This window comes from Nelumbo lutea, chromosome 5 (assembly GCF_056320005.1).
Source record: "Nelumbo lutea isolate HS-2025 chromosome 5, American lotus-T2T, whole genome shotgun sequence".
In the NCBI taxonomy this organism is placed as follows: domain Eukaryota; kingdom Viridiplantae; phylum Streptophyta; class Magnoliopsida; order Proteales; family Nelumbonaceae; genus Nelumbo; species Nelumbo lutea.
In genome coordinates, this window is record NC_142688.1 from 12,785,362 (window position 1) to 12,897,962 (window position 112,601).

General features: G+C 37.2%; 4 protein-coding genes and 1 pseudogene across 13 annotated transcripts; all 5 read left to right on the forward strand.

Annotated features, from left to right (window-relative positions):
• The first annotated feature begins 26,481 nt into the window (after nt 1–26,481).
• On the forward strand, nt 26,482–35,500 carry LOC148850415 (polyadenylate-binding protein RBP47-like). 2 transcript variants are annotated; one of them, XM_088943879.1, is made up of 6 exons: nt 26,482–26,945; nt 29,264–29,744; nt 34,328–34,410; nt 34,488–34,618; nt 34,700–34,793; nt 35,066–35,500. In XM_088943879.1, exons 1-6 carry the CDS (start codon nt 26,649–26,651, stop codon nt 35,231–35,233), a joined length of 1,254 nt encoding a protein of 417 aa, XP_088800005.1. In that variant the 5' UTR covers nt 26,482–26,648; the 3' UTR covers nt 35,234–35,500. The 2 variants fall into 2 exon arrangements, with proteins under 2 accessions (XP_088800005.1, XP_088800006.1); XM_088943880.1 differs by having other exon boundaries at nt 34,343–34,410.
• LOC148850416 (presenilin-like protein At1g08700 pseudogene) lies at nt 35,450–37,678 on the forward strand (annotated as a pseudogene).
• Nucleotides 37,679–39,869: 2,191 nt separating this feature from the next.
• HEMD (uroporphyrinogen-III synthase family protein) lies at nt 39,870–60,838 on the forward strand. Of its 8 annotated transcripts, none has more exons than XR_016099064.1 (11): nt 39,890–40,216; nt 41,062–41,149; nt 41,575–41,641; nt 44,591–44,709; nt 46,643–46,738; nt 52,987–53,042; nt 54,797–54,882; nt 55,192–55,326; nt 59,636–59,763; nt 59,897–60,046; nt 60,485–60,838. XR_016099064.1 is itself a non-coding variant. In XM_088943882.1 (10 exons), the coding sequence occupies exons 1-10, from the start codon at nt 40,046–40,048 to the stop codon at nt 59,803–59,805; spliced, it is 885 nt and encodes a 294-aa protein (XP_088800008.1). In that variant the 5' UTR covers nt 39,890–40,045; the 3' UTR covers nt 59,806–60,265. The 8 variants fall into 8 exon arrangements, 2 of the variants coding, with proteins under 2 accessions (XP_088800009.1, XP_088800008.1); XR_016099065.1 differs by having other exon boundaries at nt 60,533–60,838; XR_016099062.1 differs by having other exon boundaries at nt 59,636–59,687; nt 59,791–60,046.
• A 13,238-nt stretch (nt 60,839–74,076) lies between these two features.
• On the forward strand, nt 74,077–77,976 carry LOC148850418 (wax ester synthase/diacylglycerol acyltransferase 4-like). The gene is made up of 4 exons (XM_088943677.1): nt 74,077–75,126; nt 75,379–75,723; nt 75,851–75,988; nt 77,572–77,976. The coding sequence occupies exons 1-4, from the start codon at nt 74,338–74,340 to the stop codon at nt 77,749–77,751; spliced, it is 1,452 nt and encodes a 483-aa protein (XP_088799803.1). The 5' UTR covers nt 74,077–74,337; the 3' UTR covers nt 77,752–77,976.
• A 15,795-nt stretch (nt 77,977–93,771) lies between these two features.
• On the forward strand, nt 93,772–105,774 carry LOC148850419 (uncharacterized). Of its 2 annotated transcripts, none has more exons than XM_088947598.1 (4): nt 93,772–94,011; nt 95,070–96,909; nt 103,031–105,151; nt 105,518–105,774. In XM_088947598.1, exons 1-4 carry the CDS (start codon nt 93,947–93,949, stop codon nt 105,566–105,568), a joined length of 4,077 nt encoding a protein of 1,358 aa, XP_088803724.1. In that variant the 5' UTR covers nt 93,772–93,946; the 3' UTR covers nt 105,569–105,774. The 2 variants fall into 2 exon arrangements, with proteins under 2 accessions (XP_088803724.1, XP_088803725.1); XM_088947599.1 differs by having other exon boundaries at nt 93,773–94,011; nt 94,869–96,909; nt 105,518–105,772.
• Nucleotides 105,775–112,601: the final 6,827 nt, after the last annotated feature.

The window sequence follows — 112,601 nt, forward strand, 5'->3', positions numbered from 1 at the left end:
AGGCTCCATTTGGCTGTTTGTGAGGGGCGCAAATACAAATATGTTCAATGTTTATACACGTAGGCTCCATTTGTATTTGCAGTGAGTATATTTATACTTACACTCTTCCCAAATGGGGTCTAAATTAAAGATGATGGCATTTGTCAATACACTCACAAAAAACCATTTTTCATAGTTGAAGCTTGCATTAGCTTGAACTATTATAATTTAATCAATTTAGAAAAAAATAGGGTGCATATAGCCTTTCAATATTTGTGTTAGGATTTCTTGTCTTATATTTATTTTGTAAATTTATGCTAGGACTTTACAGGATTACAGAGTTATAAATCCACTTGGATATTCAGTTACATATAAATGAAACAAATTAAATTCAAATATATGTTTCACATATTCATTGGGCATATTATATATATTGAAGGCAAATTAATTTAGATATACCGGATTGTTATTGGATTAAGGGCTTCACATATATACCCTCTTCAAATTCGAACAGGTTTGTTTGCAATCTTAAATGAAGAGACAACAAATTAATTAGGTACTGATGATGTCAATACATCCACGTTTTGGAAATGGAATTAAGGAAATTATTAACTTTTAAGTTTCCTCTATATCTAATAGAAATTTGGTGTAATACATAATATAATTTGTCAATATATGGAATTATAAGAAACAAACAGCATGTAGAAGATATGCGATTAATAATCTAAAAAATAATAATCAATAGCAAGGTTTTTAAAATTGACTCAGAGAATGAAACCAGTCAGGGGTCTGGTTTTTGGGTCGAATGGTTCGAACGATTAATTGCCTGGGTCAGTGGTTTATTGATCAAAATCAACAGTTTTTAATAAAAATTCGATTTTAGGGAAAAACAAAACCGATTACTTAATTGATTCCCAGTTTTTCTGGTCCAACCGTCCAATCCGATTTTGAAAACCATGATTAATAGGGATTGTTTTTCGATAATACTTTAGGAGACTGCTTTCTTTAACACTATCCAACACCTTTTGAGTTTTGACAAACATGCGCTTAATCAAGTAAAAGTTTCACGCGTTAAAATGCATAATCGGGCAAAAGTATAGGGAAGGTACTTAACTCAGCTTTGTCCCGGTACCTGATTCTATTCACCAATCACCATGCATTCTAGATTTTTAGTATAGACAATAAAAAATGAAAAAAAAAAAAAAAAAAAAAAAAACTGATACAAGATGTCAGATTTGTAAAACAAAAATAATTCGTTCATTTAATATTGATTAATTAAAACAATATTGCTTGACAAAAATAAATAAATAAATGAATGTCTACGTCCAGACTGAGATAAATACGAGCCCTGCTCAGCTATCAACTTAAAAAACAACCCGGAATTGGAATCGTCTCAGCCACCAGTTTCTGGGTAGAGGGTCCAACTGTTTGGTTTAAATCTATGATTCATTTGAAAAATAAAAAATAATAATAATAATTGAAATAAAAAATGACTAAAACCGTTAAACAAACTAAGTGAATCAACTGTTTGACTGTTTGGACCAAGGGGTCATTGATCAATCCAATGATTTTTGACTAAAGACCAGGTTTAAGGTAAAACATAACTAATTGCCTGAATGATTTTCGGATCAAAGGGTCCTAACCCCACATCTGAAGCACGATTGCCGTGCACCTCACCAATATATTAGGAAGCATGTCTGAGGTGTGCAGCTATAGATCATGTTAGTAGCAGATCCGTGCTCAATAAATGATATTCACCAAAAGCAGAATTAAAAGAAGTGTTTTTCTATAAAATCCACCAAATGCCCTATTGGAAAATATGTGTTTAATAAAAGAAGTGTTTTTCTATAAAATCCCTAAAATTAAAACATTCGGTTAGGATTTTTGTCACCATCCCTTTATTGTCATCTTTTCTCGGAAGAATTATGCTTTTTCTCAATCTAATCTGCACGTCACCCTTTAACGATTGGAATTATTCTTCCGTTACTTATCCATTTAGTAGAACCATCCCCATCTAATGGTCAAAATTGAACAGAATAAATTCAAAGGTGTTATTCTCCATATCACTTGCTCACAAGAACTTTATTCACACCTACTCATAAAACACCTTAATGTTTATTGGAAACATCTCCTCATGCATAATAATATGTAAGAAGATGAGATTTTTTCTATGTATGACTGCTGATGAATCAAATTTTGGTGATGTATCAATTTTTTGTGTTAAGTACTTCGTCATTTGGTCTGCTTCCAAGTGGTCGATGATTTAGAGGCCGAAATGAACTTTTGTTGGATGAGGACCTGGATGCTGAGTTGGGGGCAGATTATGTGCCAAGTTAACTGGGTCGAGCTGGACTGGTTAGGTGCTGAACTGACTGGGCTGGTTAGGTGACGAGCTGACTAGAGTGCTGAGTTGCCTATTAGGTGTCGAACTGCCTATTAGTTGCCAAGCTTATTAGAGTGTCGAGTTGCATATTAGTTGCCGAGCTGACCAGAGGGCCTAATTGCCTATTAGGTGTCGAGCTGCCTATTAGTTGCCGAGCTTACTAGAGTGTTGAGCTACCTATAAGTTGCCGAGCTGACCAGAGGGCCTACCTGCCTATTAGGTGCCGAACTGACCAGAGGGCCAAGCTGTTTGGTGGCGACCTGGATTGATTGTTGAGCTTCGTAGTTCTTTAGAGACCTGTAAGGAATCAATGTCAGAGGACCTAGGGTGGCTAACCCGGCGAGGTCACTCCGATGCTTAAGTCAGTACTCTCATAGTAGACTACGAGCTAAAAATCACAAAGTATGAGAGCTAGAATATGCTTACTTGCCCCCTTATGCCATTGGGGTTGGTGCCTTTATATAGGCATTGTTTGGTGTGGGCTTCACGCACCGCATCCGAGATTTCCGAGAAGTCGTCTAAGTGGTCCAAGATTCCCTGAGGCAACTGCCATGCACGTTGACCACTCTTTGAATCGTTCGGCATGTGGGCCAATTTCCAAGGATCACGGGAGTGTTAGGATATGCATGTTGAATTTTTCGGTAAGCACGTCTCGCAGGTCGTCAGGTCGGCGCCTGTGCTAGGCCGCCAGGTGGGACACCATCAACTTGGCAAAGGCAAGTTGTTGCCTAAGTGGTTTCGGGTGTCACCTAGTTGTTCCGAGGTGCCATGTGTCACAATATCATTAGAGGGCCAAATCCGCCCTCATCAACTGCGATATTATGTGGGTAGGAAATTCGGACTCGTTCTAACGTCCTACATTGCAAGATCTCACATAACTTAAATTACTATGATTTTTAAAAGGTTGTTATCCAATGTTGGTTTCAGTTATCTGTGGTTTTAGGAGGGGTGAACGGGATGTAATCCTAACCTATGGTGTTGTTTTTTAGGCATAAAGTGGCTACTCTTAGACAATGAGAACCTGCATTTTTATGCTTGACTTGACGTAGCTTGAGATTTTACAATCACAATAAGTAACGGCAATTAATGTTATAGTTCTACTTTTCAAATGTAGAATTGGATTGCAATTCAAGAATTGGTTGTAGAATCTGATGCTGCTCGATCCTAGGTAGTGCAAGAACCGAGGTCATAGATAATCTTTGTTAACTGGGCGGAGCCGAGGTGGAAGGATGAAGCTGCGCAATGTGATCTGAAACCAAAAAAAGGTCAGAGGCCCGAGGAGTTATCCCTGGGTAGGTAATCTGACACTCAAGTCAGTAGAAAGTAGTGGCGGTTGGGCTGAGCAGTTAGAGAACGGGGTTGGTTCGAGTAGAGTAACAGTATGGGAGTCAAAAGTTTGATCATTTACCTTGAACAGGATATACCTTGTTTTAGCCGATAATTCGTGTCCTAATCGGATGAGGCTTCTAGGGTTGTTTGGATGAGGTTACCCGCCGAAGCCTTCGGGATAAGACTTAATTCCCCAACAGAGTTGTCCCCATCCATGTGATGATCTCTTGTCTTGGTTGCGCTTATCCACATGACATGATGCCAACGTTGCTGAAAAGATTAAGTAGGACTACGGAGGTAACGCGGTACTGATGTAGCCGAAGAAATAAGGCAGCCACATAAGCAATACATGGCGTTAGAAGGCAAGTCAGCCATAACCCAAATAGAATCTTTAGAAGGATCCATGGGTTCTCATTTCAAATCTAATATTTTAGGACAATACCTCTATTCCCTATATAGAGTCATCAAACAACCCCTAAAAGAATATATAGCCTTCCTAATTTATGGAATATGAAAAAAAAAATCAGGAAAAATTAGTTAATCAAGTTGCTCTTAGCAAAAGCTTTGAAAAAATTGTCTTAAAAATCTATACCATGGAGCACATTGGAAGCTCCAAACTAATCTATCTTGTGAGTTGTGACTTTCCGCCTTTCTCTCTCTCTCTCTCGTCGAAAAGACATGGACACTGATTTCTCTAGTAAGAATGGATCACATTATGGGCTTAAGAGTTGGGACTGCGCATAGGGTGCACGTGAGGTCCACTAACCTTACCATCGAGAGCCCACGACTAAGTAGTTTTGATCTGAAACCTCCAGGGACCAAGTGACCATATCCGCATCTCAGCTACTACTTCATCAGCTACAAAGTAAATATGTTTTATGTATAGATTTGAATAGAAAGTAGGAAAAGTCTATGCTAAGCATAATATCGGAAGAGAAAAGACTTCCCGCAACCCTAAGTCGATTATTACTCTATCGCTAGTTCTAGACCTATATGAACCCCAGCCTCTTATTGTTTGCTTGGCAAGACATTAGACATATACTCTGTTAAGGCAGGATATACTCAGCTCAAAAGTCGGAACAGAAGTACAGAACATTACAAGTTACAGGAAAAAACAATGTAGGGATCTCTAAACGTGATAGACCCATCATATATCTAGCTCTTGAGTATACCCAACAAAATATAAATAATGTAGGGTGATTTAGCCCGACCTCGTAGTACGGGAACACGTATATATGATTTGGCATAAGTGACAATTTACCGCGACAGTCTGGTCACAACTCGGCATGGCGAGCTCACCGAGGCCCGACCAAACGACTCGGCGGGTGTGACAGCTCGCCGAGAAGCAAGGCTCAGCTCGCCCTGAACCTAAGGGTGGAGCACCCCGAGCTCCCCCGTGCAAAGGGACCCAAGCTCCTCCTAAGGGACTTCAAGCTCTCCCTTCCTAAGAAGGGAGCACCCCAGCTTTTGGCTAAGTGTCCCGAGGGAGAAACACCTCGGGACAGCACCGTCGAGACTCCTGTTCGTACTTGCTTAAGGCTCGCCTCTAGTGCGGGCACCTCGACGTACTTCGGCACCTCGGTGCAAGGCAAACCTGCCCCAGGTGGTTTGGTGTACATTAGCTCGGCAGACTATAGGGAGATCTGCTTGACATTCGTACCTGCTGGATCCGGTGGCAGTGCTCGCATCCCTTGCCAAGCGGCATTCTGCCTGACGTCTCTAAAAAGCATAGCATGCCTGACAAGTCCGTACCCAGCAATGTAGCCTGTAGCAGCAGCCTGCACCTGCCACCCCAGCCCTAGCAGTAACGGCTAGGGCAGTGGCGATTACGCCTGATGTGATCGAGCTCCAGAGTAAAAGGACCCTGACCCTCACAAAGCAAAGGTATTGAATCTAGCACTTTCATCACTCTTAACTCTCTGTGTCTTCTTTGAGTTCCCTTAGAGTTCTAACTTAGCTGTCAGAGTGTTCCCGCTGGGAGAGCTCCCCGGGAACCCTTCACCTTTCTCTTTCTCTCAGGTGTCGCCCGTCACAGCTATGAGCCAACTCTCAGCCAGTTAGGAGTGCCCAGATTGTGTTGCATCATTATCCTGAGCCGAGGTACCCACCTCGGGCACCTTGGGCTCATCTAATTGGCTATCAAAGGAAGACATAATGAAACTGAAGAAGAGCTAGAGTGACTCACCAAAGAGAGATGGACCAGACTTGGAAGAGCTGACCCGAGCTGGAGGCTTTGGACGCGAGCTCAAGACTACAGTTGAGGAATTGTGGCGAAGGAAAATGGCCAGGACCCTCACTATTTATAGCCACTATATGCGGGCATGAACTGTTGAGATCGAAACGATATGACGGTCCTCATGAAAACCAGTTGCACGACCTCTGAGGCAAAATCGGTTTAACGCATTTTTTGACGTCTGCGGAGTCCATAAGTCGCGTGATGTCTGCGCGTAGACCGTACGCGACCAGAGTTGTGCCTGGTAGAACCGAGCAGAGAACCGGTCCAACCAATGAGTTGGCAGGTACGAAGGCCCAGCACCCGAGCCAAATCCACCTGACAAACTGCGGACTCCCCGCGTTGGGTCAGAACCCCTAGCATGGGGAGTGGGGGGCAATTGATGTAGGGTGATTTGGCCTGACCTCGTAGTACGGAAACATGTGTATATGACTTGGCATAAGTGACAACTCAGTGCGACAACCTGGCCACAACTCGGCGTGGCAAGCTCGCCGAGGCCCGGCCAAACGACTCGGCGGGTGTGATAGCTTGCCGAGAAGCAAGGCCCAACTCGCCCCAAACCTGAGGGTGGAGCATCCTGTGCTCCCCCGTGAAAAGGGACCCGAGCTCCTCCTAAGGGACTCCGAGCTCTCCTTTCTTAAGAAGGGAGCACCCCAGCTTTTGGCTAAGTGTCCTGAGGGAGAAACACCTCGGGATAGCACCGTCGAGACTCCTGTTCGTACTTGCTTAAGGCTTGCCTCCAGTGGGGGCACCTCGGCGTACTTCGGCACCTCGGTGCAAGGCAAACCTGCCCCAGGTGGTTTGGTATACAGTATCTTGGCAGAATGCAGGGAGATATGCCTGACATCCGTACATGCCGGATCCGGTGGCAGTGCTTGCATCCCTTGCCAAGCGGCGTTCTGCCTACCGTCTCTGAAAAGAATGGCACGCCTGATGAGTCCATAGCTTGCAGTGGCAGCCTGTAACAACAGCCTGTGCCTACCACCCCAACCCTGGCAGTAATGGCTAGGGTAGTGGCGGTTACGCCTGATGTGACCGATCTCCGGTATAAAAGGACCCCGACCCTCACGAAGCAAAGGTATTGAAGCTAGCACTTTTAGCACTCTTAACTCTGTGTCTTCTTTGAGTTCCCTCAGAGTTCTAACTTAGCCATCGGAGTGTTCCCGCCGGGAAAGCTCCCCAGGAACCCTTCACCTTCCTCTTCCTCTCAGGTGTCGTCCATCACAGCTAGGAGCCAACCCTCAGCCAGTTAGGAGTGCCCAGATTGTACTGCATCAATAACATTTTTTTTCTGTTTTCTTTTTTTTTTATTACTCACTGTATTTAATTTATCAAAAAAAAGAAGAAATAAGACAAGAAAAATGAGCTTTCACTGCAGAATCGTGAAAAAATATTCAGAATTGTAATGAAGAGACTTTAATAAAACGATTAAAAAGCGATGGACGATATTATTCAACTAATTAAGGTGGAACGTCTTTTCTGATCAAAACAAAGGAAAAGGTTAAAGCTTGTTCCAGTACTCTTTGGCCTGTGAAAACATATAATAAAAATTAACTTCCTAAGATGACCATTGAATAATGTATTGGCTTGGTGGGAAGGAAATTAAAAAGGAACAACTCTACCTTTCGGAACATGATAGAGCGAGTCTATAAGGACCAACTTGGTTTTCTAAACTCATTTGTTTCAGTTTCCAAATGAAATTAAGAGAATAAAAAAAGATGACAGACAGTTCACTGGCTTTGTAATTATGAAAAAGTAAAGAAATGAAGATGATCACAGAGTGCTCTATGGTATGTCGGTTATTGAATTCGAGTGGTCATGGAGAGGAGTTGCATTTAACAATTTAATTAATATGGGTATCATATGCATGCAGGATTCTTTTCTGTAGTACGAGTTAAATAAGAAATAACTAAGAGTAGATGCATGGAATAGGCAGAATGTAGACAACTACCAGTGCTCCTGCAAGCAAAACTCTGCTAAGCATTCACTTTTGTTTTTAGGAAAAATTGACCGTGGACTAGCTAGGTCCGAGTGTGGTTGATATTTTTTCTGTCCAAACTGATCGAACTTGTCCTTTTTTTAATGCATTCTAGTCTCACTTATGGAATCTTCCTGCTGGTTAGGACTTGGATGCTTCACTTTTAACAGCTTAAATACTGGAGGAGAAGAGGGGCTTGACTATCCAAGTATCTACTTCTCTCTCTCTCTCTCTCTCTCTCTCTCTCTCTCTAGGTTGTTCAAGTAGTGTAAGCTCTTTTTTTTGCATCGATCATCCCCTTGTAATGGCCAATGTTAAGTTCATTTTAACTTGTTTGTTTCTCTTTGTATTGCTTTTCTCTCATAAGACTGTATGTGTTGAGGGAAGGCGTCTGAGGAAAATGAAACTGACGAAACGTAGTGGTGGAATTGCTAAAGAAAACCAACATGTAAGAGTAATGATGAGACAGAGCGATCCACACAGTAGCAGTTATTTGCACCATGGCATTACAACCATGGATGGGTTCGTAGATGCTTTTCGACCTACAGATCCGGGTCATAGCCCCGGTATCGGTCACTCCCTCCGAAACTAAACATCTGTATCTATGTATTTTCATCCTCGTAGCTAGCTATCTTTAATCCAAGCATCCTGTATCTTCTCTTCTGTACTTGAAAACTTGTTCACTGTATTTCAGTATGTAATCTTAATTGTTAGTTTGTTACTGCGAGCTCCATCTTCTGCTTATTCGGTTATTCAAACGAATCATATTGTTGCACCATCATCTCCCGAGCACCGCCCAATTAATGATTTTTTCATGCATGCATCTCTCTCTCTCTCTCTCTCTCTCTCCCTCCAGTCTTCATCATCTGTTATGGAATTAGTAACAACTGCATGTTTTTGTGTTTTTGTTTACCAGGCGTGTGGTGGGCATACGTATCTCTCCCTAGCTTTTCTTTTAAATATTAGAACTGATCAACTGAGTTGCATGCTTGCTAATAAACTAGCTGCTCAAGTTCAGCTCTCTTTTTTTTTTCGAAATAAGGGTGTGTTTGGTAGCTAAGTTTATAGTTTTGCGGCTAAATATTTGGTTTAATTCTTGAATTATTTGGCATCTAATAGCAGAGTTTGACCCAATCAGTTTCCGGTGGATGGGAAGATGGTTCAGTCCACACTGATGACGCCATCATCCTGACGTTATCGATGATTTGGTTTTTGTCCGGTTCGGTACTATGACTGAACCAATGAGCCAGTCTGGTAATGATTTGGCCAAACCATATTGGGGGGCCTCTGTCCTGGTCAGTCTGTCTGTCGAACCAGTAGGTTTGGGTCTTGTTTCAGAACTCAGAAGAGAGATTCTAATAGAACTAGAAAAAACAAAATAGGAACTCATGTGCATGAGTGAATTATCAAAGGTGTGGGTTAAGGAATAACTAATTAATGCCCCAATAGCTTGGGATTTAGACGGTCAACAAGATTCTTTATTTATGTGCACCCTCAAAAAGTTTATATTGTTTAAATCAAGAAAGAAGAACTTTACTTGAATCAATGATAAGTATAAAAGTGGCCTTCACTCTCTATTTTTACATAAAGTATGATAAAATTAAGGGCTTTAGTACATGAGGGGCCGGGCACCATATTGTAACCACGAAACAGGAATCCATTTAACAACCAGCATTAATTTATACCATAATTAAATAATTAATTTAACAACCATACCAAAATTAATTAATGAATAAAATCGAACGCCCCCCCTATTTGCTCAAAAGAGAAAACCTTTCAAAATTGAGAGAGGATGCAGAGAATCCAAAGAGTAAATTAAAGGACTTTCTCCGGATTGTTTATTTGTTCATTCTTGAATCAAAAGAAAAGAAATGCCCGTAAAAGAGTTTTGGAGCAGAAATTTTTTTTTGCAACCCAAGGAAAAGCAAAAGAAAAAAAAAAATCTATCCTTTACTTTAAAAATGAGAGAATGCTCTTTTCACAGTGGATCATGAAGCCACGTCACACGTTTTTTCACAAAATCTTGAAACTTTTCTTAACAACATGGTCAACATGGTTTTGATATACAGGGCCTATTCGGTTTTTTCCTTTTTCTTTTGGAATTTGAGCGACGGGAAAATTGGTCAATGGGATTTTAGTTATCATTGACCAAGTTACTCATGTTCTTTTTACTTATGGGGATCCATGAAAAACTTATTTTCGCTAGGTAAGTGATACCCATATCCCAAGTGGATAAGTAATTTTTCCAGAAGGAAAGTTGCCACACTTAGATGGGACAAAATTGTTCCTTTTAATAATGACTTTGTATGGCTAAAATGGTCATTATCTTATTTATCTAGGAAATAAAAGAACATGGATCAAATATACTTAATCACATAAATAACTTTCCAAGAAGAGAAGGGGACCCTAATCCCTGGTTTAAAAAAGAGTACTAGTATTCCTTCCTTTCAACCATCTTACCACAAGTAAGATTTATTTGGTTGGTTATACTCCTTCCTTGTATGACCGAAACTGCTTCTATATGTATGTATATAAACATGTACAAAAGGTCAAAATGTCCAAAGAATATAATCTTGCATGTAGAAAGGCAGGAAGCAAATTCAGTGCCAAATTAAAAAAAAAAAAAGAAAAATAAAAACTTCCATGTAACCCTCTCTTCATCCTTTTGTTGAGGGAGTAAGTTCCACTTCCAACCTAAAATACCACTGCTGCTTGACCAATTTACTGTCTTATTTATTTTTCCTGCAAGGCTGCAATATTAAATGAGATGGTATCAATCTTAAGTAGTTTAAATCTGCAAATTCTTTTAAATGCAGCATACACATATTATATCCAGATTAGTATATACTACATTTAATGGTGAATATAGATATGTCAATTGGACCGGATTTGGTGCAATCCGATCAAGTCCAGTGTGAGTCCATTATAAATGGATCAGGTCCAATCCAATCTAATGAATTTTTTGGACCGTTCAATCTGTTCAAATTCATTTTGATTTTGATTGGTTTCAACCCATACCCGGTACATTGACACGCATATTCTTATCTTATATCAATGGACTAGATATTGGCTTAATCCAACCTAGTCCTTATTACGGAAGGACCAGGTCCAATCCAATCTAATAAACATTTTTGGACCGAATTGGTCCAATCCAATATATCTTGTTGGTCCATTCAATCCATCCAAATTGATTTTGGACTGGATGGGGTCCAATCCAAAACCGGTCCATTGACAACTTTACATGCATGTGCTATGCACATGTAAAAGATATAAGCATCAACCTCATAATAAAAAAAAATACATGATATGATATCTTGATTTACTTTTTATAACATGCATCGAAACCAAAGCAAATATTCACATTTATATAGTATAAATATAGACTATGGATATATTTAAGGGAGAATGACGGTTCAACCCAGGGTCAGAATTTATGGGCCCAAAGTACTGTTGGGGTAGATGTCAGCTCGGAATTGATGCCAATTTACGGGCGGGCATTGGTGCATAGTGTGTGGGTTGTGGACATTTTAAATGGTTATAGCTCTGCAGTGGAAATCAGAAATCTGCATTGGGCTTGTTCTTACTTTTCTATATATTTAATGACATGCAAGCTTCCTCACAAGACATGGTATGTGTTTGTTTTGAAAGAAAAAAGGTAGGGAAAGCTAAGGAAACCCATGCAAAATTTGTGCAGGTTTCCCAACCTTTTTCTTTAATTCAAACCAAACACACCATTACTTATTTAGAGCACCGGGTTTGGCTTTATTAACGGGGGGCCAGGCTGCTCACCTGAGAGACAACTTTAATTCGTATTGTCAAGTTGGAATTGATGTAACTCCCACATATAGTATATTAGCAAGAATGTTTGCCACATGATTTGATACCAATCTATCCCCTCGCATGTGGAGAAAGAGACTGCTTATAAATGTTATATCTAATGCTTCAGTAACGGGGTACACTGCATGTGCTCTTTTACCCAACTAGTAGATATATACATCCATTCATCAACAGCTGAATGATGTATGTGACCAGCAGTTCATGCTTGATTTCGAATGGTCTCTCTCTCTCTATAGATTTCTCTCTGCATTCAAAAAAAAATCAAAACGAAAAGTAAGAATGAAAATCCCAGTTGGCTCCATGAGTTGGGGAGCTTGCTTTCTTTGCCTCAAAACCCAAAAGAACAAAGGCAAACGAAAAAAAAGCAATTAATACTGAAGATTGTTTTCTAGGTTGTACAGCATGAGCAGGCCTGAATAAGTGAATATACTAAAAATGTGTTTGGGGAGGTAATGGGAACTCATCACAGTCACAAAGGATCTTCCCAGGGGAGATTCCATTGCATTGCCTTACAGTTGGTTCTGACAGTACTAACGATTTTAGTTCCTCATAGCTTTCCTAATTCCTACCCAAAAAAAAAAATTCTAGCTAGGGCTCACTCACCTTCTTATTTTACTATTCCTATTAATTACAAATACTAGTAGAAGTAGCACTAGTCATGTTGCTACTTGCTATACTAGTGGTAATAACTAATAAGATTGATACATGTTGCACATGGGATGCATATATATACCCATTAACTACTATTTGTGTCTTAACCTAATGGGCCTATGCCTAGCTAGCTACTAGATCAAGCCCCAAGCTGGAGCTCTGCTGCTCAGTCAAAGCAGCCGGTTAACATATACTTAACAAAACCTGGCACTGATTAAAAGGTCGCTGTCAAAGTTAGTAATAAATATTCTTTGCATCTCTGAGAACAATTAAGCCTACAACAGGTCCAGGCCCCAGTTCATATAAAACAAATTATTAAATAGCTATGAGTTTCTAAATATGATCACTTTGAACAATACAGCTTTTGTTGGGGGACCATGAACTTCTGTTGTGTGTGGGTTAAATTATATAACAGAAATACAAAAATACAGAGCAGCCTCTTCCCTAACATATGGAAAATGATTTGCTGATTTTCTCCTCTGATCGTATCTTTGTCCATTATTAACTACAAGGAATCTCATGCCTTGGCGGCTAATCACAGGGACCATCAAAATTAAAGGAATTGAACTGACACTACTGGCTTACTACTGCAGGTTAGTGGGAAGGTACATGGGAATAGTGTGAAGCCCATCTATCACAACTGGCTCTTCTTCCCTCCGGGACCGGCCCACTTGCCTTGGAAAAAGCAAATTAAAGAAAAAAAACTATATTTTAAGATTGTACATTTGTGGTTTGTACTATCTCTACTTTATTTGTGTATGTAGTCCTGACTGACTCCTGAATTAGTGAAGGAAAAGTTGCATGGGGCATGCAGAATGTTCAATAAGCATATAGACAGATCGATCTAGCTCTAGCTAAGTAAATTATTCTCTCACTAATGCTGAACATGCATTCGCATGTGATATGAAGAAGAACAACAACAACAATTGAGAGTGTGAGTGTATAAATATATCTCCCTTCCTCAATTTGATCTGCAGCAGCTCCTAGCTAGATTGGTTACTTCCCTCAATATATATCCTTCTCGTAATGGCCCACAGCAAGGTTATTTTGACTTGTGTTGTTCTGATTGTGTCGATTATCTCCCATGAAGTTGTTTCTGTTGAGGGAAGGCATTCGAAAACTGGGAAGAGAAAGGAATGTAAGAAATGGTCGAGCCATGATAAGAGAGTAGGAATAAGGAGGGGTGATCAGCACCCTGCAGACTTGCACGATGAGATCTAGTACAAGTAAGGCGGAATATATTGATGATTTTCGGCCAACAGAACCTGGTCATAGTTCGGGTATTGGTCATTCCATTCAGAATTGAGCCTTCTCTTTGTCGTTGAATTTGCTGCACTCATCTAACAAGTCATTCCCTATCGCATCTCAACTTTCTTAATTCAATGTACATAAACTTATAAACTCTTATTTTGTTCTTTAAAGCTAGCCTATTCTCTCTCTCTCTCTCTCTCTCTCTCTCTCTCTCTCTCTCTCAATTAATATGAAAAATGTCTCACTGTGCATATGGACCTATTTTGTTTGCAAAGCAAGTATAGAAATTACAAATGAGTTGAATATAAGTTAATGAAGTTATATCTTATATTGTTTTGCTTGTTTATCTTAAGACTATGTTTGGTTTAAAGGAAAAGGTATGGAAAGGAAGGGAAAGATATCAAAACCTATACAAGGTTTGTAAAGGTTTTTTTGCCTTTTTCTTTTCTTTTCCTTCTTTTTTCTTCAAACCAAACATATATAACCTAAGTGAACTTAAGGCAGAGTAAAGGCCAAAGCAAAACTGAACCAAAATTTATATTTTCATGCATGCTCGTACAAATGAAATTGCATTACAAACAAATGTAACCTATGGTACATCTTAGGGAACCATTCAACCCAAGAGCTTAAGCTATTAGGTGAGGTCCACAAATAAGTTTTATTCTCTAACATGCCCTTCACATGAAAGTTAGGATTAAAATGAAGCAAAGGCCCACTAATACCTTGTCCTGAAATTTAATTAATAATAATGAAACAGGGACCGAACATTAGACCACTTGGTCAAACAGGCTTACAGTACAGAATCAAGGTTTTAGCCACAACTAAATAGGATAGAATGCATGGACAATTACATAAAATGTAGGAAACTCTGAATAAACCCTAAGCTCTCTGTGGTAAGGTCAGTGCACCTTGCTCTGTCCCAATACTTTACTTCATGGATGTTTACAAGACCCCAAAATATATCATTTTTATATAAAAATAAATTTACAAAAACTCAAGTATATGGTTCAATTTGCTTAGGGTCCATTGGCCCGGTGTTCGCCCTGGGCTGGATCTATACACTATGCTAAGCCTAACCTAGCCCATAATCATCCTTAAACTCAACTGAGGGCTGCAAATGGATTGGGTTCAAATTTGAGACATCTAGATATTTAGTTGATCCATTAATGTTCAGTTTCTAGTGAAATCAGGCCATGTTTGGTTCCCAGGAATAGGGGTCTGGAATTCAAATAGGAATAGGCTATTCTGATTCCAACTATTTGGTTGGGCAGAATCAGAATCCCATTCACATTCTTGCTGGAATGGCATTCCTCCATTTGAGGGAATGGTCATTCCCTGTCCCTCCCTTGGGAATGAAATCTCATTCCTGCTGATTCCAATTCCCATTCTCATTCCTGTTTGAACCAAACAGACTATGGGAATAGGCCATTCCGATTCCAATTGCGATTGTGAACCGAACGAACCCTCAGTTTTGAACATTATATGCATTAATAAATTAAACTAATATATTGTATTAATATTAACAAAAATGAATCAGAAATAACTTTGATATTATATGTAAAAGAACCATTCAACCTAAAAGCTTAAGGCTTAAGTTGTTAGATGAGATCCCCAAATAGGTTTTTATTCTGCAACATTATATGTTACGAATAAACTAACTTAAAAATAACTAATATGAAAGTTGAATTTTTTTCAATAATTATTATTAAATTTGTGCCTGTTTATTCATTAATTATCAGATTCGGCTGAATCTATATTTTATCCAATTGCATTCAAATTCGAATTCAAATTTAAACTAAGGATTCCATTTGCAGCCCTAATTCAACCTTTGGAGCTTGGGTTTCACACTAGTCATATTTTTATGCCTTCTGTGTCTATGGATCCAGGTTAGACTCTAATATCCCTGATATATCAAAAATCAAAATTAAAGTTCTAAATCAAACTTCATATACAGCTAGCGTTAGACCTTATCTTTGTAATAATAAATTAAAATTCAATTTTAATCTATTGTTTAGATTTTCTAAATGAAGACAATGAGAAGAAAGATCAAGTGAGAACCCGTATTAATTCCTACAATCTTTATTTTCATGCTAATTTATCCTATTTTTTCTCCTGTGAGAACTTGCAAGACTTAATGGAGGGGACTGTTAGTTTTATTTGGCCAGTTTCGAGCAAGAGTCAAACACAAGCACATAAGACATACACACAATAGAGAGGAAGAATTAATATTGAATTATATATTGATATTTTGCAAATGAGCAGATACACCTTCGTCAGTGATCAGTCCACCACTATTATATTGGTGAACCTTTTTGAAGGCGTTAGACCCCATGAACCACTTAATTGCATCATCAAAAGCTGTAATAGACACAGAGCTACAGATCTAGTACAGAATTAAGAATGCAATTAGAACGCACTATTGCCTTCTGGACCCACTTGCAGGAGATAATGGTCGTTGAATTGGGTTAAACTAAAGACACCAGGTTGAGCAAAAATTCAACCCCACTTAGACTCTTCATGTATTTTAATTAAAAGAATAGCCACTATATATGTCAATGATCAGAATCTGTTGGGAGGTTTTCAGGCTTCTAAAAGAAAAGTTCATTCTTCTGTTGATAGTTCAATGAGTTCAGGGACAATAGCTTGTGGGCTCTATTAAAAGAATTGCGAGTTGAATCATGCGTCAATGTAGTTTGTGGTTCACTGAGCGCTGAAATCTTATTTTAATATTAATCAACAATAATGGAGCTTTTGAACCAAATTAGAGCCGCTGAAGTTGGTCGTTCATACATGCATGAGCACTATATATATACTGGACATCTGAACCAAGTTAATTAAGTTTCATAGTTTTTGCAAACATGACAATGAAGGTGCTAATGGTTCTGGTCATATTTTCCTCTGTTATCATGTTTCCAGCTGCAATTGTCTCAGGGAAATATCACAAGACAAATGGAAGACCTTCAGACAAATGGTTGGTTGGGGTAGAAGGGTTTCCATCTCTAGCTGAGAAAGTAGAGCCAATGCAGATTACTGTCCACAGTTCTAGAGATGTTCGGCCACATAGAAAGGTTAGCAGAGATTCATCAAGGAAATATAACTACAATCATGATATGGAGATAGGAACACTTGATATAAGACCTACAGCCCCGGGTCACAGCCCAGGTGTAGGACATTCTGGAGTTCATGACTAAAGAGTAGTTACTAGTTAGTATGCATCTGCTTCTGGTGTGAGTGTTTGTTTCTAGTTGTATTCCTTGTTTTTGGTTTTATATGCTTCAGTCTTTCAATTGCTTGTGATCATGATAAGGCATCATCTATTTGGATTAATGTGATTTCTCTGAACCTGAAGCTTTTTTATCCAGCTGGCAAACTGTTCTAATTATTTTCATAGTCCATAAATTGATAGATTGTCAAAATTAAGAGGCAGAATATCCAAAGGAAGATCACCCATCCCTGCCTTACAGTGGGCCGATTAGCCTGCTCTGCCCAGCCCATACGTACCCATAAACAAATAGACGTGGAAATGTGAAAAATGATTCTATTACCCCAAAAAAGGGCTCCAAAAGTATTGTGCACAGTCGATGGTAGAAAATTATCCATTCACCTAGGAAATTTATTAAATGGGGATCTCCATCATCTTAGGCCCCGTTTGCTTTGTCATAATATCGGAGTCATTATCTGTTGAAATCAGAATCGGAATGGTGTATTCTCCTAATTTGTTTGATTCAAACATGAATCGAAATGAAAATTAAAATCAAATGGAATGGGATTTCATTCTCTAAAGAGGGAAAGAAATGATGATTCCCTCAAATGGGAGAATATCAATGAAAATGAAATTTTGATTCCACTCAGTCAAACAGTTAGAATTGAAATGCCATTCCTCGATTTCAGACCCCTATTCCTACAAATCAAACGGGCCCTTAATTATATACTTCAACAATAATGATGGTTCATTATAATGGGCTAAATAGATTATTGATTCCCCAGTGATTTATTTCAAATAATAATAATAATGACAATAATAATAATAAATTAATAATTAGAAAATGGAGACAGGCCTATTGGGCATGACAAAGATCAAAAGATAAAAAAAGCAGGAATCTTTTTTTTCCAGATGGCATCTTATGTGGTGGTCTGATAGGCTCCACGTGCTCCCTATTTTATCTGATTATAAATTTATAACGAGGCAAACTTCGGCCAAAGGGAAGTTGTCGGTGGTAAAATAAATCCTTTTTTTTAACTTAAAAATACTTGGAATTTAGCTATACGATATAGGGTAGTATAGCTATATGGCTATACTGGCCAAAGAAGTGACTATATGGCTAATATAGAGATCCCCTCCGCTTTCTTTTGGACCATTTGAACTGGCCAGCAAAGAGAGATAGATCAATCCACAAATTGCACTTATGGGAATTAATGGTGGACTCAAAATGATCAAGTTTGCTTTGGTGTTAGGCATTTATAAATTCATTCAATTGGCATAGGCTGTAATTTTGTAGGGTTGCCCTTAGTAGGCCCAAGTTTTGTTGGACAAAGCCCAACCCAAATTTAAGCCAAATTGTTTGCGGAGTAACCCAGGTCATTTGGATCGACTCCAGGATCTGATACTTGGAACGCTACCCACAAGAAGTTGCAGTCATGCTGTGAATCGATAACATATCTCCCCGACAACATACAACTTTGGAATATGTTTTCGATGTGAGGTGTGGTTGTTATGTCATGTGAGTAGGTGTAGGTAGTGATGGTGCGTGATTTGGTATTTTTTGTTAGCAACAGTCAAATTGAGTAGGTTGCTTGGTTGAGCTGCAAAAAAGTGATAATCAGAGTGTTTGGATTGTTTTATCTAGGGTGGGTATTCAATTGTATAAGTCAATGAAGAGCTTTGAGAGAGCTAAAAGCGAGAGAACAAAAAATCTATTGAACTGTGAGAGCTAAATCGCATGTACCCTTCTTAGAAAATGGGGGCGCCTTTATATAAGCGTTGGTTGGCATGAGGTTCATGCACCACAATCCGAGATCCCCGGAAAGATGTGACTTGCCACTCCGAAGTCTTCAAAGGTAGTTTCGCACGCGAACTAGGCTTCCGTGCCTTATCCGGTTGCCTTCAGAACAATAAGTGTGGGAGCTGACTTCCGAAGGACCCAAGAGTGACTAGACGCCCACAAAAAAGGTCGGCGACCACCTAGACCTCAATTAGGCCAATAAATCCTTCGGGAGAGATCACTCCTCAAGCTAAGATCCCTTGGATTGGTACTAACGAGGTACCAAATGTTGCTCCTGAACGAGATGCTGCTAGCCACTCTCCTGAGGTACACAAGCTGCATAGGAGGTGCTCGAACTGATTCCGGGGTGCACCTCCTTGACTTAGTGAAATCTACAACTGTTCATGTAGCACTGAGATGTCATGTGGCAGTCCTGTCGTATCATGTGTCAGGGTCAAATCACCCTTCATCATTTAATTTTATTGTGGATAAAAGATTTAAGAGCATTTGTATCCATGATTTAGTTAAGAGCGTAGCATGCTTCTCTCAATTCATCAAGGGGCATTTAAAAAAAAAACTTGCAAAGATAAAGACGGTTTACATGAAGTGTTGAACATGTGACATTTGGAACCCAGGAGTAGGGTTGTAACTTAGGAAGATCCAGGGCTGAGCCCAACGGTCCAAAACCACCTCAACTGGGCTGGGGTTTGCACGTTGGTTTGAGCTATCTATGGGCCTACGCCTGGACAGAACCCAGAACAGCTTAGCTTAGTGTTTACACACACTACCACCAACTCCTGCCCAACAATGTTTAGTTCGAAATTAGAAATTAGAACTCTCCTACCCTACTATTCCCCCATTACATTAATATTTTTTTGGACGGAAAGAATCTGAGTAGGTGGGCACTGGGCTGTTTCCATGACCACGATTATTGGCCTGTTGGGCTTGGAGATTGGAGTTTTGACCTCAGATGGGAACACATCAGGTCCAAGAATAATGCAAAGTTAATATTAAATTTTTTTCTTTTGGGCATTTACCCCCTCCCCCATGTTTTAGTGATTTTACTATTAATCCCATGTTTTATAAATTGATTGCATTCATGCGCTTACCCTCAAAAGCAAATTCGTAAATGCAGTCACTCGGTCAAACTATACTACAGACTAGAGAGTGGGTCAACGAACAACCGAAAAAAAACGTGGGTAAATGTACAATTAGTCAGCAACTCAACATATATATATATATATATATATATATATATATATATATATATATATATATATAATGCCTTCCGTAGTTTATTGATTACTTTTTTTATGCCACTTTATAGGACTTTCTAAAGGTGAGAGGTCAGACCCCAATATGGCCAGTGAGTCGACCCACCATGTATTGGTCAACAACTCAACATCCCTCATCACATCATATATATATATATATATATATATATACTAGTGGTGATCCGTTCGTTGTACAGGAAATTTGAAAGATTGAATAATTTTATTTGTTATTAATTAATTGATAAATTAATAGTTAAATTTTGTTATTAATTAATTAAAAGTATTTAAAGTTATTATTAATATTTAAAATTTTAATAGCTGTATTTTTATTTAACGGTAATTTATAGCAAATGACTATTGTTTATTTAATATATATACTAGTGGTGATCCGTTCGTTGTACAGGAAATTTGAAAGATTGAATAATTTTATTTGTTATTAATTAATTGATAAATTAATAGTTAAATTTTGTTATTAATTAATTAAAAGTATTTAAAGTTATTATTAATATTTAAAATTTTAATAGCTGTATTTTTATTTAACGGTAATTTATAGCAAATGACTATTGTTTATTTAATATGAACAAATATTTTTTTAATAAATTTAATTTATTAATCATTTATAATAATTTTAATATCTGTTATTATTTTTAAATAAAATTTTGATTGAATTAAATAAATAAAATTTTGAAAAACGGTCAAAGTCGTTCAAACGGTTAACCGGCCAATTCAGCGGTTTGTTGACCAAAATCAATAATTTTGGGGAAAATGGAACTGGTCAAGTGACTGGTTCTCGGTTTTTCCGGTTCAGTTTTGAAAAACCATGATCAAAAGGATATGTTGAATATCAACCGCATGGTAAATTTTAAAAGTACACTAAATTGTATTTAATTTTCAAAAATAGAATTTATGAAAAATTATTCAAATTTATTTTTACATTGTTATTAAATAATTTATTTTCTTTTTAAATCATTTACTTATAGAATTATACTAATTTACCTCATATTTTTTACTATAAACCAATCAATAATTTCATTTTTCCAATATCATAATAATTTGTAATTATTGGTTTAAATTATGGATTTCCCTTTCCCATACTCATTTATCTTTAATAATTTGCAATGAAAGTTACATAATTTTTCAATAATTTTCCAAAACCTAACAAATGTAATAAAATTTCCTAAATTTTCCAAAATATCTCAGTAATTTTTTCATAATTATTTATTACATTTTAAATGAACTTTCATAATTTTATATCTTTTAATTTCCAAAATGTTATTTTACGAAAATATAGTTTTATGACAAATTTTGAAAATTTTATTACATTTGTTTAATCATGGAGATTTATTGAAAAAATATTTTAATTTTTTACTAAATATTTATTTTTATTAAGTAGTTTACTAATAAAATTATACTAATTTGTCTTTTATTTTCCAATATAAATTAATTAATAATTTTATTTTCCAACATTATAATATTTTATTCCCCCATCTACATCCGGTTATTAACTATAATAATAGAAATAACTAAACTTTTATATTTTTAATATTAATAAATATATTTCTTGATTTTATAGAAATTGGTTAAAGAGTTTTCGATTTCTATAAAATGTTGTTAATTAACATGAATATAACAGTATTTACCCAAAATACTTAAAAAAAATCATGATGAATTAATTAATAACAATATTTATTAATTTTTGGTAATTTACTAAATGTATTTATTAACTTTTGGTAATAATACTATTTAATATTCATTGAATATGGGTTGGATTAAATATTAACCATATTTAACTATTTATTAATTAATATGAATATTTTAAATGAGAGAGAGTGGATATAGACTAGCAAAGAGATTTAGGAATTGAATGGAGAGAGGGGTAACATGATACGGTATTAATGGCTTAGAGAAGATACCTAATGAGAGAGATTGTAAGAATATTTTTAGGTAATTGGGTTGGTAATGGTGACATAACTTAATGAGAGTGGTGGGAATGAGAGAGAGAGAGAGAGAGAGAAAGAGAGAGAGAGAGAGTCAAGGAGAATGCAGGATGAGGGTAATGGAGCAAGGAGAAGCATGTTGACGTGGATCGTCTTGCTATATATATATATATATAGATAGATAGATAGATGATAAAATCATGGTAATATCAATACAAGGTGGTATGACGGTAGGGCGTATTAGTACTGTTTTTTTCATTTTTTTTTGTTCGAATCTAGTTCAGAGGAACCGGTTTAAGGCCAGTCTACCCCCTGAACCACCCGCTGACCCGAAACACCCCCTGTAGGGGCATATCGAGAAGGCCCCAATACGATATATTCAAACCCCCTTGGGTAAAATCATGAGATAATATATTCAAACCCCCTTCAAAAAAACCGATAAATTAAAAACTTAAGACACCATTTTTTTATTATTTATTTACCCGGTTACCCCTTTGAAAATTAGTCGCTGACGTTGCTGGTACTGGGAATTGCCGAATTGGGATTTATAAATTGGATTTGGATTTAGATTTTGGTCAGCAATTTTGGAGCTCGTGTGTTGGGCTGGACCTAGAACATGTAGGCCCATCCCTAGCAAAAGTGGCATTATATATTTTGTATTCGCGTCAAGGCCACTTGGAAAGGTGCACGGTTCCATTTTGAAATAATTAAATAGGTTTGGACCGGGCTGTGGTCGAAGACCCCGTTCTGAGTCCAATATGAATGTGACCGGCGACCGGCAAGGAAGAAATGAAGAATCCACTCAGCAGGCAAAGTTCCATGCATGGCACATTCACATGTTCAAAGGAGAGTTTTGGGTAAAATGTGGTGGTTTTGGTGACCTACTTGGCCCATGCCCTTTGGATCGGTCTAGGAGTCAATGGCTCAACACATGCCCGACTTTGTGTTTTGTGTGGACCACGTCCAATTTCTAACCTTAATTCAGGTTAAAATCTATGCTGCCGAAGAAAATACATGATAACGGAAAAAATGAAATGCCACATGTTGCGCGTGTGAAAGGAATGAATCGGGACCACCTGTCAATAAAATACATTCCAACACCCTCCCAATTTCATCCGGCACCACACAACTCATTCACGAGGGTTCCCACTTTTATGACGGGGATTTATGTCTCAAGGTGAAATGAGTGGAGCCATATTAGGAGATCTCAACTCGAAAGGACAGAACAGTCGATTTGACCATATTTGGGCCAAAATGATCAGACAGATTGAACAATGAAATTCGTCCAAACGGCACAATTCATATAGAGATTGAAAAAAAACCATTTGGACGAATTGGATGGATCAATAAGACATTGAATTTGAATGGATTGGACAGACCAATATGATATATTAGATTGGACTTGATCCATCTATAATGAATTTATATTGGATTGAGCCAATATCTGGTCCATAATAGATAAGAACATAGATGTCAATGGACCAAATTTGAATAAAACCAAATCTAAATTAACAGGAATTTTAATAGATTGAACGGTCTCTAAACCAGTCTAAAATGGTCCAAAATACCCATTGGACTGGATTGGACCAGGTACATTTGTAATGGACTCTAAGTGGAATGCTGATATCAAATATGAAATACCCATACACACATCTACCCTCGCAGCCACGAGAGAGCGAGCGAACAATTTTCAAAACTGGCAAGCAGCAAGAGGGGATTCCAGAGCAAAGATTTTTTTGATCGAACCTGATTGGAATGTGCTGGCTGGTTTGATTTTGACAAACAAGTTTATACTTTACATGGATGTAAGCACATGAACGTCCCGATTCAACATAAAGTTAGCACTCAGAATCATCCTGCAGTTGGAACATTCCCTCCTTTTTCCTCTCCCGCCTTCTTTTCTACCCTTACCTTTCTTTCCCCGTTCAGTCAGTCTACCGTAGATATCATGGTATAAAAAATAAATAAATAAATAAAAGTTATGGGAGCATATCTACATATCTGAGGTCCGCCTATAACTTAAACTTCTCGTGTCCATAAGAAATCGAAAAATTGAAAATTTGATCTAAACCGAAGAAATCAATCCAAAAGTTTTGGTTAACCGAATCGATCGGTTATAATTTTTAAAAAAGCCAAAAGATCAGTTCGATTTTCGGTTAATTTATCAAAAAATTGGCAATTAACCAAATCAACCAAGTTTTATATATTATATATTTTTATTTTATTTTAATATGTTTCCCCACTCCAGCGGCCCGGCCCAGCCCACTCCCCAGTGCCCTTTTACCCTCTCTCTCAGCCCAAGCCCAAAAAAAAATGAATGTTTTTCCTTCATGCGAACCCCAAAACAAAACCTATCTTATTCTTTCTTCTTGTTTGAACAACAAAAGGCTAGAAAACACTCGCCAGAAACCCTAGCAAGTAAGCCGCCACTACTCAATTTTAGCAAATGCAAAACGGTTTACATAACGTGCAGATTCAGTCATCACAAAATTGTGTTCGCGTCATTTTTATAGTTTTTTTAACTGTGTATTGAGAATATTTTTATACTTGTATGTTTATACTCGTGCGAGGATGTTCCTTAATGCACGGCTGAAAAAAGACTATTAAATGATACAAACACAATTTTGTAAGCCCTAAATCCGATTTATGGAAATGTCCATTTGTATTTTTAAATTACTTGAATCTCATTCTCCAAACACTATAAAATTAGATTGATACATTATTTGTAAGCCCTTAATCTCATTCGCTTAAGTGATGCATATGTATTTAATTACGATTCACGACACTCCAAAATTAGATTGATACATTATTTAGGGCCCTTTTTTTGGATTTTTAGAGGGAAATGGATTTTGATTATGGAAAATTTTTTGATTTTGGGCCTAGTGCCACTTTGCTCCCCAAGTTTTAAAATACGATAATTTGATATCCGAATTTTCGTAATGTGACAATCTAGTACCTATTGTTAATTAACTAACTGTTAAGCAGTCGTTAAGTGGCATTTGAAAAAGACACAAATACTTTTTGAATGTCATCTAATTTTCTCTATCAACCATCCAAACATTGATAAAAAATTAATAATCCCAAATCCTTGCCTCTTCCATTCAAAAAAGTTGGGCCTGCATTATGGTCAACTCAACTTTCTTGAATAGAATATGCAAGGATTTAGGACAATCAAAGGACATTTGTGTCTTTTTTAAATGCTACTTAATGGCTGGTTAACTGCAAGTTAACAACAAGTATTGGATTGTCATGCTTGAAAGTTTAGGTACTGAATTGTCGCATTTTAAGGTTTTTGTACCAAAGTGGCGCTAGACCCAAAGTACATGGTACTAATCAGGAAATTTCCCTTTTGATTACAATTGATCAATAAACTCTTTTTTGTTTTTTCCAGATTTATGTGGGGAATATGGAAAGTTTATTTATTTGGGTATCACTTACCGGGGACCATCCATATATTATTTTCCTTGAAAATTTTGTTTGCATTAATTGAATGGTTATGATCAATTGAAATGCTGGTATGTATTTATTAGGACACCATTTTAATATAGAAGGCTTGTATCAATTAGAATAAGGTACACTATAAGATATGACTTTGATAGATGAAAACTTTAGGTTTGTTTTGATACATTAATTACATGACCCCGGAATTGGTATAATAGAATATTCAACATGGTTTTAAAAAATGACCTAGAAATGAAATTGTTTTGACCACCGGTTTCTAGGTGGACGGTTTGATCATCCGAATTGAATGGACAGCTTGTTCTAACAAAAAAGTTAACAAAATAAAAAATAACAAAAATATCGTTGAATAGATCAACAAGTTGATGGTTCGATCCCCCAGGTCAATGGGTCATTAACTAATTCAATGGTTTTTGACAAAAGATCATATTTGGGATAAAATATGACCCAAGGATTGGTACAATAGAATACTCAACATGGTTTTAAAAAATGACCTAGAAATGAAATCGTTTTGACCACCGGTTTCTAGGTAAATGGTTCGATCATCCGAATTGAATGAACGGCTTGTTCTGACAAAAAAATTAACAAAATAAAAAAAATAATAAAAAATCATTGAACGGATCGACAAATTGATGGTTCTACCCCCAAATCAATAGGTCATTAACTAATTCAATGGTTTTTGAGAAAATATCAAATTTGAGATAAAACATAATTGATTCCTTATATGGTTCCCATGCTGTTCAACCAGACTGCCCGGGTCAATGGCAATTTGAAAACCATGATGTTCAATGTCACTAATCACTAATGTTTGGATACTATATTGATATAACATCACGATGCTTCATTTTTATGACTAAGGAAGGGCAATAATGTCATACAAATTAAGAAGAAACATTATAAAGTTGTATATATATTTCCCCTATTTCTTTGAATATTGGAGAAAATTTTGAGAGAGAGTCTGAAAAAAAAAAAGGGATCTAGGGACGCCGGGGCAAAGGGTAGATTTAGCTGGCGCCCGATCCTTGAGAGATATTCCGAAACTGCAGCGGTGGATCTACAGTCACTTTAATCAACGGCGAGAGCCAAAGTCATTTGATAGATCCAACGACTCGAGATGAATCTCTCGTAGGTCGAGGGAGGCACAAGCGTCCATATTCTCCTATTAATCCTCTCGTGAATAATTTCCTCGGCTCTCTCTCTCCAATCCTGGTTCTGCTCCCCCAGACCAGGCCCTCTCTCTCTCTATCTCGCCCTAATTTTTCGATCAAACACTACTTTCTCTGTTGAAGAAAACTGCGAAACTAAAACTTGAAGGACAAGAGAGAGGGAGGGGGAAGCCTTGAAGAAAAGAAACGATGCAATCAACGAACGGTGCTGATCCGCAGCCGCATCAGCAGCAGCCACAACCGCAGCACCAGCACCACCCGCAACAGTGGATGGCGATGCAGTACCCGGCGGCGACACTCGTTATGCAGCATCAGATGATGCCTCAGCACTACCCTCAACACTACATGCCTTACCATCATCACCAACAGCAGCCGCAGTCACAACAGCAGGGATCCAGCGACGAGAATAAGACGATTTGGGTTGGTGACCTTCATTATTGGATGGACGAGAGTTACCTTCATAACTGCTTCGCTCACACCGGCGAGGTTAGTTCTTCATTCTTTTCCTTTTTTTTTTTTTCCTTATAGTTTGCGAGAAGGAAAAAAAACTGTTCTTTTTTTTTTTTCCTTTACTGCTTAGCTGACCTTATCTTGTTTCAATTATATGAAAAAGATGTGACGTGTGTATACGTAGAGCCCTTTAAAGGGTTTTCCCCACTAATTTGCTTGGGATATAAATGTGATAGTAGCTAGAGACGTTATTTTTTATGGAGTTTGACAAGTCCATTACAATGAAAGGGTCTTCCTTTATTTGCATATGGCATTTTCTCTGAGATCTGCTCGTTCTTGTTGTTGGTGAGATCTGCTCGTTTTTGATCAAATCATATTAATGTCACATTTGGAATACAATTGGATTACAAGTTGAATGATATAGAGTTTTCTTAATGCAATGGAGCATTGTTTGGAAGGGAATCTCCTTTTCTTTTGTATCTTGGGAAGCTTGGAGACAGTGAGTGATGGGGTACTTTTGAAAAGAATTAAGTTGTGGTGGGAATAGAAATCCTGACTTTCTGAGTACTACTTAAGGAAAATACAATTGTTCTACTGTTGCTAGGATGTGGAAGTGGAACCAATTCTTTGAACTCTTTTATGTCCAATACTCCTGCGCTCCTTGCATTGGCTGAGGTTGTCTAAGAGTGGATTCTTCTTCTTCGTAGTGGGATCACCGTCAGACTGGTTTTCATGGGTGTCCGTTGGGCGACACTAGTCCTATAACCTATACTGATTGGTAGTGGGTATTTGCCACATGTCATTGGGCTTAAGGAGACTCGGGGAAGAGTTTTTATCTTCTTTGGGGGCTAAACTTATCTGTTTATACTTTATATGGACTATGAGAGCCTCATCGTTCAGGACACTCATAGCTAGTAATTGTTTGTGAGAAAAATTCATGGAACTTTTGAGGTTCAATGAGATTAGACAGTTGTGGTCTTCTTTTAGTATTTGTTTAGATACATTCCAAGATCTCATGAAATTGAATGAAAGGGAGCTGCTTTTCTAGAATAATCTATTATAATTAACTGATCCTTGGCATAAGCACAAGTAAGTTAACCAAATATTGTCTAACTAGTCCACTAGAATCTGCAAACCAAGATCAAGCTTTTAGAATGTCTTTTACTAAGTGATTTATGGAGGACTTTATGATTGAATCTAACAAAGGGATGAACATGGAAAACATTTCTAAGCTGTTTAAAACTCAATTAGACTATATTTGGTTTGATAGAAAATAAAGAAGAAATAGAAATTCGAGGGGGAGGTTCTTAGAACTTTCACCAAATTCCTTAAGAACTTTCCCTCAACTTTATGTTTCTCTCTTATTTTCTATTAAACCATATAGCTTTAGGTTAAAAATTAAAAACAGATCTGTGGCCTTGACAGTTAATGAAGCCTAAATAAGACAGTGAGCTTTTTTAATAAGCTCAATTGGGAACCAATCAAGCTGCTGAAATCAAATTTGAATCATGGATGGCTGAGACTCAAAATCCTGATTGTGAGTTGATTGAGCCAGCCAGGGTTAATGTGCTTGCAAGTTGTTTGGGCCAAATTTCCATCATTTCAATTAATAAATTTTCATATTACCATTCTGAAAAAAGATGAAGTAAAATTTTTTCTGGGGCATTTGCATTTCACTCTTAAACATATTGAATCTATCTGTGATAAGGGCTTTTATACATAGGAAACTTGATTTGTCTTTGATTTTGCACAAATGGTCATTACCTTGTTGGAATAAATAAATAATATGGTATTTCGCACAAAATTTTCAAAGATTATAGTGGTTACTTTGCAGAATTTGTCATTGGGGCAGCTAGGCAATGGTCTAACTAAAACCAACTAACCAAGTGAATGCCATTCTTCACAGTGCTTGGGCAACCTGCTCTGAGGTCCAAACATGCTTGGATTTGCAATGTCAGTCATGTTTTGCTCCTCAGGAAGGAGTACAAACACAAATATGTAGAGTGCAAAACCTTGTATTATGTATTATTTTGTTTCTATTTGTACTGCACATATTTTTATTTATACTCTTTCCAAACTAAGCCTTAAGAATTAATTGAGAAAGTTCAGAACAAATCACAGATAACCATGTGTTCATTTTTATGCATGCCCATTTATGGGCATCTATTCTTTTATTTCTTTCCATTTTATGTTTTTTTTTGGCTTTGTAAGTGAACAAGAAATGGCTGCTCAATTTTAAATGCTTTATTTGTATGTTGTCCTTTTTCATCCTTTTATTAGGCATTTCTAGCTATTATGTCCTCATATTGTATTGCCTTGGATGTTCATCTTCGCACCTCCTTTGATATACACAGGTTGTCTCTATAAAGGTTATTCGCAATAAGCAGACTGGCCAGTCTGAGGGTTATGGATTTGTTGAATTCTTTTCACATGTCGCAGCCGAAAAAGTTCTCCATAACTACAATGGCACTGCAATGCCTAACACAGAACATCCGTTTCGCCTGAATTGGGCATCGTTTAGCATGGGTGAGAGGCGCTCGGATGCTGGGTCTGATCATTCTATATTTGTAGGAGATTTGGCTGCAGATGTTACTGATACTTTACTGCATGAAACATTTGCCAGTAGATATCCATCTGTAAAAGGTGCAAAAGTTGTCATTGATGCAAATACTGGGCGCTCAAAAGGCTATGGTTTTGTTAGGTTTGGTGATGAGAATGAGAAATCACGGGCCATGACAGAAATGAATGGTGTTTATTGTTCTAGTAGGCCTATGCGTATAGGTGTTGCAACCCCCAGGAAGTCATCTGCATATCAACAACAGTATTCCTCTCAAGGTATGGAATAATAATTATCCTATCTCTTCAAAACATCTAGAACTTTGCTGACATTGTTTTGCCAGTTAATTCTTCTATAAGTTGGTGGTGGCATCAGGATTATTTTGTTCCTTTCATCAACACATCTTTGATTGACTGGTGAGAGGCTTTTCACACTATTCTGGCTAAAAGATTAAAATAAAGATGTAAAATTAAATGGCTTTCAGAAAACTTGCCTGCACATATTGTCGGATGGGGATACCAGAATAAAACACCTTATTGTGCTGGTATCTGAAAAAGTCTTTATTGAGGATAGCGTGTTTTTTCTTTTCTATATTGTTTGCAAGCCAATGGTTGTTTAGCATTAAACATATATCAATCTATTGAGCATGGGTTGATGCTTAAACCAAGAAGCCTCCTCGATGTCTGTAAAAGCACTTTAAAGGCCGAACAAAGGTAGACTTGTTGGTTAATGAGATTTTTCTGTGGTTACATCATTATCATCAACTGTGTTCAATTGCTTTGCTCCATTTAGTCATTGTCTTGATAATGCTTGATATGGAGCATCAAATGTGGTTTTGTTTATGAGGTCATCATTTGATTATTGGCAGAGAGTGTGTTTTATTCACACAAACTCAATTGTAGGAGCCCCTTGCATTATATTTTTTTCTCCATTCTGTTACTAAAACCATGACTAGGTCTAATCCAAAACCTGATTGGGTAATTTGTTTTTGTCATCACCTGAATTATGAATCCCTAATTACGCCTCCAATTCCTAAGGGACCTGCATTGCCCACACTACTACCATTAAAATTCAGTTTCATCCAGCCACCAAATGGGGGTGACTAATCCACACTGAATTGTTGTCTTCTAGAGGATGAACCAGCTATTGCTCCCCAAGATCTGATGAATTTTTCCACCTTAAAGTCTGAGAAGAGTTTCAAGGTCTTAACCCAACATACCAATTTTATGGTGATGATCTTTTTCAAAGTCTCCTTACCCATTTCCTTGCCCCAAAAAATTCTTGAGTTTTTTTTTTTCCTTCCCATACTGTCCAAACTACCGCTGCCCTAGTACATTTCCATAAGATCCTGCCCCTTCTTTTAGTGCGACTAAAAATAGAAGGGCAAACCAACATTTCGAAGCTGGCAGGATCACAGGAGGGTTCCATCTGCAACCAAAAAGTGAAAGAAACCATTCTCAAATAAAGCCAACAAAGAGTCAGAAGATTAAGAGATGAAAAGCAGTCTCACTATTCAACTTACATAAGAAGCACCAGTTGGGGGACAAGTGCCCCTTTGGTCTTTTCCTTAGAAGCAAATTACAAGTATTAATGCAACCATGAAACACTTTCAAACAATGTTATATGGTGCATGTGAATATCCTGCCCCACACTTAAGGTATTCTACAAAAGCAGCACTTGGTGATTAGTGCGTCCACTTTGCTCATCCAAGTCAATATTATTATTATTTTTTGATAGATAAGTCAATATTAATAATTAATGATTGGTTTTCTTGATAAATGTATCGTACAAATTTGTCTTAAAAGTAAATGGTACATAAGTGTAATTTATACAACATTCTCTAATCTTTTGTCTTTGGATATCTTGAAATTCTGCCAATGTTCAGTACATACATAAATGAGACAAAATGCACCTGCATACAGTAAAAGTATGGGAGTTGTTCAGTATAAACATATAAAACACAGATAATCTGTATTTTAAAAATATTATATATAAGAGATGAGTATATCTTAAAAATTCAAGAAATATGTACAAAAATGTATTATACATATATTTACATATAAAATATTCTATAATTTTGTTCTTGATATCAAATTGTACAGAAATATATTCTACACTGTATTTATAAATTTATGCATTATATATATTTACTAATTATGGTTCAATAATTTGCTTCACCTTTTATATTATAATTTTTGTATTAATTTTCAAAAAGTCACAGAGAAAATTACTTGGGACTGCTTCATTTGGAAGTCTCTTCCTACTCATTGTTCCAATGTTGGAAATGCAAAACAACTGCCATGTTTTTTATTTCTCAATTTCAATTCTAAGATAGTTTATTTTGTGTGGACAATAATATCAATATTAATATTCTTTTCTCTTTTAATTTCTGAACAAGAATTGTAGGTTGTTTCTTTAATGTTAAAACTGCCCTTCATTAAATCAGTATAAATCTGACAGTCGGTGTCAGCCTTCTGTGCATCTGACTACCAAGAATGGTAGTTTTTCCAAGCTAGGTGGCTGCAAAAAAGATGGTAGTTTGTACAACAGAAGATTGTGAAGTTACAAGGCCTCCATTAAAATTTATCGACTTCTACCATTTTGGAACACTGAACTAGCAATGCTGGTGCTGGTATTTTTGTCTTTTTGTCATTGAGGTTGTTCTGTGCCATTTTGAAATGTTATGCAGTGAATAGGAACAAACTTCCGAATAAGTCATCTGACAGTAATTTTCCCAAATTAAGGGAAAAAAAGGCTTTACAATGGCCTTCGCACATGGGGCACACAGAGGGCTTAAGGCTTATCTAGTTAATAAAGAGAGACTTTAAGATGATATTGATTCTTTTCAACATTTCTTCTTCATACCCAGTCTCTAACCTTGTAAGGTATTTTCCAGGGGCCTTGGAACATTCCTCATCCACCTTGTAACTAATTGTGGGTCTCCCTCCATAGACATCCTATCATGGCCCTTGGATGCCGATAACTCGTTCTTGTGTGCCAAGGTAATAATTTGCCTTACCAATAAAAAGGGGTAACAATTGACTTGTGCAGAATCAATTGTATTGGCAGGTCATGAATATGCTATATTATTACCCTTTCTAAAAGCTCCTCCAGTGTTACATGGGGAACATCCATCAGAGTTTAGCTCAGTAGAGTTCACTCTAACTGGTTTAGTATCGCTTATGTCTTTATTTTGTGAGAAGACCTGACCATTATACCCATTTTGTATTAATCAAATCAATTGTGATCATTCTGGAAATCTGCAACGTAAAAGAGGATTTGGAAACATGTTCTTAGAGGGAAAGGACTTGGGCTTCTAAAAAAAGAACTTTACAAAGAAGGTTCATCTGCAAGCTGGACATGGAAAAGGAACAAGGTAGAGATAAAGATATTGGGGCTTTCTGAACTTTAGATGTGAAAAATTGGTTTTGAGGATTGTCAACCAAGTAATGCATCTGTAACTAAATTATTCATTTTCACTACTTTGTCCATAGCTCATCTTTTTGGGATTTGTTGTTTTTATTGTATCTTGAATCCTGATAACTTTAAAGTTCTTGTACTGGTATTCTCCACGCTTCAAATATCCATAAACCTTAAATCTTGAATAGGACAATAAGATGAAAATATTTATTAAAAAACTATAAGATGAAAGTGCAGAACATATCTTCAATACTTGCATTACTTGTATCATCATCATCTAAGCCTTGTCCTAACTATATGGGTTGGCTAAATGAATTCTGTTCTGCCATTTCATTATGTTCTTTGACATATAGATTGTTAATTTATGTTCCATTAAATCATTCTCAATACTTCAACCCATATCGGTTTCGATTTTGGTCTGCCTCTACCTCTTTTAGCCCCTTCAACTTGTAACAGATCACTTCTTACCAGTGCTTGTGCATTAATTGTAATGTAATGCGTGTTATATATTTATTGGAAAAGGACAGGTGTGGCTTTAGGGTGTTTTTTATTTTTGTCTTTTTCATTGGTATGTGTCTTAAGTTTTAAAGAATGATATAAATGGAAGGTGATGGTTCCAGCCAGCTTAATTGAAGTTCTGGGATCAAGTCCTGCTTTTATCAATCCTGATTGCTGACCACTGACCATTGAGCTTATACATCTGAAGAAACAAAAAGCAATGGAAGGTCTTGTTCCATATTATCTAATGGAGAATGTATCAAGTTTAGAATCTCTTGGGGCTGGCCCTGGTTGAGGTATTCAACTCAACTCAAAGAAGCATTGCCCCAACTATATGGGTTCAGCTAGTCAAATCTGGTTTTTACCATTCCACCCCTATATATTAAATTGAGTTTTTAATCATTTCTCACTATGATAATGATAGAAAAATATACCTCACTAGCTTATGTTCTTTTTGGTCTGCCCTAGCTTTTCTGAGAAGTAAGTTCTTTGGCTGTAGTTGTTATAGATTGAACATGTTTCCTCAAACTTGTGTACATTGGGGAAGTACAAGGAGAGATAATAGACAATGTTGAACAATGCTATTACAGTTTTCTCTTGCTACAGAACCTTGCCTCTCAAGATCAAAATATCCACACTGTTCAAACTAATGGAAGCATTGTCATGAAATGAAATTGTTTTCATATCCTCTTCAGTCTTTTTGTTTGGTAGGTTTCAATCTTGTTCTGTTTCTCTATGCTTGGTTGTGTGGTTTAGGTTCATGTTATGAAGTATTATGTACTTGATATAAAATCAGAACCATTTTGTGTTATAGTTATTCGTCCTTTGTTCTTGCTGATTGAAGCCTTAATTATGAGGTAGAAAGCTATGACATTCTCTCTCAAAACCACTGCTTCTAATCCATATTCATATACAGAAATCTTATCCCATTTTCTTTAATTAGCTTTGGTGTTGGTAGGTGGATATGCATCAAATGGAGCTTCTGCTCTGGGTGGACAGTCTGATGGTGATTCAACTAACACAACAGTAAGTGCAACTCTCTCATCTTGTTACCAAAAAGGCTGTTCTCCCCTTTTACCTCATTAACCCAAGTTACTTTGCAGATATTTGTTGGAGGCCTTGACCCCAGTGTCACTGATGAAGACCTCAGACAACCTTTTTCTCAGTATGGCGAGATTGTCTCAGTAAAAATTCCAGTCGGTAAAGGGTGTGGTTTTGTGCAGTTTGCTAACAGGTACACCTAGCAGTGATCCTGATTTTCACATGCAGTGAGATATCAAAGTCAATTAGCTGAATGATCAACACCTATTGGCAGGACTAATGCTGAGGAGGCATTGCAGAAGTTGAATGGGACTGTAATTGGAAAGCAGACAGTTCGTCTTTCTTGGGGTCGCAATCCAGCGAACAAGGTAAACTGGGTTGTTAACAATTCAAATTCTGAAGATCCATAAAGTCTCACTCTCTCTCTCTCTCTCTCGCACACACACACACACAGGCACGCACCTACGCCAAAGGGTAAGGCAATAAAGATGATAAGGGAATGCTACTTATTTCTCAGTTCAATGTTACCCACTCATGCTATTTGGAGAACTTATTGAATCTAGAGTTGTCATTTTCATTCAATTCAGATGGGAACTTTTATTCTGACAAAGATGTTTGTAATATATGTTGTGTTTGACAGTTGAGAGCCGATCCTGTTAACCAATGGAATGGAGCATACTATGGGGGGCAAGTATACGATGGATATGGATATGCTGTGCCACCACCTCAGGACCCAAGCATGTATGCAGCAGCAACCGCATATGGAGCTTATCCCATATATGGAAACCACCAACAGCAAGTTAGCTGAATTGCATCATCACTTTTAGCTGTAGCCATCAGAACACTATTGCTCTATTAGTCTATTTACTGTAGGATGTAGCTGCTCCAGTAGCTATGTAGTTTGCAGGATTTTTAATCAATCATCATGAAGCTTTCATGGTGGACAGAAGTTGAATTTTGACTACCCCGATTTGTTTTCTGGGATTCTATTGAACTTGTCTTGGAAATTTTTGAGATTTTCTGTATGAGCTCTGTTGACCATGGTAGGGAGCTGAAGTTGGTGGATGCCATCAAATTCTCTTGTTGCATCTTATTCCTACGGTCCCTGTTACTGGAGTCTGGAAATGCCTGCAACTGCAGGAAGTCGTGGTGGCGATATGATATTTCGTTTTGGGCTTCAGGCGAACTGCAATCTTCTTCTATCATAACAGAGAATTGCAATCTGTATCTAAAATCAAATCTTCCTCTTCTCGGAGAGGCGATTGTGCCTGGAGCTCGCGTCAGCTGTGATACCTTTTTGGGTTTAGGGTTTTGTATAAAAAATAATATATTAATTTGCGTAAATAAATAGGTGATCGGTACGAACTAAAAATCTCCCTTCACAGTATGCAGTATGGTTCTGAGTTTTTTTAATAGGATGTATCGGTATTTAAGAATTTCAGCTTAATTTTTACGCATACAACCTCTCGCCTCTCGCATTGTCGAAGACTCCACGTTTCCAACCCACAAGCCACAACCTCATTCAAATTCAGTACACAGTCCAACTTTTATGAGCCAAATCTACTTACTGATTTAGGTCTAGCGTGAGCCAAGACCTTGGGTTCAGTTCAGTTGTGTGCTGTTATGTTTCAACTGGTGGTTCTAATTTCGTAAGAATGATAGGACAATTGGATTTGTAAGAGCAAACACTGGTTTAGTTTTCACACACATTTTACTCGGTTTTGCTTGTTTGTGGTGCAAAGCCAAGCCTGCAAGGCTGTAACAAAGTAAGGTAAAACCTATGGCTTAGTTTGGAAGGAGTATAAATGCAAATACATAGAGTGCAAAATTTTATATGTATTTATACTGCACATATTTGCATCTGTATTCTTTTCAAACCAAACCTAAAGCAAAATGAATTTGTATGGAGCTTACGTGTCTTGGGTCCTGTTTGAGAATATGCATGTAAAATGAATTTGCATGGGATCACACATTAAGTGGTTTTTAAGTAATTATGGGTGTTTGGAAAAAAAATGAAGAACAAATACTCTTTTTTTAGAGAAATATTTCTTTGAAAATGTGATTTTAAATTGACTTTTTTTAAGTCTTCAAGGCGAATTAATCCCTGATAAATTTTTATAATGCCTAAAATACCTCCATGCCCAAAAAGCACTATTTATCATCTTCTTCCCTAACATCAACACAGTTTACTTTCATTCTTTTTCTCTCATTCTCTCTAACCCATCGTAATCATTCCCCTCCATTCCCTAACGATATAAAAGGAGATTCGATAATCTTTCGAGTTCCCTGTCTCCAAGACTCCGTGCAGAAATCCTCAATTCTATAGCCAATCCACAAATTGTTGACGAAATTCTCTAACCATAGAATCTAGCATTCTTGAATCGATTGGCGTCGAAATTATCGGCGTAATGACCCCAGTTTCGATCTGCATGCTCCTCGTTCTCTTGGTATACGCCCTGACTCCTTCCTCCCCCGACCCAACGCCATTCGCGCTGCTGCAACGCTGGTCTACCTCGAAAACCCCTCTGACTCGACTACCCAAAAACTAGAAGGTGCATTACTCAACGCTGCAGTGTTCGTCATACTCATCGCTGCGGTTACCTTTCTCCTTGTGGTTCTGTATTATTATAATTTCAGCAATTTCTTGAAGAACTACATGCGATTCTCGGCATTGTTTGTACTGGGTTCTATGGGTGAATCAATCCTTCTGCCGATAATTCAGCATTTCTCCACACCTATTGATTTGATAACCTGTTCTGTTCTGCTTTTCAATTTTACTATTGTTGGTGTTCTGTCAATTTTTTCTCGTGGATTTCCAATAGTCTTGGGGCAAGGGTATATGGTTTCTTTTGGGAATCATTGTTGCCGCATGGTTCATTAAGTTACCAGAATGGATGATGTGGGTGTTGCTTGCGGCATTGGCATGTATGACTTAGTTGCTATTTTGGCTCTTGGTGGACCACTGAAGCTGTTGGTTGAGTTGGCCTTGAGCCGAGATGAGTCATCTAAACAATACAGCCAACAAAACCACCCTTCACTCTACTCCCCCTCTTATATCTCCACTTCAACTAGTATCAACGGATTGCTTTTTCCAGTGACAAACCTGGAGAACCTTCGCGGGAAATCTATGAGGATGTACTGTTCAACTAAATGCGCAAGAAAATTGTTGTTGTAGAGATAAACAATGGCGAAGAAGAAGGGAGAGAGGAAAGGGAGAAAGCTTTTTGTTTCCTTTTAATTATTATTATTATTAAATAGATCCACATGGCAACCCACGTGGACTTTCAATTGAAATGTATGTTATAACATGTGAAAAGTATAGTATATACGTATGAGTGAAGTGAGAGTTAAATTTGTCATTTGTATAAATATAAGCATTTATGGAGAAAGTAGCTTATCGAACATTTCCATCCTAATAAGTACTTAAAAACATGATAAGTGATTTGAAAAAATAGGTTACCAAACAGCTTAAAGGGTTGTTAAAATAAATACTTCTAAGAATTACTTGTTTTAACAAGTACTTAATCATCAAACAAGGTCTTGGTCTTGGAAAGTTGATCCTAGTTCATCTCTCATTTTTCAAACTCAAGTAATCTATGCACTAGATAATACACTAGGGATAATTTACATTGCACGGGGCTCTTGATTATGGGCTGGGCCCATTCAAAGTTTAATAAATTCCAAATCCAAGGTAGTCAGGTTGATTGCCCCATCATGCCCATAAATTTGCTGATGTAGCAGTTGTTTTAGTTTTGAAAAACAAAACCAATCGTGTTGCCAAATGCCTCCTTAACCTAACTTGAAATATGGTGTATGAATTTCATTTTTTCTAAATATTTATAAATTGTTTTGTTTGTAAAAGAATATATATTGAATGGCAATAATAGTGAGGGCGTAGCCCTCTCCCCCAACCTTATGCTCTGCTTGGTTTGAAGGAAAAAGTAGAGAAAGGAAGGGAAAGATACAAAAAATATTTTACAAACCTTTTATAGGTTTCTCTACCTTTCCCCACCATTTCCTTCAAACCAAACATAACCTTAGAGTTAGAGGGGTGAAGGCAGTACAGCCATGAGCCCAAGGTTCAAAATATTGATATGTCTGATACATCGGTAGAGGTACATCAGTAGTTTTTTGAGTTTTTTTATTTCAAATCTGGTTCAGAGGGGTTGGTTTAAGGTCCATCCACCCCTTGAACCAGTCAAAACCCCAATATACCCTATATAGGGGCATATTGGGAAGCTCCCAATACAATGCATATTGGTTGATATGGGTCGACACGTATCAAGACTTTGAACCTTGCATGAGCCAGCACTCAATCCCATGTCTAGTAGCTAAAGGATTTACTAGCAATAGAATAGTAGAATGACAATGATAATATGATATTGATATAGGTAACATTGTACCGGAAGTTGGAATTGTTGTGCAAAATCTGGATGTCGAACCTACTAAACCCAATGTTGTACAAGGACAAAGGGTTGGATATGGGTAAGCATATGGAAAAATGGATATGGATGCAAATGAATCGGATCTTATTTGAATAAGGTATATTCAAATACGATATGACACTAATCATTTTTTATTCAATTAGATCCGATCAGATCTAATAGGAATCAATTTGAATTTAAATCCTATAAGTAAGTCGGATCTTCATATCTGTCCAATCCAAATTGTTTTCTTTAAAAATTAATACATTATTAAAAGAAAACTAAAATATATTAGTTTAAATAAAGTAAAAACAAAAAATATAAGTATTTTTAATTATTTCCATCATATATATACATATATATGTATTATATATTTGTTTATATTTATAAGTATATAATGTATATCGGAATATCCGATAGGATCTTCTCGAATCAGATAAAGGGTAATCCAAATCTGATTTGATATCTGATCAAATCCTATTATCCGATCCTAAGGTCCAAACAGGGGTGATCTGAATTAGACCAAATAGGATCAGATATTGGATCAAATCCAATCATGATCCGATCCATTTGCACCCCTACAAATGGATTTGACTCAACCACCCAACCAAATTAGGCTAGAGCAAGCCCAAGCCTGGTTCTCTTTATGGTGTACCATGTATGGTTGAGCGGAGCCCATACTCGGGTGGGACATTGGGACTCTGAAAATGTATTGATGTTGTTTAAAATTAAAATAAGGTTATTTATTAAAATTTTGTTCTACCGTTTCATTTCATGGATTTATTAAACTCTACATTATAGTTTATATTTTATTGAAAAACCCTTATAGTTTGAATATAAGGAATGTTTTAATAAAATTTAAATTATAGAATAAGTTTAACTAAATATATAAAATTATAAGGAGTATTCTAATAAATGATATTAAAAATTAAAACAACAACTTTATTATCGTGATTCGTGATCATCACTATTTCTGGTAACTGATGTTATGCATAATGGACGGTTCTCATTAGCAGTGTTAAGACTGTCGACTCACAACCATACCAAGACGAGAGAGAGAGAGAGTAAAATAATGACAAGGAAGAGAAAGAAATGTGGTGGAACGCGGCGACGGACAAACAGGTAGCCGTGAGGTTAAAGAAAAAGGAAAACAGGGAATCTCTCTCTCTCTCTCTCTCTCTCTCCAACACGTTTCAATGGCGGGATACTCTATTCTCTCTCTGTCTCGTCCTCCTCCATCTCTGCTGCTTCACAGGAGATTTCTCGTTCCCTCTTTCAGAGTCTGTGCTTCTTCCTCTTTTTCTCAGAAGCCGAAGGTCGTCGTTACAAGAGAACGAGGCAAGAATGGGAAGCTCATTGACGCTCTGGTAATCTCTCCTTTTTTCTTTTCCGTGTCTATTTATGTCATCACCTCTGTGTCTGTTCTATTGTTAGGCTGAGTAGTTGTTTTGATTTTTGAAGCTCTAATTCTTAAAATTGGGAAATGCTGCTACTGCTAAGTTATTATTTTTCAATTATTTCGGTTCAATTGTCAAAATTTAAGTTTAGAAGAAGAAATTAGCACTTGGTAAGATACTCTTGAGTGGATATTTATAAAAAAAAGATACTCTTCAGTGGATCGTCTTTATATTAGTGTCAAGGGAGAGATTTAAGACACTCAATTCATTTGGTCGCACTTTCACGGTATTTGTAACTTCGCGTCAAACCCAAGGAATTAATGCCATTTCATGATTGCAACTACAACTAAATGTTATATAGTTTTATATTTTTCTCCCTTAAGCCTTAACTTTTGATTCGGAATCCAAAATCTTAGTACAAACAAGTGGCACTTGTTTGCATTTCCTGTTTTCCTAACGGTTCTAAATTCTAATTTCATATTGTCAGGGTCTCCAATTTGTCGTTTTTAATCTCAACAAGCATTTCCTCTTTTCTTACGTTTTTGTCTCTATGACAACATGTCTTTAGAGTAACGCCCTCCCTTCTGTAGTGTAATGCATCTATTTAGTACACCAACTCTTACTACTAAGTCGTCTAGTTTATGATAGAAATTACCTTGGTTGCAGATTAAAGCACTTGGATTCATGGTTTCATGGTCATATTCATACAATGCCAGATAATTACTTTAATGATAAAGAAATAGTTTAGGTAGCCTAAATTAGTTAACAGTTGGATGCCATCTGCTGATTTTTGTTTTTCTCGTTCTCACTTACAGACCAAACATGGAATTAATTGCTTGGAGCTTCCTCTCATACAGCATACAGAAGGGCCTGATTTTGACAGACTTGCAACTGTATTAAGTGGTAATTTCTAATACCTTGTTTTTATTTGATTTTGCATTTATATATGACAACTCTTCAGGTGTACCTTGATATTTATTTCAGAATCAGAAGCTTCATATATGTATCTTTTCTTAAAAAAAAAACATGTTTCTTTGTGTCTTCAATAATCTTGATTGATCGATAAAAAAAAAAATCTTGATTGTATAGAATTTTGTTACTTATTCTTTTGTGTGCACTAAGTAATGTATATGTGATTGTTGGGCATACTTAATTATGCATAATGTTACTAAATCAGGATTTATTTATTTTTAGTATTTTGGTGGCTCATTTGCCTTATTTTAGTTGTTGAGATATGATGATTTTTCATCCCAGATTATGTCTTAAGGACATGCATAAACGAGATATGTAATTGATTTCTATGTTTTTCTATTTCTTCTTTCCAACAGCGACTGAATTTGACTGGATTGTTATAACTTCTCCTGAGGCAGGGTCAGTGTTTCTTGAAGCTTGGAAGTAAGCACTACAACTTATTTGAAAAAAAAAAACACTGCAATAGCAATATTGAAGTTATAGTTTCTTCTTAATAATTGATAGAATGGGAAAGATTGGGTAGAAAATATAAAACTCCAAATTATATTGCTGCTGATCTAGGAGCAACTCAATCCTGGGGGCATTAGGCTAGGGGTGATCATTTTCAGCCCGGCCTGGTCTGCAGACTCTGCACACACATGTATATATTATTTATAATATGTATATATGTTATTTTGTGTTATATTTTATATTTTTTTGTATAAATATTATAATATGACACATATAATACATATTATATATTCAAAATGAATTTTATACATACGTTTTATGACATATAATATAAAACGTTATATATTTTAATATTTTATAAATAAGTTATAGGCCTGAAACCTGGCCCGGCCCATGATCACTCCTACACTAGGCTATCCACCACTAGTTTTTTTTGAGCCCACTTAGAAGGTGAATACAGCTGTAAGCGGAACTGAAGCCCTATGTACCTACCCTTGGTTTCACCAATTTTCTCTTTGGGCTTTCTATTGGAAGTTATCCTCTACAGAATGATCCAATTCTTTGGTTTGGTTTGTCTTTGAACCGGTGAAGACATCTTTGTCTATTATTTGTTCAGCACCACTTGAATTTTCTTATGATTCTTTCACAAAGTATCATGATTATCCATTCAATATATTGTTGCAACAATGTTACACTGCTTTATACCACAAAGGGATTTAAGGATTTTTTTTTTTCTTTTTGGATAGGAAACGGTAACTTTCATTAGAGAATTGAAAAGATTACAGACTTACCACCCACAAAATGGATGAAAAAAAAAACTTACAAACAAGCCCAAAACAAAGCCTCCCTAGTAGCTCCTTGCTTAGCTAAAGTGTCAAGCATTCCATTTGTTGACCTTCTTACCCATTTAAAATGCACCCCAATCTCTTTTGCTAAGCTAATAATCTCTCTTAGAGGCTGTCTAAGAGACCAAACTCCCAAGCTTCCAGATTGCATCCACCCTATTGCCAGCTTAGAGTCTCTTTCCACTTCTAATTGCCATATACCCATTGTTTCACCAGTCTCAAACCTTAAAGTAAGGCCACTACTTCTTCCCTTAATGAATCTCCCACCCCAATTGGGCCCGAGTAAAGGGCCAAGACTTTTCCTTCCTCATTTCTGAATACACCCCCGACTCCCAACTGACCTGGATTACTCAATGAGCTTCCATCAAAGTTTAGCTTCACCCTGAACTGAGGCGGTGGTACCCAACTTTCTTGTACCATGGGGGAGGAAGGAGAGGATACAGCTATAGCACTCCAATTTCTAATTAAGTTAGCTGAGGAGAAGTCCTTGAAGAGATGATGTACTTTCAGCCATGCATAACCTTGATGGTGACAACTTCAACAAGTGCTTCCTTGGATTTTTCTTGCCCTAGGAAGATCCTATTGTTTCTCTCTCCCCAAATTGACCATAGGATGGCTGCTCTTGTTATTCTCCACATTACCCTGCCTCTTTTCCTTAGTTGTTGGAAGAAGCTAGAGTCAAAAAAAGGTTCAGCACACCCGAGGGGGGATTCCATCTGCAACCAAACAAAGAAGAGAACCAATCCCACAAATAAGAAGCAAAATGACTAGAAATCAAAAGATAAGTCGCCGTCTCACCATTTCTTAAGAAAAGGTAACAGGCATGTGGGGAAAGGCATCAATCTAGCCTTTTTCTTTGAAGAAGATCCATAGTATTGATCTTTTGAAGAGCCACTTCCCAGCAAAAAGCCCTAACCCTTGGTGGCACAGGAAATGCCAAACTTCTTTAGCAAGAAAGGAGACGGACACAATAGAAGATTGGGCTAAGGCATTGAAAAAAGATGAACAAGAGAAAGTCCTTGAAAAAGACTATTTCCAAATTCTATTGTCTGGGCATGAAAGATCTAGGAAAACTGAACTCAACACAATGAACAACTCATCTGTAGAAGCCAATTCTGAATCCCTCAACCATATTCTCAAACCCAAATCCCAAGTCCCCTCAGACACACAAAGTGAGGAGATGGTTTTGAGTTTATTTAGGGAAAGAGAATACATTACCGGGAATCTATCCTTAAGGGGGGTGTTCCCAAGCCAAAGGTCCTCTCAAAACAAAATTTTATTACCTGAGCACACATCAAATCTGATGAAAGGCTGAAAGGAAGGCATGACTCCAGCAATTGCTTTCCAAGGGGAGAAATGAGAAGCCCTAGGGTCGATGCCAACATCCCATCCATTAACTGCCATCCTGTGAATACTTTCCACCACCAAGTGCCACAAACTGTCTTGCTCCAAAGGAAATCTCCACAACCACTTTCCTAACAAAGCTACATTTCTTAATCTGATATTGCCAATGCCTAGACACCCCCTTCCTTTTTCCTAGAAACTACTTCCCACTTCACTAAATGGTCCTGTTTTGAGTCACCCGGTTCCCACAGAAAGTCTCTCATGAGCTTTTCTAACTTGTTGGCAACCTTGGCAAGAAGCTTAAGGGTAGACAGAAAATACACCGGAAGGTTGGCCAGAGTGGACTTGATTAAAGTGATTCTAGCCCCTAGTGAGATAATTTCTCTTCCACCCTGCTAGCTTCTTAGTGAATCTTTCCAAAACTAGGTACCAAAAGCTTTTTGTTTTAGGATTTCCCCCCAGGGGCAGACCTAAATATACTAGAAGCCAACCACTTACTTCACAACCTAAAGCCCTAGCCACCAAATGCACCTCATCTTCCCGTAAATTCACCCCTGCTACACAACTCTTGTTCCAATTGACTTTCAGATTGGAGACTCTCAAAATGCATCACCACGAATCTCAAATTATCCATCTCCTCAATTTCTCCTTCACAAAAGAGAATGATGTCATCCACCAATTGGTATTATGTTCATTTAAAATTGACTTGGTTGGAATAAATTTTGGTTTCTAGGGCTGCTGGAACCCCAAAAGTTCAAGTGGGTGTGGTTGGAGCTGGTACAGCAAGCATCTTCAAGGAAGTAATGCAGTCACGTGATCAACCTCTCACTGTTGCCTTCTCACCATCAAAAGGTATGCCCTTCTCCTCCTGTTCCCACAAAAAAAAAAAGGAAGAAAAAAAATGCATGAGAGGAAAATTACATGACACTATCTTTAGCAGCTTGCTGGTTATGAAGTTTTTTCATTTTAGCATCTTTTCACTCCTCCAAAGAGTCATAGTTTTGTATTGTGTGCGCTTAATGTTACTTGACTTTGTTTGACACAGAACATCCCATTTCTAGAAGAACCATAACTTCTGTGTTTTATCCATTTAGTCTTGTTGTACATAGTTACAAACACATTTTTGTTCATGTTCCTATAATTTTATGTAGATTTACTTATATATATACATATATATTTATAAAGGTGTACTATATTTAAATATTTTTATATATGTATGTAGTAATAGAGATAGGTTGTAGGACAAGTTGTTTAGAGAGGGGAACTTGTGCCAACATAATGAGGGAGGGTCCTGAAATTTCCTTCTTTGTTTGTTTATTCATGGTGCAAGTTTCATTCAATTGCCAAAACTGCCTTTATAGTCATTCTAAGCCCTTCTTTTTTGCATTTTGATGCGTTTAGATTACACTAGCAAGTGCACTAGCCGATCAAGTAATATACTGATGAGTAGAGTATCGTTCCCACGAGCTATCCTAGGTATTCTCGGATTAGACCACCTTAAGGAATTAGAGAAAGTGTTTCATGAAAATGCTAGCAGAACCGATTCAACAATTATATCATTAAGCTATCCAATCGAAGTTGATTTCAGCTATGGGTTGGCTATTTCCTAATTGCATGAGCAGCCTCTTTTGAGCACATACCCATCTATTTATGAGCAACAACTCTTATATTTCTATCAAGAATTTAATTGCTATAGATGCGTTAAAGACAAGGAAATCGAAGGAAGTCAATTCTTGATGAATGAATGCCAAACGAATCATGCAAATTATCTCTAAAATACATTCAATCCGTCTTCTTGATCAGTTGATCTGATTTCCTAAATCCTTTTTCAAGCAATTTAAGTAATCCAAGAAACAAGAGCAGTTCGGCCAAAATTACTCTTATTGTCGAAACCCTAATCAAGAAATCCCAAGACTGAATCACCAACAATTGGATTAGCTTAAAAGATTAATTACAATCTGAATTAACATCAATCATGGTTCGCATAGTAGAAAGAAAGAAAGATTCAAACAAAGAAAAACCCTAGTTGAACCTAGGTTACCGAAATCGCTGAATTAAAGAAGAAGCAAACTCAGAAGTTCTGCATCAATCTTCGATCTCCTTCCAATTCTCCTTTGGCAGCCTTGTGATCCTTCTTCTAGCACTTCTCTCTTTTTTTTTCGTTCTTGTGTCAAGGGGTCGAACCCTAATTTCTTCTTTTCCTTTTTCTTTTATATTATTCCTTGCAGCTTTTGGTTGAGAGTCCTACTCCCTTTCGAACTCTGCTAAAGCCAGCCGCCTCTTGGAGCCTCCCATAAGGCTGCGGTTGGGCCTCTCTTCTTGATGGGCCGAAGTGCTCCCCTTGCCGCTATATCAACATGCCTTTATGCTCTCTTAACCCTAAACTGTCCCAAATTCCTAGTTTCCTGAAGTTCTGCTCAATTAGGGTAAAAACCATTAAGAATCATCATCAAAACCATGTATAAAGCAATAAAAACAATGTGTAGCATGCACACACATCACGTTTAATAATTAAAAACTGAAGCTTTCAACAGACAATATCACATGGGAACGTTCTCTTGAAGTGGATAACATAGGGTCGGTTATTTATAGAAGAATCCTAAATTATCTGTTCAGATAACTAATTTCCTATGTGGGTATGCACATAAAACAACTAAGATATGACTTCTCTGAAACTTGATCCCATGATTTTGGTATTCTACTGCAATGATGAGTCATCTGTTTTCTGTCACATATTCCAAAAAATTAAAAGTAAATTCTAAGACTGGACTACTATATTTTTCAGCCACAGGCAAGGTTTTGGCTTCAGAACTTCCCAAGTATGGGAGCAGAACGTGCACTGTCTTGTATCCTGCTTCTGCAAAGGCTGGCAGTGAGATTGGTAGGTGTACCATTTCAGTTCATTTTAATTTACCCACAAATGTTATCTCATGTATGGTTGCACATTCATTGGACAGATCATTATTTCTTGGATCTGCATATTTTTGGTATTCAAAAACTGATTTTTGATTGAAAGAGGTTCATTCAAGTATCCTTAAATTATTGTTATATTCTTCTATGAGCTATTATGGGTATCAAAGTTGAAGCATAAAATTAAGGAAAAAAAACAGCAGATCTGTCATCTATGTTTTTACATAGAAGCTAGACCACTTGTAACTGAGATAAATTGAAGGCAAGCTCATAGCACTAAACTGCACTTCTTAAGTGATTTGAGTTTCCAAGTGCACAAGGTGCTACATTATGAATGACTAGATAACTAAGCTGAAGGACCTGTTTTCAGCAAGAAGAAGAAGAAGAAGAAGAAGAAGGAGAAGAGGAAGAATGACGTGAGAGCCAAAAAATCTTAATGCTGGCGGCACCCAGCAATGTTATTTAAATGTTAGGGCGAACAAGACAAAAATAAAAAAGAAAAAGACCAAAATGCCCTTCTGCGGCATATATTACATATTTCATCACTCAAGTTGGGGCGTAGATGTCAATCATCCCCAACTTGTCACAAAGATCGTAATGCCGTAGTGAGCATAATCCTTTAGTAAGAACATTTGCAAGTTGTTCATTGGACCTAATTTAGGGAGTGCACACTTGCCCCTTCTCAATTTTCTCTCTGATGAAATGTTTGTCCACTTCAATATGCTTGGTTCTATCATGGAGAACTGGGTTGGCTGCGATGTTGATGGCAGCTTTGTTATCACAATAGAGTGACATAGGATCATTAAAGGGAAATCCTAACTCACTCAATAGGTTCTTGATCCTCAGTAACTTTGCAACTCCATGTGACATAGCCCTGTATTCCGCCTCTGCACTTGACCTGGCTACCACACTTTGTTTTTTGCTTCTCCAAGTCACAAGGTTTACACCAACAAAGGTACAATATCCACTGGTGGATTTTCTGCCATCCATTGAGTCGGCCCAATTTGCGTTAGCATACACCTCTACTCTCATGTGCCCATGTTTCTTAAAGAGTAATCCTGCCCCTAGAAATTTCTTCAGGTACCTAAGAACTTTGTATGCTGCCTCTAGGTGTGCCTCATTGGGTGCATGCATGAACTGATTGAAGGCACCCACAACATATGCTATGTCAGGCCTGGTCATGGATAGGTAGAGAAGCTTGCCTTCAAGTCTTTGTTACTGCCTTGGATCTTTCAAGAATTCACCATTGCAATCCCCGAGCTTGTGATTAACATCTATAGGTGTGTCAGCTGGTTTAACTCCTAGCTTCCCTGTATCCTTTAGGAGATCCAGGGTTTACTTCATTTGGGAAATGAAGATGCCTTGCTGAGAGCGAGCAACTTCAATACCAAGGAAGTAATGCAAGTGCCATAGGTCCTTTACTCCAAATTGTGTAGCGAGGAATTTTTTTAACCTATGAATCTCTGAGACCCAGTCTCCAGTGATGACAATATCATCTACATAGACAATCAAGGCTGCTGTTTTTCCTTGTTCCCTCTTTACAAAAAGTGTGTGATCAGATTGGCATTGCTTAAAACCCATCTGTTGACTTGCTTGATGAAACCTACTAAACCAATCTCTCGGAGATTGCTTTAGATCATACAAAGATTTCTTCAATTTGCAGACTTTCTATTCACTTCCCTTAGTACAGAAACCAGGGGATTGAGTCATATACACTTCCTCTTCCAAATCACCATTCAGGAAGGCATTCTTTATGTCAAGTTGGTGAAGCTCCCATTCAAGATTTGCAGATAAAGACAAGAGAACCCGGATAGAGTTCATTTTTGCAACCGGAGCAAAAGTCTCAGCATAATCAACTCTATGCACTTGTGTGAAACCTTTCACAACTAGCTGAGCCTTGTACCTTTCCACAGATCCATCTGCCTTATGTTTTTTGAGAAGACTCATTTGCACCCTACAGGTTCCTTTCCCTTAGGAAGATCTACCTGTTCCCACGTGCCATTCTTGCGGAGAGCATTGATCTCTTCTTTCATTGCATCTCTCTACTCAGGAATAAGTAAGGCCTCCACAACACTCTTGGGAAGGGGAATACTGTCAATGGAGGATAGAAAAACATGAAAGGAAGATGAGACATTCTCATAAGATAAAAAATGAGATATAGGGTGGTGTGTGGTGCATGATCTGACACCCTTCTTTTTTGCAACAAGGAGGTTTAGATCACAACTTGAAGTGTCAATATCAATAGGTTCAGGAACATCAATTGGAACAATAGTACCTGGGTGGGGTGAAGGATCCAACCCCTGAGATTCTGATGGCATTGGTGGCATGGTTTCCGGTGGCTCTGTGGCTATTGAACTCTGCTGGCCTTGATTTTTGTAGCTCAATCTCCGAAAGACACGAAATGGGGGAGGCTCAGGAATGAGGGCAACAAAATTTAAGTCTGACTCTGTTTCTCCTCAACTCTACTTTGGGAACATCTTCAAAGAAAGAGACATCCATAGAGACAATATTTTCTTGGCATAGGTTTCAAACAATGATAGGCTTTCTGAGCAAGGGGATAACCAAGAAAAATACACACAATAGATTTGGGATAGGAAACAAAGGAGCTTTAGGGAAAAAGGAGCTGATGAGGAGGCCTATATTCCAATACCCTAGATGGTGTTCTATTGATGACATAGGCAGTAGTTAGAACAACATCCACCCAAAATCTTTTAGGAACATTCATCTGTAACATTAATCCTCGAGCAACTTCAAGGAGATGTTGATTTTTCCTTTCTACAACCCCATTTTGTTGTGGGGTTTTGGCACAAGAGCTCCTGTGTTGAGAGCCACAAGAGGCAAAGAAATCTGTGAGGTCTCCATGGAAATATTCCTTGGCATTATCCGATTGAAAAATTCAAATCTCGGATTGAAATTGGGTGTAAACCATACGCTGAAAGTCTTTCACAATTTTAGGAGCTTCCTCCCGTGAATGCATAGGGTAAATCCAAGTGTAGCGAGAGAAGTCATCAATAAAAGAAATAAAATACTTGTAACCATTCTCAGTTGGAATATTAACAGGTCTCCACACATCTGAATACACAATTTGAAAAAAAAATTCCGATCTTCTATTACGTAAAGGGAAAGAGGTTCTACAATGTTTACTCAGTTGGCACACTTGACACTGAAAGCCACTAACAGACAAAGACTTAAACAACTCTGGAAACAAAAACTTCAAAGACTCAAAAGAAACATGGCGCAAACGATGGTGCCACAAAATAATCTAACTCTTATTCGACAGACTCAAAGACTTTGAAACTGTAAGACCAACTTTGTTCTCCAGCATGTAGAAACCATTCACCATGTTCCCTCTAGCAATCATCCTCCCGCTATCCAAATCCTGAAAAACACAAGAATGTGGAAGAAAGATCACTAAGCAATTCAAAGCATGAGTAATACTACTAATGGATAACAAATTAATAGGTAATTTTGGAACATGTAGGACATTAGATAAGGAGAGGCCAAGGGGCAAAGATATAGATCCTTGACCAGCAATGGAAGAGAAGGATCAATCTGCTAGCTTTACTTTATCTTTGCCAGAGAGAAGAGCATATGTTTGAAACAAGGTTGACTTACTAGTCATGTGGTTGGATGCACTGGAATCAATGATCCATGGGGATTCCGAGTTATCAGTAGACACATGGAAAGCTGAGGCAGAATTACCTGAGGAGGAGGCAAAAGAAGTAGAAGGTGTGGGTCCAGAATCAGCATTGCGGAGAGCCCTACTATATTGCTCTAGGTGGTCACGAAAGGAATTGATAATATCTTCCTTTGGGTCAGAACAAGGGGGGCAGCCCTGAGAAGTACTCTAATGTTCATGAGATGCTAAGTGAGTCGAAGTACACTTCTTCTGGTATGGCTTCTTGCTTGTCTCTTGTGCTGACTTCTTACCCAATTCCTGTGCCCATTTCGGTTTCCCATTCAATTCCCAACAGGTTTCACGGGTGTGCCTAGGTTTTTGACAATGAGTACACCACATTTTGTCTTTATCATCTGTCTTTTTCTGATTTTCCCCTTTTCTCGGTGCCCCGTTGTTACCCCTTACAGCAAGGGCAATGGTCTCCCCCTCAGGAGGATTCATGGCAAACTTCCTACTCTCTTTAGAATGAACAAGTGCATAAACCTCTTGGACAGACGGAAGATCCTTGCCGCCCAGAATCTGAACATGAATAGGACTAGGTTCATATACGGGATTCAAACCTAGAAGGAAAGCGAACACCCTTTGTTGTGAAAGTAACTTTTTATATGCTTTAACATCCTTTTTTTGCTTTTCCACTCAATGTTCTGATAATAGTCAAGTTCTTTCCAAACTGAAGTGAGGGCATAATAATATGTTGATAGGTTCCTTCCCTGCTTACATGTCGAAGATTCCGCTTGTAGCTGGTAAATTCTAGCATAATGTCTCTGCTCTGAGTAAGTTGCTTGTGCTTGGTCCCATATTTCTTTTGCAGTCTTGGCCCACATAAAATTCTGTTTGACAGATGGTAGCATGGATGTCAAAAGCCAGGACATAATCATGCAATTTTCTTGGTCCCACTTATTGTATTCTGCAGTACCAGCCCTAAGTTCCTTTATTTTCCCATTAATTTATCCTGCCTTACCCCTGGCTGTGATATACAGCCGCATCTCCTTAGACCAGGCCAGGTAATTCCTACCATCCAACGGGGTGATAGTCATTGGGAAATTCATGAAGTCATGACCACTACTCATTCCACTGTGATTCATGGTGGTTCCTGAAGTTGCAGACTCTTCAGTGTTCATGTTTTCAGTCTATACACACCGCAAGAGAAGACATAGCCCTCGCTCTGATTAAATAACAATCAAAGAACCAACTTCTGCTGCGATACTGGTCACCTGAACACTCTCACAGGTGTAATAGGTCCTCCAAGGCTAATATTAGCCACAAACATCAGTAGTCAGCTGCTGTACCAGTCAGCCGAACCAGGTCACTCATGACCTACAGATTTCTTCACAAAGAAAAAAGGTTTTCTGGATCATCCGACCCACAAAGGGATTAAACCCACTTATATCATTCGGTCAAGGCAAAAGAACCTTAACCTGTTCTTGGTATCAGCACCAAGAACCAAAAAAAAAATTCAATGTGTCCCTGATCAGTCCGAGAGAATTCTGGGTTTTCCAGTAACACAGTAGGGAACAACAGAGAAAGAAAGAACAGCCAACCTTTTAGGAAGATTCAGCCAATCATCAACGACTCCTGGAATTGCTTCAGTCGAGTTTAATCCCAGAACAGACGAAGGAGATGCAGTCGAACAGTTCTCAGGTCCAGAGCATCAGTGTGCTTCCTTTGTTCTCAGTCCAGAAGTCACAGAACACTCAGCCGATGCAGTTGAGGAGATTTTACAGAGCACTGACCTGCTCTGGTACCTTGTTTTCAGCAAGAGGAAGAAGATGAAGAGGAGAAGAGGAAGAAGAAGAAGAAGGAGAAGAGGAAGAATGATGTGAGAGCCAAAAAATCTTAATGCTTGCGGTACCCAGCAATGTTATTTAAATGTTAGGGCGAACAATACAAAAATAAAAAAGAAAAAGACCAAAATACCCTTCTGTGGCATATATTATATATTTCATCAGGACCCATCTGCTTAAACCCAACAACCAACCAATTCAGTAGGCAAAATATGAAAAAAATCTTGAGTTTAGTATGCTAAAAAAGTCTTTCAGGATAGGGGAACCCAATAACTAATAAAAAAGGATAGAGGAACTTGATATGCAGTTGAACCAGGTCAAGAAGTTCAAGATTGAACTTGACCACCATCTTAGAAGAACTTCTCTTTGATGGTAGCAAGAAAAAAAAGGGGGGCTGATTCAGACCTGGGTGTGTGTGAAAAACAACAAATCTCCATTCAACAAAAGGATCTAGACTAGGATAATTAAAGAATCAACAATTGCACAAGATTTGCACTTGACCATGCTTGCATACATATCTACATGCATAACTCCATTTCTTTTCTTATCCTTTTATAGTGCAAAATTATAGCTTAAAATGTCTTGACATTTGTACTCTCCTGGACCAATGGTTGCAAAGTTTTTTTTTTTTGGCTGGTGGATGCATTCATGAGTTAGTAGGGATTGTCTGTGTTTTGACATGTTATATATATATATATATATATATATATATATATATATATATATATATATATATATATGTATGTATAATTGCAGAGGAAGGACTGTCAGGTCGCGGATTTAAGGTGACAAGGCTAAATACATACTCCACGGTAAAAGAATCTCTCTCTCTCTCTCTCTCTTGTGCAATATGTCTGTTACCCCAAATCTTTTGTGCAGATATACTGAACTTATTTTAATGAAAATGTGCTTTCTCCTCTTTTTTTTCCTAATCAGCATATGCTTTCTCCTTGGTATCACGAAAGGATAAGTGCAGTTTTCTTTATCCCTTGTTTTTGCTGGAAAGTGCTCAATCTTATTAATCTGTTCCTGCTGAAAACATGGACAGTTAGGTTGGTATACCTGGATCCTTCACTTCTACCCCTAAGTACCCATGTCAAATCATGATTCTGGCGTGGGTACAGGTAGGGGAGATCTGTTGGACCTCACTTTTTTTTTATGGTTAATCCTGAGTTTTGGTAAATTCTGCACTCACTCACAGAATTTGGATCCACACCTGGCATGAATTATCACCTCATATTGTTATGAAGTGAAATTAGAAACTGAAACTCGAATACTCACATTTCACAATGTCCTACATGGCTATGCCCATGAACCCCATGAACTATAAATATAAGTATGTGACAAAGTTTATTGTCATCTTACTGATTGCAAGTTCATTATTGCACCCTTTTTCTAGTCATGATGTTCTTGTTCTTTTCTATTCTTAATGAGATGGAAGTATGCATGAATATCAACTGTAACCCTTGGAACCAGGGTATCGGCATATACAGTAATCTGGTATGTTTACCTTCCCCTCCCCCTCCCCCAATTGAAAAAAAAAATGACGCATATAAATAGGTTTCCTGCTTTGTGCTTTGGAATTGGCCTTTTTTACATTGAATTCCAATATTGGAATATATCTTTTTTACACTTTCCAACTTTGCTCCCATTTTGAATGCAAAAATGTTAGAATTAGAAAAGACAAACTTTCATTTTCAGTACAAAAAATGTATTTTTACCAAATTCCTGCAAAATTAAACCGGAGTGCAAATCTTACCAGATGCAGTCCTAGGCACATATGCATACCTGACACATGCACACCTATATAACAGAGATGATAGGCATTGGTCATGGTTTAATTGGATTGACTTGTCCCAGTTTAATCAGAAGCACCACAATCATTGTACAGTTATTTGTATGATAACTTTCGAGAGATCTTGGTTTACACGTAAATTTGGAGGGGATGCCTTTTCTCTTTTAACTGGAGAAGGATGCATGTGGCGTATGTGAATGAAATAACTCTTTGTATAATGCCAAAGTTATCCCTGTATTTTCAGTCCACCCTTCCCAAGGCCCTGGAGAACTGGGGCCAACATTTGGTAATGGATTTTATAGTGAGTAAATACATACTGATAGTTTCTCTTCACAACATGTTGTCCATAGTGATTAAATACGTCACCACCTCGAATTTCTATTTCCATTTCTCCATACTCAAAGAATGCTTCATCATCATCATTATCCATGCCTTATCCCAACTATATGCGGTCTGCTACATGAATCCTGTTTTGCCAATCCATTCTATGCACATGACCATACTCAAGGAATACTTGAAGGCTTAAATCAGTCTGTCTAAGAAGGTTGCAGTCTTCTAACTATACTTTGAACATTTAATGGTTGCAGTTTGTGAGAATTGTCTACTTTCTGAAAGGATGACTTTATATGCCGAGTTTGATTACTGCTACCGTTACTTGTGAGAACTTGTTTGTTTGCTCTACATGTGAAGACTTGTTGGACTGGTTGGCTGCTCTGTAAGATATGAGTGATTTTTCTTAGTTTATCCTTACAATTCTTTCCATCTGTGCAGGTACCTGTTCATGAAGTAGACCAAATGGTTTTAGTACAAGCACTTTCTGCTCCAGTTGTTGCAGTAGCTTCCCCCTCGGCAATTCGGTAAGCGATTGCTTACATGCTCATTATTCTCTGCTTCTTCCAAGAGACTATTGTGATGATCTTTGAGTATGTGATATTGTTCTGATAATTAATGAACCATTGTTACAATTCAGTTTCCTCTTCCTTCTTTGCTCATCATTTTAAATCATCTAGATTTGCATGGTGTTGGACTCATTAATGCATACGCTATTCAAACTGAAGGTGTTCTTTAATGTCTCACAGTAAAGAAAATTCTTTCTGTTTTCCTATTTTTAACTGGTATGGTATCTCCTATTTCATTCATCGAACCACATTCTTCTATTGCTACAGGGCTTGGGTTAATCTAATTTCAGGATCAGGGCAGTGGAACAATTCTGTTGCCTGCATTGGTGAGACAACTGCTTTGGCTGCAAAAAAATTAGGCTTGAAGAATGTGTACCATCCTACAAATCCTGGTCTTGAAGGGTATTCCTCATTCCTTATGCTGGTGGTCCTCTGAAATGTGCAGTAGCAGTTAACTACATTCAAATTTCATGTTGGAGCAACATGCTGGCTTGCATTTAATCATACACTTATACAAGCATATGCAGTCCACATTTTCTTATGTCTTGGCTGGTAGGGGTTAAATAAGACTGAAATGCCTCTTTTCATGGGCATTCATTTGCTAGACAATTATGCACGGTAGATTGGCAGTGGAGGGTGGTTCACAGAATGACATAGGGTGGCTAGTAATGGATCCTTGCAGATTTTGCCATGTCATTAGAGAAATTAAGTCTTTGCCTCGTGCTGATCTGATAACCTTCTATAGACTGCCTAGGTGGCGAGATATATCATTCTTTCTTGCTAGATGGATAGCCTAGAGCAAAAAAAAAAAAAAAAACAATGATGAGGAGGAAAAAAATTGCAAACCTCCCATTCATTAGTTTATAATAGAGTGACATTTCATCCATTTAGTCTTTCAACAGGTTTCATCTCCAAGGTTTTATTTTCCCCCCCATACATTGATGGGCTTTTCCTGAATTTCCAACTGACAGTGACGTGTTTTCCATTTTGCTTTTTGAAATTATCTAGGAAACAAAAATTCAACATCCAAAATTTTGGTCCATGTGAACCTGTTCTGACATCCTTCCCCCTGCCTCCACACTGCCACACGTACATACACTGACACACACACACATGAAAAAGAAAAAGAAAAGAAAAGAAAAACTTCATTCAGCTACACCCATATATCCATTCTGTAGATAACTCGTATGGCAAGGCAAGTTACTGAAAAACCTACCTTACTGTAAAAATTTCACTGAATAAATGACCAAAAGGAGCAGGGTGGGCTCCTAAATGAGAACAAAAGAAGGAGAAGATTTGAGCTAAGAAAGAATGGGAACAGGTAGTAAGAAGAGAAGAAGTTTACTGGAGACAGCGATCTAGGGTCAGATGGTTAAAGGAGGGGGACAATAACTCCAGGTTCTTCCACATATATGCATCTGGGAGGCGGAAAAGAAATCTTATGACAAAATTAAAAATCGGGCAACAAGAAGTGGACGACCCTAAGGAAATTTCTGAAGCTTTCTTATACTTCTTTAAAGATCTTTACTCAAAGGAAGAAAACAGAAAACTCTCCATAAGCTTTTTGGAAGGGTTTAAACTGTCGGAGGAGAATAGTCTGTGGTTAGAAAGAGAGTTTCAAGATCAAGAAGTGAAGGATGCTGTCTTTAGCATGGATGGAGACAGAGCCCTGGGCCCTGATGGTTTCCCAATTCTATTTTATCAGATTTGTTGGAGCATAATTAGTTCAGATTTGATGCAGGTGTTTAATGATTTCTATCATTCAGCCATTGTCAACAAAGGAAACAATTCTAATTTCATATGCTTGATTCCCAAGAGAAAGGGTACTCTAGAAGCAAAAGATTTCAGACCTATCAGCTTGACTGGGAGTGTATACAAACTTTTAGCAAAGGTTCTAGCCGAAAGACTAAAAAAAGTCCTAGGGGAAATCATTTCCCCAAATCAGTTTGCATTTGTCAAAGGGCGACAAATCATTGACAGCATCCTAATAGCAAACGAATGTGTTGAAGAGAGGAAGATGAATGGAAAACCAGGGGTGATTGTGAAACTCGATTTGGAAAAAGCATACGACAAAGTAGATTGGGAGTGTCTCACAGAAATAGTGAGATTAATGGGATTTGGAAACAAGTGGATTCAGTGGGTTGAGGGATGTATAAGTTCCACCTGGTTCTCAGTTCTAATAAACGGGCAACCTAAAGGATATTTTAATGCTAGCAGAGGATTAAGACAAGGCTGCCCCCTCTCCCCATTGCTCTTTACTCTAGTCACAAAAATCTTTAGCCAACTGGTGAACAAGGCTCTCTCTCTTGGTCTTTTGAGAGGTTTTGAAGTCGGACGGGAAGCCACCCAGATATCTCATCTCCAGTTTGCCAACGATACCATCCTTTTCCTAGAGGCTGATGAAGAATTTGTATCAAATTTGAAATGGGTCATCACCTGTTTTGAATGGATTTCTGGACTGCAAGTAAACTTTGCAAAGAGCAGTATTGCTGGCCTAAATCTAGCTGGTACTCACTCCTTGGACACTTTCACAGAGATCTTGGGATGTAAGGCAGAACACCTCCCCTTCTTCTATCTGGGGATGCCCCTTGGAGGAAACCTGAGAAATCAAAACTTTTGGGAACCAATTCTAGAAAAATGTGAGAAGAAGTTAGTCACATGGAAAAGGAACTACTTGTCAAAAGGGGGGGCGGCTCACTCTAGTTAGAGCAACATTGGCAAATCTTCCCACCTACTACCTCTCTATCTTCCGCATGCCCAACAAGATAGCAGTTCAGGTAGAAAAACTTCAGAGAAACTTCATTTGGGAAGGAGGTGGGGAAAGGGGCTCTCACCTTGTGAAGTGGTCTCAGGTTAGCAAACCAAAGGAGGGAAGTCGATTGGGAGTAGGCCTCTTGAAAGAAAGAAACTCAGCTCTTCTCAGTAAATGGTTGTGGCGATTCCCTCTTGAACCAAATGCGCTTTGGACTGCTGTAATTACTAGCAAATACGGAAAGCACGCCAACGGTTGGGATAGCAAGCTCCACTTGAATCGGGTCAAAGACACCCACCCTTGGAAAGGTATAATCTCAAACCACACTTTTTTCATCTCCTTTATCAGATATAAGGTGGGAAAGGGCGATAGAATTAAGTTTTGGACTGATCTATGGTGGGGTAATTCTACCTTAGCCAACTCCTTCCCTCGCCTATTCAGCCTTGCCATAAACCAAGAAGCTTCCATATCCCAGGTTTTACCCCCCTCCCCCCTTTACTTCAACTGGAATCTAAATTCCAGGAGACCTTTAAGGGACCTGGAACTTAGTGAAATCACTAGCTTCTTGCATACCCTGAGAGAGGTATGCCTCTCCCAAATTTCCCCAGATCTCCGTGTTTGGACCCTTCACCCATCAGGTAAGTTTTCAACCAAGTCTTGCTTCAAGGCTTTAGTTAGGGAAGATCAAGCTACTGATCAGTACCCCTACAAGAGAATTTGGTGTGCTCATATCCCTTCCAGGGTATGCTTTTTTGTGTGGGAAGCCAGCTTAAAGAAAATCAATACTTATGACCACATGTGTGCTGTTTCTGCCTTAAAGCTGGGGAATCTACCAACCACATTCTGATTCACTGTGAGGAAACTAGAAAATGTTGGAATTTCTTTCTATCACTCTTTGAATACAGCTGGGTATTCCCAGAAAATGTGGTTGATTGCTTAGGGCAATGGTCCGGAAGAGGTTTAAGCAAAAGAGGAAAAACTTTATGGCTGTCTGCTGCTCATGCTATCTTCTGGAGCATTTGGGAAGAGAGAAACAACTGGGTGTTTACCAACAGAACAAAAAATTTTGAGGAGCTGATTTCTATAATCTGTTATAGATGTTTCTTGTGGACCTCCAACTCAATTTACTTCAGAGGAGTTACTTTTGATGACCTTCAAAGAAACACCATAAATTTTCTTCACTCTAATCATAAACAGCTCATCACTTCCCGCAGTTTCAGATCTGAAGTGGAAGGGGAGACGATCTTGTACTTGGACGGGAGTGCTTTTGGAAACCCAGGTGCTGCAGGTATTGGAGGGGTAATTCAAAACAGAAATGGCAATATCAGATGGGCTTTTAGTGGGCCGATTGGGATAGCCTTTTCAACAAAGGCCGAAGTCATGGCAGCTCTAACCGGCATCAGGATTGCAAGACATGGGCTTACTAAACCTTACCATTAAAGGAGATTCAGCCAACACCATTAACTGGCTTTCTAACCCTGACAGTGGGCCTTGGGCTTTAGCCCACTACCTGGCTGAAGCGAGAGACATCCTCTCTTTTCTAAATGCTCATGTAGTCTGGATTCCGAGGGAGCTAAATTCTAAAGCCGGCAGTCTAGCTAAATCTGGCGCTCACAGGGATTCCCTTTTTAGTGATAGTTTTTTGCCTATGTAACTTTCTGAGTGCTTAATTGCTGTGTACATCTCCTCACATACCTTTCTTTTCTTCGAATAAAGTTAACTTTTTCTTCAAAAAAAAAAAAGACTATTTCTACTCAATGGGATTATGAATGATGACAGTTCTTGCTGAAAGCCTGAAACAATGGATATCATTGTGGGATTGAGAATGTAACAATTGTTAGCCATCTTTCTTTCCTATAAATCATCACTTTCAATCACTTGAACACTGTTGCACTGTTTGTAGCCTGGCTTGTGTGCTTAACAGACGCCCTTTCCTTGTTGCTTGGTCTGTCATGGCAGGTGGGTTGACAGTATTCTTGAAGCCTTGAGAGTCCATGATCAAATCCGGAAAGTTTGACTTTTCCCCTTGCTACAGCATTCCTTTTTTAGTGCCTTCTTGGTGTTGGTTTTCTTCAACATAAACTGAGGTATTCTTTTTCCCTTTCTCTTCCTAGGCATTGATTTCTTGATGAGGGACAAACAGGTGCAGAACTAAATTACTCGCCTTCCCAAGGCTTGTGTCTGTTTATATTCCTGGTGACAAGCAACGGAACTTTGCAGGAGTTGCAGAACTATAACGTCAATTTGTCTGCTGTTGCTGAACAATTTAATCCGTCTCATTATTGGTACAAAACAAGAAGTGCATTTTTTTGTAGACGATGTGGTCGGTAAGGCAATCTAGGGCAAAAGGATGACTAGCCAGATGACCTGGTAATCTTCTACACTGTAAATACGCCATTCCAGTCTTTTGCTTATTACCGAAGGCATTATAGTTTATAGTTCCCTAATTGGTTGACTGGTGGATCATGTTTCCTAATATCTCAAGTTCAGTTACGAGTGTCCAATTCATTTTGTTTACAAGTCAGATAATGTAAAAAGAACGTGAAAATCCTCCCGCATGTAATATCTGATAAGATTTCATTTGCACAATTCTGCGCATGGATGCCATGGAGAAAGAAGCTCTAGTGGGCAATCTGGGTAAAATTGATTTTTTCTGCATGAATTTCGCACGGTTTCTACTTTTTGAAACAAAACAAAGCATCTTTAACAGAGAAGATAGGTCATGTACAATGAGTAGCATTCATACTTCACATTTCACAATGCTATGGGTGGGCCACCCGATTAAAATTCTTGCTTGTATGACACAAGGTACTACACATAGCAAAGAAGGAACTAATTTCCGCAATTCTCAATTAGTTGGGCGATGCTCCAACTTCCACATGGTTTCTGCGGCCCCAGCAGTAATGAACTTCATATCCAGTCGGTGGTTGAACTAGAAGTTTGTTGCCGATTAAGGGAGTAGATTTTGTTTTTGTTTTCTCAAGTGTATATAATATATACCACATCAGCAGAAAACAAAATATATCCTTTGTACATATGTTTTTCTCAAAACTAAGAAGGAAGGGGAAAGGGGATTACTTGAATATATAAATACTTGAATACACTCTGCGGTTTCTATCAATATTTAAATATATGTTGTTGGGTGATTCCACTTACACAAAATTACTTAAATATGACCTCCGTTAGTGAAACGTTTTGGGATGTCTGAAAGTGATATCTTGTGACAATTAAGTCCTTTTAGGATCTTAAATCTACCCTTTGATGGACTCCTTGACTTAAATTTTCAAAACATGCCTTGATAATAATGGGAAAACTTTTTTTTAGCTCATTTCGAAGGCGGGAGATCTATCGATTACCATGCTGTGGAGATCGGCTTTAGTGCTCATAAAACCATGCCCACAGCCAAGGTTTTAATTATGGATACAGGCAGATAAGCCGGTAGAGCGTATTGGCCTGTATTGATGCTTTGTTTTTTATGTTTTATTTATTTATTTTTTTCAAAACAGGTTTAGAGGGGTTGGTTTAAGTCCCGATTACCCTCTGAACCATGGCCTGACCTGATACACCCTACTGTAGAGGTATATTGGGAAGGCCTTGATACGATACATATTGACCGATACTGGCCGATATATAATGATATTTTGAACCTTGTTCACAGTCTTACACCATTTGTACAGTACCTTGCAGCTTTGCATTGGGAATATTTCCGTACTTGGATATTTTTTTTTCTTGGTGATATTATATATTAACTGCAAGGGACTGCGAACGGTGTGAGTAGAGTCTTGTCCGATTTCCATACTGTATATAACAGTATGTAACCAATCACAAGTGAGTACGCCAATGTTCACACATCCATGATTGGTTGTGCAGTTTGTTCTGTACTGGCGAACAGCATATCCCAATTGCTTATTTCTGTCATAGGATGGATTCTGTTTTATAAATCCTATGTTTTTGGTCAAAAGCCATTGATTTGGTTAACGAACTGTTGACCCAGGCGGTCGGACCATCGAACTGTAGGCCTAGACAACAGTTTGGCCGTTTTTTGCTTTTTTTATTTTTTTTTGTTAGAGTGGGCTATCCATTTGGACCGAATGGTAGGACTGTCTGACCCAGGAACCAGGCCCCAAAATAGTTTCCTGTCCGGTCCGGTTTTAAAAACCTTGGTCTCTCCACATAGCGCATCCCGTATGTGTCCACAGCCCATCCCTCCCTATGCATTGGGAACATCTGCAAGGTTTTAGAAACTGATTCATAAATGGAATTGCTTTGGCTACTGATTTTTGGGTCATTGTTCAATCATCAAGGTCGAACAGTTTGAACTGTTGAATTAAAATATACAATGTATTATATCTCAGTCCTTACATTAGAATATTAAGGCAAGAAGATCATTAATATATATGTGCTATTAGAGATTAAGAGAGGAGAGAGTGAGACAGCAGTGTTTGCTGAGAAGAAGAAAAAAGAAAAAGAAAGAAGAGAGGAGTATGCAGCAGCAATGGTGATGGAGAAAGCAGCAGTGACTCTGTTGACCATCGCCAACGTTGAGAGATACGATCTCTCTCTTTCTCTCTCTCTCTCTCTTAGGGTTGAACGGTTCAGTAGTTGGACCATTAGGTCAGCTGATCAATTCAACGTATTTTTACAAAAGAATTGAGCTCTCTAAATAACCCATAATGTTGATGACTTGAGATTTCCATAAACCCTTCCAAACGGGCACATATTCCCATGGCCAATTAGGTGGGATGTTTTTGCGTTCCAAATTGTCATGCTTTTTTCAGCTACTTTTTGATCTTAATACATTATGTGTCCTATTTATACTCCGTATCATCCACACACACACATATATATATATATATATATATATATATATATAGTGTAGGTCGGGGCGGGGCTCAGTGGTGCATGAACTGAGGAGAGCAACTAAACAGTTTCTTGCTGGTAGGGCGGGGCCGAGTTACAAGGACAAGGCCGCGCTTCAAGACCTGTGATCAAGGAATGAGTAGTTAGAGGCTCGAGGAGTTATCCCCGGGTAAATACTCCGATGCTCAAGTCAATAGGAGGTGGTAGGTGGTCGGGATCTGGTTTGAGCTAAATAATAGTGTAGGTCTCAGAAGTTGGGGGTCCCTTACCTTGAGCATGGTGTACATTTTTATAGTCGAAGATTTGTGTCCTGGTCGAATCGGGCTTTCGGGGTTGTCGGGATGAGGTTAGCCATCGAGGTATTCGGGATATAGTCCCATCCCCTAGTGGAGTTGTCTTTCTTGTTCCTCTTTATCCATAGTTGTGCTTGTGTAATTGACGTGGCTGAAAGATGGGGAACCACAATAATAATGTAACTCGACCGAGCTATATTGATGTGGCCAAGCTAGACTGATGTGGCCGAACTATGTTGACGTGGCTGGATAATAATTGAGCGGCCACATGTCTCACAGAGCCAAATCAGCCATGACCCGAACAATAAAAAGAAAAAAAAAATCTAGAGATTGCTACATACATATTACACTCCCACTTGTCAGCTGCACTAATCCATACGAAAATAATGGTATAGAATTCATTGACTCCACTCTCCATAATCCACATTTGTTGGGCCTACGGTCGACATACACGACATCCTTGCACAACTCCAAATGAGACATGAATATTCGGATACCTCAGAAGACGAAAAAGCGTATTTCATCCCATTGGGTAGACTGCTTTTTTTCGATAAAGAGTTGCAATGATCATGCCAAGGTTTTCTTGAAAACGAGAGGCGATCTTTAATAAATCATGAAAAATGACATTCTGTGAATTACCGGTATCCGGTGACAATGCCAGACCGTAAAAACTGTTTGAACAGGCGTTGCATTGACCAAAGCCGATTTCCTCCAAACATTAATAAGGCATATGATAAAATAAAATCCATTGTTTATCACAAATCACAATATATATTGCTGGTCACATTCATTCAGAGGCACATGTATGTTCTCAATGTGCCGCTGGGTATTATAATCAGCATATATATATATAACTGGTAGCTGTCGGTTCTCCAACAAAAAAACTTAATTTTAAAGATAAAAGCTATTATATTCCCCCTCAAAATTGATGTGGTTGTTTGTAAATGCGGTACCGAGTTTCTTTCAATTCAACCACTAGCCACTAGGTGATGGATGGTGACGCAGCATTGAAAATACGATGGGATCAAATCCCCATGCAAACTAATTATTAAATAATAGAAAATTTTAACATCCAAATCTAAAATAATCTAAGCTAATTATTGCGTCAATCCAGTGATTCATTAAACCCAATAATCTGATTGAATGTGGGATCAGATTTTTAGAGCCCATTGGCAGCTCTACCGGCTGCAAGCACCGACTACAGGGCAGAAGGGCCCTTTGTTATGCTGATTGACCGGAAAGTGGAAACAAGTTATGTTGAATTTGGGTGGGGGTGGTACTACCAATTCACCCAGTTTGATAAATTTAATTGACTTCATATTTTTTAAAAGATTTCCCCCACTTAAACCTTCTTATTAAAACAAATCTTGATTTATCTTGCATGTTCAATGGTTCATCTAATTTTAACATCATTTTCCCTTTCCCTTTCCCTATCTCTCTTTATCTCTCTATTTCTATCACTATCTTCGCCTGTACTACATTTTTTCATCAATGTATTAAAATATTAATGTTTAGGTTAAAACTTAAGTATTGAAATAATATGAATAAAAATGTCTAAAACAAGAAAAAAATAAGTAATATAATTAGATAAATAATAAAAGTAAAATAACAAAGTTTAATAATTCATTAAAAATTTAATTACAATTATAAATAATATTTTAATATTTTAGTTATAAAAGTTATCTCTCTCCATGGGATATTTTGGGGCCCAAACATCACTATTTGTATTGATGTTGAAGTGCTGCTATCTTTGCCAAACAAACACTATAACAAGATAAGGCTGCAAGTTGGGTTGGCCCGAGTTAGCAGTTTACACTGTTTTGGATTGGGTCCATTGAAATTTTAACAAAATCTCAACCCTAACCTGCAAAAGTTGCACCTTATAACAAGATGTGTCAAGAAGATGATTCTAATAGATTGAATCATTGCATAACTCAAAAATTGGTTGCCCCAATATATTTGGTTATTAGTCCAAATAAATATTGATTGATCCAATTTGATCTGCTAAATCTGTTATATAAATTTTTAGAAAATATATCTTAAATTGGACTTGATACCACTTGCCCCAATTGATATTGTTATAGGGCTCTTGCCACTATTACAACTGTGCATCATAGCCCAGCTAATATAGATATATAGATAGATATGGATATGGACCCACTGCCTGATCAAGTCCAGTTTTTAAAAAATTAACCCACCTAGTGAATGGGCACCACTTATCAAAAGAAAATAATTTTTTCATGAATCCTATATAAATCTGAAAAAAGAACTTGAGTATCTTGGTCAATGGTACTAAAATCCCATTGACCAACTTTTCCCCTTTCAAAATCCAAAAAAGAACAGGCCCAAAATATAGGAAGAACTGTGACCAATCAACCTCTAAGTGAAGGAGGTTCAGGTTCGAAGTATCGATGCCCTTATATAGAACAATCGTTTTATCTACTTATCTAGAGTTTTTAACAATATATATTCTGTTCTTTTTTTTTTTTCTTTTTTTTCAGTTTGATAAATTCGTAAATACACATATTAGGATAAAAGGTTTTGATTATGATACATGAAAATATTATAACCAATCAAACGATCGATGTCATGAAAGTGATAATCAATCAGGTTCAATTTAGCAAAATTCACCAAAGATTTTGATTGGTCAAAACTGATATTTCATGGGTCGTGAAAATCGTTGTTTTTCATAATACAAGTGAGAAATCTCAGCCACTAGTTTTGTGGGACCTGATGGGATTTTAGGTCATAAGAAAATCCATACCGAGTACAAGGGTTGTGTGTGCGATTTCCAACAAGCCACCTTTATATGGGGAACATCTCCCCTGTCATTCATGATGCATGGCTGTAATGGTCGGTTGCGACATTGTTGACACCATTGTCAATGGTAACTGATCCAAACTCCAATATCATTTCCACTGCTGTGGAATTTGGATTTATTCCTTATCAGCACACTTCACACCAACCTCACAAAACTTTAAGGTGTGTGTTGAAAGAGTAGGGATCACATACATGCCAATAAAATACGTTGGAACACTCTTTAAACATGATCTGACACCGCACATGAGACTGGAACCCACCGTGATGATTGGGAGAGTGATTGAAACGTATATTGTTGGCAGGTTACGACGACTTGCATTGTTGTTATTCATGGGAAGAAAATCGGATTGGGATGTGTGTGATGTAGTATAAAGGTGCTTTATATAAGGAGAAAATCGGGTTTGGTCACTTTTAACATCAATGGGACTCAGAGGGGTCGTATTAAACCAACCGGGGGACTCAATCTCCCCTTACCTTTTTCTGGCTGCTCAATTTTTTCAAACTAAAAATTTAAAGAGAGAATACAAATAGATACTTTGATCAAAGAAAACCGTTCGGGCCTAGCCCTTTCATGGGGCGGATGCCATTAAAGCTGAGTTTAGATGGAGTGCAAATGCAAATATGTAGAGTGCAAAATCTTACATTTTGTATGTATTTACACTATACATATTTACATTTATACTCTTTTCAAACTGAGACTAATGAATAATTGCAGGGGAAAAAAATTCTGGTATTGAATTGTTTATACTGAAGTGTTAGCATAGCTCCTCATAGTAAACTTGCTTTCTCTAAGTCAAGGTTCAGTGCTTCTTATTCTGCAAATGATAATTGAAGCAACAAATCGGAAAATCTTGTTGTTTTGATGACTTTATGTTGATTAAATCAAATGGGGGTCTGACTAATCAATTACATGAAAAACACACTTACACACATGTTTTGAAAAATAGTTTTTTCTCGTACTAAAATCAGTTTTTAACCTGTCCTATATTGAAAAATTATAAAACTTGTTTTGAGTATTTAAATAGTAGCCCATTTACATTCCTTAGAAATAAAGACGAGAACTATGGAGGCTTGATATTGTGCAACGCGCGTGTGTGTGCATCGCGAAGGGCAACTTTGACTTTTAGTACGAGGTTGACCGTTGATGTTTTCAATGGCCACGATTCGATCAGGTGTGATCAAGAGACACAATTCAAAGTTAACAGTCATTAACTGGTCGTTCAATGAGCATTTTTTTTCTCTATTCCATACCTCTTCAGAAGTGATTTAAGGAGCGTGAATAAAACATTTACACACACAAGTTTTCAAAATCACTCCTGTCTCTCTCATTCCAATTTGCTACTGTCTCACATGTAGAAGGTTTATTCAGAGACTCTTCAACTTTGCTAGTTGCAAATTCTCGCCCAAGGCTATATTGCATTCTAAGAACAGATTTGTCTGTAATCCAACAACAAACTCAATGGAACTGAGTGGGGGCAAATAACATTATAAAGATAGTGTCTTCAAATGCTCCTCAGAGCTTCTCTTCTAAGTTTCAATGACCCCATTTTCTAATACTTTATAGTGTATGATATGTCCAATTGATTGAGGTGAAGATTCAGAAGTCTTGAAGTTGAGATAAGTTCAAGAGCAAAGTTAATAAACATTAATTACTCTGTAACATGCTTCCTAATTTGTGCAGTCTCCATTGTCTTTCTGTTCATGATTTTTTTTTCTCAATAACATCATTATAAAATGAAGTTTCCATTTTATAAAATTGACTTTAAAAGGGAGTATCAAGTGAAGAAGAAACAATTTCTTACAAATCATTTACTAATTTACAGGTTAGAGCTTGTTTGGTTTTCAACAATTTTCTTTGTTTTCGTTTTTCGATGTTCATCAGTCAAGATTATGCTTCAGCAATGTCTTCGTTTGTGGAGATCGGCATTTATGGAGTGATAGATATGTCCCAATTGACAATAAACTTTTCTAATTTCTTCATCCCATGTTTCATGAGATATGTGAAGTATAGTGTATGGCTCTCTATTTGGAGTTCTGATTTCTCCTTCCTTTATTCTTTGCGAAATGAAGAAAAAGGGATTAAGGTTTTATAGACAATATTAAATTTTGTCATGGAATAGTCTTGTGGTTTTAAGTATTAACGTTTAAGTAGGTGTTTGGCATTAGTGTTGGGAACACCGCACCATTAAAAAAAGGGTTTCTATCATATAAGGGCAACTTTTGTGGTTTAATATGAATAAAAGTAATATAATGAAAAAAAAATAAAAAATAGGTTAACTTTTTAAAACTAATATCAATAAAGGGCAAAAATACTGTTCATCATCTTCTTCTTGCCCTTTGTTCATCAGAGCTGTCACCTGTCGCCGCTGTCCACCCACCTCTACCTTCGGCAACATTGTCGGAGGTGGTTGGAGGCAGAGGTGGCGGCGACGATGGTAATGGCGCTGGTGGTTTCTTTGTCCAGTGCCGCCGCCGCCACCTCTACCTCCAGCAATGTTGCTAGAGGTGGAGGTGACGACGTTGGATGGAGAAATGGCAAGAAGAAGAAGATGAGGCGGGCAGTACGGACAATGATGGTGGGCAACGGCTCTGGTGAACAAATGGCAAGAAGAAGAAGATGAACATTGTTTCTGCCCTTTATTGATATTATTTTTAAAAAATTAACATATTTTTGAATTTTTTTTTAAATATATTACTTTTATTGATATTAAACCCCAAAAGTTACCCTTATATGCTATTACCCCTTAAAAAACAATGATTATTTTTTGTCTCTGCCACGTAGGCTGTTTTCTAAGAAGACAATATTGGTTTCATTTGGTACTAGTGTTGAAACATTGAATATAAAATTGCTCCCAACAACAATCTTCTGATTTCCAAGATATGGTTTAGAGCAATGTTTTTTTTTTTTTCCTGAAAAAATGATGCCAAATAAAAAGAGATTTGAAGCACTGTTTTCTCTAATGTGGCACCGTTTTCTAAAAAAAACGGCATCAATGCCAAACAACACCGCTAAATAGCTCGCGTATTTGAGTTGGAGAGCGATGCAAATTGGAAGGCGTCCCAATTTGATAGGGAATTTGGGAGCACCCCTGTACAGACAAAGCCGGGTGCAGTAAATCCAAACTCGATTCGTTTAACCTTTCCCTCGTCTGCACCATGTGTGAACGCGTTGCCTACTCGTCGGCCTCAAAAAAAATAGTCACTTGAAAAATGTGTGAGGAGTCATCGTGGTCCTTTTTTGTTATCATTCTCTCAATTATTCTCTCTCATGTTACAACTTTAACAGCCCGCCATGTGAAACCCCAATTTTGTGGGGGCTACACTCGCATTCGCAATATAAGTCGCAACCCAACAGACATACTGCCTTTTCTTTTCTTAATTTTTAACACAATATATATAATAATAAAAAAACTGTTCCCTATTATTGGTTTTGGCATCGTCAATCACTCAATCCTTCTTTTAATTGTGAAACACAAAAAAATTGAGTTACTTGAAAAATGTAAAATTGTGATCTTTTATTATCATTCTCTCAATAATGGTTTCACTCTCACTTCCACTTTTTCACTGTGGATCACAAGGTCACGTTGATTCAAGTGTCTTCACATTCAACATGAAATATTAATATTAGAAGCATATGTACTTCTAAGATGCATTCAAATAGAAATCTCTCTCTCTCTCTATAGGAATCTGTATGAATGTCCCACAACCCATTTCAACGGTGTATTAGAAATATCTCTACATGACAAGTATGAAAATGTACACTGGAATTTGCATGTGGAATGCAAATTCGAACTCCTTGAAATACATACAGATGTATATAATCAGAATTCAGTTCGGAGTTCAAATCAGCCCCCCACAAAATTGTCCTCCACAACGTCCTACAGCACATCCCCACTGTATATTAAGAACATCTCCCGATGATGACATTCCTATCATGTATCTGAAATTATCATCGGGAAATATTTTCAATACACAACAGAGATGTGTTGTGGGACGTTATGGGGGGCAATCTTGTGGGAGGCTGATTTGGTCTTTGACATGAATAACTGCAGTGATAAGGTCAGTGGGCTTTGTGCAGTCTACAACCCTGCTTTACTTACTCCCTACCCTTAAGGCCTTAATCCCCCATGTATAATATGTGATGAAAAAAATAAAATTCTCTCTATTATTCTCTCGTTACCACCCACTGCTCACTGGACACTATAGCTAGACACTGACTTTGCTAACTTATTTTTTTTTTAAATAAAAATAATTATTCCTAATTCGTCATCGCTCATCAATATTCCTCCCTCTCTTTCTCCCTTCACCTTTTTTTAACCTTTCTCCCTGGTGACAGTAAATTGGAGTGACACATGAAAGAGACGAGACCTAAGATGCGATGATCAAGTAAAGTAAACCCATATTCAATGAATGGTCCTTCATTTTTTGAAACCGAATGGCCCTTCATTTTTTTCATAATATTTTGAACCAAAACTGAATTGATTCCATTTTTCAGTTTCGGTTTTTACATTTATAATATATATTATTTAATATATCATAAATATTAATATTATTTTATAAATAGATTATCGTGAATATATAATTATATATATAATCTGGGCAATTTTTCGGTTTTTGATGAATGTGCAAACAATGTAGTTAGATGCAGCCTATAACAACCTTCTAACCCAAGCCCAATTACCTACATAGAAAATAGTTTTGAGAAAGTGGGTGTCTTATATAATGTGCGATTCAATAATTCTCTATAAGAGAGACCAGCGGTTAAAAGATTTTTCCAACTAAGTAAAACAAAAAAAATAAAGGGTAAAATACAAAAACTAACCTTATCTGAAGTTTTTGACAATTATAAAACCTCTCCTGTAGTTTTAGTTTGATAAAAATCTCCTTTGAATTTTTAAGAATTCCACAAAATCCTCCCTTCCATTACTAATCCAAACGGAAAACCGTTAAAATTATGAAGGTGCATGCCCCTAATTAATTGTCAAATGTCATTAAAATATTTCAAAATACTGAATTATAAAATTTGCAAAATATTGGTTCCTAATTTAGCTTTAAAGAAGCTTATTCAGCAATTCGTTCTGTCCCGACAACCAAATACCAGTGGCTGCCATGACATTACAAGAATGATTTTTGTCAGCAGTCTGGCAGCTGCAGAAGCCATGAAAATGCTTGCCAAGTTTTTAGCTGATGGCTTGCAAAAGGAACGGGTGAAGAGAGGAATGTCGCCTATGAGATCCGGTTACGGAAGGGAAAGCATAAAGAAGAAGAAGAAGAAATAGAAGATGGGGAAGAAGAGAAAGAGAGGGAGAGAGAAAAAAAAATGAAGAAAATAGGAGAGGGAAGAGAAGAGCGGAGAGAAAGAGAGAAAATAAGGGAATGAGAGAACTTTGAGGTGGTTGCAGTTGCTAGTTGCTGAAACTCTATTCGCTGCCATTGTAAAGAAGATGATCAGTGCCTTTCAGTTACACCGACTTGATGGAAGAGGGGGGGCGGACAAAGGGGACGGAGAAGAGAGATGGAGAAAGAAGAAATCAAGGACAAAAAGTAGTGAGGGGAAATTGGGGGAAGGATTTCATGTCGTTCCCTTGTTTTCCGTCAAGAGGAAGGGTAAGCAAGGACAATTCCGGTATTTTGAAATATTTTAATGACAATCTAACGATTAATCACGGGCACTTTCATAATTTTAATGGTTTTCCATTTGGGTCAGTGATGAAAGGGAAGTTTTTATTAAAATAAAGTTATAGGAGAGATTTTTATGATTCTCAGAAACTTTAGGAGAGATTTTTGTATTTTATCCAAAAATAAATAGAATATTCCTCTATAATTTAAATAAGATAGACCATCGGTTAGAACTTAGAAGACTTTTCAAACTAAACAAAACAGAACACAAATAGAATCTTCTTTGTATGGGAAGATCTCTTTGAAAAAGCATCCAAAGGGGAAATGGATATGAACTCTATTAAATATTTCAATTTCAAAATTCATGTATTAAAAGTTAAATTAACAATCTTATTTCAAACTGGTCACCGATAGTGCAGGTACTCTCACGTGTGATAATCATGGATCAACGATTTCTGGGTCAACGGTTTAACTGTTTAGTTCGAACGGATGGCCCGTCTTAACAATAAAAATTAAAAAAATAATTAAAAATAAAAATGACCAAAAACTGTTGAATGAGCCAATTGATCAACGGTTTGATCGCCTGAGTCAATGTATCATTAACCGATTCAATGATTTTTGGCCAAAGACCAGATTTAGAATAAAACAAAACCGATTGCCTGATCCAGGAAAAGCTCTAAGTATCTGGGTCAAAATTACATGAATCCTATTCTGTCATTCTATTCTATTTAATACTATATCCATTATCGAATTATTAAGTTTTAAACCATTTCTTACTTTTTAGAGTTATATCCTTTTTTCTTCCTCAAGCAGAGGGGCAGGTCGGCCATTCAAATTTCAATATAGTATAATTTTTTTTAAAAGGTAACCAACCAATCAACTGGTAGCCAGCATCTAATTGCTACTAGATAAACTGGTATTCATTTAAATTCGTCCTATCTTCTGATGGGTTAAAGTTTTCAGGCACAATATAAATTTCCAAAAAATGATATTCTTTGCACATTTGGGAAAGCAGATCTTATTAGATGTTCCAACCAACTTGCTGTGATTAATCATTAAAAATAAAAAAGAAAAAAGAAAAAAAAAGTGTTTTACTATGGTATCATCATCTAAGTCATGTTTCACTCTTATGTTCTATTTAATGTCATATCCATTATTAAATCATGGGTTCGATTATGATATGCAGGGTGTAAATCAGGTTTGCCCTGCCTACCAGAGGGCAGTCAAACAAGGCACCTAAAAAGATCATAATAACCATTCAACCAGTATCATCTAATTGCTAATTAATCAAGTGGTATTCATTTAAATATTTGTAGGTACGTTTCTGATTAACTAAAGTGTTTAATGTACAATAGAAAATGCCCAAAAAACGGTATTTTCTTGCAATTTTTAGAAAGTAGATATTGTTGAGGTTCCAAATAACTTGTTGTGATTAGGATGGAAATTTCTACCTAACCCGGTGGGTACCTGACCCCATGTTTTTTTTTTTTTTTTTGCTCGAATGATGGATTTTGGGGCATTGACAGGTTTTGAGATTCTATAACCCATATGGGTATAGGTAGGGTATAGTATTTGGCCAAACCTTATCCTTCCCTAGCCACATATTGTTGGAAAGCATATGAACTTTATGTATTAGATGTTAGATTTAATAATATTTTAAATTTTATGCGAAGAATAATTGATAAATTAATATATTTTTTATGTGCCTTAATTAAATAATTAAAAACTTTGATATTTATTCATGTTGTTTTACTTATTTATTGTTTATATATAAAAAGAAATAATAGGATTTATATTTTCACATGTAGGGAGGGTTTTCATTTTCATGTGCCGAAAGGATTTGGATTCTCAAATTATAGAATTTACAAAACCCATGCCATCCCTAGCTGTGATTGCTCAAAAAAAAAAAAAAAAAAAAACACATTTGGAACTGCCCATGATACATTTGGCTTTCTTGTTTCCCCGTGATAGCAAGGAATAAGACGTCTCAATTATTGTAGTCTGGCGGGTTCCTTGCATCCGTGTTGAAGTAACATCCTGTTATTCAGGAACTTAGGATCTGGATGCAATGCATCAAAGGATTAAAAAAACAGAAAATTCACAAGATAAAAAGACAAATCTGTTTATTGTCAAAGAGCCAGATATTCAATATTTCATTAAGTCATCAATAGTTTTTTTCTTACAAATCAAATATCTTTGGTCATAATCCAATAAATGTACGTAGCTATCGAAAATTTGATCTTGTTGCTGTTTTCTAGCTATCATGCATTTTCATGAATGATACCTCTGTTTTCTACTCATATATATCACTCCATCGTGGAAGTTAATTACTTGATCAACTAAGTACTCTACCAAATTAAATGACAAAGCTACGCCTAAAACAAAGAAATTAACCATGAGCAACTCTGAAATTTGCATCTGTAAATATAAATACTTGGCAGAGCTAATTAAATAAAGACTGATGGAATTTACTGAGTAAATTAACCCAGTAACGTGGCTGAGTCCGATTTCATTTTTTCCAAACTAGGCGGCTTGCCACAAAGACAACGACAAATGAAACAGGAAAGAAAGTAAAGGCCAGCTAAAAAAGATAGAAAGAGACATCATGGAACAGTGCGATAGGCCCTCGCCATACTGCGGTTAGAGTTTTATCTTTTCAGTCCTCATGGAGACGGTTGCTTCATTTAGATTTTACCCAAAAAAAAAGAAAAAAAAAAAAAAAAAGATAAGCGATCTAGTACACTCCGTCAAGACAATAATAGCCGTTGGATTTGAATATAATCTTTTGTACATAACGCAAAAAAACATAAGCGATCTAGTACTCCGTCAACACCACTAGATATCTGATCTAGTGGTTGTTGAATCAATCCATTATTAATGCATTTGGCAGTCCCCACAGAAGAAAATACTAAGCAACCAGACAAAAAAAAGTTCATCAATAATCATCGTCACGTTGGTGCTTGGTGGTCTGTTTACTTCTCCTATAAGAAGGCTGAGAGAGAACTCAGAATTGCAACAAGCAGCAAAAAGAAGATAATTAATCGTCATTGATTTAGCTAGCTAGCTAGTATGGCTTCTTTCAAGGAAAAACAAGCTCTTCTACTTGAAGAAGTCCATACACTACCCCCTCTGAGCCCACTGTCTCAGTGCATTAACAGTTCTAGCCTCTCAATTCCCATAATCGGGGTGTACGAGCTGGGTGCCCCGCTCAACAGATCCCAAACTGCTACGTTTCTCCAAGATATCTTCATACCCATCAATGATCGCTTCTCTTCTGTCATCATCACCGACAAGAAGGGAATGCAGAGATGGAAGAAGGTGGAGGTTGATATCGACGAACACATTCTCATCCCCACCTTCCCTTCTGGTTTATCCAGAGAAGACTACGACGACTACACCAACGAGTACTTGTCCAAGATTACAATGGACCCTCTCCCAGAAAACCGGCCTCTGTGGAACGTCCATGTCATCCCTTATCCGTCCACCAACGCCGAGGCCACTCTGGTGTTTAAGATCAACCATGCAATTGGGGATGGCTACTCACTCATCGGTGCACTGTTTTCCTGCCTGAAAAGGGCGGATGATCCTTCGCTTCCGCTTACTTTCCCTTCCATGTCCTCCAGAATGATGCAAGGTACAGGAGGGTTAAGTAAGTGGTCTAGATTGTGTAGCTTTCTAACTGTATGCGTCAACACTCTTACCGACTCTGCTCGGAGTGTGTTGTTTGGTACGTTTCTGGAAGATGATAAGACCGCAATCCGTTCTGGGTTGCCCGGAGTCGAGTACGAACCGATTTCCATCTCATCCATTACATTTTCCCTCGACGACTTAGGCCGAATCCAGTCCAAGTTTGGCGGGGTAATCAAACTTTCTTAAAAATTAATTAATCATGAGCTTAATTCGATCTTCAGTTCTAATTTTAACACATGCACAGTTCTCTCTCTCTCTCTCTATCTATCTATCTATCTATCTATCTATCTATCTATATATATGTGTTTCTAATTAATCAACACAATTGCAAACTCGACCAACCCCAGTCGATCGAGTTCCAGGAAAACTGGAAATCAACTAATTAATTAACAAGTTTGTTGTTGATTGAACTTAGAGCAGACTGTGAACGAAGCGGTGACCGGAATCATATCATACGCGATCCAACTGTACATGAAACGAGTAGGGAAGGTATCAAAGAAGGCGAGGATAACATCTTTGGTGGTGTTGAACGCAAGGATGTTGAAAGGGTTTAAGACAGTAGGCGACATGCTCAAGGCTAACATATGGGGAAACCGATTTAGCTTGTTGCACGTTTCGGTTCCATCCAACGTGGACGTGAACAAAGTGGATCCCATGGATTTCGTAGTCCAAGCAAAGAAAGAGATGAGGAGGAGGAGAAACTCCATGGCTCTCTTCTTCAACAATAGATTGCTTCACGTCTTGAGGAGCATCAGAGGCCCAGAGGTTAGTTGCTTAATTGATTATTTGATTTAACAACAACAACTCATCATCTTCTCCTTCTTGTTAATTAATTATCACTAACTGATAATTATATGAATTAATTAATTGGTATGTTGTGGTCATCTACTAGGCTGCATCTCGATATATATACTCAACATGGAAGAACGCCAGCATCACAATGACTAGCTTGGTTGGTCCTACGCAGAAAATGGTGATAGCAGACCTTCCCATTAACAGCTTCTACTTCACCTTGGCCGGTGTTCCTCAGGTGAGCTCTCAAATTAAGAACCATTCAACCTAGCTAAAAGCTTATATATAATTAAGCCCCATAAAGGTGAGGTCCTGAATAGGTTTTTCTTCTCTAACAGATGGTGTTCTACCGCGTGATCAATTGTTTTTCTTGATATCGGCGATTTCTAAAAATGAAGCAAAACCATTTCGTTTAAAAACTTATTCTTGGTTTTATGTGTTTTTTGTACTCAAAACCGAAACAAAAAATAAATATATTTTTTAATTATTTGTTTAAAAATTGAGCATGCTTTTTCTGATTATATTTAATAGCATGCTCTATAAATCATACAATTTTTACACTACAAATAAAAAATTGTTTTTTATTTTAAAAGCCATTATTATTTTGTTGGTTCTATAAATATGTATTGTTCTTTGAAATAAAACTGGCCAGTGTTTTTTCCTTTTAAAATAAAAACTAAGGAGGCGTTCTATAACATGAATATTAAGCTAACACATGTTTTTGAAACCATCAAAATAATGATTCATAAAATAAAAACAAATTTTTAAAAGAAGAAATCCAAGGATGCTTTTTTGTTTCAGTTTTAGAAAAACATACACAATCATTTTTGTGTCTTTCGGATGATTTTAATTTGTTTGTTTTTTCCCTACTTTTTCCTTCAAACCAAACATAACCTTATGGAACCGACAACAATTCACGTTGGTATGGAAACCAAAAAAAGTCATGCCATAAAACACCGCCTTAGTTTGCTATTTACCCATGGATTCTATTATTGCAGATGTATACAAAACATAGTTCTTGCCAGGAGAAAGAACTAAACCTCCCTGAACCTCAAGCCATACAATAACTAACGCATGGCAACATAAGAGTAATACTTTGTCGTCTCGTTCGTCACTAGCATTGCGTACAAGCTTGGGTTTTAGTGTTTGTTAGAAGCAATAATTTTCATATACCAATACCCACATTGTTTTGTTGGGTCAAGAAACTGGCCACGTCATAGAGTTTTGGTCTTTTGGACTTTGGACCGGACAGCACTGGATTGATGGCTTGATGCATACCACTGGGTCCAGTTTATGGGCCCAACCCATTGACAGACATCCATAAACAAGAGTGTAGAAAGGCTGACAAAAAATATTAATAAATAAAGAAAAAACAAAAATGCAACAAAAGTCCTCTGGTCCTTATCAACTTTATACATTCTAACTTATCCATAGTTTTTTTTTTTTTTTTTAAGCTTAACATATCAATACTTTAGTGAAGAAAGAACAAATGATGCCTGAACCAACTTTAGAAGTAAATAGACCTTAGTTTTTTTTTTTATTTCATATAGTTATTGGATTAGATCAAAATCAAATAGAAGATAAGTGATTATTCCTTGCTTAAATCTAATTTCTGAAATCCTTACCAAGCTTTTCATTGGATTTGGCATTGCAAACCAAATTCATGAATGTTGGTATCAAGCCTCAAGCATGCTAGTTTAATTATATTAGAGCTTTCCTAAACAGAATAACACAATAAGCCATTTCTTTAATTTTGTTCTGGGTGAGCTGCAAAAATGGAACACTTAGCCTTAATTTTGGCTTCACGTTGTTGGATTACAGAGCCTTGTATTTACCATAGTGAGTTACATGGGAAAGCTGAGGGTGGCCGTGAGAACAGAAAAGGATTTCATCGATTCTCAGCTGTTCGTTTCATGCATGAATGAAGCCTATGAAAAGATTTCTGAAGCGGCTGAAGCGATTCGAACGGCTCCTGGGAAGAATTCCAAGAAATCTGATTGAAAAACCTGTTCAAGTTACAAAGAGCAAACCACATGGGCCATGGAAATACCAATAAAATATATGATTTACTAAGGATAAATATTCTGATCTAGTCTATGGCTTATATTTGCCAGATTGTAGCTTTATACTATTGCACTTTATCAACAATAAATTATATAACTCCAACCCTGCATTCCTTCCTCTACTTCTTGTATCAATTAATAGAAGATCCCGATTGTTGCAAAACTCTGCTGATCATGTGCAATAATCCCTCAACATCTATCGATTTTCCATCTACCCCATTTTTTCCTGCACTCCTGTAATCCTTTCTCTCAGTTTATATAGCTTTGAGAATAGAAGATTATCGATTGCAGATTCAATCAGCATTTTGTCAAGAAAACGAATTCGATGGCCACAGCAAAATTATTGCATCAGAAAAAAGAATATAGAAACAGAAGGAAAAAAGAAAACCAAAATAATCCGAAATAACTATTGATTTCTCTTTTTAAAAGCTTAACAAATCGAAGTTTGAAAAGACGCTCGGTTATAGTGCAGGTGATCGAAACACAATTAACAGAAAACACCACTGGAGCTCTTACCCTCTACAATAAGATTTGATGTGCATGGGATTTATTGTTTAAACAGATGATGAGATGGAACAGATTTTCAAGCAAGTGTCTGCAATAAAAAGTAGGACATTTAAGTATCACTACAAGAAAAATTCTTGATTTATAAAAGAATTTACAAAATAATTTCAATTACAAATAATGACACCTGATCAGACTTGAAATGATTTCATAGATTGGCAAGGTAATTGATAAATTCTTATGAAGGACAACTTGGCCAAGGATCAAATTTCTGTAGCTTTACAAGGTGAAACTCGGAACCTGATCACTAGCAACACCAGAATGGCAAGTTTGCAAAGCAATGAACTTATTATCCACAATCATGTTGTTCGAAACTTCAGCATCAGAGTGAAGATTGGTTGTGCAGTCCGCCAGCATAGCTGGTTTTGGAAACCCTGTCTGACACTCAAATCAACTTGCTGCTGCACCCGAGCATGACTTGATGATTGGAACCACTCTTTTCCAGATTCTAAGTCTGATTGGAACCCGATCATGCCTTCCAAAACGTTAAATAACATTTTTATCAACTGACCCAAATAAACAAACATTAGTGATAATGCTCTAGGTATTATATTTTAACTGGGCAGAAATTGGAATGACTGGTGCACCATCAGCAACAGTTTTCTGAAAAAGAAAAGTCGTAAAATATTTTAGTTCAACTTCAACAAAATGGTGAAGGCAAATCAACAAGATAACTTAGTCCTCCTTTAAGATGAAGGATAATTCAAACCTGTAAGTCATGCTACCACCAAATGGTTATTTATCTAAAACTAACGAATTATATATATATATATATATATATATATATATATATATATATATATTTTTTTTTTTTTTTTTTTTTTTTTGAGCAGGGTAGATGTGAGGCCCACTGGCCATACTAGTGAGATCCTGTAGATCCACAGGTTTGAATAATTAGAAAATAATTTTATTTATAACTTGCTTCAGCTAAACCTTAGGAGTAAGAAGCTTTTAATATTCGGACATGTAAACAACCCCATGGTTTCCATGTTTTGCCCTTTTTGACTGGAATATCTTCAGCGCGCACATGCTCATTATTCATTAGAAGAGAACTCCACGAACTTTTTTATAAGATCACCAAACTGCTCAAAACAAAGAAGCTGATCGGTAATAGTGTAATTACAACAGCTTCCTTCACAGAAGCCCACAAGAAAGAACAGAAAGGTCTTAGAAATTACAGCCCGGTCCTAGACAGACCCAATCCAAACAAACCCTCTCTACCCCATTTCCTGAAACAAGTCACCTAGCAAATTAGCACTCCTAGGCAAGGTTTTAAAAAATGACCGGAAATCGAATCGTTCTAACTACTGGTTTTCGGGTCAGTGGTTCAACCGTCCAGGTCGAACGGTTCGGACGGTTCCTCATAAGAGATGTCGGATGAGAGCAGAAAGAGAATTGTTGTCTGAGATAGAAAAAAAGAAAGAAGAAGAAGGAAGGAGACAAGGAGGGAAGAAGAAGGAAGAGGATGAGGATGATTGGATGCTCACCGGCGACGGCAAGGCGGCGGCAACAAATACAAATCTGAGATCTGAGTTCATGTGTCTTCATCTTTTTCTTGGATCTCAGATCTGAGATTTGGGAAGATTTGAGTTCGTGTCTTCTTCTTCTTCTTCTTGGATCTCAGATCTGAGATCTGGGAAGATCTGAATTCGTGTCTTTTTCTTCTTCTCATCATCGTGTTAGATCCCAGATCTGAGTTTGGAATCATCGAGTTCTCTCTGTAACTTTATATTGTGAACTGCTGACTAAGTCGAACGAGTCAACAGTTCTACCGCCCAGGTCAGCAGTTTTCTGACAAAGTCAACCGATTTTGACCCAATAACGAATTAGAGGTGAAACAAAATCGATTGTCCAAACAATTTCCAAACCAAACAGTCCAACCATCCGGATCAACAACGGTTCAAAAACATTGCTCCTAAGGACCCAATTGAATGAGGTGTTCAATCTGGCACTTAAGGAATGAAATGAGCCAACCTCACCATATGCCTAAACTGCCAAGGAATCTGGTCCAGAGATTTCATCCATAATATATGATTATTTCTCAATGCCTCTCCACTTGTACATTCCTTAATAATCCCTGCTACAATATTAACAGTTTTAAACCTTGAAGAAAGGCCGTCAATTCTGCACTTTTTTTTTTTATGAATCATCAATTTTTCTGCACTTGCGACAGTTCCCAAATCCATCCGGTCCTGAAAAACTGAGAATTATATTACCACTAGAATCCCTAATCACTCCAAATTCCCCAGGATTCCCAAAGAAGCACCCATCAAAGTGGGAACTACTCCACCACCCTAATCACTCCAAAACCCTAACTCCATATTCCACCCCCTCAATAGGTCATTGAGATTCACCCCATTAAATTCTTTGCAAATCATTGCACAATGCGCAGCTCTTATCATTCCTTTCCCCCCATAATCCCCATATAAAGCTGCTCCTCACACAATGCCACAATGCCACAAAATTATTAGTTGGGCTTTTACAGATAATTTCCTTGTAGACTACTTCATTTTACATTCTAGATGAGGCAATCATTCGGTACATGAATGAATATTAGAACAAATACAAAAGGATGTTAACAAGAAAAATCGAAATAAATAAGGAAAAACACTTATTTTATTTTCTCTTTGTTTTATCTTAATGAATGTTCATTTACTATAAAAAACAAATAGACTCACCTGAACACCAGATATTGCTTTTACGACTGTTGACTTTCCATGGGCCACATGGCCAATGGTGCCTGAGGAAATACTTGTTTGATGCGAGCTCTGAAGCCAAAAACTTCGTTTGATGTGAGCTCAGAAAATCACTATATTTTGTTCAAATTCGGTTTCAAATTGAATCCAGTCAAGGATGATCCAATCAGATAGTTTATTTTTTTATTTTTAATTTTAGGAAAAATTACTGATATGGGCATTCTTAAAATAGTAACCAATCGGGTGGGTTTTCTTCAAATTCATGGGGAGGGGGGACTTGTGATTGGTCAAAGACTATATCATGTCTTTCCAGCATCACAGGTTTTCCCCATCAATTAACATGAATTAGTTTTTTTTTTTTTGTATTTTCTTTTTGCTTTGTTTATTTCTCATTTCATTTTACAAAAATCAAACTGCTAAAATATATTTCTGATTTTATTTTATCATTTTATATTTATTTGATTAATATCCATTTACGTTTCCAACAATATGATTCTGTGACATAGCACAAGAGCAGAATGTAAATAAATATTCTAGTTTTTGTTGTTAACTGATAAGATATTAAGTAATACAGGATGAGATTTATGCTAGATTTAGGACTAAGTGGGAACTACCCATAACTTTAAAGATGGTGAAAAATCAACAAGCATCAATTGTCATATGAGAAGCATATCATGTGCTTCTTAACAATGTTAATGTCCTAAAAATAATTTGTGAAGTTCTTAACAACGTAACTTTCTTCTTATTTTCTATCAAACCCAACACACCCTTAATAAATAATGGCAGCATAGCACGTGCTCATTTGGGAGGGCTTTCACTAAGGCTGTGTATGGTCTGAAGGAAAAAGTAGGGAAACCTATATATAGCCTAAGCGACTTCTGGCTTCACGAAGTAGACCCCCTACAGGCAGCTTTTAAGTTAATAAGTTTTGTGAACAACCTAAGCCCAATCTGATTGTAATTCAGCTAAAAAATTGGGTTTATTATGAAGTTTGTGTTAATTTCTTGAAAGTGGTTCTGCAAAAGGCGTTTGGGTGGTTTTAGCTGAACATTCAGTTAAGTTGGTTTGACGAAAGTTGTTGAGGCGCTCCGGATAAGCGATATAAAGCATGGTTTTTAAAATTGAATCGGTCAACGGTCTGGTTACTGGTTTGAACAGTCTGATCGTTCGATCTGAATGACTGGTCCGTTCTGACAAAAAAAATTAAAAAATTTGAAAAACGATAAAAACCATTCAAATGGTTAACCATCCGGTTCAATAGTTAACTGACCAAAATCAACAATTTTGGAAGAAAAAATGGGTTTGAAGAAAAATGGAACCAATTAAATGATCAATTCCCAATTTTTCCGATCTAACCGTCCGATTCAGTCCAATTTAAAAAACCATGATATAAAGTAGATAACCCACAAGTCCACAACAAGTAGGTCTCAAGGTACGAAGCTTCCAGCCTCCCAAATGGGAACATAAGCAAGTGAGAGATTGAGTGGTTGTGGCCTTGTGGGTCATGAGCAATTTATGGCTGGCGTGGAATGTAATGAACCGTCCCACAGCCCACAAAACAGCTGTCAAGTACAGCTCTCCTCATGGACGGAACCAATGCAGCAGGCCCAATTCAGAGTTGGGATCTGCTTGGAAACAAGATGTGTTGCACTTGCTGATACAGTATATCACAAATGAATACATCACAAAGCTGGATATAGTGTATCTTATTTCTATATTTTTCTTAACCAAAATCCTTAACATGTATATAGGTGGATAAAGTTAGTAGGCTTTTTTCCAACGATTTTTGGGTTAATGGTTTGACCATTTGATTCGAATGGATAGTGTGTTTTAACAGGCAAAAGTGAACCAAAGTAAATTTATCCTAAACTGAGATTTATACTCCATTTGCATCGTTTCCAAACCGAGATTTATACTTAATCAATGATCCATTGACAACATTAATTACATTTATGCATTGATAAATGACAAAAAAAAAACACGTTTTCTGATGCATATTTACATTGATAATAAGATGCAAAAATACATTAATAAAAAAAGAAGTAAATTTGCATTCAAGTGGGCTTTTGATTAAAAAAAAAATACATGTTTTATTGGAATTCTTATTTGCATCCATTACAGCTATAAATCTGTTTGATAAGAAAGTAAATTTGTGAGAGCAAAACTAATCCAACTTTACAATTTATATGAACCATTTTACACTCACATATTTGCATTCACACTTATTATTAAGGGTCGGGGGCTCAATAGGATGATTGTAATTAACGTTCACCGATTTATCACAAATGGATCCACAGTTACACGGGTTTGATCCCATGCCTCTATATTCGAAGGGACGTCAAATGATCATCTTATTGCGCAATAAAAAGTTGTAGGTTAATGATCTAAAATAGAGATTTCAGTTAACAAACCCAAGAACAAGAAAGAAGAGAAATCGAGTATCGAGCAATAGAGATTTAAGTTATAGTGTTCACATTTTCAACAAAACCCTAGCTCCCAATAATCCAATATACCTGAAGGCTGAAGCTCCCTTTCTCTTTTCTCTTGAGAAACCCCTAAACCGTGACAGACCCATAAAACTGATAAGTAATGGATTTGCAAGTCCAAAGTGTTGTGATTCTGATTCTGGGATTTGTGAGTTTCACCTACTACAGGTCCACATGACTTGCAAGTCTGGACCTGGAGTCCAGCAGCAAGTCCGAACAACCTACAAATACAAATCTATTGCAATTCTCACCCTTCTACTACAATTCTGGATAATTTGTGTTTCTCAACTGCAACTAACTCAACTGTGAAGAGAGAGAGTGTGTAAATATCTAAAGTCGCAATGGACAAACATTTGTACTAGCATATAATTAAGATTTCTTGAAATGACCAAACACTTTGCATCCGCAGATTATGCACGTTAGGAATGGCAATACCTTGCCCCGTACCCGCCCCGTTCCCAGTGGCGGGGTGGGGCATCCATTCCTTTATCGACCATTGGAGATGGGGAATTTTCGAATTTTCCTCGGTAATTATTTAAAAATATATATTTTATGGATAATTTCTACATAAGATATAGGAATTTGGGGGTATTTTAGAATTGAATTATAATACTTTAGGAATAACTCAAAAATAAAATTATAGGATCCCAAGATTTTAAAAATTTAGGAAAATTTAGAGATATTTTAAATATCAATATTAAATTTAGATATATTTTACTAATTTATCTTTGAGTTCAAGGCGAATTCAGGGAATTATATTCAAAATCTGGCCCCGCCCCATATCCAGTTCAGAAAAAAAAAGTTTTTTTCCCATCCTCACCCTGTCCTTATTTAAGGTCAGAGAAAACCCACCACGGGACAGGGTGGGGCAGGGCCCCAATTTTACAGGGAAAATTGTCATCCCTTATGCACGTTTCTAATCAAAAAGAGCTTTTGTCGTGCTAAATTGCTATTAGCTTTCCACCACGTTTCTGATGAAAAGAACATTATATTTTTGTTGAACTGTTTGAGGTAGGAGAAGAGGTGTGTCACGTTAAATTGGCTTGCCTTCTCGCTTTCTACCCATTTATAGGAAAAGTATATGCTCGATCGTGTGCGCATTGTGTGTATGTATGTTTTCTTTTTTCATCTTAAATATGTTAAATCAAATTGTGTGATGTGACAATCAATTGCCGTGGGCCTAGTTTCTTGTTGGTTTTACTTTTTGGCCCCATCCCATTTAATATTTGATTCTACTTACTAGTATCATTTTCTATTATTTTCCTCATTAAATTTTGTATTATAATTCTATTTCCAAAAGAAAATCATATTACAATTATCCCAAAAAATTAATCAACATAATTGATATAAATATAAATATATTGATTACAGAACAATAATATACATTAATAAAATAATAAGGTTTGCTCTAATTTCCTAATTCAGAAATATATTTTCTGGGACTAAAATTACTATAAGTTTTGAGTTCAATACATCTGCCCCCCACAAAAAGCATCTCAAAAATGTTTTACATGCACATTTTAGCATGCACTAAAAACATTTTCCGTATTGGAAATGTTCCCAAATCCCAATACACGATTGGAATATACTGTGGGGTGTGCTTTGTGGGGCGTAGAGGTGAATTCATAAGTTTTTGAGATTTTGACCATTAAAGTGAGTGCAAATATTACATGAAAGTGGGCATTAACGGTCTGATCATCTGATCCAACTGGTCAGATGACTTTGGGGTCCAAAACCGGGCCTGAAGCCATGACAGGTTCTTGAGTCAACCAGTCCGACTGCATAGGCTACCAAGAAACATGCATTTCATGCGTTACTGTTAAAAACATGGCCATGTTTTTAATTGAATTGGTCGTGAATGAGTTTGATTAATTGTGGGTGAACTTAGAAAGTCCTATGCTTGGTTTTTTATTTTTAAAATTCAAAAGAAAAACACAAAATTTAAAAAAGTTAGGAAGCAATATAAGAAGTCTAACGAGGACAACTGCATTTTATAATAAAGTATAAATTCTAAACAAATTGAAAGGTGTACCACATGACATGATTAATTCTGAACGAGACTAACGAAAAGAGAAGCAGGAACCTTAATTCCTTTAATGGATGAATTCATTTAAAAAAAGTAGATGGATGAGTTGCACTAAAAAAGATACACCCATGACCTAACGGCTATACCAACGTTGTGCTCAATCAATTAAAAATATAGCAAACGAGTTTAATGTAATTTAAATTGCTTTAATTCCTAAGGTTAAAAATCTTAAATCAACTGTCCACTACAAATTCATAAGCCATTGTGTTATTGTTTATGAAATAATTGCAAAATCATTAGTAGTAGAGTTATGCATACGCTTGTGTCAGGAAAAATGGTCTGTCAAAATTAGAGTGTTTTCACTCCAAGTATATACATACATCCAAGATAATATATATTCGTGGTTTACGAAATCATTGATTTTATGAAAGAAAAAAATAAAATAAATTAATGGATGATTCTAAAATTGGACATGAGCAACGCTTATGATAAGATCAAATGGAATTTTCTTGAAAATGTGCTATAAAAGTTAGGGTTTGGAGATAATTGGGTTAATTGGGTAATACAATGTGTCACAACAGTCTCCTACCAAGCTCTGATTAATGGTTGCCCAAGTAACAATGCTAAACCTGAAAGGGATTTAAGACAAGGGGATTTTCTATTCCCCTATTTCTTTTTGTTTTACTCGGAAGCTCTTTTAGCTAGATTATTAGAGCTTGTGGCAAATATATATATATTTGGTTTAAAAATTACTAAAAATTGCCTAATTTGTCTCTCATTTGTTTTTACAGGTTATAGTTATATTTTTATATATGACCTTGGGAAAGGGCAAGTCCTTTTGGATGCTCTCAAGCTTTATAAAGGGCCCTTCGTAAAATAGGTAAACTTCTCAAAATCAGAGATTTTCTTTAGGCTTAATTTGAAAAACATACAAATACAAATATGTATAATATAAATACATACAAATTAATACAAAATAGAAGATTTTGCACTCTAAACCTTTGTACTTGTACTTTTTCCAAACTAAGCCTTATTAAAACATCCTAAACTTCAAAGGTTGTTGGTCAGGTTCTTTAAAATGAAAAAAATTTTGACCAACCATCTATTTATTTGGGGCTTCGTACTAACATTGAGAGATCAAAAAACGCCTTATAATTGAAAGAGTAGAGAAACTACTCTCTAAATGGTATGATTTGTTGTTATCAAAAGAAGTGTTGCTAAAACCAATTGTTAGTACCATTCTAGCATATACCATGTTGTGTTTCTTTTTTTTTCTTTTTCTCCCTAAGAGTGTTTTTAATGAATTGAAGAGAAGCTTCAGTCAAATTTAAATTCGAATTCGATCCCATTAGGGGTGATCCGAATTCAATCCGGTTATAATAGGATCAACTATGGATCTACCTCTATCCAATCCGATATATCCGATTCGATTCAATTTAAACATATATGCTTATGTGTACTTAAAAATATACCATATCTATCATTGATGTTGGTCCAAATGTTGTATTTTCACTAAATTGCCATAGGTTCAAGTTTTATACAAGTAATTTTCAATTCATTTTTTCATAAAATATAATATTAAAGTCATTTTTAGCTCATTTTATTAATAATATATAATATTATGATCATTTTTAGTCCAATTTACTTATACTATTTAATATCCAATTATAATCAAAATCCGATTAGAATCCACTAGATATTCGATGAATATGATCTGGTTCGAAGTAAACAAATCAAATTTGTTTATACCTTGATCCGATTCAATCCAATATGTTTGCAGCCCTAGAAAATTCATTACATTTATTGGAAGTAATGTTTGAGTAAAGATCAATTAGCAAGGGATTTGAGTTTTAGGAATCCTTATTATTTTAATTTGGCTCTTTTAGCCAAGCAAGCTTGGAGGATTTGCATGGATAATGATAACCTATGGGTTAAAATCACTGAAGCAGATACTTTAAAAGTCTGCAGTTTCTTGATCTCAAACCTCCCAAAACATGTTTCATGGAACTGGCAAAGCCTCTTGGCTGCTAGAGGGATCTTATAGAAGGGAGCTTGCTGGGCAATTAACTCAGGCACTAAGCTTAAAATAGGTGGGAAGACCTTCGCTCCCTCAACTACTCCCAAATTTTAGGATTTTGGAGTCGGAGCCAAATAACCCACACCCAACTTGGGTAAAGGATGTTGAAAGGGAAAGTAGGTGAAATAACGGATTCATTGAGAAATTTTTTGGGGAAACTTTTGCAAGCAAAAAAATAAATCTTGCAAATGACCAGTGGGAGGATAAGCTTAGACTAATTGTGGCCACCAATTTGTACAATGTTTGGCCAAGTAATAACTTGAATGATATGAATTCACACTTGTTGAGAAAGTCCCATTGGGCTGAGATTTGGAAGGTAAAAATAACTCTTAAAAAAAAATTGGGTCATTTATTAAAATACCCCCTATAGTTTTATGAATTTATTAAACCCTACCTTATAGTTTGTGTTTTACTAAAACATCCCCTATAGTTTACAACTGATTGACTTAATCGACCTTCCATTAGATGAAAATTGAAAATTACAGTATTAATACTAACATCTATTCAAATAAATTTAATTAAAACAAACTAAAAATAAAAATGTCATTTTTGCCCCTAATAAAACATGGACAACCACTATGTTTTTCTCTATTTGGTCAATTTTGTTTACTATACAAAAAAGTGTTATGGGTCCTTTTGGAATAAATAACCATAGATTCATACCCTTGAACATTTTCCACTCAGTTTAGGGATACCTTTGGAATAAACAACCATGGGTTCATGCCCTTAAACATTTTCCACTTAATTTAGGTGATTGTGTTACTATTTTATATGGCAAAAGAAATAGGTCTTAATAAAAGGTTGATTAAGTAAATAGGTTGCAAATTATAAGGTAAGTTTAAGTAAATCTATGAAAATATAGGGGTGTTCTAGTAAATGGCCCTAAAAATTTTGTCTAGAAATGTTTTGTTAATTCAGTCATAGTTAAAGAAAACTTGTGTAGAAGATGTTTAGATACTGATGATCTCTGTCCAATCTGCAACAGAGTCTGAATCAGTGATGCATTGCATGTTCTAGTGTGATCCTCCCCAATCGGGCTGAATCGGTTATTGGATTTTTACTTTTGAACTCTATGGAATATTTGGAAAAGTAGAAATAAGAAATTGTTTGAAAATTCTAATCCAAACGCAAGAGTTTGCCTTGCTGTGATTTACAGGATGTGGAAGGAGAAATTGAGTACTTTCCATGATGGATGGCAAAGTTCTTCGCAAGCCCATGGCCACTCATCTAACTGTCTCCCCCTCGTATAGGCAATCGATAGAAAGTTTTATGAGCTGAGGTCGAATGGTTTGTTTTGATGTTTCTAAAAGGCTAAGTGTTAGTTTATTTTAAGTGGCTTCTCCAAAACAGCTCAGTGGAAGCAGTTCAACCAGAGTTTCAGCTTCAGCCCTCTCAAACGAGCCTCCTCCTAGAAAGCCCTTAGTGCCAAACATGTACTTCCTCCACGATTGTCTCTCGTGGAGGAGGCTTCACATTTCCATTGCTGGAAGATGGAACTGGTTCAATCTGCATTGTTTCTCTGCTTTAGTGTGACAGCTTCAACATTGGCAGGCTGTGGTTGTCGTACGTAAGCGTATGGGTCATGGGTGCAACCATAATGATCCAAGTGGAGTGTCCGACTTGAGAATCATAATTCTTAAATGGTATTGGGCCTCGGCCCATTCAAATTTTAACAAATACTCAAATCCAATCCCCCAAACTGCAGCTCAATGACATTTTATCATCAGGTCAACCTCTAACCTGTTACATTAAAAACATTGACTTTGTTCAGAGACCGGATTCAGTAAGAGCAAAGTCCATCCGAACAGCCATCATAGCCTTGTATTGGAGATATCTCTTCATAAAATAAAGCACAAAAGTACAGAGATATCCCGGCTGTAAAGGCTGTTCGAACGGGCCTTCCTCTGACTGAAGCCGATCTCCTTTATTCACGGCTGAACCATTGACCCATCTGACCCGCTGAATAGGTTAATGTTTTGTTTTATTTTTGTTAATGTATTTTTTATTTTTACAATAATGACCACTAACCCGGATGGTTGAACCGTGAACCCATTAACCCAGTTGAAAAAGCGATTCAATCTTCAGGCTGGGTTGTAAGACACTGACATAAAACGTGGCAAAATATGCAGGTTGCTCTCACCTACTTTGCCGATGTAATTTCACAAAAACAGCATTTTAGTGGTCGATTTTCTTAAACTAAAAACTTAGTGCAATTTACCTATCCATGGATGTTATTAAGTGGGTTATTCTTTAATAAAATTCCTGCGTGGTTTCTTCTACTCTTCACCTTTTCTTCACAACAGACAATTGCGACTTTTCTTTACCAAGATTAAATGTTCATTTTAATAGAAAACGTAGAATAAAATTTACAAATGAAATTACTTTCACAAAAAAAAATGTGAAAGTAAATTTATTTGAGTGTAAATCCTGACCTATTTTTGTTTCAAAATTTAATTTATTTTTGTTTGATTACAGTACAAATGAAATAAATTAACACATAAAGTAGAACAAAGTAAAACCCAAAACAAAAATTTACATTTTTTTTCATTTGCACTCCTATGCATTTGTACTAGTGCAAATAAATTTCCACTACAACCAAACATAGCCTAAAGAATTTAAAAGGCCATTTTAGATCTCAAACTCACTTAAAAATGCCTACATTATCCAAAAACACATGGCGTTAGTGACACTGTTAAATTCAAGAAATTAAAAAATTACAAGTGGGTCCCATTAAATAAAATAAAAACTTTTTAATGTATAAATCAATAAATGTTGAAAATAACATATAGGTAGGTCCCACTTAAAAAATAATCTTTTAAGAAAAAATAATAGGTGGATTCTACTTAAAACTATATGTGAGACACTTGAAATTTCCTCTTTTAAAAGAAATTTAATATATAAGTTTCACTTAAAATTTTATTTTTTAAGAGAAAAATAATAGATGGGTCTCACTTGAAATTATAGGTGGATCCCCTTAACAAAAATATTAGCCAAAGAATTGAATACAAGCAAGAGGTTGTCCCACTTAACCATGTCCACATCACAGGACTTTGTTAATTAAATTAAGGCCCCATTTGGTTCATGGGAAAAGGGGTCTAGAATCGGAGTTGGAATGGGTTATTCTGATTCCAACTGTTTGGTTGGGCGGAATCGGAATCTCATTCCCATTCCTACTGGAATGGCATTCTCCCATTTGAGGGAATGGTCATTCTCTACCCCTTTCTTGGGAATGAAATCCCATTCCTATTGATTTTAATTCCCATTCTCATTCTTGTCTGAAACAAACAGATTATGAGAATGAACCATTCCAATTTTGATTCCGATTCTAACTATGAACCAAACGGACCCTAAGTTTTAACTTAATTCAAACAAAATTAACAATCCAAGAAAATTTATGGTAAACCAAAATACAAAAAGTCCATAATGTTCTTAGCATCAAACAAAATTAAAACTTTCTTCTAACTCTTTCATCTATGCTGATTCTAGAGCTTTGAGCACCGCCAACAATTCAACATTCACATCATTTCTAACCAAAAAAGCTGTCTACTACCTACCCAAAAACAGCAAACTAGGACTTGGAGGTATTATAGATACAAATACCATAAAATAGTGCAACTCCACTAATAAGTAATAACCCCTCCATCACATTTTATAATAACGTAAAACAAGTTTTTGAAGGCAAATTGCAACAGTTAGAAATGTTCATCAAATCCTCTCTCATTTGCCAATATTGTAAATCATAATTTAATATATTAATCTTAACAAAAGATTCTCTTAATAGATTTTACAACCCAATGAACAGACTTGCACAATTCCTTTCAGCATCACACTCTCTGTACAAACGAGTAACACTCAAAATGAACAACAAAAGAAAAAGTTAGAATCATGAATTCTGATGCCCCAGAGAAAAGAAGAAAAAAAAAGAACAAAAGCATAAGAGATGAAGTAATGTTTCCTCTTGCATATTACACAACAACGAGAACGGCCCATATCAAAACCAAAATTTGCCAATTTGACCGTAGTACAGGCAAAATTTTTGACCAAATCCCAAAGTAATAGTTTGTACTTGGGGTAGGGGGGACCTTCAAATTCCTTTTTTTTTTCTTGATGAACTGTAACTTTCTCTCCTCGAACCTCAAACTAGAATTCGTCCAAAATTGATAGTAACAGCTTTTAATCAAGGTTTTTAAAACCGATCGGAGAATGAACCGGTCAGGGTCTACTTCCTGGGTCAAACGGTTGGTCCGTTTTGACAAAAAAAAAGTTAAAAGAAAATGGTCAAAACCATTAAACGGTTCAATCGCCCGAGTCAACGGTTTACTGACCAAATCAATGTTTTTTCTACAAATATCTAATTTTGGGAGAAAATGAAACTGATCACATAACTGATTCTCAGTTTTTCTAATCCTGGAATAGTTAATTTGTCTCAACTGGCCCACCTCATTCCTAACTTATTACATGATCCCCTCCACCCAAAATTCTAGGTAGGAAGCCTTCCACTAAGCTAATCTACCCTTCAACTTTCATATGACAAACTCTAAAGATTCATGCTTTCTTTTCCTTTATAAGAGCGGGACTCCCCCAGATATTTACAATCCAGGTGAGGAGGGGACATCTTCATTTGATGCCTTAACAGTTTTTGTCCTTTAGCAGGAGTATTCTGGCTAAACCAGAGACTTTATCTATACTTCCAAAAATTTATCTATTGGCCAAATATAACTTGGAATTCTCTAGTTATATTTGCCTTTTCAAACAGCATGACATTATTAGCAAATGACAAGCACATGGGTGCCCCACAGCATATCTCAACTGTGTATTAGGAATATCTCCCAATGAAAAGCATAGAAGACATACATGTGATGAGCACATTTGGATTAATTTTATTAAACATTTCATTGCAATTACAAAGAGATAGAGAGAAAAAGGATGGTCTCCAAACTGACCTTTAAGAGCCCCATTAAAAAGGACCGAAAAATTCATTGACCTAATACAACATTTAATCATTTCACATCAGTTTTGGCTAAAACCTAATTCCTTCAACGCCCAAAATAAACAATCCCATTCTGAAGTGTTATGGGCTTTTAAAAATTAAAATATATAGTTTAGGTATCATATAGCCCCCACCAAATCATTTATTTTTAATAAAGTGCAACGATTCTTTAATAATTACGATATTATCATGAATTTGTCTATTATAGGATAAAGTTATTTTGAAATGATGAAATACGTAGAAATTAGAAAAAATGTTCAAAATATTGATACGTCCAATTATTGGGTGAATCGATACAGTTTTTTAGTGTTTATTTTATTTTATTTTTTGTAACTGGTTCAAAGGAATCGGTTTAAGTCTCCTCCACACTCTTAACTGGTCAGACCCCCGATACATCCACTATAGGGGCATATCAGAGGAACCTCGGAATGATATATATCCAACCAATCTTGCTTGCACATTGGAAAGAGCCACTGGTTTATCTCTCCATCGAATCAAATTAGTCAAAGGTGTGCATTCATGAGCTCATGCTAAAGTTTCAATCAATTCCTGCCAATATCTATGCCAGGAAATTAAGAACATAAATCTAATAGCCCAAACAAGATGTTTAAATAGGAACATCCACGCCCAGACCGGCTGATACATGTCGATACTTTGAACTTGGTGACAGAAGGGAATCGGGGTGTATGCACAAGAGTGAAATGGTAAAATTGTCAATTTAGATAAACAGCAGGAGAATGGTCGTTAGTGTGGATCCATTTCATCAATTATTTTAGTAATGGCTTTAACACAAAATGCAATATTAATTATTATTTCAAGTTTTTTAATGTAAAATAAATGTATAAGATAATTTAAAATTATATTTTTATTTTAATTTTAGGATATGCCATTGGAAGTTGGAACTGAATGGTCGAACCGTTGGACGCGAGATGCCGTCTTGGTTCTCATCCTTCTTTTTCTTCTATTTATATATTCCTCGTCAATCGTCATCCGTGTTGTTTTTCGGGAAAAAATATTCCTTTTAAATAAACGAGTAGGGGAGTTGGTATTCATTACAAGAAAACGGGGTGGGCAGTTTGGTCAACGTAGAAGTTAAATGGCAAGGACAGAGAGAGAGAGAGCATAAAAGGGTACACTGTCTTCGGTCTCTCGCTCTCTGTGTTCTCTCTCCACAGCCTTCCGTTTTCCTAGGTACCTCGTGTGATTTCTGATAGAAACTTTTGGGCCCGCTTTGCTTTGGGCCGAAAACGGAAAAAACCCTAATCGACAAACCAGATGGTTGGTTTTGGAGTGGATGGAGATGGAAAATGAAACCCTAACGACCTCCACAGCTGAAGAACAGCTGTCCTTGTTCTATCGGTAAACCTCCACTTTCCTTTATTTGCAATCTTCTCTTTTTATTCGTTCCTTTTTTCCAGCTTAGTCTCCCCCGATTCTAGTTGCATGTTGCCATTTTTGGTTATCACTTTTGCCTCTATTTAACAATCGTCGGTGGTTTCTTTTCCCATGTTTTATTCATTTCTGTTACTGTACATGCTGCGTTGGTTCTCTCTCTCTCTCTCTCTCTCTTTTAACTTCGTTTGTCTTGGTTTGTAGTTCTGATTGGGGATTCTAGCTTTTTGGATATTAATGAGCATTTATGACTAACTGCTGATGAAATGCTTTGCCTTGAGCATATTTGGACTTCGTACCGGGATTTTATCGAGTAGCTCTACTCGTCTCACATGAAGAAATGCCTAGTATTATTTTTTTTTCAGTTATTTGCTGGGGGAACTTGATCACTTGTGTTCTGGCTCCAGTAACTTGAGACTGCACATTAGTAGTTAATAAGGGCATTAAAAGCATCCATTTTTAGGACCAGCTGGCGTTATCTCGTTTATTTTCTCAATTTCCATAAATTTCATCTTATTTTATGAAAGCGGAATGGACGTTATAATTAACGCAACCTAAATTACTAATTAGAGATTGGGATTACTGTGTTGGTGCTGGGGAAATTTAAGATGATTTACGCATAGAGTTCTCCTCCCACCTCTTTTCGGGCACAGGAGAATAGTTTTTCAAAGAAAATGAAAAAAAAAGGCTTGGACATAATCATTCAATGCAACGAGGGGGTTTACTTTTTCTTTTCTTGACATTTCCTACCATCACTTGTTAGTTTTTATACACTGTTTATTTTCCCATCTATTGCAATTTTCTAATATTACTCTAATGTGTAGCATGTAGATGCACTGACGACTCAGGCTTGTTAGGATCACCTACATTCTTCTAGATCATCTTTTGTCATTTCAGGGAGGTTCTTTGCAGTTATTAGCATTTCTATTTGTCCCTTGGTAGAAGGAACAAGTTATTTGAAACTTATCCACTTCTCTTAGAAGTGATTTCACTAATGCAATTCTTGTCCTTTTTTGTTAATCCAGGAGGTTACTTCGTCCATTCAGAGGATTCCATCTTATTCTGATTCTTTCTTGTATCATTTTTGACCTGGTCATTTGTATGCCATGTCCTACAAGGGACCATATAATGTCACCAGTGAGTGTGGCTTTGGAGTACAAATCATGTGAACCTTGTGAAGATGATCATGATGTCCGTCTACAAGATATATTTATTACTGATGTTAGCTCAACCCATGCTCAGAGAATTACACCAACCTACATGGGTCTTAAGACCGCTTGTGCCAATGCTGAGTTCTTTTGTTTTCCTTCTACATTGCCTGGTTTTTTGTCTGAAGAAGACAACTTGGAATTCTCAAAGATCCAGGGTGATGTTTCATTACATGGCAGAACATTTTCAAGTGGAATGTTGGACAGTAGTGCAAGCCATAATTTAGACAATGGAAGATTTAAGTTATTAAATGGTAGAATTGTTTCCTGTTCTTTGAACTCTGGAAAGGAACATTCTGACATATCATACCCTCAAAATAATAATGTTGATCGCAACCATCTTGCTTCCTGTAAGGGCCATAGGTTAATCTCTAGCACAGACAAGAGCTTGGAGGCAATTAAAATATCGGATGCTCTTGTTCGTTCTTCATCACCTCGAGTGGAAATAAATCCTCCTTCACTAGATTGGGGACAAAAGTATTTATATTTTCCTTCATTAGCTTTTTTGACAGTTGCCAATACATTCAACGACGGTGTCTTACATGTCTACGAACCATTCAGTACTGACACACAATTCTATCCTTGTGATTTTGATGAATTGTTGCTTGGACCTGGAGAAGCTGCTACAATTTGTTTTGTTTTCTTACCAAGATGGTTGGGTTTGACTTCAGCTCACTTAGTAATACAGACAAGCTTTGGGGGTTTCTTGGTTCATGCTAAAGGTTTTGCTGTTGAGTCTCCCTACAACATACAACATCTGGTAGGCCTAGATATTTCTTCTGGTGAAAAATATGGACAGAACTTCTCTTTGTATAATCCTTTTGATAATACCCTAAATGTGGAGGAAGTGGTTGCATGGATTTCAGTCTCAACAGGGAATGCATCCTACTCTGCAGAGGCTTCTTGTAAACTGGAGAGTTCTGGGGCTTCTGATGAGTTGAATTCTTTTCTGAATGTTAAGGAAATGTTGGAGATTAAGAATGGTCAAGCTGGTCTGCTACAGGTGGAAATTAGGCCCCGTGACAAATGGGAGATTGATCCTCAAAGCACTGAAGCTATCATGGAGATAGATTTCTCATCCACCATAGAAGGAAAAATTTTTGGTGCTCTTTGTTTGCAGCTGCAGGGTTCTTCAATGGATGGGATCGATACACTGATTTTTCCTATTGAAGCAGAAGTGCATGGGAAAGCTGCATATAGTGGACTTACAGGTTTGGTTACAATGTTTCTTGAGGCTCTTGTGCCATGTGATTCCTCAGAAGCAATTGATGTTGCTCTCTCTTTAATAAATGGGGCTTCAGATATGTTAAGGATTGTCGGTATTAGTGAGGTTTCAGAAAGTGTGAATCTTTTTAAGATCAAATACATGGAGGGATTAATACTCTTCCCTGGCACTGTTACAAAAATTGCAGTGATCACTTATAATCCACCTACCGATCCTCCTGATATATCCAATATGTATTTGGATTGTAAATTGCTTATAGTTACAAACAGTTCAGTTAGTCCACAGATTGAGATTCCCTGCCAAGATGTAGTTCACACATGTTTGAGACATCAGTCAGTTTCATACACTGAGTGTGAACTTTATCCCGAGAAGGAACAACCTGCCTATGAAAGAGCGGGGGATTTAGGAGGCAGCATTCCATCTCCATCACAGGTAGATTATGTGGATTTGATTGAATTCTGCAACATGAATGTTTTTGTTTCCATTTAGTTTTGAAATTGCTACATCAGTGAAAAAAAGGAAAAAAGAAAACATGTTCTTGAACTGTGTTTTTGTTTGAAGAAGCAAAAACAAGTTTGTTTTGTTTCAAAGAACAATTCATGTTTTTGAAACCATCAAAATGGTGTTTTTAAAACAAAAAGAATATTGGAGTACAGTAATTGTATGATTTATGAAAGATGATGGGATATATTATGTTTGTCAAACTAGAAATTCAAGAACATGTCTTTGAGTTCATCTTTAGAAACAAACACACTAACAACCAAGAACATGTTTTCCATGTTTTTGTTTTAAGAAACAATTTGTTTCCAAACCAGATGGTTTTATTTATTTATTTTTTCAGAACTCACAATAAGAAAAATTTTTCACATTGAAGGACACGGCCAAAGTTCAAGGGTAGTCGTTGAGTGACAAATGGAAGGCATTTTAATGCTCCACTTGATGTTTAAGGCCTTATTTTAGATGCCACAATGAATTTCAGTAACAATTTAACATGTCCCAGACAAACAGCAGTACTCAAAAGTCTGAAACTTTATGTGCAAAATGACTATCCTGTGCAAATTCTTTTTCTACACCATTCAAACTCTAAGAATTGATAAGTTCTGCAAGAATTGCATTAAAAAGATTGGCAATGTTGAGAATTTTGTTATGGGAAGAGTATTATTTGCAATGGTGAAAGGACTGTATTATTATGCTGGCAGCTGCTACCTAACCCCTTTTATTAACGACCCCCCCCCCCCCCCCAGTACAGCTGGTGCCTATTGACTCTTTGCCTAACTATTGAATTAGCCATGCCATTTGCTTCTCTGTGAGTCCATAGCCATGTTACTCATAGCTCCTAGCAGGTTGTGTAGCTTGTTCCAGAGTATGACAGTGCTGCCAGGTTCCTTAAGTATCATTCTTAAGCCATCTCACCACTGTTCTAGAGTCTCCTACCACTATGTTGTGCAGGTTTAGCCTTTTTCATATCTTTTATCCCCTGGAGGACAGCATGCAATTTAGCCCTTGTAGAGTCTCCTTTGCTTATTGGTCCTTGAATGTCTTGAAGTTACTTGCTTGAACTTCGTGGTTTGTTTTGTTGTTCCTGTTGAGTAACTCTGTAGCACCATATGCCTTGACATATTTCCACCTGAATTATACAGGACTCCTTTTAGGCTTTTATTGACTCTTGGCAGATGCAGCTGTAGGAATTTCTAGCTTGGAGTCACATGTAAAAATAAAAAAAAAGAACACCAAAGGAGAATAAGCAGCTTCATAACGGACAGACCTCTGATTTCTTTTTGTACTCATTATCCATGCAAAATGGTTGACTTCAATTTGGCACCTTGGCCTTTTGATCGGGGACAAATATAACTCCATTGTAGATGCTTGGTGCTTCTACATGCTACATCTTTTGAATGCTAATAAACAAGGAAAAGAAAACCTCCCTACATTTTAAATTTCTAGTCTTGCTACTGGTGTACAAACTATAATTAAAAAGAAAGGTAATTTATTGACTAACACATCCTCCATATTACCTATCAATTCTCAATTGTGAACTAAACTTTTTTCAGCAAGAAATTGTTGTATGGTTTTGAACCATTTAGAAGTGAGGTATCGTAGTCATGCAACTCATAAAAAAGGGAAGTAGGCATGCAGTTTCCTTCTGCAAAACTTCCTATATTGTTGTGTCTCTTTCAGTGGCTGGTTTCAGTGGTTTGTTTTGGGACTTGGGTTCTAGGAGGGCTTGAGGGACCATGAAGCTGTTGCCATTTTGGTCCTTGTACAGAGATTCTTGAGGGTGTTTTCTTAGACCCATTAGGGTTGACTGCAAAATTTCATGCCAAGTTCTGTCACGCTTTTTTTTTTCAATGGTATTTTTCACACCCCATCCTCTGGTGTTTTTGGTAGAAGCAGTATGGTTGGATCCTACTCCTTAAAGGGTATTCTGTTGGGACTTGGGAGTGATACCCCCAAAGATAAATAATTGTGAGGTCCTTCAAAGGAGAAGGGTCAGCTTGGAAAGTATCACACCCATACTTGCTTTTTGTGTAAGGCAAGTTTTGGAACCACTCACCACTTGTTAATATCCTGCTCATTTGTGACTGTGATTTGGAATGTCTTTTCCCTATTTGGTGTCGGGTGGACTCTCCTGCAAGATGTTGAGATCTTATTCCAATCGTTTCTCTTCTCCCCAAGAACAAGAGAAAATATATTATAGAAATGTATGTGGGCAGCCATTCTTTGGTTGGTTTTGGGAAGAGAAAGATCTTTTCTGACAAGATTCAAAGTTCCAAACTGCTGAGGCCTTGATTGAGCTTATCTCTGTTTGAGCTTTCTATTGAAAAGCTTATCTCATTGAGAATTAGCCATTAGGTAAGTTCTTAGGTGGTAAGTAGTGGGGTTGTCATCAACCAGATGGGGCCGTATTGTTTAATGAATTGTCACTCCACCTTTGAATAGGGGGTGGTTGTACTGATGGTGTATTCAGGCTCCATTTGGGTTGAAGATTCAATGTAGGCTGGAATGTTACCCATCTTTCATGTCTAAGACTAAGCATGTCCTTGAGTTGTGTGAAAATTACAGTGGAAGGAGACTTGAAGATAGTCACTAACTGTTTTTTTTTTTTTTTTGGGATAGATGAAGAGAATTTTATTAATAGTCAAATGATAAAATAATAGAATGGGTCTTCCTGATGATAGGTGCAAGATGCGAGTTTGCGACCTTAGTTTCTAATCAGATTACAATTGAACCCAGAACATATGCTGTCCATGCACCCCTTGCTTAGCTAAGTAGTCAGCTATCCCATTAGCTGCCTATGCACCCCTTAATAGTGGAGATGCTGGCTCTTGGTCTACTGGCACCAGATCAGGGATCTAAATCTTTGGTTTCAAGTCTGGAGGGCAGTATTTGCTTGGTTCCTAGATCAGCAAATAACCTCAATGACATAGACACTGTGTATTAGGGTATGTATCCCCTGAGGTAATATCCTGGATACTGTTGTGCGTGTGTTAAATACTGACACTGTTGTATGTGAGGGAAAAGTAACCGAGGGCTAGCTCTTCTCTTTCAGAAAGGTTAGGCTAATACCCCTTTCGTTGTAATGTTGTCTTGTACGGTGGTACTTCTATATATTTTATTTTCCAAAAATTAATTGGGAAAGTGAGATGCGAACCATTGTCTACTGTATCTTTTTTTTTTTGATGAATAACTGATTACTTCATTGCATTTAAAGGAAAGTGTACAAGAGAAAGTGAGAGAGAAACAATCTCTCTTATCTGTCCCCTTTAACTTTAGTTATAATTACAATTACATTTGTGCCCAAAATGTTTGAATTCTTCCAACCCCTTGCTTGGCTTGCGCATCAGCCATTGAATTAGCTGTTCTTTTCACCCACTGTATTCTCAGTTCCATGTCCTTTGTGATCCATCTGAATTTTTTCTTCTCATTATTGTACTTCCACATCCTACTTTCCTCATCCAGTAGCCAAAGCACTGCTAGTTTGGAATCCCCTTCAATGATTAGCTTTCTAGCATTCATGGTTGTAGCCCTTTGCACCCCTTCCATATCTGCCATTACTTCTGCTCTTAGTGAGTCTCCTTCACCTTCTGGGCCTGAGAATAATGCACACTTTACCCTCCTCATCCCTGAATACACCTCCAATTCCTGACCTTCCTGGGTTTCCCATGCTACTGCCGTCAAAGGTAAGCTTTATAAATCCTCTTTCAGGAGGGGTCCAGATAGGAGTAACAGGCGGTTTATTGATATTTGAGTCTGCCACTATCTTCCAGTTTCTAATGATATCATCAATGGATATATGTGAGAAGTTTCCTAAGGATTTCAGCCAATGAGCCACTCTAATCAGTATTGATTCAATCATGACCTCTTTTGTTCTCTCCTTTTCTCTAAAAATCCTTGCATTTCTTTCTTCCCACACTACCCAGATTATTGCCACCCTAGCACTCTTTCACATGATGTTACCTATCTTCTTTGGCCATGGACAGGAAGTTGGATCAAAGAGACTTTTGATGTCAGCCGGAGGTGTCCACTTGCATTCAAATAGGGAAAAAAGCCATTCCCAAATGCCAGCAACAAACAAACAAGTAATAAACAACTGAAAGCAAGTCTCACTATTAGCCTTACAAAGAAGACACCAGTGTGGGGAAAGGCACCACTTTTTCCTCTTCCTTTGTAGCCAGTCAAAAGTATTTATTCTTTCATGTACAACTTCCCAACAAAAAGCCGCAATCCTAGGTGGGATAGGCTTGTACAATACCTCCTTATTAGGAAAAGATTGAGGGGGACTAAGGGGAGGTTGGGTTAACACTTTGAAGGAGTTGTAGGAAAACATGCCCGAAGAGGAAGGTGCCCAAATTCTTTCATCAGACTTATCAGGATCAAGGAAAGTTCCTTCAAGGTTTTGGATTAAAGAGAGTACACAATCAATTTCTGAATCCCTTAATCCCCTTCTAAAGCCAAAGTTCTAATCAAAACCATTGATTGAGTTTGAAGGGACTAAGAAGGTTGAAATGGGCTCAATCTTGAAACATGATAAGGAATACAAAGAGGGGTATAAGTCTTTCAAAGGGGAGTTCTCATACCGGGTTTGATCCCAAAATTTGATTAAGTTGCTAGAATTGAGTTCATACCTTACAAGAGGCAAGAAACAAGGAAGAATTACTTGTATGGCCTTCCAAGGTGAAGCTTTGGTAGCCCGTTGCAGTAATCCAGCGTCCCATCCATTGTCCAGTAGCCCGTGTATGCTCACCACCACCCATGCCCATAGTTTCTCTTTCTTTTGGCATTCTCCATGGCCACTTCCCTAGTAGAGATAAATTTCTTTTTTTGGATATTTTCTTTTCCAAGCCCCCATACTTTTTATCTCTACTGACTAACTCCCAGCACACCTTGTGATCTCTTTTCTCTTCTCCTGGCTCCCATAAGAAGTCCCTTATTAATTTCTCAATGCTCTTGCTTACTCCTGCTGGCATTTTGAAGACTGACATATAGTACACAGGGAGGTTTGCTAGGTTCGACTTTATTAGGGTTATCCTACCTCTTAGGGAAATGTAGCCATTTTTCCAACACGCCAGTTTCTTTGTCACCTTTTCTACAACTGGATTCCAAAAGCTTGAGTCCTTCGAGTTGGCTCCTAAGGGTAAACCTAGGTAGCTTAAAGGCCATTGAGAGACATTGCAACCCAAGATTTCAGCACAAACTTCTAACTCTCTATCCTCAATGTTTACACCTGCAATGCAACTCTTCTCGAAATTGACTTTTAATTTGGATAACCACTCTGCTGTATCTTTGATTGGCTGGATAACCACTCTGCTGTAACTTTTGTTTTCACATATTAATACAATTAATAAGATTTTCTTGCTGATAGAGAAAAAGGGAAATTGAGATGCTGATTCTAGAGGATGGGTAACAGAGAGGTATAAATTGCAAACAGAATGAGAGGATTTATAAAAGTAAAATGGTTCAACTACTTAAATTTTAGGGGGATGCTTTTCCTTTAGTAGAAAAAAGGGAATAGATAAGCTTTGAATCATATTGATAAAGGTATATGCGTAATGTAATGGCATCTTTGGACATGACCCATGGGATTGATCGAGTGACATTCTGACTTTTTAATTAAAACAAATGCAGAATTGAGTGGGGCATGAACTGAATATAAATCTGCAAGCAACTTGAACAAAAAAGGAAGTGTATACATGCTCTTAGGCTTTTCTCTTCCCAGACACCTTTTTCATGCTTCACCAAAAATACTAGTTTGCAATTCTTTCAAATCGTAGGCTTCTAAGGCCACTAGAATTGAATTGCAGAGTGTAAACTGTTTCCTTCTTTCCCCTCATAAACTACAAAATTCAACATCTTGGTTTTGGTTTTGGTGCCTTGTTTATCATAACTAAAGATTTACTATGGTAGCGTGACTTTATTTACTTCCATCTTTTTTTGTCTTCTTAAAAAGAAAGTATACTTTATGTCTTCTTAAGTGACATTTTCTATATTTATGTTGTTAATTGTTATTTCTGTATTGTCAATCACAATTTTGGGTTCTCCTGTCAACTTGCAGTTCAATGCATTAAAGATTGCAGAAGTAGATGAGTTGGTGTTAAAAAGTTGGAGGTCTCAGGGTACAAAAAATGGCATGTCTGTGCTTGATGATCATGAGATTCTCTTCCCAATGGTTCAGGTTGGGACTCACTGTTCGAAATGGATCACTGTCAAAAATCCAAGTAAAGAACCTGTAGTAATGCAGCTTATTATGAACTCTGTGACTGTCATTGATCAATGCAAGACTTCCGATATGGTCTTACAACCCTCATTCTCATTTAGTTTGGTTCTGAACAGCTCTACTGCACCAACAAAGTATGGGTTCTCAATAACAGAGACTGCAGTAACGGAGGCCTATGTCCATCCTAATGGCACGGCTCTTTTTGGGCCAATTGTCTTTTACCCTTCACATCGATGTCTCTGGAAAAGTTCAGCACTGATAAGGAACAATCTTTCAGGTGTAGAGTGGTTGCCCCTACGGGGATTTGGAGGATCAGTTTCGTTGGTCCTGATTGAGGGGTCTAAGCCTGTTCAGAGCCTTGAGTTCATCCTAAACATGCCAATTCCTCTCAATATATCTCCGCAGTCTTTATTTCACAAGGATGACACTAGTTCCATCTGTTCTCAGCCATTTGTGAAAGAGTTATTTGCCAAAAACATAGGGGATCTGCCACTAGTAGTAAAAAGAATTGAAGTTTCAGGAACTGATTGTCAGTTGGATGGGTTTATGGTACATACCTGTAAAGGTTTTGCTCTTGAACCAGGGGAGTCAACAAGGCTTCTGATCTCATTTGAAACAGACTTTACTGCTGCAGTGGTTCACAGAGATCTTGAGCTGGCCTTAGCCACTGGTATATTTGTGATCCCCATGAAAGCAAGTCTTCCAGTGGATGTCTTCAATCTCTGTAGGAGGTCATTGTTACATATGCTGCTGATAAAATTCTCTGTGCTCTTTGTTGCAGCTTCTTTATTGTTTCTTATCTTCTGCTGCATCTATCCTCAACCAATGTCTTTGGTTGCTGTTGATTGCTACTTGCTTAAGAGTGAAAAAGCTTCCATCATTACCATTGGCAGGGCTGGAAAACCTTCTCGCAGTCATCATAATCAAAGAAACAATATATCTTCTATGTGTAGTAATGGGGGCAATATGATCAGGTCAGTTAGGGAAGATGAAACCACAGATATGGCGTTTATTGGTAGATACTCTGATTGTCCAAGTGCAGAACAGGGACTAATTGCTTCACATACAAAACTGAAGCAGGGTAACCAAGAAAGGACTATCAATGTGCCAGAACCTCAAAAAGAAGCACTCTTGTTTTCATCATCTTCAGTGTCGAAATCTGCAGCATTTGTTGAGAGCTCTAGTTTGGTGGAATCACCACAAACTGGTAATCTCACAGTTAGGATTGAGAAAGAAAAGGGTAGACGACGAAGGAAGAAAAAACCAGCTGGTGTAGGTGCAGGATTAACGGGAGTTCTTGAGGTTTCAAGCAGTCAGAGTGGGAATTCTACACCTTCTTCACCCCTGTCTCCTGTCACATCCTTCACACCGAAAAGAGTATGGCCTCTATCTCCTGACACAGACAATGCAATTGAGAATAAGAGTTCATTTGCAAGATTGGCAGATCAGAGCCATGAGAAGGGACAAATCCCTGAAATTGCTAGAGATGATAGGTTGTTGGAACCTGAGGTCTCTTCCAGGTCTGGAAGCAGAAATTGTTTACTTTCTGGCCCTGAGCAATCATCTGTGCTAAGAAAAGTGACAAGCAAACCCGTGCTATTACCATCTGCCACTTTTCCAAGTTCAGGACGGCGTGCACCTTATGCCACAAGCAATCCTTCATTTTTGGCTTCAACTTCTGCAATTTCCCCTGATGCTCGTGCTCCAGGATCCAAACCTATGAAGGAGAAGACAGCAAAATTAGAGAAGACTGGATATGTGGATGAGTTCAGATATGACATATGGGGGAACCATTTTTCTGGGTTTCATCTGATGGGTAGGACAAAGGATGTTTCAACAATGATCTCCAGTGCTTCTGATGGCAGCTCTGATAGCTTTTTTGTTAGGGGCCCACAGATCCTTACGAGAAAATCTCAAACAAGATCAGAATCTCTTTCTCCTAAATTATCTAATTGTGCTGTAAGTTGCCATCACCCAAAGGGTTAATTATAAATGTTTAGTAATTATTAGTTTTTAAAATTGTCCTCCTATTTCTAATTTATATCCATGTTCATAGAAGACACACACAAAAGGGAAAAAAAGAGCACGCATACACACACACCACCAGCACCACAGTTTTTCATGTTTGATGGCAAAAATGTTTAACCAGTTCACTTCAAAGTATTATAACACTTATTTTCTTCTTGTATATGTTGGAAATTGGAAAAATATTTTCTCACCATTTACAACCTAGTTGCTGCTAAAGTCATTGCCCCGCTTTTGACAATTTTTTATTCCTAGTTATGATATACCCAGATATGGATAACGACTTGAACATGGATACAGGTATGGAATAGGGGTGATCATGGGCCAGTCCTTACCACGCCTGCACCCTAGGCTTGCAACATAAGAATAGTTTTTACTTGTCAAAACATACATACATATATATATATATATATATATATAGTTTTGTTAAAATATCTCATTTGTGTATGATTTCTCAAAACTTCTCTCCCTAAATTTAATTACATTTGTAATATATACACATTTTTGTGTATGATTTTGTTAGAACTTTCTGTTTTATATTTTTTTAAAGTGTTTAATGCTTCTACTGAGTATATCTGGTAGTGTCCATGCAATGTCTGATGCTTCATTTGGTGCATATTGTATCTGATACATAGAAGTATCTAGGTATCATAATATTGGGAGTAGACAAGTTCTGATCAATATTTTATAATTTTCTATTTACTTCTGCATTTCAATATGGTAGGGGCATTTTAATAATTTCACATGTTATATGTGCACCATAAGCTTATTATTTTGATTCATCTAGTCGAAATTTGGTTGAGTTAAAATTCAAAACCCACAAATTCTACTAGCCAGCTATTATAGTCATCAACAACTCACAAATTCATCGAAAAGAATGACCCCCTGAATTGGTTAAGAACCCTTCTTTGCACTCTTAACACAATTCGGGAGAAATTGTAATATTTGTATCTCTTCAATGAATTAATGTCTGTTCTTGCCAAAAAAAGCATTGGAAGAGTCATTCTACATCACTAAAGGATTGAAATTGATCCAAGTATGTGTTCCTTTTATCGTCATCATCTAAGCCTTGTTATGTTGGGTCGGCTATAAGAATTCTTTTTCGACATTCCCTTCTATTCAATGCCTTTCTTTAATGTACATTAATAAATGAAAATTTTCTTTTGTAGTAATTTTTGTCCTTCGGTGTGAAACCACATCCATTAGCTCTTATATCAGGTTGTTCTTTATTTATCACTTTTAATCATGTTAAACTTCATCGTAGAACCATACATTGAAACCTATTTTCCAAATTTGTGTTCTTTACAAAATGAAGTGTCTTTTTGTGCAAGATGTACTCCACATCCTACCAAAAGTTTTCATAGTTGTGGAATAAATTTACGATTCTTGAGTTTAATCTCTCAGATCCTTCGTAACCAAGTGAATCCTACCTTTAGTACTTTAACTCTCCCCCAACCCTAATCAAACCAATTATTCGGATTGGACATCTTTCTCTCTCTCTCTCTCTCTCTCTCTCTCGTGCGCACACGTGTTGGCTGGAACCAAAAGGTTATTTGGAAATCAGTTGTTGAACAGGAGATGGTGCTTTGCTCTTGAATCAACGTCTGATTGATCGTCAGGTTATACTTTATAAAAGTCACGATTTACAATAGAAAAAGCATGTGCAGCGTCTGGAAAAATAGAAATTGGTGCTAGGAAGAGGCCTTGTCAGCTATTGTGCTTTAGTGCTCCCCAGACCAGTTTTGAAAAGCGATGGCAGTGGTAGGATTCTTTGCAAAGAGCAATACACGTACGGGCTAACGTATATTCTTTTCCATCCCTCGCGCTGCAAATTGATCTACTTGATTCAATAGTCTCCTGATTTTGTCTCAGGGATAAACAAAACGCAGAGATTGTAAGGAATTTTCAACGGTGACAAATCATTCATTTGGTACATGAGTACATCCACCCCGTTACATTACTTCTTTCTCTTAACCTCGGCCTCTGGGAAAACCGTAAAAGACGCTCAATTTTATCAAACCACGATCCGCAAGTAAACTTCACGCTTAAATTACCATCACAACCTCTATTTGGAACTCAAATACATTTGCATTAGTCTTTTGGAATGTTCTCTTTCTTCAATCTCCGAAATGTTTATTTTTTTCCCCCATTCCTTAGGCTGTGCTTGGTTGCAGTGCAAATAGATGCAAAACTATGGCAATGCAAATGATTTGGGTGTAAATTCAAATATATTTTTGTTTTAAATTTAACCTTATTTTGTTTGATTGTACTAAAAATGAAGTAAAATAACTGAAGCAAAATAAAGAATAACCCAAAACAAAATTAAACCAAAAATTTCATTCTTTTTCATTTGATTTGCACACATGCATTTGAGTGCAAATAAAATTGCACTGCAACCAAATGCCGCCTTGTGAAAACAAACGCAGGTGTTTTTTCCCAACCACCGCCAAAGGATTATTCACTCACCGGCAGGGAATGAAGACTGGGTTTTGATGGTGTGTATAGTTTTATGACTTTATCCTATGAAGATACTGTTGTGATAGTAATTCGGTTTTTGAATGCGGTTACCCCTTATTTTGCCCATCACAAATGCACAATTATAATCCCATGAAATCCACATCCTGCACCTTCTCGAGTTCTCTCGGTTCAGTAAGTCATCTCAAACAAAACTATTTTAACGAACGACCAACAATCAGATCTTCTTGAGCTGTATTCAAGCCTTTACCTCCCCTTCTTTTATAAACCTTTTTAAAACTTGATGGATATTGGACCAACATTCGAATTTTGATCTGTATTCAAGCCTTTACCTCCCCTTTTTTATAAACCTTTTAAAACGTAAACAGGACATTGGACCAACAATCAGATCGAGCTGTATTCAATCGAGAGAAGACTTTGGTAATATAGATCAAACAATAATTTTTAACACTCCTTACGCTTCTGAAGGTGCTAACTTGTCATCTAAACTAGGGATGTCAATGGACTGGATATTGGCCCAATCCGACTAGGTCCAATATGGGTTCATTACAGATGGACCAGGTCCAGTTCAATCCAATAAATATTTTGGACTGGACTGGTTCAATTCAATGTCTTATTTGACCATCCAGCCTGTTCAAATTGATTTTACTTCGGATTGTGTCCAATCCAAACCTGGTCCACGATACCCCTACCCTATTCTTATCCTCTGGCAATGGACTGGATATGGGTTCAACCTGGCCTAGTTCAATATAAATCAATGATCAGGTCCAATCCAATCTAATAAATACTTTGGATCATTAAGTCTGGAGCAATGTATTATTGGACCATCCAATCCATTCAAGTAGGTTTCGATTTGGATAGAGTCCAACTCAAACCTGGTCCACTGACACCCCTAATCTAAAAGTGCAACTTGGTGAGGGTTGAATTGAGCATTTGTTACAATTTGAATAGGTGCAGCGGCCTATAGGCCCGATGCAATATAACTTATGGCAGAAGCTTGTTTCCCTATAAAATATTTTCTTTCATGCTTTTTTTTTTTTTTTGGGTGGGGGGGGGGGGGGGGTTGGGATTTTTTTTCTACTGCCCCTACCTTTTGAAACAGTCTCTTTACAAACTTGCGCAAGCCGATCTCTAGGAGGGAGCCTGAGATTCCAATTGTTGTTTTGAGATACCCATTTAAACCCCTTTTGCCCGTCAGGAATTCAGTTGACACCTTTACCAAGTAAAGCGGCAGTGGGCATGAGTCATTTTAATTAATTAATAATTTTTCAGTTATGGTTTAAGTGAAAGCCAGTTTCATGTAGGTTGAAGAGTGAAATAAATAAACGCAATTTACTTGAAAAAGTTGGATGTGAAATACAAATAAGTGCTTATTTAGATAAATTATTGTGTAAACACTTATTTTTAAAATAAGCATTTTCAAAGATATGGCCTAAATATAATAAAATATTTAAAGGAAGTATATCATCTCTCTGGATTGTGACATCTTTTTGAGTGAAAAGAAATGCCTTACGTGCACATGTACAAACAGCATTCTACAGTTCACCTCAGACATGGTGCAGGCGTTGGAGATGAAAGGCGTTGCATGAAGATATTCATTAGGTGAGGCCGATGAAGGGAGATTGGAACGAATGAAATAAATGAAGGGAAGGTAGAGGTCGTAGAGCAAAGACTTGGCATCCAGTTCAGTGATGTTGACGATAGAGTAGGGGCTGTGAGTTGTGAGGGGGAAACGCCACTGAGCTATAGGGAGGGTTTGGGACCATCTTCTGGGCATCAGAAATTCAGAGCTGGCAAAACAAAAACTGGAACACACGTGGTCACCTCAGACTAAGCCATCAATGCAAAACCAAATCGGATTTGCAATTATTTTGTCTGGGTTGTCGTCTCTTTTATGTGTTTACATCAAGCCTCGTCTCTAACTAGCAGAGCTTAGATCTCTCCTACCTCGTCTCTCTCCGTCTCATCTCTTTAGTCTTTGCCTCAGATGCAGCATTAATGTAGCTAATTAGGACCATAAATACAGCTTTTTAATTGGCTATGCCGCCTAATCAAAGGGCTTCCTATTACAAGAAATGCGGAAAATTTTGATGTAGTCAACGCTTATATTAATCGTAGAAGTACGTAGCTACATGATCCGTGATGAGGTTCCATTCCATCCATCATTCTAAGCTGTTTCAGTTCTGGCATGACCGGTAGTACTATGGTAGTAATATATTCGACCAACCATTTCTTGTTTTGTTGGACCACATGTACAATTATAAGGTTGGCAACTGTTCATTCGGGTCTGGCCCAGGGACAATGATCATCTCAGCCCACGGCCCTGAGCATGCACCAAGCTACTAGCTTTAGCTACACGTATAGTGAGTGTGTCCAAGGCAAACTTGGTTGATGATAAAAAGATATTAATGGGGCCAATGAATGGTTTGGAGTTTGGACTCTCTCTCTCTCTCTCTCTCCATGTTGCAGTGTAGGGCTCACGAGGGCCTAGCCAGCATTAGGGTGATGACAAACAGGGTCACCTTCATGCTGTAAATCCATAATGGTCTTTATAGTAAAATTTCGGCCCAATATTTCAAAGGACTGGATTTGGGCTTGAGACATGGACCACCGTCCACCAAAATTTCGAATCCCATTGAGGGCTTCAAATTCAATTGGGTATATATTCCTTTCAATGCTAATGTAAGGTACCTTATAGTCCTCCTCTCAATAAAAGTAGCTTTCCGGTCACAAATTACCAGAGAAATTGATCGGTTGGATTGGTGAACTAGCAATTTTCAGGATGATGTAGATTCATTTATGTTGGGCTTGCTTTGTTTTTAAGTGAGAGAACATCATCATAATTTCATAGCTCAGGCCTCAGGAATAAAGAAGGAATCTAGGAGATCTCCTTTTGGTTTCCACAAGGACCAACTGATGAAATTCTGAGCTAGCTGCTCCCTAGGATCCACGGATAGGACATCCCATAGTGGTTCACTAATTACTATGGTAAGAAGAAAACGATCTAAGAGTTTAGGTTGCAATATACAATTCCAAGTTCCAATACAAAATTCACTTTTGATTTTCACCACTCAGTCCCAGTACTCTCTCGGGCCTTTTTGCATGTGGCTGCTTTTGCCCTTTTTCCTGGTTCCAACTTCTTTCTATTTTGGACTCACGCCCACATAAAATATGAATAGAAGTCATTGAAGGCCCCCACCCCAAAACATAGGACCACCTCCAGCACATTAAAGAATGTTAGTTTTGGACCTTGTGTGTATTATATATTGGGCTTTCCTTGATTTCTTCAACATTGTTAAATGTTATCTCACAAGACAAGCCCTGATAATATGCTGCACCAACACAAATACCTCTCTCTTTCTCTCTCAAAGCTAATTATATCTGTTTTAATTGTTTTTTTGCTATTATATGCTTGAGTTTGATTGAAAACCCTTGTCACACAGCACATTATCCAAGTTTTTTTTTTCTTTTCTATATTACTTTTTACCATTTCTTCTGCAAGTAATTTACTGAGCTTCTTTTTTTCCTGGTGGGCATGAATTAGGATATATAGCAGCTTGCTAAGAAAAACTCTACTTGTATATCCAAGGAAAACTAATTGTGGAAACAAAAGTGAAAAAGAGGAGAGGGAAAAACATATGAAAGTAGCTAGAGAAGTTGGTTAATGGGGGGTACAATCATTTTATAGGGCATGACTCCATTTCATTGATCGGTTTGGTGGTCAGACCGAAAAAGCAGGAAAAGCTATTGAAATGTTTCTCTTTAATAAAATGTGTATACATGGCCCCTTTCCATTCATGTTCTTGTACGTGGGACATTGCAGGACGGAATCCGAGCATCAAGCATGCCAAAAATCCCTATTTCAATCTAAACCAGGCAACCCAAGGATGAATGTTGAACCTACTTCCCCATTTTGGTGGCTTTCTACTTTCTAATGGAGCTCTTGACCCACTAAATGGTTCTGTTACTCCCCTTAATGCCCAAGCTGAGGAAAAGCAAATATAATACACCCATGAGTCCCATCAGATAGAGAATTTACTGCATTGGTCAAATTTTTAATCCATCAGCCATATGCCCTACTTTTAAAGTTTTGCCCATTTTTTGTTGAATATAGAATTCATCTACAAAAGTGAATTCATTTTACACACTTCTCACCTCACAAAATGTTTGTACCCCGAAAATTTTCATGAAGAGAGAGAGAGACGAACTACTTAGGGACCATTTGATAATGGTTAAAGTTGCTGAACTGACAACTTTTTTTTTGGGTCTTTTACTGGATAAAATAATTAAATAACAAAATATTGAAGGGTATAGCAATCCACCCAAGTTTTAAATTCATCTATTAAATTGGTGAAAGACAAAGCAATAAGGTTTTCAATGGAAGGAAATCTGTTGAACAGACCAGTAAACACAGCTTTAGCCTTTAGGAAAGGTCTCTGGACGATTCAATTATTAAAAGCTCTCTCTATTTTACAAGGCTGCCTGGCCGTTGCAATATCCACATTTTGTTTCATTCAATCAGGGGCCATTCATTCTGCATGCATCACATAAATGGCATTTTGCTTTCCTCAGTAATCGAATTAACGTCATCGTTGAAGGTGGAAAGGGAGGAAGAAATTGAAGAAAGAGCGGCAGAGAAACATTTTTTGATTCTTCTCAACTGTTGAAGCAATGAAATGAATTGGGGTGTTAAACTGTGAAAAAGCATGGAAACCGGGCATCCTCTCTGCCTGGGTTTGCAGGTTTCCACTGGCATAGCATAATGCGCATGGACGTTGCCGCAAACGTCTCTGCAGTCTGCGTGAGGCTGACATTAATTTTGCAAAAGCTTTTAATGCATAATTTGATATTCAAGCAAAAGCTATGGGCTTACTGTTTGTAGATTGGCTCAGATTTTTGAGTTGACGCG

Bases quoted from the DNA above. Each gene is read 5' to 3' on its own strand.
- LOC148850415 (XM_088943879.1), top strand. From the start codon at position 26,649: ATGCAATCAACGAACGGTGCTGATCCGCAGCCGCATCAGCAGCAGCCA. The intron at 26,946-29,263 runs GTTAGTTCTTCA...TGATATACACAG, and splicing joins GCTTCGCTCACACCGGCGAG to GTTGTCTCTATAAAGGTTAT. The intron at 34,794-35,065 runs GTAAACTGGGTT...TGTGTTTGACAG, and splicing joins GTCGCAATCCAGCGAACAAG to TTGAGAGCCGATCCTGTTAA.
- HEMD (XM_088943882.1), top strand. From the start codon at position 40,046: ATGGCGGGATACTCTATTCTCTCTCTGTCTCGTCCTCCTCCATCTCTG. The intron at 46,739-52,986 runs GTAGGTGTACCA...GTATAATTGCAG, and splicing joins AAAGGCTGGCAGTGAGATTG to AGGAAGGACTGTCAGGTCGC. The intron at 53,043-54,796 runs GTAAAAGAATCT...CCATCTGTGCAG, and splicing joins GGCTAAATACATACTCCACG to GTACCTGTTCATGAAGTAGA.
- LOC148850418 (XM_088943677.1), top strand. From the start codon at position 74,338: ATGGCTTCTTTCAAGGAAAAACAAGCTCTTCTACTTGAAGAAGTCCAT. The intron at 75,724-75,850 runs GTTAGTTGCTTA...GTCATCTACTAG, and splicing joins GGAGCATCAGAGGCCCAGAG to GCTGCATCTCGATATATATA. The intron at 75,989-77,571 runs GTGAGCTCTCAA...GTTGGATTACAG, and splicing joins CCTTGGCCGGTGTTCCTCAG to AGCCTTGTATTTACCATAGT.
- LOC148850419 (XM_088947598.1), top strand. From the start codon at position 93,947: ATGGAGATGGAAAATGAAACCCTAACGACCTCCACAGCTGAAGAACAG. The intron at 94,012-95,069 runs GTAAACCTCCAC...TTGTTAATCCAG, and splicing joins CAGCTGTCCTTGTTCTATCG to GAGGTTACTTCGTCCATTCA. The intron at 105,152-105,517 runs GTAAGTTGCCAT...ACATGGATACAG, and splicing joins CTAAATTATCTAATTGTGCT to GTATGGAATAGGGGTGATCA.